Source organism: Muscardinus avellanarius (genome assembly GCF_963383645.1).
Source record: "Muscardinus avellanarius genome assembly, chromosome: 15".
Taxonomy (NCBI): domain Eukaryota; kingdom Metazoa; phylum Chordata; class Mammalia; order Rodentia; family Gliridae; genus Muscardinus; species Muscardinus avellanarius.
The window spans coordinates 5,820,737-5,943,211 of record NC_137801.1 but is presented as its reverse complement, the minus strand read 5'-3'; the positions used below and the strand labels follow the sequence as shown (position 1 = coordinate 5,943,211).

General features: G+C 45.1%; 1 protein-coding gene across 14 annotated transcripts; it reads left to right on the top strand.

Annotated features, from left to right (window-relative positions):
• Nucleotides 1–14,098: 14,098 nt before the first annotated feature.
• Nucleotides 14,099–108,414, top strand: KIDINS220 (kinase D interacting substrate 220; the record flags this gene model as incomplete). 14 transcript variants are annotated; one of them, XM_080711996.1, is made up of 31 exons in its annotated part: nt 14,099–14,206; nt 20,060–20,158; nt 21,315–21,413; nt 25,655–25,753; nt 26,475–26,576; nt 29,511–29,609; nt 33,139–33,336; nt 35,226–35,324; nt 37,992–38,090; nt 39,534–39,632; nt 41,687–41,864; nt 43,421–43,585; nt 44,946–45,125; nt 45,663–45,828; nt 48,307–48,458; nt 48,629–48,918; nt 51,774–51,914; nt 52,806–53,049; nt 53,206–53,294; nt 55,249–55,393; nt 61,541–61,703; nt 79,985–80,163; nt 81,639–81,865; nt 83,872–83,985; nt 84,688–84,741; nt 89,737–89,772; nt 91,161–91,193; nt 96,971–97,102; nt 99,359–99,457; nt 101,127–101,363; nt 103,812–105,074. In XM_080711996.1, the coding sequence occupies 31 exons, from the start codon at nt 14,099–14,101 to the stop codon at nt 105,072–105,074; spliced, it is 5,388 nt and encodes a 1,795-aa protein (XP_080568122.1). The 14 variants fall into 14 exon arrangements, with proteins under 14 accessions (XP_080568122.1, XP_080568128.1, XP_080568130.1 ...); XM_080712002.1 differs by lacking the exon at nt 89,737–89,772 and having other exon boundaries at nt 26,478–26,576; nt 84,688–84,777; XM_080712004.1 differs by lacking the exon at nt 89,737–89,772.
• Between the last annotated feature and the right edge of the window lie 14,061 nt (nt 108,415–122,475).

The following is a 122,475-nucleotide window of genomic DNA, read 5'->3' as shown; positions in this document are numbered from 1 at the left end:
CCAGGCACCCATGCAGGCTGTGTTATATTTAGTCATGGTGTCTCTTGAGGCTTCTCATGACTGTGACCGTTTTCCTTGTTTAGGGTGACCTCGACACTCTGAGGAACACTGGTCAGGGTGTTTAGAGCATTACTTTCATTGGAAACGTGCCTGCTGTTTTCCTTTTTTTTTGTGTGTGTGTGCTACTGGGGATGGAACCCAGGGGCGTTCGACCTCTGAGTCACACCCCCAGCCCTATTTTTTTTATTCTTTATTTTGAAACAGGTATGAGTCTTATTGACACAGCGGCAAGAATGACGGGTCACACTTAATGTCTTTCACGAATACTCGGTTTATTTTACAATGCTCATAACACTCCCATCTTCTCTTACCAAGCCACTGGCCAGATAGCATTGGTTACCTGAGGCAGACGGGTCTAGGTTCAGTAACGTAGGTTCAGGATCGTGGTCACATCCGCCGTCGATGGTCGAGGTGCAGATGCTTGAGGTCCAGGGAGTCAGACGGGGATGAGCCCACCTGTCATTTAGAGGAATTGTCCAGCAGCTACCAGGGCAATGCTTCCTTCTGGCCAGGTTAACTTTCAGCCTCTTAGACAATTTAGTCAGAGCCGCCGGTCTAACCATTTGCTAGGTCATATACACCCTAAATTGATGTCACTGATTACATAGGTCCATTTCTTCAGCCGCCATCTTGCTTTCTCAGCTGTTCCATCGTACAGACATGTCTGGGATGTGTGTCCGTTACTTGGTCCTCATCTTGTCTTCCAGTTGTCCCATCCTGCGGATGTGTGCCCGGGGTGTGTGTCCATTCATTTGTCTTGGGCATGTCAGTTATATCCTTCTTCTGCCCCATTTTCTTTGCATATCTGGCCAGTCCACCTGTCCCTACACTATACCTATATCCTGACATATATTTCATATACTCACAACCTTTTTGACATATATTTTGTATGTTTACAACACAGGGTCTCACTGAGTTGCAAAGGGCCTCACTGAGTAGCTGAGGCTGTCCGTGAACCACGATCCTCCTGTCTCAGCCTCCGGATGCTGGGATTACACGCGTGCGCCACCATGTCTGGCTTGTTGTTTTCCTCTTGAATCTATTTTGACAGGAGAGAGCTTCCTTTGAACAAGATCAAGACCAAAATTGAAAATTCCACCTCCAATTTTTCATGTCTATGTAGGAGAGACTATTTCTGATTCTAGCTCCTGGCTCTACCTGTCGCAAACTTCATCTACTATTTCCCAGGTTCTCCTCACACTGGGCACCCCAGTGCCCCCTCTTCCAAATACTCTTAGAATCAGACTCCTTCTAGGTAGAACTAGACTCCTCCCTTTCCGCTGCTACACTGCCATCCAGGCCGCCACTGCCTTTATTCATGTCATTACAAAAGCCTGCAAAATAATAGTTGTGTTCCTTCTCTGTTAAAACCAATCAGACCTGCAGTAAAATTCTCTTATTTTCGATGTGGCCTAAAAGGGCTTTTTTTCTTTTTTTTTTTTACAATTATTATCTGATTTTGTTGGATTTTTTTTCTGGTGTTTTTTTGGTTTTTTTTTGTTTTGTTTTTGGTGGTACTGGGGATGGAACCCAGGGCCGTTCTACCTCCAAGCCACACCCTCAGCCTGATTTTATTCTTTTATCTTGAGGCAGGTTCTCATTAAGTTGCAGAGGGCCTAAGTTCCCCGAGGCTGACCACCAACTTGGGATCCTCCTGTCTTAGCCTCCCAAGTACTGGGATCACAAGTATAAGCCACCACACCTGGCTTATTTTTCTTGTTTCCCTAGGTTTTAGACTGTAAGACAAACAGTAGCAGCTAGCAAAATTCAAAATCCTATAAAAATGGCAAATAATTACCTTAAAAAGACCCTATAATTTGACCTTTTTTCAATTATGGTCTGGTAAATATAACCTATAAATTACAACGTCCTCTTAGTTGATGGATAGTTTCTAAAAATCATACTTGATGGTTTAGGACAATATTCTCAATCGAGAGAATCCCATTTCTATCAACATCATTAAGATGTTTCTGAAGTGAATATATTTAGAGCTAGCAAAAGGAAAAGTTGGTAGCCAATGAAAAAGGCCTCTAGCAGTAAAATGTAGAAATACAGAGTGCACGTCTCATAAAAGGGCCTTCTTCATCCGCTCCTCTCTGGCCCCGTCTCCTCATCTTGGCCTCGCCTCTTACTGTTCTTTGAGCATACCAAGCCCGTACCAGCCTCGGACTTGGTTCCTACTGTCCACTCTGCTCAAAAAACAATGCTTGTCCTTTTCCTCACCTCCTTCTGGCCTCTGCTCCTGCACTCCGTAACCCCTGGCTCTCTTTCTAGCACCTACCTCCACCTGCCGGACCATGTGTATGTATTGACGCATGGGCTGTCTGTCTCTCCTCTTGCAAGATAAGTTCCAGGAAAAGAGATGGCCAGGATTTTATCCTCCTGGCTACACCCCCACTGCCCAGAAGTGTGCTGAGCTGAGCACAGAGTCAGGATTCCATCACTATTCCTCGAATGAGCGAGTCTTAGAGTAGATCTTTCATTCACTTAAGAGACATCTGGCACATAATAGGCCTCATGGATTCGGATGAGTAAGTGGAAGCGGGTCCTGCAATGGAATCCTCTATTGGTCTTCCTGGAACAGTGCTCAGTACCCTCTAGCTTTCCCGTTATTTTTATGAGTAATCTCTTAGTAGCTCTCCAGGCAATTTTGTTATCCCAGGTTATCAAAGATTTATGCTAACCACTCAGTACTTCAGGCTTAGTTTTCTAGTATCTTGACTTATTGTTTGATTGGTGTATTGATATTTTTATTTGATTGATTTTATTTGATTGGTATATTGATATTTTTTGATTACACCCACACTCTGATTCAACAATGATACGAGCCAGTTTTTTTTTTTTTTTTTTTTTGGTGGTACTGGGGTTCCTGGAAGCCCTTCTACCTCTGGGCTACACTCCCAGACCTATTTTTACATTTTTTTATTTGGAAACAGGGTCTCCTAAGCCAGCGCACGTGGCTGGCTTCGAACCTGCGCGATCCTCCTGTCTCTGCCTCCCAAGCACGGGGATTACAAGCGTGCGCCACCACGCCCGGCTTACGAGCCAGTTTTGACTACTTTCTCACTCACACTTCTGCTTACACAAAAATGCTTCTGCGTGCTGAAAGATCTAGCCAGTGCTAGAAGAGCCAGCTCCAGCCTCTCTTCATTCCGAGGTCTTCCCAGCTCTCTCCAAATGTAACTGATCACTTCCTTTTCAAAACAAATACCGATATATCCAGAGTATAGTGTATAGTATATAGCGAAGGGGAAAAGCATAGAAAATAATACCTTCTCCAATCAGTAGAGAAGATAGTAACAGATAGGACAAGTGGTTAAATGTTTAGTATATGAGTAATTAGTTCCAGTGGGGAGGAGAGAGAATGTCAGAGAATTTATTCATACTGATGAAAACCATCAAGAATCATAATTTCCAAGAAGGCAAAACTTATTTTGGAAAACATTATGGCTAAGTATACAGATACAGTCATTTATAGAATGCCCTACTGGCTCAAGGGTGCCCGAGTGCACTGTCTTATTGAAGTCAGTTTAATTCAGTGAAAAACCTCTTAACAAATTAGTACTAGAGACAGATTTAATGCCTCCTAAGAAGCTAATGGAAAGGCAGCTTTCTTTAGGTCGAACATTGGTTTTAGAGAAAGATACGGGAAATTTGCAGAGGCAACGTAGAACCATAATAAAAGCAGTAGAATCTAGCACTGCTAAATGATAATGCAAGCCTAAATTTTTAATGTCTCTTTAGCAAAGAATAATTGATCATTTAAGATATGATGAAATAAATCTCAGCTTTAGATGAAGGTAGGGGACAGGTGAAATTTCAAAACATGCTAACTAGTAGTAACTATATAGTAAATATAACTGAAATGATTTATTTTCATGGCCTAATAAAATTCAACATTAACATACAGTCTCACAGATTTGAAGAGGTTAAAAAAACTCAACCTGTGGACCTTATGCAGTATTAACTAACTCTTTGTAGTCAGCTCTTCTTCCTTCTTGTGGCAATCTGTGCTGGTAAGTAAAGGTTGGCTTTGGAGGATAATAGACATTTCAAGGTGCCAGCTTAGCTCGGGGGTGGAGGACAAGACCCTACGTATGGGCAGGATTCCATGCTCCAGGAGGGGTGGAAGAAACTGAACCTTCGCCATCTTCAGGTCGCGTTAAAGACTACTTTTGATGGAAGCCTTCCGGTCAGTAGAGTGGGACGTCAGTCTCAAGTAGCTGCTGGCCACGTGGTACCCATCCCCTCTCAGTCGGTACCATCCCTGACCTCTGCTGAGCCCCTCTCATTCTTTGAGGGCATCATTCAACTCCCGCCCATCCCTAGAGACACTCCGTCTCTTAGCCCCCGCTTCCTGGGCGCTTAGCCTCCCCCATACTGATAACATTTCCCCTTAACCTATCACCTCACTCCCTGCTTGGATTGGAGAAGGAGGACTCTGAATCTCCGATTTCTATCAGTGAGTTAAGAATTTGGGGATTTAGAGCCTGAAACGGCTGTGGCCGAGTAGTATGTTGGCGGGGATTACAAGCGTGCGCCACCACGCCCGGCCAGAGAAGAACAATTTAGAAGCATAATGGTGCTGGGCATGGTGGTGCACACTTGTAATCCCAGTACTTGTGAAGCTGAGACAGGAGGATCACAGGTTCGCGCCAGCAACCTAGCGAGGCCCTCCACAACTTGGTGAGACTGTATTTCAAAATAAATAATAGAAAATAGGGTTGGGGATATAGCTTGGAGGTAGAATGCCCCTGTGTTCCATCCTCAGTGCTGCAAAAAAGAAAGAAAAAAGCAATATGGTGTGCAAAGCAACGCTGAGATTGCCGTGGGAAATGCGATAGAGACGGTGACGCTGAAGCCATTCGAAGGCACTGGACCGCTGAAGTCATCAATCCCAATATGCTGACCCTGTGGAAGAAGATGAAAGGGCGATTAAATTACAGTTCTGACGGGGAGAGAGGGAAGGACGGGAAAGATAACGCCTATTTTTCCTTCTACTTCAAACCACATGACAAGTAGAAAAGCCAGACTCTTAAAGTGCTTTGCGTGGTTCTGCGGGAGCAGTAGCCCGGAAGACGCATCTGCCAGAAAGATGCAGGCAGGTTGCAGAAACCACGGACGGCCCCCGAATGTGGGAAGAGGCAGGTCTTTGAGACAAAGCCCAGGACACAGCAGTTCAGTGGAGTTTTGCAATCCTTTTTATTGTATCAAGATCAGAGGGCTAGAGCCCAAAGGTCGGCAAGGGATCGGCAGCTAGCAGGAGTCAGGAAACATTAATTATCCAAAAAGAGACATCATTTACTCAATCATCATTTCAGGCAAGACAATGCTACACAGGAGAATTATGGGATTGCTCCTGCCAATGCCCTGTGTCTCTCTGCTTTCACCCCTGGATGGTGTTTTGAGTAAGTCTTAGAATTTTCACATTTTTTCCAGTCACTTTTGCATCATGAAATGTTTTCTAGGCAATTTTTTTTTGGTGGGGGAAGATTGAAACCAAGGGCATTCTACTTCCAAGCTACATCTCCAGCCCTATTTTATTTTGAAATAGGGTAAGTTGCTGTGGGCCTTGCTAAGTTCCCAAGGCTGACCTCAAACCTGTGCTTCAGCCTCCCAAGTACTGGAATTATAGGCGTGCCCCACCATGCCCACATTTATTTCTGGTCATTTTTAATCATTAAAAGTTCTTGATAGCCAGGTGTGGTGGCGCATGCTTGTAATCCCAGTACTTGGGAGGCTGAGACAGGAAGATCGCAAGTTCTAGGACAGCCTCCGTAAGTAGTGAGACTTTCATCAACCTAGGGAGACCCTGTTTCAAAAATTAAAAATATAAAATAGGGCTGGGAGTGTAGCTCAGAGGAAGAATGACCCTGAAAGGAATCCCCAGTGCCCCCCCCCACACATACTTTTGCAGGGCGTGGTGGCGCACACCTGTAATCTAAGGCTGAGACAGGAGGAACGCAGGTTGGAGGACAATCTCAGTAAGTAGTGAGACTCATCAGCTGAGCGAGACCCTGTTTCAAAATAAAAATAAAATAGGGCTGGGGGTGTGGCTCGGAGGTAGAATGCCCCTGGGTTCAATCCCTAGTCCCATAAAAAACAAACACTTTTTTCTAGCACTGCCAGCCTAGCGCTGCCAGTCTGGCAGCGGGGCCCGCCCACTCACGCGCCCTTCGCGCCTCCATTGGCTCGCCCTGCCTCGGGGGCGTGGTTACGAGAACCGGGGCGTGGCCACCGGAGGCTCCGCCCCGCAACCCACGTGATCTGTCAGTTCCAGGGCCGGGGGAAAATGGCCGCCGGCTGCGGAGAGGGCGCCGCGTTTCCAGGCGCGGTGTCCGGGCCCCGCGCCCTCTGACACCCCGCGGTCCGGCGGAGGGTGCTGGCGAGCTGAGGACGCCGTCCCGGCCAGGTCGTGCGGGGGCCGCGGGCGGGCCGCCGGGGTGGGGGGCGGCGGGCCGGGGCTGGGGGCTCGGGGCTCTCGGGGCGAGCCGCGGTGGCTGGACGCCGCCAGGGTCTCAGACTCGGAGTCCCCGCGGGTCCCCGTCCCCGGGGCGGAGGTGCGAGCGGATAGTGAAGCCCTGATTTTCACAGGGTCACCTGGAGAATCCCCGGGGCTGCTGCGGCGGCGCTCGGCTTCTTCCCCGAGGTTTCCACGGGCGAAGGCTGGTGGTTTTCTTGCTTGCCTCTGCGCGGGTCTCCATTGCTCCATTGCCCTGGGCAGCCTCTTAACGGCCTTGCAAAACACCAGCCAGCCGCAGGGGCCCGCGCGCCCGCGGGTTGTCAGCCAGCGGCGTGGCGATTTTTCCTTGTTTTGACCTACAGAAATGATTCCAGGCAAGGAAGAATCCTTTATTAACGACTATGAAGCGCTCTCTGTACCCTAGAGGCGCTTTTTGAAAGTGCAGCTTTTCTTAGCCTTTCATGGATTCCCATTCTCTTGGCCTGGGTGTGGCCCAGGAGTCACCTCTTGGGGTGATTCTAGTATTGTTACTCCCTGACTGCATTTTGACAACACTGAGGGCCAGACAGCTGCCACGTCAGGGGTTCTGGTGCAGAGCCGAGGTTGAAGACGGCGGCAGAAAGGCGTGTTCTTTGTTCTCTAGCTTTACTTGCATGGCCTGCTTTCATCGGGATCCTTTTGGGGGGCTTGTCAAAACATCAGTGCCTGGGCCCCGCCACAGGTTTACCTGATGGGATTCTCTGGGGATGGAGACAGCCGTGCAGTATTTGATAAGCTTCCCCAATAGTTTACGTGCTCACGGGCGTGGGAATCGTTTCCTATACTCTTGTATGTGAATGATTTCCAGGTGCATTCTGAACACTGTGTGGGTTTCTCTAACCCATTGTGTTTTTTTGGGGCATTTCATCTTCAGCCTGGCAAAAGCACCCCACAACACCATTTATTTCAGCAGAGGAGTGAGGGATGGAAGGATGGATGGATGGAGAGAGAGAGAGAGAGAGAGTCCTCACAACCTTTCTTTCCCCTCTTCCTCCTGGCTTCTTTCTCTTTTTTCTTGATGGTAGCACCACCCTCAGTCACATGCACATGACGTCTAGTCATCTTTAGCCTGTTTCTTTCTTTTCTTCTCCATTCAGTCACATGATTTCTTTATTTTCAACCAGAATATGTCTTCTGGATATTTTGGTGGCTCAAACAGGTCAAATGTTGTAGATTTGACATTGTTCAAGTAATACATTCTTCCATTTCTTATCCATCCCCACTGTCTGGTCCTTCTCCCATGGGCGGATTTGGTAGATCCCTGACTGGTACTAGAGCTATGAGCGTGTGTGTGTGTGCATGTGTGTGTGTGTGCGTTTCCAGTGTTGGTATGTTATTTTCCTAGGATCGTGTGTGAGTGTGCCGTCCTTCTCTTCGTGCTTTGTTTGAGAGCCGTGGGTGTCTCCACTGCCTGAGCTGCTGTAGAGAGGTGTGGATGGCAGGGAGCAGAAGCCTCGGGGAAAACGAGCCCGACAGGACCGAAGGCGCACTTGGGATCCCAGCATTTCCTGTTCCGCGTCTCCTCCTCAGGGCCGCGTTTGGCCTCTTACCTGGGCGGTCATCTTGTCCACTCCCATCCGCTGAATTCTGTCTTTGCTGACCTTAAAGCTATTACTTTCTACATGGCTCATGATAGCTGGCGCAGTCATCGCTCTAATTCCAGGGCGCCGGTGACGGTGTGCACGTTCCTGTTGTGGCCGATGGGGCGGTGGGTGGGCAGAGGCCTTCAGAGGAGCCTCTGTACGCCGCTGCGGTTGCTCAGTTTGCCTGGTCTCCATTGTTTCTGCTTGCTGTGGATCTGCAGTGGGTTCTAGGGCTGTAAGAACAAAGGAGACGCAGGCCTTGTCCCTTAGGAGATTATAGGTCTAGACCACTTTATATTTGCAGCCTTAACTTTCACTTCATACTTGAGCACCCTGCTCAGATCACTCGTCATATCCTGGGCCTCTGGGCAGGGCAGCTGAGGGCTGAGGAGGAAGGAAGAGGAGACCCAGAGAGGTGGCCTGGCGCTGAGGACTGCAGACCGCGCTTTGATTTATTAAGAGTGTTCATGCTGGTCAGACATTACCACAGGTCGGCATGGTCATGGACATGATTCTACCAATACTGGGCGCTGCTGTCTACCAGTCTCTCCTCTCGGTGCTGGAGACTCAGCACTGAACAAACAAGTCCATCCCCATCCTCACAAAGCTCCGTTTGTTGGGGTGGGGTGGGGAGCAGACAACAGCAAAGGTGTGCTGAAGGATGCCCTGTGCCATCCAGAAGAATAAAGCAGGAATACGGACTAAGGGATGATAGCAGAGGGGATGATGGCTGTTCTGTACGCAGGGGTCAGGGGAGGTCAGGTCAGAGGAGGCCAGGGGTCAGGGGAGGTCAGGTCAGAGGAGGCCAGGGGTCAGGGGAGGTCAGGTCAGGGGCCAGAAGCTCAACAGGGAGAGACTCTGCAAGGCCTAAGGGAATGAAGTAGAGGAGCTCAGGGGGAGGGAGGGAGCTCAGGGGAAGGGAGGAATCTCAGGGAGGGGGGAGGGAGCTCAGGGGGAGGGAGGGCCACATCAAGCAGAGCCTTGAGGGCCACGGCAAGGATGTGGTTTTCTTTGCAGTGAGAGGTCAGCTGTTGGGGAGTTCTGTGCACAGAAGGACCCCACCCACACTTGCCTCCTTGCCGCCCCTCTCTGTCCCGCACCTTCTTCTTTTCAGACCTCCACTTACCTCTCCTCCACTCAGATGCCCGTCCTCCCCAGACTATGTCCTGGGGATGTGGTTCTAACCTTGCCTTCTCCTGGAAGACTTCTGACTGGCTGCCTCTGCCCGGCAGGGCCAGTTCACACCCAGCTTGGTTTACATCTACATCTACGTGCACTCTGCTCACACACCCGGCTGGCCTTATGACCTGCGTCTCCCACATTCCCCCTGGACTGCGGGTTCTAGCAGCAGGACCCAGCCTGTATCTAACACAAGCACTGGGCCTGAACTTAGGGAGAACATTGTGCCTACAGGGCAGGGCGTGGTGGACAGAAGAGCTAGGCTCCTAGCAGTTGGGAAGGGCAGAGAGAGAGAGGGAGGAGGGAGGGAGGAGGAAGGGAGAGAGAGAGAGAGAGAGAGAGAGAGAGAGAGAGAGAGAGAGAGAGAGAACACGGAAGGGGGGGGAGAGAGGAGGAGGAGGAGGACAATTGAGGGAGAAAGGGAAAGGGCTGGCAGCTGATCACCCTTCCCAGGGCACGCCCCAGGAACCTGTTGCCCCCAACTAGGCTCCACCTCCCGGCCAGAGCTCTCAGCCCCACCTCTGGGCCTTGCTGCAGCAGGGACTGAGCTGTAAACACAGGAGCTTGGGGCATTCCAGGTCCGGCCGCAGGGCGTGGCAGGTCTAAAGCTGTAGCTGTAAGAGCCGCCGTGGTTGATGGAGCCAGGGTGGGGAGCCGCTTGGGCGTCTCGTGGTGGTGGTGGACGAGGTTCAGCTTTTGTCCGTGCTCGGACGTGATGCTGCGTGCTCTTGCCCTTGCCTTGACATCCTGGTTCCTGTGACTCTGCCCGTTGTTGCTGGTCGGTGAAGTTGCTTATGTTCACGTGAGAACCCCAGGCCTCGCGTGGCTCCGCGGGAGGCAGGTGGACGTGAGGGTGGGGTTCAGGTGGAGGCAGAGACTGAGCAGGAGGGGGCAGCGTGGCAGGGGATATTCTGCCTGGCCAGCGTGGGGCGCCGTAGAGCCGGCCTGCTGAGGCTCTGGGCGTGTTCCCTGTTGGAGGTGGACTGAACGAAGGTGTTGGGTGGCGGTTGCTTTGTTACTGGCTTCCAGTGATCAAAGTGTCACCTTCTGGGAAATTTGGGAAAAACAAGTTCTGAAGAAAAAACATAAATTAATGCCTATCACCACTTATTCCTTTTTATTTCATTATTGAAAATTACATATTTTAAACAATTGACATTTGTACATATATATATCTATATATGTGTGTATGAATATATACATATATACATATATATACATATATATACATATATATATACATATATATATACATATATATATATATAGTTTTTAAGCCCCCTGCTTTTTATAGCATAAGCTTTTTTTTTTTTTGGTACTAGGATGGAACCCAGGGGCATTTGACCTCCGAGCTACACCCCCAACCCTATTTTTTATTTTTTACTTTGAAACAGGGTCTCACTGAGTTGCAAAGGGCCTCACTAAGTAGCTGAGGGTGTCTTGAGAACCGCGATTCTCCTGTCTCAGCATCTCAAATGTTGGGATTACAAGCCTGTGCCACCATGCCCGGCTAGCTTTTTTTTTTTTTTTTTTTTTTTTTTTTTTTGGTGGTACTGGGGTTCCTGGAAGCCCTTCTACCTCCGTGCTACACTCCCAGACCTATTTTTATATTTTTATTTGGAAACAGGGTCTCCTAAGCCAGCGAGCGCGGCTGGCTTCGAACCTGCGCGATCCTCCTGTCTCTGCCTCCCAAGCGCGGGGATGACAAGCGTGCGCCGCCACGCCCGGCTAGCTTTTTTTGTCAATACATTTTTTAGGAAACATTTTGAGGAGTATATTATTCCACTGTGTGAATGTACCACGGTTTATATAATCTTCCAAAGCTTTTTGTTCTTATGTGATATTAAAAATTTTTGCCTATGTTTCTCATGGTTTCAGAATTGATTCCTAGAAATGAAATTACTGAGACAAAACCTAACTTTTTTTAAGGATTTAAAAAACTATCGTATAGCCTGGCGTGGTGGCGCACGCTTGTAATCTCCATGCTTGGGAGGCTGAGACAGGAGGATCGCACGGGTTCGAAGCCAGTCTGAGGTACTTAGTGAAGCTCTCTGCAACTTAGTGAGACCCTGTTTCCAAATAAAATATAAAATAGGTCTGGGAGGATACCCCGGAGGTAGAAAGTCTCGGAGTTCCACCCCCAGTACCACCACCAAAAAAAAAAGATCATATAGTAAAATATAATTTACATATAGTAAAATTCACCCCTTTTAGTGTGTAGTTTTGAATTTTGACGAGTGCCTTATGATTATAAAACTACCCTACAGTCAGTACTTAATACGCCCGCTGACTCCCCAAGTCCTCCCCGGCCCTTGGTAGTCATCTCATTCCTGTCCCTAGACCCTGGCAGCCCTGGTCTGTTTCTGTGCCTGTGTTTAATTTATCCAGAAGGTCATGTGCATGGAAGCGGGCAGTGCAGTAGTTCCTGGGCTCGCTGGGGCCTCAAAGGTAGACCTTCTTCCCACATGCAGAGCGGGCACCGGCCCAAGGCCGCAGCCTCTCCGCTCAGTCCAGCATGAACTCACGTTCTCACTCAAGTCTCATCAGCTCACTCAGACAGGAGTAGAGCACTGGGTGTAGTCTGCCCAGACGCTGCTCCAGAGTAGCTAGGGGTGGTACTCCTGTTCAGCAGCAGGAGAAACAGGAGAAAAAGCGTCACCAGTCCCAAGCATCTTCCCTCCCTCCCTCCTCCTTTCTTCCTCTCCCCTCCCTTCCCCCCCTCCCTCCTTCCTTCCTTCCTTCCTTCTTGTACTGGGAGTAGAACCCAGAGGCCTGCACTTTGGACTAGCCTATTTTATATAATATATTTATATATATTTTATAATATTTCACATAATATAAAGTATATATACATTTTATAATATATATTATATAATATAGTTTATAATACATTAGACATATAATATGTTATATAATAAATTATAAAATATACTTCATATATTTTTAAATTTAGAAGTAGGGTCTCACCAAGTTGCTGAGAACCTCACTAAGTCTCTGAGGCTGGCTTTGAACCTGCAATCCTCCTGTCTCAGCCTCCCAAGCGTGGGCCACCACACCCATCTCATTAAAAAAAAATAGAGTACAGGCTTTTAATTTTGCTGAATTCTGACTTATTTTTCTTTTTTAATGGACCATTCTTTCAGTGTTATATTAAACAAGTCTTTCTTAATCTCAGGTCACTAAGATAGGCTGTGTTTTCTTCTAGAGATCTTACGCTTTTAGGTAGTACATGTAGGTGATTTTGAGTTAACTTTTGTATATGGCGCCAAGTATGGCTGAGGTTTGTTTACTTGCATTGAGACGTCAGTCAAGTGTGAAGTTGCAGCTGTCTGGGAGCTTACGGTGTAGTTGTGGTGGCCAGGGAGCGCGCCGTGCTTTGCCCGTGGGGAGGTGATGGTGAGTAACGGAGCAGCGGGGCTGGGAGTGCAGGCTGCCGGCGCCTGCGGCTGCACACACATCTCCTGTCCAGGGGACTCTGTAGGACCGCGGCCTGTCGAGGATGCTTGAGCCACGCGCACGTCTGATGGGAGGTTCAGGCGCACAGGCGTGTACCGCAGAGGTCTGGGCGGATCTCCAGCGCGCGGGGAGGCATCGCTTGGGAGCTGGCTTTAAGATGCGGACTCAGAGCTGGGCGCAGTGCTGCACACCCGTAATTCTAGTACTTGTGAGGCTGAGATGGGAGGATTGCAAGTTCAAGGCCGGCCTTAGCAACTTAGTGAGACCCTATTTCATAATAGCGAAATAGGGCTGGGGACGTAGCTCAGAGGGTAAATGCCCCAGGTTCAATCCCAGGTAACGTGTGTGCGCACACAGATCTGTGGGGTGAGAATCTCTGAGGATAGGGCCCAGGAATCTGTGTTGTTCTGAGCTTTCCAGATGGTTCTGATTCATGCTTACTTTTAAAAATTTTATTTTTGATTGGCAGGTATAATTGTATGTATTTGTGGGGCACAGTGTAATGTTTCCATGCATGTATACATTGTGGAATGATCACACCGGGTAATTAACACGCTCATCACCTTATTATTTCCTTGTGGTGAGAGTTTTGGGATCCACTCTTGGCAATTTTGAAATATATAATTATCATTGGCTGTAGTCGTCGTGCTGGGCAGTAGATCACCTGAATCTACGTCTCTTGTCTAATACCTTGGACGGAAGCCCGCCTCCCCTGTCCACCCCCACACCCCTTCAGCCTCTGGCTGCTGGAGTCCCGGTGGGTTTTCAGAGGAGCGCTTTGAGCGCAGCGCGGTAGGCAGGTGGTTGGGGAGGCCGGTGGTTGGGGAGGCCGGTTAGGCAGCTGCCGCTGATCCAGGTGAGAGGCCGGGATGGTGATGGGGTGGTGAGGTGTGGAGAAGAGGGGTCTTCCTATCGCAGACACAGGTCATGCATGAGTGGAGGTGGGGTGGAAGAGGAAGAGACGCAGGGAGGGCCGTCCCGAGGGTTCGGGCCCTGTATGGGTGGAGATAGTAAGTGCTGCAGTGGGCACCTCTTGTCTCTGGGGTGAGGAGGAGGGCGTGGGGGCACCTTGAGTTTGGGGTTTGAATGACTTACGTTTGACATGAGTGTGCGTCTTGGGAAAAGTCCTCTCGTCAGCTCTTTGACAGCTAAGCCCTAGGGCCTCCTACACTGGAGGTTTCCTCCACACGTTTAAGGTTAAGAACTGATGATATTTTTAAATAGGAACTTCGCTTTTTTTTTTCTAACCACAAATTATGTGTCTTTTGTCTACTTTCAACAGGTTTTGGAATAAAGATCACCACAGCTTTCTGTGAAAATGTCAGTTCTGATATCACAGAGTGTAATAAATTATGTAGAAGAAGAAAACATCCCTGCTCTGAAAGCTCTTCTTGAGAAATGCAAAGATGTAGATGAGAGAAACGAGGTAAGCCGAGTTGTAACATTAAGTTTTTTCACAGATGCGCTTTGACTGCCTGGTCTGCGCAGGCGCGTGCCAAGAAGAAAGGGAGTGGAGGCTAAGTCACTTGCACTCTGTTTTATTGGACTGTGCTTATGCGAGAACTCCTATTAAAGTTCTTCTGGGCACAGTGGTGCATGCTTATCATCCTAGAAGTTGGGAGGCTGAGACAGGAAGGTTGCAGGTTTGAAGCCCTTAGTGAAAACCTGTTGTAAATAAAAAAGGCTGGGGGTGTAGCTCAAAGGCAGAGTACCTCGGGTTCAATCCCTAATACTACATATGTGCGTGCACACACACACACACACACACACACACAAAATTTAAAAAGTACTTCAAATTCCATGTTTTTGGACTACATTTTAACTTACGGAAATGATTGAATGTTGAATTTTGGTTGATAATTCTTTTTTTTTCTGATGGAATAATCAGTATTTGGGGTTTGATTCCTGAAAACTAAAGTGTTTTGAGAAAATTTGTTCTTCCTGTAAATAGATTAACGAGAAGAAAGTAGTAATTAAAAAAAAAAATTTCTAGCCGGGCGTGGTGGTGCACGCTTGCAATCCCAGCATTCGGGAGGCTGAGACAGGAGGATCACGGTTCGCGGACAGCCTCAGCTACTTAGTGAGACCCAGTTTCAAAATAAAGAATAAAAAATAGGGCAGGGGGTGTAACTCGGAGGTCAAATGCCCCTGGGTTCCATCCCCAGACCCGCAAAAAAAAAAAAAAAAAAAAAAAAAAAAAAAAATTTTCTTTAATAGAGACCCCAATCTCTTCCTTATTTGTTTATTCCACACATACCTTGGGATTTTAGATACCACATTTTAAAGAGAGAGTAATAGTCAATTAAAATAATGTAGGTAAAATAGCCCGATACCGGGCTTAGTATGTAATTGGCCACAGTCAGTAAATTCTAGATTTCTCCTTTTTTTCCTACTTTATTTACAAACTTGATCATCTCTGGGCTTTGTAATAGTCTCAGTGATGGCACGTCTTTGCCCTTTGTTGAGCACTGGGGAATTTTTGCTTTTTACTTTTGGAAAGAACAGAGAGTCACTCTCCTTGGTACAGGGGGGTAGTGTTGAGGCTGGACTTTTTTTTACTGGTTAAGAAAATTAAGTGGGACTTCGCATTTAAGAGGTAGTTTATGTGTTTGTAAATAGACTCTAACGGAGGTTTCAAGGGAAGATTTCATTACAGGTTTTAGAAGTCTGCTTGTAAAAGGCAAGGGTATTTGGGAACGGGGACCTAGGGATCACAGCAGGCAGGTGCTGGATAGGAGGCGTTCGCACTGTGGCCTTCAGGGAAGCCGAGGTGAAGGAAGGTCCCTGCGGTGGGCACCCCAGCGGGCGCTCAGGGTGCAGCCCCGGCTGTGGGGTTTGGCCTGAGGTCCTTGTGCGTGGTAGAGCAGGGGCGCCTTAGCCCGTCCGTGCTGCAGTTAGGGCGCAGTATCACACACCGGCTAGTTCCTCAACAGCAGAAATTTCCTTCTCGTGGATGGGAGGCTTGAAATCCAAGGTGAGGGCTGGCAGCTGGCAAGAGCTGTCTCGCTGAGAGTCACAGCATGGCTGAAGGCACCGCAGGGGCGAGAGAGAGCACGAGAGAGGGAGGGGAGCAAACACACCCTTCTCTTGGGCACCCGCTCCTGCAGCAAGGGACGCGGTGTCGCAGCGATGGCGCCAGCCCGCGCACGGGGCCGTGTGCTCGGGACCCACTTACCTCCTAGCTGTCGCTTTAGAGTTCTTTCCAAATGAAAGCTTTGGGGGACACGTTCAAACCAGAGCACGTGGGTCACGTGGGTTATGTAATCCCAGGTTTCTTTGAAAGGATAAGCTTGGGATTTCATGGCGTGAGTGGGCTTAGGTAGGGAAGGGACCTTCAGGGGTTCATTTCAGGTGAAAGGATAAAGTGGTCGTGGCCTGGAAAGTTCCTCGTTATCTCTACGAGCTAGAAGAACCCCAAAACAGGCTTGTTTGTTTGAAGACAACCCATAAGGTACCTGTCCTCTCTTTGGGAATCTAATAAAACTTCATGACAACCTTTCCTGAAAATCGTTCGCCTTTTTAGTGTAGTTATGAAAGGCGTATCAGTTAAGACCTTGACTGCTCGCAGCCGCTCTCAAGACAGTGGTTTGAGAAAACGAGGTTTATTTTTTCCCATGGTGGCTGGCCAGAGGAGCCAGCCCAGGGCCAGGGAAGTGGCTCCGGGACCCGTGAGGACCCGCCTTGCACTCTTCCAAGTTGGCGCAGCTCCAGCATTCAGCCTGAATATTGGGCAAGAGAGAGAAAAGGGCCAGGCTCCCCGAATCATCCCCGTGCAGCGCTCCCTAGGGACGCCTTGCCAGGGCAGTGTCGGGGCCACTTCCAGCACAAGCAAGGCTGAAAATGTGGGGCTTTCTGGGTTTTATTGATATATTTTGTGGTACTGGGGGTGGAACCCAGGGAGAGTCTACCTCTGAGTACACCCCCCAGCCCTATTTTATTTTTTGTTTTTTATTTTAAAATAGGGTCTCACCAAGTTGTGGAGGGCCTTGCTAAGTTGCCAAGGCTGGCCTTGAACCTGTGATCCTCCTGTGTCAGCCTCCCAAGTACTGGCATTACAGGTGTGTGCCACCATACCTGGATATTATGGGGCTTTTTAGCCAACAAAATTCCTGCCCCTCCGGGTACCGCATAGACAGCTAGTAGTTTCTGCAAGAGAAAACCTTGGCTGTGCAAGTCTTCCGCATGGCACGTCTTTCTGTCAGTCAGGCTGATGCTGTCTTTCTCTGTGTTAGGTGTTTATGCACACTTAGATAATATGAGCTATCTGAAGTATAACTGACTCCAGAAAGTGAATGGAAACCCCGCCTGTGTCTTTGTAATTAACTACTTTGAAAACGAATGCTGTGAAGTTCATGCATCCTTGCTGTATTGTATTCAGCTGGTTGGCTTTAATTTCTATATCCTACCAGTGACTTCAATATCTCACTTTTTATCCCGGAAGATTAGAAGGGAGAAGATTGCTGTAGGAAGTATGCCAGAGAACTGAGAGCTGACAGAGCATGTGTGGTGTAGTCATGGATGACTGTAACTGTGACTCAGAGTCATAAACATCATATTTAATGTAATCTGTTGAACAAGTAGCAGTGTGTGAATCGCTTTTTAGAATGGTGATTATCAAATTTAATGTTTAAAGGATAAACTTTTTCACTTGGAGAATCTGTTTGTGTACTACCTCATTCCCTAATGATCCTGGTCAAATGATGTGGCTGCCACATGTAATTTGGTATCTACCATTATGCAAGAATGTCTCTGTTTTTCAGTGACTTACTTTTAGACGTTATTTAAACCAGCGTTTGTGTCTAACTCTTATTTGCAACATCCTGATAATAGTGCTTGTTCTATTTTACCAATTATTATAATTATTTGCTTGTTCCTATGTTGCTCCAAATAGCTTTCTAAATTCTTTAGGACTTTGCTTGCTTATTTGCTCGGCAAATACTTGAGTACCCGGGGGGCAGTCACTTCCCCTCACATTCCCACGTGCAGTGTAAACACAGAAACAGGATGATGGGCACGTTTCCATCCCTCATGGCGTTTAGAGCCTTTAACAAATCAGTTCTTAATTATACAAAGAAAAATATAGCCGGGCGTCGTGGCGCACACTTGTAATCCCCACGCTTGGGAGGCTGAGAGAGGAGGATCGCACAGGTTCGAGGCCACCCTCAGCCAATTAGTGAGGCTCTCAGCAACTTAGTGAAACCCTGGGTCCAAATAAAATATTTAAAAAAATAGGTCTGGGCGTATAGCCCAGAGGTAGAAAGCCCCTGGGTTCCACCCCCAGTACCACGCACACAAAAATAATCAGAAGCAAGGTTTACTACAAGAGGGGAACGCAAGGGACCAGCAGGGAGGTAGGAAAGTGCGGGAGGGCACAGGCGTGGGGACTGGCCGGGCTGAGGTGGAGAGGCCGTCTGCCCTGCTGCCTGTCCTTCAGGGCTTCACTAGGCTGCCGTGAGGATGCTTTCGCATCCAAGAGGTCAGTGGGACAATATTGAAGGGCTGAAGCCAAGGAGAGCTCTCAAATTGGCATTTGAAAAAAGAAATCACAGCTGGCCTGTGGTGGGGCACACTTGTAATCCCAGCATTCGGGAGGCAGAGACCCGAGAATTGCAGTTCTCAGACAGCCTCAGCTACTTAGTGAGGCCCTCGGCAACTCAGTGAGACCCTGTTTCAAAATAAAGAATAAAAAATAGGGTTGGGGGTGTAACTCAGAGGTAGAATGCCCCTGGGTAGGTTCCATCCCCAGACCTGCAAAAAAAAGAAGAAAAAAAAAGGAAAGAAAGAAAACACAAATATTTTATTTTCCCCAGGTTGTGTACACACAGGAAGTAGGTGTATAAATATTTGTGTAACTGAACTTAGTTTTGATACAAAATCTATAATATTCCTTTGTGTGTTTTAATACCTTTAGTATCACTACCATTTAACCTGGTCCTTCCTAATCTGTCTTATACCGTGGCACTTACAGAAAATACTAATGTTTGTGCTACACTGGCAGTAGAAGAGGCCTCTGCCTGAAGGGACCTGCCCAGAGCAGCTGTCTGGACCTGCTGCCCGCTTCCAGGGCTGAGGGAGCTGGCTTTTTTTTTTTTTTTTTTTTTTTTTTTTTTTGGGGGGGTGGTATTGGGGGTTGAACTACTCAGGGGCCTCAAGCTACACCTCCAGCCCTATATTATGTTCATTTTGAAAGAGGCTCTTGCTAAGTTACTGCGTGCTGGCCTTGGACCTGGGGTTCTCTGTGTCTGTCTCTCTGTCTACAGGGGATCGAACCTAGTAGTGTCTCTCTCTGACCCGCACGCTGGCCTGTATTGTTCATTTGGTACAGGGTCTCATGAGTACTTGCCTTGCTGTACTCACCTCGAGAAGGCTGGAGCCACTGGCTTTAACTTGCCAGGCGTTAGCTTAGTGGGTCAAGGTGGTAAGGGAAGGCTTAAACTACATACGCATGTCATAGATTGGCACCTATGTTTGTTTTTATTTATTTTACTTTTCTCCCTCTAGTCTTGCTTTAGATAGAACATAAATGTAATTAAAACCTCATTCTATATGATATTCAGTCTGTATTGCTGGAGAATTTGGTTCTGATATTTTGAGATTTTATATACCTTGTAGTGATTATATTCCAGATCATAGTACAATGCATATTTACTGATTTTGAATGAATTTGCAGTGCCAAAAACATATTATTAATACTATGGGCAGAAAAATTATGTTTCATTATATCTTTGAATTTTATTTTACCTTAATATTATTATCATTATTCTTTTTTGTGGTGCTGGGGATTGCACCCCAGGGGCATTCTAACTTCAAACTACACCCAAGCCCTATTTTACTTTTTATATGGAAACACGGTCTCACTAAGTTACTCAGAATCTTGCCAAATTGCCGAGGCTGGCTTCAAACCTGCAATCCCCTGTCTCAGCCTCCTAAGTACTAGGATTATAAGCGTACACTACCCCGCCTGGCTTATTATTTTTTGGTACTGGGGGTTGAACCAAGGAGCATTCTGCCTCTGCTCTACGCCTCAGAGACTGACCGTGAACTTGCAGACCTATAATCTTCCTATTTTAACTTCCCAAGTCCTAAGATTACAGGTCTAGGCTACCATGCCCAGCTTGTTGACTTTTATATTAGTAAACCAAAACCAAAGGTTTAAATATAGTAAACACAACTAGTGCTAAACATACCTTCACAAAACTGTAAGTATGGCATATTTGATGGTGGTATTTCAGTGAAAAATACAACATTCCCTGTGTATTTTGTATTTTGTATTTTCCAGTGCGGCCAGACTCCGCTGATGATAGCTGCTGAGCAGGGCAATCTGGAAATAGTGAAAGAATTGATTAAGAATGGAGCCAACTGCAATCTGGAAGATTTGGTATATATTAACATAATTTTCTCAGTCTTTTTTATTAAACTTTTTTCTTCATTTTAAGGAAATGATAAAAAAAGAAATTAAGAATTGTACTTTCAGATATATCTTAACTTTGCCTAATGTGCTACATAGGTTTTTTTTTTAAAGAGTAACTTAGGAGCAAAATGTTGACTTTCAGTGAAGAGTCTCAACTCTGTTTTTTCTGTGTAAGCGACACTGGCTCTGCAGAGTACATATGCATACAATAAAATATCTGCCTAAAAATGTCCATGTTGGAGTTACGTTGCTGCGTATCTCCCCATAATGATGACTTTTATAAATACTACATTTGATAATGATCTGAAAGAGGCAGTTCCTTCTTATGTCATTTCTGAGGGGTAAGTCACCATTCCAAGAGGTTTTATTTCCTCTGATTTCCTGTGTTCTTGGAATTGCTTTGAAGGCCACACATCCACATTTTTGTCTAAAAAACTGAATGATCATTTGAATTAGATTACTCTCATGAATAGAAGTTAAAATAGGATATTTGTATTCTTTATCTAAAAAGTAAAGGTAGAATAGCTCATTTCTTTCTAAGCCCATCACATGGAGCCACTCTGATAGCCTCTCAGACCTGATTATCGCCTCCATAATTTCAATTCATAGTAATGGCTGCTAGCCACAGGCTTAGCCTTGAGGTTTTGGTGGCCTCATCTTTTTTTTTTTAATATGGTATAAAAATAACATAAAATAATAAAAATAAATAAAATATGGCATGTGATTAGAAGTCCAGTGAGAAGACTCAGCAAACAGTTGTAAGACATTTCTATACCACTAATAGTGATAGAAGTAGATAGGTAATTCCCAAGAGAACCTCAATATTATTTTCAGAAGTTTAGAGTGGGGAGGGAAGGGGGTGGGAATTGGGGAAGGGCTAATTGGGTGATGTGTGCACGTATGCCTCCAACAGCTTGTACCCCGTTAAGATGTATGACTACAGTGTACCAATAAAAAATTTAAAAAATACCACTAATAAAAAGCTCTATAGTCTAAAAAAGAGTTTAGAGTGTGTTACATCATGTCTATTTGGTACGATCATTTGGTATATAAATTCACATTCATTTTTCCTCACTGTGGAATATTAGTTTTGTTTTTTATCCTTTTTGTTTATGTTTTCAAGGATAACTGGACAGCTCTTATATCTGCATCAAAAGAGGGGCACATCCACATCGTGGAAGAGCTGCTTAAATGTGGGGTTAACTTGGAACACCGTGATATGGTATGCACATATTCTATAAATGGTACTAATTATCTAAATATTACTAATAATAGATATGTGTGAAATCCCCCCCCCCCCCCGTGGTACTGGGGATGGAACCCAGGGGCATGCTACCTCCGAGATACACCCCAGCTCTATTTTTAGTTTTTTATTTTTGAAATGGTCTCACTGAGTTGCGAAGAACCTTGCTAAGTAGCTGAGGCTGCCCGCGAAGCACGATCCTCTGGTCTCCGTACCCCGAATGCTGGGATTACAAGCGTGCACCACCACACCCAGCTCAAGAATGTTTTATTTTTTTTTTTTAACAAATTTTTTATGGTACTGGAGATGGAACCCAGGGGCTTTCTACCCCTGGGCTATATACTCCCAGACTTATTTTTTATATTTTATTTGGAAACAGAGTCTCACTAAGTTGCTGAGGCTGTCTTTGAACCTGTGGGATCCTCCTGTCTCAGCTTCCCAAGTGCTGAGATTACAAGCATGCGCCACCACGCCCGGCTCAAGAATGTTTTAAACCTAGGTGTTAGAATGTCCTTTTAGAATATTCTTAGCTGTCATGTTTAGTTTATTTCAGAATTTAAAATTCTGAAATATTATTTAAAATAAATTATTTAACTTATCAATTTTCTTTCTTTTTGGCAGTTCTGGAGATTGAACCCCGGGGCATTCTACCTCCCAACTACACCCCTAGCCCTATTTTGTTTTCTTCTTTATTTTGAAACAGTGTCTCACTAAATTGCAGAGACCTCACTAAGTAGATGTGCTGGCCATGAATCTTTAATCCTCCTGTCTCAGCCTCTCAAGTACTGGGGTTGCAAACTTGCCCTACCATACCTGGTTCATATCAATATTTTATTTATTCATTTATTTATTTTGTGGTACTGGGGATTGAACGTAGGGGCTTTCCTCTGAGCTACACCCCCAACCCTATTGTTTTTGATTCTTTATTTGGAAACAGGGTCTCACTGAGTTGCAAAGGGCCTCACTAAGTAGCTGAGGCTGGCTGTGAACCGCGATCCTCCTGTCTCAGTCTCCTAAATGCTGGGATGACAAGCGTGCGCCGTCATGCCTGGCTCATATCAATATTTTAAAACCTTTGATAATATTATTTCTTTTAGACAGAACTTTAAGAAGGAGACCATACAGTTTTGTTTTTTTTGTTGTTTTGTTTTGTTTTTGTTTTTCCAGTGTGCGGTACTAGGGATTGAATCCAGAGACATTCTACCTTTGAGCTATACCCTCAGACCGATTTTATTTCTTATTTGGAAACAGGGTCTTGCTTGGTTGAAGAGAGTAGTCTCACTACTTGCTGAGGCTGTCCTCAAACTGTGATCCTCCTGTCTTAGCCTTCCAAGTACTGGAATCACAGGGTACCCCAACCTGCCCCGCCATACACTTTTAAAAACAGTTTTTAGCTTGGCATACCGGCATTGCTTGTAAGCTCAGTGGTTGGAGGCTGAGCCAGGCCTCTCACAGGTCTGAGGCCAGCCTCAGCAACTTACGGAGACGCAGTCTCCCTCCCCATCCATCGCTTATTTCTCGGTTCTTCTGTCACAGCGATGGAAAGCTGACCAGCACATGCACGAGAACCGTTCCCAAAAGAAACTCAAGTGTACTGCAGGAAATGTTAGGGAGAGAAGATACTGACGTCAGTAACGGAGGCAGAGGGGTGACAGCAACTGAGATCAAAGGATGGTGCTCTCACCTTGTACATAAGCTAGAAAGGAAATGCAGGGAGTTAGCTAGTTCTCCGTGTCCTATTAGTCCTCCGGATTTTATTAAGAGCAGCATCCCAGTCTATCAGATGAATGAGTAATGTTAGGTGCCAGTCCTATGCCTGGCCTCTTTAGGTGCTTGGTAGCCTCTCTACCATTTAGTTAGCTTCTCAGAATGATCGTGTGGGCCACGAGCTAACTTTATTTTGATGTATTATTTGAAGAAATTGAGGCCGGAAGAGGTGAATTTTTGTCCAAAGTCCCATAGCTACTGAGCAGTCAAGGTGGGCTTTGGACCCCGGCGGCCGTCCCCGGAGGCTCGCTCTTCTGTTTTCTTCTGTATATACCAGCAAGGGAGTTAGGCACTTTAAGGTGCACATTATAGATTGTGTAAAAACTTAGTAAGATTTTTAAAGAATGATTTCTTAAGCTTTTTTGGCTCTCCCCATTTCTCCCATTTTCCCAAAGTAATAATCACAAAACTTAACACTTAAAGGGTTTTTGTGTTTGCTTTTAAAATGCCTGAAGTTAAGCTGGGCGTGGTGGTGTATGCTTGTAATCCCAACATTTGGGAGGCTGAGATGGGAGGATGGCAGTTCGAGGACAGCCTCAGCTACTACTTAGTGAAGTCCTTTGCAACTCAGTGAGACCCTGTTTCAGAATAAAGAATAAAACATAGGGCTGGGGGTATAGCTTAGAGGTACAGCGGCCCTGGGTTCCATCCCCAGTACTTGAAAAAAAAAAAAAGCCAGAAGTTTGGGGAAACCAAGTACTGTGTTTCTCTTCATAGTATTGAAGGAATCCAGCCCCAAAGGATTGGTGGTGTCTCCATAGTCTTCACTGAAAGAGTACTATCTTCCTTTTATAACTAGTAAATATTTGGGGGAAGATACTTTGAGACTAAACAAATTCTGTTTCATATTACACTGACTCATTCATTTTTAGCACCCACTAAGGGACTTTACCCGTGGCAGTGATCCCTGAGCAGCGACCCCTGAGCTATTTTAGTGGTGTTTTTCTAGTTCCCTATTCTCTCTACATTTATAAGTTGGAATTCTTCTATAAGGAAGAGCGACTTTTCTGGATTTTTTTCCAGTACTGGGACTTGATCCCAGGGATGCTTGCTTCTTAGATTATAATCTAGTAGTATATGTACTCTTGCTCAAGTGCTTCCAACTTTGGAAATTGGAGCGGCTCCTGGCCGCTTCCGATCCTTCCAAGATGCTCCATTGATTTTTTTTTTTTAAAAGAGATTCATTTCTTTCTCGCGCCTTAAAATCCTTTAGTTTCAGGACTCATCTTTTATTTTCCTTGACCTCACACTGGAATCATCCAGTTTTCCAAGAAAATGGAAAATGGTGTTTAGAAAGCGGTATCTAAATGTTAGGTGAGCTTATTGTTAATGGCACGCCATTGCTACTAGCCCCTCAGCGGATCGGGACAGGAAATGTGTGTATGTGTGCTAACTCATGCGTACCTATCTACTTATCTGTCTACTGTCTATCTCATCTATTAGATGAGTTCATATTTAAAAAATCTAGTTATCTGTATATACAACTTATCAGTAAACGTGAGACACCTTTATCTCCCTCTCCATGTTCTGGGTGGCTTTGAGGGAAATCCGCATGCAGTGGGATTCAGTCTGGTCCAGAGCGTGTGGGCTTTGAGCCTTGCACAGCGCCGCGTGTCCACAGCCCCTCCCTTCAGCGTTCCCTCCTGGCGCTCCTTTGCCGTCAGCCCCTCAGCCCTCTACCCACGGCCTGGCCGCCAGTGATGTTTTCTCTGTGTATAGTTGTACCTTTTCCAGATTAAAATAAATATTTTATCTTTTTTAATGCTGTTAAAACAGGATCAGAAGGATTAAGTGATTTTTAATCTCAGAACCAAATATGTATTACTGATTAAAAAACAAACATTTCAGTGCTTGCTAAGATTTGATTCCTTTGACCTCTTATGTTTAGTTGCATTATAGATAAAAAGAAAATTGCTCCTGTAGTTCATTAATAGAAGGTTTTCAAGTTGCGCATTCATGCTTGGCGGGCTTGCTCCCCTGTCAGTCCTGACCTGCAGATGGGCCGGTGCCTTCGTGCCCTTCCCTGCTTAGCAAGAGCCCCCACAGTGACCCGGGACCTAAAGGAAGCCCTCAAGCTTAGGACTTGAATATGATTGTCGGAATTCCTCTCTGGATGCAGTCTAGTTGTGTATAAGGAAGAGGACATCTAGGGTCTTAGATAATTCTCTGGAGAACAGGTTTTAAGTAGCCCAGATAATCTTAGAAATTTGGAACAGTCCAACACAGACATTCCTATTTTTATTTTTGTGAGGTAGTACAAACTTTGGAGTAATATTTGTGGATATAAGAGTTTTGATTCATTCCATGTACAATTGTATATTTCTCTGAGTATATTAGGAATTTAAAACTACATAGTATTCCCTTCAGAAAGCACGGGTTTTATAAAGACACACACAGAGGGAAGCCGATCGGCGGCCGTGCTGAGCTCGGATCGCCCTCTCTCCTGTCCCTAGGGCGGGTGGACTGCTCTCATGTGGGCATGCTACAAGGGCCGCACTGAAATCGTGGAGTTGCTTCTTTCCCACGGGGCCAATCCAAGTGTCACTGGTCTGGTAAGCGTTCACAGAAACCTCATTTGCACTTGTTTTCTTAGGAAGTGCTTTAGATTGTTTACACTTGACTTCCTAGTAGATAAGAGATTTTCTGGGTCATCCTAAATATAATGCAGAATGTGATTTCAAAACAACGAGAATTCTGTAAACAAAGTTTGTATCTCAGTGTATCAAAAGACAACTAACTCTTAGAGCGCAAATGTTGATGTTAATTATTACTATATAACATTTTAAAAGGACATTTGTGGAGTCTTTAGTCTTCTTTCCTATTTTCTGTAGGTATGCACCTTTAATTTAAACTTCTTTAAAGATAAGACACATGTACAAAAAACAGTATCATTTTCTACACATTCTGTTGTATGTATTTATATTCATTTTATTTCATATTCCTCTTATAAATCTTGTCTGTTGACTAATCACATTAAATATGTTGACTCAATAAAAATAAATATGTTCATAATATATATTTAGGTAAAGTTGAGTGCATCTTAGTTGCCAATTACATATTATGAGTGTCATTTTTTTAATGTAGAAAATGGTCTATAATTTGATTTTTAAAAATATCCCTTTTATATTTACTTAGCAAATATGTTCTGCAAATATCTACCTAAAAGATTTTCTTTCTCTTGCTCCTCTTCCTCCTCCTCGTCCCCCTCCTCCTCCCCTCCCCCTCCTCCTCCCCTCCCCCTCCCCCTCCCTCCGTCCCTGCTGTCCATCCCAGCAGTACAGCGTTTACCCAATCATCTGGGCGGCAGGGCGGGGCCACGCAGATATAGTATATCTTCTACTGCAAAACGGTGCTAAAGTCAACTGCTCTGACAAGGTGAGTTGGTGGGATCTGCCTAGGCTCCAGCCTGTACTGTGTCCACTAGAAGTTTCTAATCTATGAACGTTTTCATATGAAACTGCTCTGATGGGTCTTACATTTTCGTATATCGTAATCGAAAATGTAAGATATTCGTGTTTTATGTAGGTCTATCTCTCAGAGATGGATCCCTTATCTGTATCATGAACCAGTGTTTTTATTATGTTGCGTTCCTGCTTCTCAAGGAGGTATACGGGGACAGCCGGCTCACTGTGTCCAGCCTTTCCAGTGTGACTCCTCTTCCTGCCTTCAGTCCCATCTGCCGTCGTTAAAAGCTTTCGCACGTTCAGCCTGGGTGCCTCTCTTGTGCGTCAAGTCCTGAGGCCCGCCCTGGTTTGGGTGGAGGTGGCCTTGCCTGCTTCCTCCCGTCCTCCGTCTGCGTGTGGCCTGGCGTGCCGGCCTGCCGGGGGCTTGTGGGTTCCGGGGCCCCCGTGCCCCTTCCCAGAACACCTGCCCTCTCCCTTGCCTGCGCGGGCTTCTCTTCATCGGCCTGTCTTTCACAAAGCACCCTCGTATGTTGTTCTATTCTTTTGAAAGAATTACCGCTCACTTCAGACATGAGTAAGTACTTTTAATAGCACTGAGTAAGCGCCTATCCAGTGACCCATTCTCCCTGGCTTTTGGAGAGCTGTGGTGGCGTTCTCTGTTTCAGGAGAAAGCGCAGGCTTTTTAGTTTGCCTTCAGCTTATCTTTTAGACTTAACTTGTCAGCTCTTTTTTTTTTTTGGTACCAGGGATGGAACCCAGGGACATTCTACCTTCCTATCATTTATTCTTTATTTTGAAACTGGGTCTCACTGTGTTGTGGAGGGCCTCACTAAGAAGCTGAGGCTGGTTGCGAACCCTGATCCTCCTGTCTCAGCCTCCCGAGTGCTGGGATTGCAAGTGTGGGCCGCCACGCGCAGCTCACTTGTCAGCTCTTGCTGTATGGACAGCGTGCCTTGCACTCTGTGAGCCTTGTTCTTTGTGTATCTGTCCCTCTGCCTGGAGCTGTGCTATGACCTCCTCTGCCTGAAGACCCCGCTTGTTTTCCAGGGCTCACTCGAGGCCTTCCCCGCCTGCTGCGTCTCTGCCTGGCGCTCTGGCTGGGCCTCTGGGCGCCTGGCAGCGCTTGGTTTTGATGTCTTTCCCAGCACTGGAGTGTGCGTGTCGTGAAGAGAGAGGTGCGCCGCCTGCTTGGTTGTGGTTGCTGTGCACCTCGATTATTTCCATGAGCGATTTTAGAACGTGGCACATTGTTGGGTGATCACAGTCTTTTCAGATTAATAACTATGTGCCGAACATAGGAAAAAGACGGCTATTACTGAAAGATTTTTATTACTTGGAATAGATTCCGAGCATTCCTTTTTTAAAGTACATGGCAGGCTTGCCTCTGTGGGGCGTTGGCCTGGACGGTGGTCACGCAGCGTGTACGTATGTACACTCAAGAGTGGTGTGTTTTGTGCCTTATGTGTGCTGTGACTTACTCTAAACAGTACTGAGAGAGTCACAGTCCCTTGAGAAGCGCAAGGACGCCGTTGCAATGTTGCATTATAATATTGCATTAGGAACTGTGCATTTATTACTGTTGGCTTATTCAGACTGACCCTGAGGCCTGAGGTCTGTTTGAAGAGTTCAGGTTGTTGATGTTTTGATTGGACAGTTAGTATTGTAGAGAAGCTTTCTTTTCTGCCATTTAGGGGCCTCCAAAACCAGGGATCATGTTTTCCAGTCTGTCACTCTTGAGTATTTTGAGGAAATGATTGGCACCTGCTGTGGCCCTATCCTCGTACTTAACACAGAAGATACAAAAGCAAGGACTGATCTCTGCAGGGAAGGCATAGATGATTCTTGCAATGTCGTGTAGATTTGATAGTGGAGATCCGTAGTAGTGTGGTGCCACAAGCAAAGGGTGATCATTTAGTGTCCAGAGGCAGGAGATTTGGGCTGGCGAAAGGTCAAAGGTGACGAATGAAAGTTCAAGGTCAAAGGCACAGTCAGTTTCAGAGCACTGCACAGCTTTCAGGAAAATAAATAACTGAGTTGATGATCTAGAGGCCTGGAGTTCAGGTGAACTATTTTTGACCTTAGAGATAGTGGTTTTGTAATATTTGTAATCGAAACTAGTTTTTGAGGGGGCTTTGGTGAGAAATTGAAAGTAGCCATTATAAATTATTTTGAACAGTATATCAGAAGGGACAGTACTGAGTATCTGGGGAGGGTAGCTTTTTGAAAAATTTGTAGGACAAGAGAGCTAAAATAGGAAGGATTTAGCTTTCAGACTTAATGGGAAGGGAACTAGGAAGAAAAGACCCGTATGTGGGAGGAGACCTTTGAGCGTCAGGACAGGCTGATCCGGGTTGGGGTTGAGCATGCGGACCCCTGAGTGGGCTTGCTGGGTTCGTGGGTGTTGCCCACTTCATGATGGGCTTGTGGCGCTCTAACCTCATCATCCTTCCCGGGCCTCCCTTTCCTCCTCGGGGACAGTGTGGTACTGTGAACTGTACTTAGTCTATGATAAGGATTCTGCATTGACTATGTAGAGATGTTTCAGTTGCTCAGTATGGGGCTGTTACTATTTGTACCCCTGGTAAGACCGCTGAACTTTAAATTCTATTTCATAAGATTGAGGAAGCAATGAAAGTGTTAAAATTGGGGGCTGATGACTCTATGATGGAGAATTGCCACTGATTAGGAAAACTAAGTAAAGTCGGGTAGGAGACATTTCATGCTGTGATTACCATCCATTCAGCAGAGATAAAGTGGGGAAATAGGATTCACCCTCATTAAAATTGTGATTGGCATACTCACTTACCCGAGAACACTGAAAGTATACTATCAAAGTCATGATGCGAGCCAGCTTATTTTAGTACACCTCTGATAATAATTTTACTCTTACTGTTTGCTTTAATAGTACGGAACCACCCCCCTGGTGTGGGCTGCCCGGAAGGGTCACTTGGAGTGTGTGAAGCACTTACTGGCCATGGGAGCAGATGTGGACCAAGAAGGAGCTGTGAGTGTCTCATATCTCGATTCTCTGAAATAAGGATGTGTTTTGGCTTTAGGAGAGAGTGTATATATTTTTTACATATGTCTAGAAATATTCCCCCTGTTTCTTAAGTGACATCAACTTAAAACGTAAGCACTTCTAGCTGGATGTGGGGGCGCTCTTGTGACCCCCGCGCTCAGGAGGCGGGCACGGGAGGATTGTGGTTCGGGGCCGGCCTCAGCTACTTAGTGAGGCCCTGTTTCAAAATAAAGAAGAAAAAAAAAATGGGCTGGAGAAGTAGCGTGGAGGTAGAATGCCCCTGGATTTAATCGCCAATACCGAAAAAAAAAAGAATAAAAGAAAAAAAAAAGCATTTCTATTATTCTTTCTTTGTGTGTGGTGCCGAGGATTGAACTCTGGTGTTCTACCTCCAAGATACACCCCCAGACCTATTTTGTTTTTATTTTGAGACAGAGTCTTCCTAGGTTGAGTCTCACTATTTCCCAAGGCTGTCCTCAAACATGCAGTCCTCTTGTCTCAGCCTTCCAAGTACTGCAATTACAGGTGAGTATTGCCATGCCTGACTGCATTTTTATTATTCTAAGTATATTATATTATGAAAAGCAAAGAAATAGAATAGTTTTAGTACATATATATATATATATATATATATTTTTTTTTTTTTTTTTTCCCTACGGGTCTGGGGATGGAACCCAGGGGCATTCTACCTCTGAGCTATACCCAAGCCCTATATTTTTTAATTCTTTATTTTTAAACAGCGTCTCACTGAGTTGCGGAGGGCCTAAGTAGCTGAGGCTGTCCGCCAACCGCGATCCTCCTGTATCACCCTCCCAAATGCTGGTATTACAAGTGTGAGCCACCAAGCCCGGCTTAGTATAAATTTTTTGAAAAAAGTCTTCAAATCAAATAGTTCTTAGTCTTTTCTTTTTTTTCTTTTTTTTTTCTTTTTTTTTTTTTGTGGTGCTGGGAATTGAACCCAGGGCCTTGCACTGTACACAAGTACTCTCCAACCGAGTTACGTCTCCAGCCAGCCCAGCTCTTAATCTTAGTTGTAGAAAAGCTTATGGTTTTTTTTTTTTTTTTTTTTTTTTTGGATGGTATGGGGGTGGAATCCAGAGGCTTTCTACCTCCGGGCTATATTCCCAGACCTATTTTATATTTTATTTGGAAAAAGGGTCTCACTAAGTTGCTGAGAACCTCACTAAGTAGCTGAGGCTGGCTTCAAACCTGTGTGATCCTCCTGTCTCAGCCTCCCAAGCGCAGGGATTACAAGCATGCGCCACCACACCTGGCAAGCTTATGATCTTTTAAAACCTTCTCTTAAAAACTTAAAATAGTATTATGATTTTAGAGTAATTTTTTGTGGTCCTAGAGATGAAACCTCCAGCCATTCTATCTCTGAGCTATACCTCCAGCCCTATTTTATTCTTTTATTTTGAAACAGGGTCTCACTGAATTGCAGAGGCCCTTACCAGATAGCTTAGGCTTGCCTGGAACCTTTGATCCTCCTATTTCAGCCTCCCAACTCCTGGGATTACAAGCGTGCACCACCACACCAGGCTCTTAGAGTATTTTTAGCTGTATCTATTTTCCCTCTCCAGTAAAGAGATTTAAGAGGTCAGTGAGTGTGGTGGCAAAACACACCTTTAATCCTACTACTTGAGGATCACAGGTTTGAGGATAGCCTCAGCGAATAGTGAGACTCTCATCAATCTAATGAGACCCTGTTTCAAACAAAAGGCTTGAGAGCCCGAGACAGGAGGATTATAGGTTCGTGGCCAACCTCAGCTAGTAAGGCCCACTGCAACTTAGAGAGACCCTGTTTCGAAATAAAGAATAAAAAGCAGGGTTGGGCATGTAGCTTTGAGATAAATGGCTCTGAGTTCCATCCCCAGGACTGCAAAAAAAAAAAAAAAAAAAAAAAAAATAGAGCTGGAGGTGCAGCTTAGAGGTAGAATGCCCTTGGGTTCAATCCCCAGTACCCCAAAAACAAAACAAAACAAAACAGACAAACAAACAAAAAAACCAAAACAGTAAATTGTTAAAAACCTAGATGCTTAAAAATCGGTTAAGTATATCTTACTGGCAGTTGATCAGGTCCTTCTTGAGCACCGGCTTCTTACCCAGCCTTGACCAAAAGTGTTGGAGAAACCAGAGAAACCTCTTAATTGCTTTTTCTTGAGTTTATAAGAATACACAGAACCAGCATTTACGTGTAAGAAACAGTCAAAGTGCAGATCGCCATCTGCACAACGATAGCATGTGAGCTGCGTCATAGGAGGCTTCTCAGAAGAGACACTGCCACGTGCATGGCCGCGTGGAGCAGGAGGGAGCTGTTCACCTCACACTGATTCCCTGGAGCAGCTTAGCCTTCCCTCTGCTTTCCATACTGGCCGCACCAACCGCTGCCCGCCAGGAGCACGCCGTATTTTCTCTCTGGAGGGGCAGCATTCCTAGGCAGCCGCGTGGCACGTCTTCCCCTTGAGTCCTTCCTGGACAGGACCAGTGGGCGAGTGGCTTGTCTCGGAGGTGACTGACTGCTAAGGAATTCCAGAAAGCTAGGGGGTTTTAATATGAGAGGGAATGTGGCTTAATTGATGTGCAGTTTTTAACAGAACTACTCAAAATAAGTAATTCTTTTTTTTTTTTTTTTTTGGTACTGGGGTTCCTGGAAGCCCTTCTACCTCCAGGCTACACTCCCAGACCTATTTTTTTTTATATTTTTTGTTTGGAAACAGGGTCTCTTAAGCCAGCGAGGCTGGCTCTGAACCAGTGTGATCCTCCTGTCTCCGCCTCCCAAGTGTGGGGATTACAAGCGTGCGCCACCACGCCCGGCAGTAATTCTTATTTATTTGTTTTTGAAAATGTGATTTCAGAAGCATATATCACATATTTCTTGAATTATCCTATAGCTATTAATGTATTGTTCTACTTCAGTTTTTCCTATAGGCTTTATTATAAAAAATTTTTAGTTTGAAGTTTAATTCACCTTACTTTGAATTACTTAATTTATGTGTTTGATTTTAAGTTATTCTGTCAACTATTTTGTACTTCTTACATTAGTGAGGTTTGTTCATTGTAAATGAGTTCAGTTCCAGATTATTATGTAAAAGAGTTGAACCTTTTAATAATCCTATTGACTCAAGAGAATATATCTGAAAAAACTGAAAATATACCTCCTGGCTACTTTCAGTATGTGTCTGGTTATTTATATTGGCATTTTATTATCAGAAATAATAAGAGAGCCGGGCGTAGTGGCGCACGCTTGTAATCCCCGCGCTTGGGAGGCAGAGACAGGAGGATCGCACAGGTTCGAAGCCAGCCGCGCGCGCTGGCTTAGGAGACCCTGTTTCCAAATAAAAATGTAAAAATAGGTCTGGGAGTGTAGCCCAGAGGCAGAAGGGCTTCCAGGAACCCCAGTACCACCAAAAAAAAAAAAAAAAGAAATAATAAGAGGCCACATATTTGTAAACATCAGTGTTTTGATGATGGTATGAATCACAAGCTAATTTCTCGGGCATATGTTTTTTAGAATTCAATGACTGCACTTATTGTGGCAGTGAAGGGAGGCTACACACATTCAGTAAAAGAAATCTTGAAGAGGAATCCAAATGTCAATCTAACAGATAAAGATGGAAACACAGCTCTGATGATAGCGTCAAAGGAGGGCCACACGGAGATTGTGCAGGACCTGCTCGATGCTGGGACGTACGTGAACATACCTGACCGGGTAGGTGACTTCCTGAGGTCTGGCTGCAGTGGTGGTGTGGCTGGGAGTTGCCTGAGCTGCTGCTCACCCCTCCCGGGATTCTTCTGCATGAGTTGGCTGCTTCCGTGATGCTTCATTTTCTACCTCTGAAACCAGTACGTTCAAGTCAGTCTTTTTGAACAACATCCATTCTTATTTTTGTCAAATAATTTTGTTACCAAAAACATCACATGTACGCTTAGTCTGTAACTGTCTTTGATCTTACCACAGGTGTTTTCAACAGTTGTTACATAGTTCCAGGACTTAAAGTGGCTCCTTTACGCTTAAGGCTTTCAAAATTCTTTTGTTGCCTGGCCTCTCTGAGCTCACATCTGTATACAAAGCTACTTGTGAACTTTGTACTTGAATGTCTGTCCGATGGGCTTTTTAAACTAAGGGAGTGTCTTCCCCCAAGCCATTTTTCTTCCTCATCTCAGCAAAGGATGCCACAGTCCACCCTGCTGTTAAAGCCCCAGTCCCTGGACATTTGCCTGGATCTCTGTCTTTTCCTCACCTACCCGTCCAGTTCTCTTCATTATACTTCAAGACTTGTCCTTTATCTGTTCACTCTTTTTTTTTTTTTTTTTTTTTTGGTGGTACTAGGGTTCCAGGAAACCCTTCTACCTCCGGGCTACACTCCCAGACCTATTTTTTAATATATATTTTAATTGGAAACAGGGTCTCTTACGCCAGCGCGGCTGGCTTCGAACCTGCGTAATCCTCCTGTCTCCGCCTCCCAAGTGTGGGGGATTACAAGCGTGCGCCACCACGCCCACATATCGGTCCACTCTTTTTATCTCCATTACCACCTCCCCAGCCCAAGCCAACATCTCCCAGTGTCACACATTGTGACTGCGTTCTCTGGTTTCCTTGAATTTATTCTTTATTCTAGCCTCAGTTATCTTGAAAACAGTAAACCTCACACGTAGTCCTTTGTTGGACGACATCCAAGTACTGGGATTACAGGTGTGTGCCACCAGGCCTGGCTCCTGGCTCCAAAGGGTTTGAACATTCTTTTAAGCACAATTTTGTCTTTAATTCCATTTATGCTGCATTGGATTAAAAATTGTGGCCTGTACATTTTTAATCTTAAGGATTTACTGAGATGTTTTTTTCAGTGCCTAGTATCGATCGATGTTCCATACATAACACCGAGACGGACTGACATTCTCACATATGCACCTAGTATCCGTGGAAGTCTTTCCTTCAGTATTTTCCCCCCTGCTCCCTCTCTCCAGTGGGGCTTCTCCATTATCTGGAGTCCCTCCTGTATCCCGATCACTCCCGGCTTCCGCATACGAGAGAACACGGCCCTCTCACTCTCTGAGCCTGGCTCGTCTCACTTAACGCAGTGTTCTCCAGGTCCGTCATTTTGTTCTTCTTGATTGCTGAGTAGAATTCCATTGTGCATATCCCATAATTTTGTGATCGGTTCATCTGTTGATAGACACCCAGGTTGGTCCCATAATTTAGGTTTTGTGAATTGTACTGCCGTGAACATGGATATGCATGTATCACTGTAATAGTCTGATTTCATTCTCTGGTGGACTTTTTATTATGTAATTTCCAAATATTCATTTGACTCATTGACAATCACAGTGTCTTTAATTTATACCTATAAACTTCTTTCAAAGAGAATAGATTTTTGTTCTGGGTACTTTGTGTTTCTCAATTTTTGTCATGTTATTTCATGAATTCTCATTTTGAAGACTCTCCCTTACTCTGAGGACTGTTAATATCAGATATTATTAGTTAAATTTTTTTCTTACTTAGAGGTAAATACTCCTTGTAAGAAAATTTCAGGTAAATCTTAATTTCAAAGCAGCGCTTATATCTTCTCATCATCGACCTGCCTTGTTTTGTCTTCTTAGAGTGGGGACACTGTATTGATTGGTGCTGTCAGAGGCGGGCATGTTGAAATTGTTCGAGCACTTCTCCAAAAATATGCTGACATTGATATTCGAGGGCAGGTATGTATGGTTATAGTGCAGTTGTTGTCTGGGAGTATGATTAGTGGTATATGTTGGCTGATTGTAATATTCTTCCAACTTGTCTATTGAGATAAACTATAAGCCCTGATATGTAATGAATATATATTATTATTATCATATCTCACTGCCTTTATGATGAAGTTTTTATGTTAATGTCAAGTGATATCCAAGTAGAAGTAAACTAAAAGGAAGCTCATTCTTTTAGAATATACCTTCCTTACTCACATGAATACATTGAGCCCATTTGTTTGTGGTTCATAGACAGATGGTAGCATGTGCGTGTGTGGTCCTTATTTATTTAGTGTTTTTACCCTGTTATGTTTTATTTATCCATGTGCTGTTCTCGTTTTATTTCTCCTCTTTCCCATTCTGCTGGCCTCTCTTAGGGCCTCTTACAGTGCCTATGGTCCTGGCTTTAGGCAGTCACAGCCTACAGAACATTAAAGGTGATTAATTGTAGCTAGCTGCCGGGGCTTTAGTGCAGTGGCTGGGTGGGTGCCTAGCATGCACACGGTCTTGGGTTCCATCTCCACACTGCACACACACATACACACGCATGGAAGATTCTCGATACGCCAGAACCCTTGCCCAAAGTTGTGAATTTAATATTTCAAGACCTTTAGAGTGAAAAGTTGTTTGGTAGCCCATTTTGTACAGTAACTTTCTCTCTATTTTTTTTATATTTAGCCCTAAATATCTTGTATCCAAAGCTGTTTTTTTTTTTTTTTTTTTTTTTTTTTGGTGGTACTGGGGGTGGAACCCAGGGGCTTTCTACCTCTGGGCTATACTCCCAGACTTTTTTTTTATATTTTATTTGGAAACAGGGTCTCACTAAGTTGCTGAGAGCCTCACTAAGTAGCTGAGGCTGGCTTCAAACCAATGTGATCCTCCTATCTCAGCCTCCCAAGCTCAGGGATGACAAGCGTGCGCCACCACGCCTGGTGTCCAAAGCTGTTTTTTAATCAAAGTAAACTTATGTCTCATGCTATAGGAAAGTTAACATGGGGCCTTTGTCCTTAAGAAACACATATTTTAAGGCCGGCTGCGGTGGCACACACTTGTAATCTCACATTCAGGAGGTGGAGACTAGAGGATCGTGCTTCGTGGACAGCCTCAGCTGCTTAGTGAGGCCCTTCACAACCCAGTGAGACCCTGTTTCAAATGTAAAAAGGACTAAAAATAGGGCGAGGGGTGTAGTAGCTCAGAGGTACGATGCCCCTGGGTTCCATCCCCAGTACCACAAAAACAAAAGAAACACATATTTTATTTTGGAAGATTTTAGTTCATTTGCTTTATGTCTATTTTTATGCCTCTACATTAACATAAAAAGTCAAGTCATAGAATGATACGTGATGGATTGTGAAAGGTCCAGCTACGAGTCTTGATGTGGGGGAGACGATATTAGGAAGGCTTCCCAGAGGACATAGGACTGGAGCCAAGTGTCAAGATGAGTTCGGTTTTGAGAGGTAGATGAAGGGAAGGCTGGGTGTTTAGGCAGAGGCAGCGGTGATAGCATGAGAAGACTCAAGAAGACAAGGAAGCGAAGAACCGTGCTCCTGCCTGAGCCGGTCCCGGTGGTTGAGATGCTGGGGTGGAGGAGGTAGAAATGGAAGTGGAAAGGTCAGAGAGCTGTGGGCCACACTGAGAACGCTGGGCAGTGAGTGAGTGAGTAAGTGCGTGTGTGTGTGTTGTGTGTGTGTGTGTGTGTGTGTGTGTGTGTGTGTGTGTGTGTGGCACTGGGAACTGAACCCAGGGCCATCTGTCTCTGAGCTACACTTCCAGCCCTATTTCTTTTTATTTTGAAACAGGGTCTCACTAGGTTGATGAGAGCCTCACTACTTCCCGAGGCTGACTTTAAACATGCGATCCTCCTGTCTCAGCCTCCCAAGTACTGGGATTACAAAAGTGTGCCACCATTCCTGGCTTAGTATATGTTTTTCAGAATAGAACCTCCATCTGAGAAATTCTGGAATAGAAAACAACATGACAGCTGTAAAGAAATCATTATCTTTTGGGTTACAGTCATGTTTTCACTCAAGATGGCTTCTAGATCATCTTTCTTAGAATTTTCCCTGATTGTTTTGTTTCTGTCAACCCTGTTTCCCTGTGTTTAAATCAACTTTTGTTCTCCAGCTGTACTCTCCAGATCTATGGGGATCAATATTTGGTTTCTGAGCTAGCTAGGATGTTAAGGGACCTATCCAATTAAGACAGTATTGGATGCAGAGTGGATAGAAATTAAGAAAGCTAAAAATGGTAATACCTCATGTTTGCAAAGTATATTCTTACACATTATCTTTTGAGAAAACGGGAAGGTACATTATTTCATATTATAGAGTATTTCAGTGGTGTATCCAAGGTCACAGAGCTTAGGTATTGATTTCTAACCCAGTATATGTTGAAATCTCATTCATTACAAAAGTGTAATTGACTTTATTAACTATGTCGATAGAGGGTTGCTATTTGGTGCGTCATGTCACGGTGAGCTTCTTTCAAAAGCAGTTTCTCAAAAACAAATATTCTTTCCCACCATGGCATCTATTGGAATAGCTTCCGGCAGAGATATTGGTGATGTATCTGTTTACAAGTCGCGGGTCTTAATGTGTATCTTACATGAAGTGATTATTGTTTTTCTTATTTACACAGGACAATAAAACTGCTCTGTACTGGGCTGTTGAAAAGGGGAACGCGACCATGGTGAGGGACATCTTACAGTGCAACCCCGACACTGAGATCTGCACAAGGGTACGGTGGCCGTCCTGTTCTCGCCGTGCCTCACACCCAGTACCGGGACTGCTTATTCTTTTCAATCATATGTTTGATTTTAAGGTTATATGGATTTTACTGGTAATGCTTTGTTTTCAGTTGAAGAGTAATTTTGTTTCCTTTTAGGAGTTCTATATTCCTAGCACATTGCAGTGTGTAATTTGTTGCTCAAATACTTTTTGGAAAGTACACTGTCAAGTATTCATAAATGGTGGGCTGATCACGTTCCTATATGGAATGCATGTGAAGCCAGGTGTGGTGGTGCATGCTCGTAATTCCAATACTTGGAAGGCTGAGACAGGAGGATCACAAGAGACAGGAGATCTCGGGTTCGCGGCCAGCCTCAGTTACTTAGTGAGGCCCTTTGAAACTCAGTGAGACTCTGTTTCGAAACAAAGAATAAAAAAAATAGGACTGGGTGCTTAGCTTGGAGGTAGAGCGTCCCTGGGTTCAGTCCCCAGTAGTACCAAAAAGATAAAAAATAAAAATAAACAGTATTGTGAGTGGTTGTTGGTTCCTCAAACCAACCATTTTACCCTTTTTTACTCAAATTGTGTGAAGATTACAAAATTAAATAAAGACTTTGTCTTTAGCTGTATGTGTAATATTTTTCCATGGAGAAATCCCAAACAAACCATGGACTTCTGGATTGAAATGGCAAGGATTCTTAATGAAAACACCAAAGTTATGGAGCCATCTGTGACACCATTCTCTTTTACCTGCTTGGGACCTGGATCAGCCTATTTCTAAATCAGTAATCGTCTCTCCAGTTCCCCAGGACGGAAAATTTTCTGGGACATCTGCTGGTTTGTTGCGGCTCTTTGACCACTGTTTTTCTTTCTGTTCTGCAAACCTATTTTGGCCTCTGCGACTATGTGTGGCTTCTGACCAGGTTTTTGTCTTTCCTGATTTAGTGATGAATTCTTATCTCTTATTTTGCTTCGTTTGGTTTTGAGGGCTATCATGAACTCTTCTGAGGTTTTCCAAAGGCAAACTTCTTATATTGAATGTGTTTTTCCTGTTATAAAGAGGTCCATAGGTTCATCTATGTTTCTGAAAACTCTAGGTGCTGGCTGGTTTGGAAGGGTTGGTGGCGGGGGGAGAATGAGAAGGGGAAGAAACCTGCCCGGAGCTCAGTCCTGGAGCCGCGGCATTGGCTGGGCACCTCTGCAGCAGATGTGGCTGAGGAGCAGGCGGTGTTCTTCCTGTGCCTGGCCGAGTGACACGAAGTCACTGGATACAAACAAGTGGCTGTGGAAGGCAAAGCACTTGGCCTGCTGGTTTTTAAACTATATTTTTGATAACATTTTAAATATAGACCGCTAATCAGAGTTAGATATTTCTTGAGATGTTTATTTGTATGGCATCAAACACCTAGGAGTAAGGTTATTAACCTGGTAAACCTTTTTCTTTACGCCACAGGATGGTGAAACACCACTGATCAAGGCCACCAAGATGAGAAATATCGAAGTCGTGGAGCTGCTGCTGGATAAAGGAGCGAAGGTGTCAGCTATAGACAAGGTAAAACTCTGTGCAGAAAGAAGAACACTCGCACCGACGGGGTCGGATTTCACGGTATACAGAGGGACAGTGCTTGCTGGGATCTCTGTGGGGCTCAGATGCCCGTCTAGCAGTGTGCTGAGAAGTGGGCAGGCTCAGTGTGATACCGCAGACACCGCTGCGGATGTCCTCTTATGGCTCTTACCACCGGTGGGGGTCTGCCTTGACCACTACACGGGGAGGACATCATCAGGGATAGAGCTTGTTGCAGATAAACAAGGGGAAAGACTCCGGCGGGGCTGGAGAAGACAGACTCTCAAAGCAGATTGGCATTAACGTTCGCTCCCAGGAGGTGGAATATTTGTTCTCTTGTGTGTCCTTACTATAACCTTTTGAGAAGTTTTATGTTTTTCACTATTAGTACAGAATCTTCAATGCTCTGTGTATTGATTCCTGGCTGCAGCTTGTTCTTGTTCTGAACGGACTGAGTGTGTTGGGGCGTTAGTGTCTTGCCTTTTCAGAAACGGGTGGAAATGCTGCTGCTCTTGTACCTTCCCACGGGTCTGGGCTGGCGAGGCGGGGTCGAGCGGGGACGTGGCGATGGTGAAGCCGGGTTAGTCTGAGGACTGACGTGACCTTTCGGAGGCTGTGGCCAGCTGGCATTGAGAAGCATGGGACTAGAACTGGGGCAAGAAATGCAGGCTGGGGGTGTAGCTATGGCACTGGGTTTCTGGGGCGGGAAAGCTGCATGGAGTGGGGAGGATCCGTGTAAAGCAAGATGGAGCTGAGGCCACACTCACCGCGTCGACGGGAGGGGCTGTGTTAGAGTTGGGTTGATCGTGCTTCTTTATCCAGTCTCTTCCTTTTACAACCTCGGCTACTTAAGGCCAGACCCGCCCTGTCTTGAACTGTATGTTCTCCAAAGAACCCAGCGCAGAAAGTGCTGGACATTAGTGAGCTCAGCGGGTTGTTGTTGAGCCGCATTTAAAACATCGCAGGAGAGCCCGTAGGAGCAGACCTGAGAACGAAGGGAAAATCAGGGTAAGGTTGTGCCACAGAGAGCCTCAGGAAGGGCGCTGAGGACCATTCTTCGTGGGACGGGGAGGGGAGAGAGGGATGGGAACTGGGGATTTTTTGTTTGGGTACTGGGGATTGAACCTAGGGCATTCTACCTCTGAGCCTTACCCTCAGCCTTATTTTTCATTCTTTATTTTGGAACAGGGTCTCTCTAAGTTGTGGAAGGCCTCACTAAGTAGCTGAGGCTGGCCACAAGCCTGCAATCTTCCTGTCTCAGCCTCCCAAGTACTGGGATTACAAGTGTGCACTACCACACCTGGCTCGAGAACAGGGAATTTAATTCACTAGGTTTTGGGGAGGTAGTTCTCAGCAAGAAGAAATAAACAGGAGAGCTCTTTGCAGACTGAAGAGGTCTTTTTTTCACATAAGTTTCTGGGTGTTGGACAGGAACACCAACATGATTGGAGATCCTAATAAGGGAGGAAGGTAGGCTGATGCTAGGGAAAGAGAGAGGTAAGGAGAGCAGAGGAGACTAGGGGCGGAGACGGGAAGGCTGCGGCATCCTGGGCTTGGTGGAGGATGTGCAGTGATGGGGTCAGGGCCGCTGTCACGGCAGGTGTTGACAGTGGCCAGAGGAGCCGCGAGACACTCCTGTCAGAGGGGCTTGGCCTGAAAGCCCATGGCAGGCTGAGGAATAGACTGTGCATTAGCTGAGGAAGGCGGTTGACGTCTTTGGAGGACGGAGGATACTGAAGAGCTGCATCCTGGCCGGGGAGGAGTACTGGGGGAAGCCCGCGCCTCCTCCTTGAGTGTGCCGAGGTGGGAGAAGGATGACCTTTATTCTATGTGGCCGGGGAGAAATCGGTACTGAAAGCCAGAAAGGAATTAAAGAGGCTGTGGGGAAGCTGGAGATAAAATTTCTGTTATGTATGTACGCTACAAGAAAAATATGAAAAGTTCAGACTTTGTTATTTTACAGAAGCATGAAAATTGTGACTCCACTTATACTGCGTATGAACGTGTGAGCATTCAGGCGCCCGCTCGTTATTATTTTACAGAAAGGAGACACTCCCCTGCATATTGCTATTCGAGGAAGAAGTCGGAAACTGGCAGAGCTTCTTTTAAGAAACCCCAAGGATGGGCGGTTACTTTACAGGCCCAACAAAGCTGGCGAGACTCCCTACAACATTGACTGCAGCCATCAGAAAAGCATTTTAACTCAAATTTTTGGAGCCAGTAAGTTCTGAGTTTTGTCCCTACCTGACCTTTCAAATAAAGAATGTTCCATTAAAAACAAAAAATAAGAGGCCGGCTTTGGCCATTGCCACTTAACTGGAGAATAGAAAAGTTAAAGAAGTTATTATTTTACTGTGGAAAAAATAGTCCTCCCGGTCTGAAATTATTCTGCATTGCATTATAGCATTGGATGGCATTCTAGGTTAAGTCCACCGAGCCACTCATCAGCTCATTTTCTGCCAGTCTCTCCCCATCCACCAGCTGGGCTCGTTTTCTTCTCAAGGCTCTCTGTCCCTGGGCAGCAGAGCACTCACAGTCCTTACTCTGTGGCCCGCCCACCCAAGGCTACGCCTTCTCTGTCCCTATTTTTTTGTTTCTTTGTTTTGAAGCTGGGTGCTACGATTCACATACTCTTCTTTGCCTATGACCATGTTTTCAAGAATTTTCCATTCAAAATTTAGATATTTTTGTAATTTATTCTTCAGTCTCTTCTTACAGTTCTGACCTTATTTGTTTGTCTTACTTATCTATTTAGTACTGGGGATTAGATTCCGTGTTGCTCTGCCCCCGAGCCCCATTGCACAGGGTCTTCCGTGTTGCCAGGCTGTCCTCAAGCTTTGATCCTCCTGCCTGGGCCTCTGAAGTGGCTGGGATTACTAGCCTGTGCCACTGTGTCCAGCTTCGTGGGACTTTTCTTACATTTATGGCCTTACTTATTGAGAAGAAAGACCTTTTCCAATAAAGATTTTTAAAAGTTCCTAGTATATTTTGTTCTACAACCTTTATGGTATTACTTTTCATAAGTACTTTTCAACATTTTGGAAATAGGAATTTTGTTGAGGCGAATAGGTATATAGCATTTTCTTTTTTAACTAAAGGATGACTGAACTCTCCAACACCATTCACTAACTTAGGCTTCCTCAACTGATTGGGAACATCTTTTATGCAAGTGTGCTATACAAGTTCCGGGATCTTCTCATTACCGTAGAATTTTTCTTTAATAACAGGTCCCCTTCTGTAGTCTTTGAAGTTTCTTTCTTAGCTATTCTTATTAGTTCTTCTTGCTTTTCTATTAAAAATATCTCATGGGTTCTGATTGGAATTACCTAAAAGTAATAGACTAATTTGGGGGAGAATTAGTATATTTCAGTTATTGCATCTTTCTACGAGGAGCTATAGAAGATTTCTTTTTTTCTCTGATTTTCCATTGTTTTCTTAACACTTTTTAATATTATGTAGGTGTTATGCATTCTCAAATGCACGTTGTTCCACATTTTCATATTTCAGAAATTGGAATGTCTTATAGATGATGGATAGGAAAGCATTTGGTCACAGTTTGACAGCAGTTTTTCTTTTATACATAAAAATAATGTATCTTATATCAATAGTTCCATGATATATGGTATTCACTGAAGAATCTCTGAACCTATGTTTTCATAGCTCTAAACATTTAAACTAAGTTTTCCCCTCTAATAAGCAGTTAGTAAGTGAGGATGGATGTTCCTTCCTACTGGTAAGGCCATTGTCTGATGCGAGGCTCTCTTGTGCTTCTACAGGGCACTTGTCTCCTACTGAAACAGACGGCGACATGCTGGGCTACGATTTATACAGTAGCGCCCTGGCAGATATTCTCAGCGAGCCGACCATGCAGCCGCCCATCTGTGTGGGGCTGTACGCACAGTGGGGAAGTGGGAAATCTTTCTTACTCAAGAAACTAGAAGGTAAGGGACACGTCTGGGCAAAGTCTGTACGCGTAATGAAGAGCTCTGTGGATGAGTATGTGTGTTACATGCTTTGCTAAAACGAACGTGAAGGTTTGACTCCCCTACCGACTCTTCCCATGGTCATTTGAGCTTCTGAACTTTCTAAAACACATCCAGTGTTTGCTGAAATCAGGTGAGCCCTTGGTAGCGGGTCTCCGGCCCTCCATGCTGGTCACCGGCCAGCCTGGCCTCTGCGCTCGCTGCCGCCAATAGGACCGTGCACTCCAGAATCACAGACCTGACCGTTTTCCTGACTTGGTCCCTCTATTAAGAGCATCCCAGACACACAGCTTTTGCTTAAAGACAGGTTCCAGTGTTGCCTGTGAAGATGGCTTCCAGTTTTATAGAAAGAACAGCTTGTGGAGGCGAATTTGTGCTCAGCACACCTGAAGAACTGTGATTCTGGAATGTGATTGGAGGCCGAGGGTGAGGCGGGCAGTGGTGGTGTGCAGTTTGAAGAAATAAAGTATTGTTTTTATTTTTGTACATGGAAAAGAGATTTCTTTTTCTGGTTTTCTATAATCTTTAGTAGCAGTTTATAACATTCTTTATATAAGTAGACATACTAAATTTATTCTTATATACTAATGTGTATTTTTATTATTATATTTTGCTTACTAAAATGCACAGTGGTGCCACATTTTAATATTTCTGAAATTAGACTGTGTCTTGTAAGTGATGGATAAGACAGCATTACATCACAATTTGGCAGCACTTTTTTAGTTGTACATAAAACTAATGCAGTTTATATCAACAGGTAGTGCCATGAAATATAGTATTTATCTAAGATTCTCTGAACCTGTTGTAAAATAAATCTAATCTTTAAAATAAATGTTTTGAGCCGGGCGTGGTGGCGCACGCTTGTAATCCCCGCGCTTGGGAGGCAGAGACAGGAGGATCGCGCAGGTTCGAAGCCAGCCACGCACGCTGGCTTAGGAGACCCTGTTTCCAAATAAAAATGTGAAAATAGGTCTGGGAGTGTAGCCCGGAGGTAGAAGGGCTTCCAGGAACCCCAGTACCACCACCAAAAAAAAAAATGTTTTGTTTGTATAATACAAAACACACAGAAATATTAAAAATGTCGACAGATGGGAGTGAGTTGTGAAAAGGGGTTTGTGCATCCTTAGTGTGTGCCCCTGGGGAACAAGAGCCTTGTTTGTCAAACAAGACCATCTGTGAAGACGGTCAAGTAGCAACATTCTATCCGGGCACTTAGTAAGTGCCCAATAAAACTTTATATCAAAAATGCGGAAATTGAAAATTGATTTAAGAGTTGTATTTCTGAAACAAAACAGGAATCAATTCATTTTTCTTTCAGATGAAATGAAGACCTTTGCTGGACAGCAAATCGAGCCTCTTTTCCAGTTTTCGTGGCTTATCGTATTTATTACCCTGCTGTTTTGTGGAGGGCTTGGCTTATTGTTTGCTTTTACGGTTGACCCAAATCTTGGAATAGCGGTATCACTGAGCTTCCTGGCTCTGTTATATATATTCTTCAGTAAGTCTTTGCTTTTTATCTTTTTCAAAAATAGAGAAAAACATCAAAACAAATTGTTTTACTTAAAACATCGATATCTGTCTCTTAAAACCTATATGTGAGCTGGATGTGGTGGCGCACCCTTGTAATCCCTGCACTTGGGAGGCTGAGACAGGAGGATCGCAAGCCAGCCTCAGCTACTTAGTGAGGTTCTCGGCAACTTAGTGAGACCCTGTTTCCAAATAAAGTATAAAAAATAGGTCTGGGAGTATAGCCCGGAGGTAGAAAGCCTCTGGCTTCCACCCCCAGTACCAAAAAAAAAAAAAAAAAAAGAATAAAAAATAGGGCTGGGAATGTCGCTTGGAGGTAGAATGTCCCTGGGTTCCATTCCTAGTACTACAAACAAACAGACAGACAGACAGACAGACAAACACTATCTGTGACTTAGGACCATAAAAGATTATGTAAGCTTAGCTGTCTACTTAATTTAAGTATTTGAAGAAAAGAAGCTGCCTGAATAATGATTGTTCTTGATACTTTTTGAAAACTGTATTTCAGTTGTCATTTACTTTGGTGGAAGAAGGGAAGGAGAGAGTTGGAACTGGGCCTGGGTCCTCAGTACCAGACTGGCAAGGCACATTGGATATCTGGAACTCCTCTTCAAGCTGATGTTTGTGAACCCACCTGAACTGCCAGAGCAGACTACAAAGGCTTTACCTGTGAGGTGAGTCTGTCCCTTTGGCAGAAGTTACCTTCGTAGGATGAAGGAAAGTTTTTTTTTTTTTTACTTAATAAAATTTATAGTGCGTTATATTCCCCCCAAATTGGTACTTTGAATCTTTTATATGAAAAAAAATATCTGGTCAAATACCTTTGGGGAAAACTTCAAAGTTATCTCCCTCTTCTACATTGTTTTTTTCTATTAAAAAAAAAAAAAAACATGTTTAAGCCAGGTGTGGTGGTACACACTTGTAATCCCAATTCTTGGGGGGCTGAGACAGGAGGACCACAGGTTCGCAGCCAGCCTCATCTACTTAGTGAGGCCCTCCACAAGTTGGTGAAACCCTGTTTCAAAATAAAGAATTAAAAATAGGGCTGGGGGTGTAGCTCAAAGGTAGAATGCCCCTGGGTTCAATCCCCAGCATCACACAAAAAAGTGCTTAACTCTGATTGGCCACATTTTATTTACACATCAATCTTTCTCCCCCCTTTTATCACCTGTTACCATTCTTTGGCACATGCTCTGAAGAGAGCATTGGATTGAGGCTGGAATCCTGGCATCAGGAACTCCAAGTTGGAGCCCTGGCAGCACCTCAAATGAATGTGTGTCTGGAGGAAACCCGGCTCACTTCCCTGGGCTTCTCTTTCTTCATCTCTGGAAAGATATTTATGTCTCTGTCAAGAGTTATTATATTGAATTGGAAATCTGTGAGAAAACAGAGAAACATCTGAAAAACATATAAGCCAAAGAATAAGGGAAAGGTGTAGAGCTCAAGATGAAAGTAAAGAAAACAAAAGAAAGAAAATTAAAAGCTAAAGAAATTCGATAGGAGTTAGCAGAAGACTTAAAGATGCATTGAATTTTAGAATTATAATTTTAGAATTATAATAAGGTATGTAAATTTGAAATGAAAATAGGTCAAGCCAGATGAATATCAAGCCTATGAATACAAAGGAGAAAAATAAAAGTAAAAGCTTATGAGTATGGTCAGCAGCCCTCTGTCTTCTTGGGTTCCCCTCTGCACCTGCAGATTGAACCAACCAATGATCAAAAAGATTAGTACTGAACAAAAGCTCAGAGACTTCCTTCTTTTTATTATTTCTAAACAGTGTAGTATAGCAATTCACATAGAATTTGCATTATATTAGGAATTGTAAGTAATCTGGAGGTGATTTAATATATATAGATGCATATATATGGATACATAGGTCACATGTAAATACTACTGGGCTGTTGTATATAAAGGGCTTGAGTTGGTCCTGGAACTAGTTACTCACAAATATTGAAGGGTTGCTGTAATTAGCAGACAGGATTAAGTATAAAATGTTGACTTTAGTGTTGTTTCTAGGCCAACCTCAGCCACTTAGGGAAACCCGTTTAAAAATAAAAAATAAAATAGGGCTGGGGGTGTATCTCAGAAATAGAATGCCCCTGGCTTCAATCCCTAGTACCACCAAAAAATAAAAAATAAGAAAATAAAAGTGAGAAGCTTGAAAGGAGAAGAATTAAAGGAAAACATAGAATGAAATAATATAATATAAACGAGTGAAAGACTTTTACGGAAAATACATTAAATTAATTCAATAACTTTTTAAAGTTAGAATATACAGTATAGTACAATGTGCTCCCAGATTGTATTTTGGAAGCAATGTTTATCTCTAAATGAAATGAGAATTTAATTTAGATACGGAAAGAGAGCAAGGAACTGGCGCAGAAATAACAGTTCAGAGACTCAAGATACAAATAAGTTATTTTGATGGACAGTTGTGAAAAGAATAGAATATTTTACAACTATCTCTAAATCCCTGCTAGCTATTGAAGCTAGAAATAAAACAAGACGCACAAAACCTTGAGTCTCCAAGTGGCATTGCCGCGTGGCTGTCTCTATTCTGATCTCCTGGTTGGCTCTAGCGAAGCTTCTCCGCGCGCCTCTCTGGCCATGCCCTGACGCGCCCGCACCGCCTCCTCACTGCCCGGTGAGGGCGCCGGAGGTCTGATCTCCTTGTCAGGGCTGCGACCACCTTTCTCCTCTGCCCTTGGAGTTAGGTCATAGAATTCTGCTCCATTTAACTTTTATAACTGCTTTTTCCCCTCAAAGAAGTATATAAGATGTTGAAAGTGGGAAATATCTAATTATAAGATCATTCCCTTTTCAGATTTTTTTTTTTTTTTTTGGGTGATGCTGGGAATTGACCCCATGGGCCTTCTACTTCCGAGCCACACTCTCTGCCCGATTTTATTTCTTATTTAGAAACAAGATCTTGCTAGGTTGCTGAGAGCATCGCTAAGTTGCCAAGCCTGTCTCTGAGCCTGTGATCTCCTGTCTCAGTCTCCCAGGTACCGGGATTACAGGCATGTGCCACCACACCTGGCTCCTCTTCAGATTTTTTAAAGCAAAATTTTGAAAGGCCATCCGTAGAAATGCTATCTGTGAAGATCCTCGTTGCTCTAGGTAGCTAAGTTGTTGTGTTTGGTCCCCAGGTTTCTGTTTACGGATTACAATAGGCTGTCCAGTGTAGGCGGAGAAACTTCTCTGGCCGAAATGATCGCGACCCTCTCAGATGCTTGTGAAAGAGAGTTTGGCTTCCTAGCAACCAGGCTCTTTCGAGTCTTCAAGACGGAAGATTCTCAGGGTAGGACTCGCTTCCGTGTGTCTGAGGGTTGGGGAAGGGTTGACTGTTCCGTCTGTTTTCATGAAAATGTGAGTTGAACATCGGAGTCACCTGAGGCCGCGCCCACAGTGGTGAGGACTTTCTAGAGCCTTCGTACGTGAATAATTGTTAAAGCCCTTTCTTTTGTACAGGGAAGAAGAAATGGAAGAAAACCTGCTGCCTTCCGTCCTTCGTCATCTTCCTTTTCATCCTCGGCTGCATCGTGGCTGGAGTCACGCTCCTGGCCGTCTTCAGAGTGGACCCGAAGCACCTCACGGTCAACGCCGTCCTCATCGCCATAGCGGCTGTGGTGGGCTTGGCCTTCGTGCTCAACTGCCGCACCTGGTGGCAGGTGCTGGACTCGCTGCTGAACTCGCAGAGGAAGCGCCTCCACAGTGCCGCCTCCAAGCTGCACAAGCTGAAGAGCGAAGGGTTCATGAAGGTACGCGCGCACCTGCCACCGCGCACCCTGGGCGTGAGCGCCCGCCGGCCCGCTGGGGCCTTCGGAGGTGTGATCTCTACGCATTAAGGGGCCCCGTCCAGTTAGTGTATTTACTAATTCAGGACCCCTTTCTCAAAGGAGTTTTAGGTTTACGGCTAAATTGGGAGGAAAATGCAGCGATCGGCCCCTTGCCCGCCCCGTGTGCACAGCGTCGTCTTCCGTCCCCCACCCTCCAGCGTGGTACATTTGCTTCAACCGGTGAACCTGCGACCCGTCATAATCCCCAGTGTCTGTCGTTGGCCTCAGGGTTCACTCTTGGTGTTGTACATTTTACGGCTTTCGACAGATAAACTTGTGATGACGCGCAGCTCCTACTGCAGTACTGGACAGAGTATTTTCACTGTCATAAAAGCCTCTGTCCTCCATCCATACATCTCTGTCCTTTCATAACCCCTGGCGACCACTGATCTTTTTATTTCATTTATTTTTATTTATTTATCTTTTGCAGTACTGGGAATTGAACCCTGGGGCATTCTACCTCTGAGCTATACCCCTAACCTTACTTTTTATTCTTTGTTTTGAAACAGGGTTTTGATAAGTTGCGGAGGGCCTCACTAAGTAGCTGAGGCTGGCGGCGAACCTGTGATCCTCCTGTCTCAGCCTCCCAAGTCCTGGGGTTACAAGCTGCGCCGCCAGGCCCAGCGCCACTGATTTTTTTTTAAACTATTTCCATGGTTGTACCTTTTCCAGAATGTCATGTAGTTGGCATCGTATAGGATGTAGCCTCTTCGCTGGGCGTTTTCACTTAGTAATATGTATTTACGTTTCCTCTGTGCTTTTCATGGCATGAACGCTGGTTTCCTTTCAGCACCGAGTCATATCTGTTGCCTAGGTGCACCACAGTCGGCTTATCCATTCTCCTATTGAAAGACATTTTTATTGTCTTAGGTTTGAGAAGTTATGAATACAGTGGCAATAAGTATCTCTGCACATTTTTGTGTAGATGCAAGTTTTCATCTCCTTTGGGTGAATACCAAGGAGCATAATTCCTGGATCAAATGGTAGGACTATGTTTGATTTAATTAGAAGACCCACCATATTGTCTTCCAAAGTATCTATACCACTTTTTCGTTCCCGCCAATCAGTGAGGGACCTGTAACCCCCATTAGGGATTCGGCCCTCACACTGGTGTGCTCTGGCGTCTCATCATCTGACTTGCAGTTCCCTGCTGGCACAGGATGTGGAACGTCTCTTCACATGCTCACTTGCTATCTGTGTGTTTTCTCTGGCAAAGTGTGTGTCTTCAGGCCAGGTGTGATGGCGCATACTTGTAATGACAGCATTTGGGAGGCTGAGACAGGAGGATCGCGGTTTGAGGACAGCCTCAGATACTTAGTGAGGATCCTTGCAACTCAGTGAGACCCTGTTTCAAAAATAAAGCATCAAAATGGGGCTAGGGGTGTAGCTCAAAGGTAGAATGCCCATGGGTTCCATCCCCAGCACTGCAAACAAACAGTTTGTCTTCAGAATAAGACACATATAAGACATATCCAAAATATTTCTTGCTTCAAAATCTATACTGTCTGAAATTAATACAGGTATTCCCACTCCATTTATTTATTTATTTATTTATTTATTTATTTATTTATTTATTTATTCTGGGGATGGAACCCAGGGGCATTCTACCTCTCAGCTACACCTCCATCCCTATCTTTTATTCTTTATTTTGAAACAGGGTCTCACTGAGTTGCAAAGGCTGAGGCTGTCTGCGAACTGCGATCCTCCTGTCTCAGCCTCCGAGTGCTGGGATGACAAGCATGCGCCACCACGCCCGAATTCCTACTCTTTTTATCTGTTTACTTTTAATCTAAATATGTCATTATCCTTGAAGTGGGTTTCTTGTAGATAATATACAGTTGTGTCTTTTTAATCCACTAACAATCTCTATCCTTTTTTTTTTAATGGTACGGTGGCTTGAAACCAGAGGCATTCTACTTTCAAACTGTACCCTTAGCCCCTTTAAAAAAATTTTTTTTTGAAGCAGGATCTTGTTAGTTTGCTCAAAGGCTCACTAAGTTTCTGAGGCTGGCCTTGAACCTGTGATCCTCCTATTTCAGCCTCTCAAGCACTGGAGTTATAGGCAGGCACCATCTTGCTCAGCTAATCTCTGTCTTCAGTGCATTTTAAGCCATTGACGTCAGATGTATATTGCTATATAGAGACTAATGTCTACTGTATTTGCTGCCTTTTTATTTGTTGTGCTTCCTCCTAGATTTTTCCTACCACTTTTTCTGCTCTTTGTGATTTTATTTTATTTATTCATTTATTCATTTATTTTATTATTTTATTTTTTGGTGGTGCTGGGGTTCCTAGAAGCCCTTCTACCTCCGGGCTACATTCCCAGACCTATTTTTATTTTTGGAAACAGGGTCTCTGAAGCCAGCGCGGCTGGCTTCCAACCTGCGCCATCCTCCTGTCTCCAGCTCCCAAGTGCGGGGATGACAAGCGTTTCCACCACGCCCGGCTTCTGCTCTTTGTGATTTTAATTGAGCATTTTACATGATTCCATTTTCTCACTTTTTTAGCATGTGAGTTATACTTGTTTTTTTTAGTGGTTGCCGTAGAGTTTGCAGTATACATTTATAACTAATCTGAGCTCGCTTTCAGTAATATTACACCACTTTTGGTAGTGTGTATCTACACACAATAATCCTAATTCCTCCCTCCCATCTCTTGTATCATTGCTATAATTAATTTTACACACACACACACACACACACACACACACACACACACACACACACGTTTGCCCTTCCCCTGTCTTCAGTGTGTTTTGTATCCTGTGCTCCCTGTAGGTTCTGAAGTGGGAGGTAGAGTTGATGGCCAGGATGGCCAAAACCATCGACAGCTTCACTCAGAACCAGACAAGGCTGGTGGTCATCATTGACGGGTTAGACGCCTGTGAGCAAGACAAAGTCCTTCAGATGCTGGACACGGTGCGTTCCACCCATCTTGAAACTCATCACTGTGGTGACCGCGTGTGGCGGGAGGACGCCTGGCTTCGCAAGTACCTCACACAGAGGTCGACTGGGCGCTGCATCTGAGCAGTGCTGGTTTCTCTCCTGATTTTCTCCTTTGTGAAAACACAACCATTCTTTTTTTTTTTTCTTTCTTTCTTTAGGTACTGGGGATGGAACCCGGGGGGGCATTCTACCTCTGAGCTACACCCCCAGCCCTATTTTTTATTCTTTATTTTGGAACAGGGTCTCACTAAGTTGTGGAGGCCTAAGTTGCTGAGGCTGGCTGAGAACCTGCGATCCTCCTGTCTCAGCCTCCCAAGTATTGGGATTACACATGTACACCACCAAGCCCGGCTAAAACAACCGTTCCTTATGCAGACGTATAGCAAGAGTAAACTTTTCATCAGGAAGATGTTTGTGTAATTTTAGCGTAATGGCAGATAAGCATTGCCACGATTTCAGTGGAATGGCAGGGTGAGTACAGCCAATGGAAGGTCTCTTAAGTCCAGTCGTGGCAGAGGTGACTAGATTCAAGGATGACAGAGGGGAGCCCCAGAATTTGTGCCATTTTTGTTAGACTCTGTGTAAAGTGTGTTATCAACACCAGCAGTATCACTGTGGCCAGGACCTCACATGAATTCACGAATGTCCCTCACGTGTGTTGATCTGACCTCTGTGCAGACTGCAAGGATCTCAGAGGAGGAGAATAGCAATTTTCTTTGCAGGGTTGTCACCATCAGATGCCAGATGGATGAAAAATGAACACTACTTTATAAATGTCATCACCAAAGTATAGTAAAGAGTTTGAAAGATATTGTTTGGGATAATTTAGATTTATGTCACAACTGCACCTTTCTTCTATTACAGGTCCGAGTTCTGTTTTCAAAAGGCCCATTCATTGCCATTTTTGCAAGTGACCCGCATATTATCATAAAGGCCATTAACCAGAACCTCAATAGCGTGCTTCGAGATTCAAACATAAACGGGCACGACTACATGCGCAACATAGTCCATCTGCCTGTGTTCCTTAATAGTCGTGGACTCAGCGGCGCAAGGAAATTTCTCGTAACTTCAACCACGAATGGGGACATTTCGTGCTCGGATACTGCAGGTGAAGGCCACGCTCCCGGAGGCCTTGGGCTGAGGGCGGTTCTGTAGTTGCTTTTGGTGGCCCTCCTTTTGCCTTGAAAAACACGGTTGGCCTTTCACTCTCTCCAGTAGCACGTATAGCGGGGTTTTAGTGCAAGTGTTCGATGCATTCTTTCAGGGCTACAGGAGGAAGCCGACAGGAGAGTTTCCCAGAACAGCCTCGGGGAGATGACGAAACTGGGGAGCAAGACGGCCCTCAACAGACGGGTGAGACGCCATGGCCTTTACTGCGCAGCCGGTCAACTGTCAGCACCCTCACGGCGCTGGGGATGCAGCCCGGGGCTGGCGCGCACCCCACCCCGAGCCTCCTCTCCTAACCAATTGTTCTTAGCTATGTCCTTGTTTATCTTGCAGTTATTTAAGTAAAATTAGAGTGATGCTACCTAAGTTTTTTTAAAATAAATATTACATTAAGCTTCTCAAATAAACAATATCCTTGGACTCACTTCATCTTCTGCTGTTTCAGGGAATGTCTGCTCCCAGAGCTGGACACTGGGAAGATCTCTGTCCTCTCCCAGCCTTTTTTTAGCCCCATTTTTCTTTTTTTAAGTGTTGGGTTTTTTTTTTTTTTTTTTTTTGGTGGTACTGGGAGTGGAACCCAGAGGCTTTCTACCTCCTGGCTATACTCCCAGACCTATTTTCTATTTTATTTGGAAACAGGGTCTCACTAAGTTGCTGAGAGCCTCACTAAGTAGCCGAGGCTGGCTTCGAACCTGTACAATCCTCCTGTCTCAACCTCCCAAGCGCGGGGATTACAAGCATGCGTCACCACGCCCAGCTAAGTGTTGGGGTTTGAACCAGGGGCATTCTGCCTCTGAGCTACATCCCCAGACCTTTTTATTATTTTGAAACAGGGTTTTACTAATTTGCTGAGGCTTGCCTCAAACCTGGAATCTTGCTGTCTCAGCCCCCCCAGGTACTAGGATTATAGGTGTGCACCACCAAGCCGGCTTAGCCCAGGTTTTGACTCTGATCCTAGACCAGTTGAATGGAAATCTCATAGTCAGATTTAAAAGCTCAGCAAATTATCATCCACTATACTCATTGCAGAGCAGGTTGGGATTATGCCTATTGCCCCCATGGCTGTGGGGAGAAAGGCTTGTGGTGTGGGGAGGCCTGGGCTTTATTTTCTGGCTGGCTTTCTTCCTTGCCTCAAGCTTGCAGTGTCTGCTTTTGCTCTGCCCACACAGTGACTCAGGGCCCTTCCCGGCCACCGTGGGCCTCTCCCGAACGTTCCCGTTGTCCCGGTGCATCCACATCTTGTGTGCGTGGAGTGAGGGCGTGTTCCGTGGTCTGCCTATATACGTTAGGGCGGGACGATGTCTACTTGGGGGAAGTGGTGGTGCTGCTTACGGGCAGCTAACCTGGGCTAGCGTTACAGTTCCTTTTTTTCTGGGTTGCTACCGTTAACTCTGAATATTTCACTTGTGTCTTCGGTGACACTGGCCTTTTGCCTTCGTGCGTCTCTGCCTTAAAAGTATGGGTGTGTCAGTATGGCGAGTGGTGGTCGAGAGTGCGGAGTTCAGAGCAGCCTGTGGCCATCTACAGGTGTCAGTCTCTCTGCTGGGAGTTTGAAACCTTGGGCGCCCCCTGGGTGCATCCGCTGCGCCCTTGCATTGGGTCCTTAGGTGAGGACAGGCTTGGCCCGAGATGGGGTTCCTTCGCACGCCTGCCCTGTAGACCGCCTTTCATTCCTAAGGAGGCGTGACGGTGCTCAGAGCGCCTGTGCCCTCATGAAATTGGTGCACATTTTAAAGTAACCTCAAAGTCAAAATGCTGACTCTAAAAAAGAACAGTGGCATAGTTGCTGTATTGTTTTAAGGTTTCCGTAAGTACTGGGCCATCTAGCATTAGTATGCATCTCTTTCCGCAGTTCAGCCGTAAGATCACAAGGGCCTCCGGGAGCTTGCTCTGCCCGTCCACTGTAACCACAACGCACCTGAGGCCACGCAGCACCGCGCGGTTGCTGCTGCTGCTACTTGATAACTGGCTGCTCTATATAGTTTCTGTCAGATGTAATGAAACACTTTTACTAGTACACAGTCTTCCTCTTGGACTAAAGTCGCAGATTTTGTAGCCATTGTCATAAACGTAGGTTAGCGCCTGAAACCCTGCGCTCTCGGGCTTAGCGGCTTCCTCTCCTTGGGCTGTTCCCTTCCAGGACACATACCGGCGGCGCCAGATGCAGAGGACCATCACTCGGCAGATGTCCTTCGATCTCACAAAGCTGCTGGTTACCGAGGACTGGTTCAGTGACATCAGCCCTCAGACCATGAGAAGATTGCTTAATATTGTTTCCGTGACAGGTACGTGTGTCTTGTTGTCTGTGGTAGAGAATACAACTTCACAGGGTTAAGCTCTACTGCTTAACAAAGCAGTCCTCCTTGGGAAGAGAGAGATGTGCTTATATATTACATTGCTGAATCCACCTTTCTGAGCACACTTGACGAAGTCAGCATTAGTTCAAATGGAAACCACCAGGTGTGCACTTATTTTAAAACCTGAAGACTTTAAAGCCTTTGACTTCATCTCAGATTTCATTGTTGTTCATCGTGTCTGTCGCTGGGTCCCTCTTGTCACACGGTCAGCAGCATTTCTGGGCTCACTTAACAATACGTGGTGAGTGGTCTTGTGCTAGCATCTGCCTGGACATTGTAGAGACGGCAGAGAACAAGATAAACGTTGCCCTAACTGGGAGGCTGAAGAGGTCACGTTACGTAGGATAAGTACTGCAAAAGCCAGACAGCGCAGTGCGGACGGCACTGTCTCTTCCCCCTCGAAGCGGACTCCCATCAGCACCCGACCCTCCCGGGAAGCGCTCATCTTGCTGCCTCTGCCTCTAGCCCCTGGCCCGTTCCTAGCGGAACTCCTCTGCTGTGCCTCACCGGTGTCTCCCAGCAACCCTCTGAGCCCGCTCTGGTCTCTCTTGCCCTCGGCCCCCAGCAGGTTGCGTTGCCAAGGTCCTGGTAGTCTCTGTGTTAGGAAGTCCCAAGGCCTGCGTGCTCCTTGCCTGACACCATCGGTGGCATTGGAAGTGTGCCGGCCGCTCGCCCACTCGGCCACTTGCTCCTTGGCTTCGGAGCGTGCGCTCACCGGTCACTGACTTCCTCCCCACGGGCCTCTTTCTCGTCTCCCCTGACCGCAGCCCTGGGCTGCCGTGGCCACTGTTCCCGGAGCTCTGCGTTTCCATCTAGACCAGCTCCTTGGGGCTCCCATTAATCTTGTGAATCATATCTGTATCTGCACACTCTAATATGTATCTGTCTTTAGCCCTACAGCCATCTGGTGGTGTCTAATACACTAAAATTGAACTTTTGATTTATGATTCTCTGCCCCAATCTTAATCTACTCTTACTTATCAGTTAATCCAACTCTTTCTAGATTCTTTGGCATAAAGTATTTTATCTTTCTTTCATAATTCACCTCCAGCCTATTAGTTATTCTTTATCCCTGTCTGCCGTCTCTAGGCAGATCTTGACCACTTCTCGCCATTGCTAACAATCCACCTTCGTCTGATGCACTGTGGTTTCTCACCTGTGTTAATTACTAATAGCTCAGCAGTCTTCTGGCCGGTCTTCCTGCTCCTCTTTTGCGCTCTGTGGACCATGCTCCGTAGGCAGTTACAGCAATCCGTGTGTGTGTGTGTGTGTGTGTGTGTGTGTGTGTGTGTGTGTGTGTATGTGTTTCTGGGGATTGAACCCAGGGAGATTCTACCTCTGAGCTACACCCTCAGCCCCATTTTATTCCTATTTTGAAACAGGGTCTCACTAGGTTGATGAGAGCCCACTGAGTAGCTGAGGCTGTCCTCAAACCTGCGGTCCTCCCGTCTCAGCCTCCCAGCTACTGGGGTTACAAGCCTGAGCTCCACGCCCGGCTCACAGTGACCCTTTACCTGGAAGCCAGTCGTGCCACCTCCCTGCGCAGAGCTCTGTGTGGTCCCCGTTTCCTGAAGGCGCCTCTCAGGTCCCTGGAGTTTCTTACGAGGCCCTTCCTGCTCTGCCTCCCCCTCCCCATCTCATCTCCGACTCCTCTGGACTCTGCTTCTCCCTGGCTTTGTTGTCGCCCAGATGCCAGGCGGCTCCCACCCAAAGCTCCTGCAGTTTTTGTCTCTTCTATCTTTAGATATAGGAATAGTGGGGTTTCTTTCTTTCTTTCTTTTTTGCGGGTCTGGGGATGGAACCCAGGATCGTTTGACCTCCAAGCTACACCCCCCTGCCCTATTTTTTATTCTTTATTTTGAAACAGGGTCTCACTGAGTTGTGAAGGGCCTCACTAAGAAGCTGAGGCTGGCCGTGAACCGCGGTCCTCTGGTCTCAGCCTCCCGAATGCCGGGATGACAAGCGTGCGACACCACGCCGGGCTTGGGTTTCTTTTTACATCTTTCCTCCAATATTAGCTTTACAGTGAGACCTTCGCACACTGTCTTATACTGGATGACCTCTCCCTCCTTGGCACTCCTTGCTTTATCCCTCTCTTATTCCACAAAACAGTCCACGTGAATACACTCTGTCACTTACTTTTTTTGGTCCGCCTCCCTCAGTGGAGTGAAAAGTCCACACGACAAAGTTGTCTGTCTCTTATTTGTTGCTCTGTTCTCAGTAACAGGAATAGCATCAGGACACTGTGCTGAATGCTTAAGACACCCGAATGGAGTAAGAACCGAGTCCCATGCATGTCTTAAGAAGAGCGTTCTAGGCAGGAGCAGAGCAGGTGCGAAGGTCCTGTGGCAGGGTTCCAGGAATAGCCAAAGGCCTCATCGCTGGAGGTCAGGGAGCCATGGAGAGAGTGGAAAGGACGTCAGAGGGAGCTGGTGGCCAGCTCGTTCGGGGTTTTACTGGCCCCAAATCCATAGGAAGAACTTTGGATTAGATTTAGACATTTTCAGGCACTTTTAAGAGGCCCATATGACCATCATTTAATGACTGATACTGAAATATGCATTTTTTTTTACATTTTTTTAAATTGGTGCACTGTATTCATACATCATAGTGGGATACAAACTTTTGTAGACATACATGCACACATTGCCCAGTCAGCCCCCACCCGATCCCCACCCCATTCCCTCCCCATCCCTCCTTCCCATGCTTGGCTTAGTGGTTGATATCTAGTATTATAGCAATTTATCCAAAATTAAAAATGATAATCTCACATAACAGTTTCATTTGTCTGATACCAAGCTTTTGATGACTTAAAGATAACACTTCAATATTTCTTTTTACTTTCTTTCTTACCAGAGAATATTTTTGTCTATTTTTTAGGTGAATCTATCATATATTTATATATTTATTTTTCAGAAAAAAATCTATCCTAATATGGAATATGGATTCTAGATACCCAAAACGATCTTGAAAAAGAACAAAGCTAGAAGATATATATTTTCTGATTTCAAACCATATAAAGCTACAATAATTGAAACAGTGCAGTACTATTCTAAAGGCAGATATATAAACCATTGGAGTTAAATAAAAGCCTAGAGCTAAATTCTTCCCTATATTGTCAAGTTATTTTTGACAAGGTTTCCACGAACATTTGGTGGTGAAAATAATAATCTTTTAACTAAATAATGTTGAAAAATAATAGTTACATGGAAAGGAATAAAATTGGACCTTTACCTAATCCCATATACAAATACTAACTCGAAATAGATAAAAGACCTAAATATAAATCTTAAGACTATAAACTTTTAGGAGAAAATCTGGGTCATAAAACCTCACAACATTGAAATTGGCAGTGATTTCTTGGATATGATTTCAGTGGCACAGGCAACAGAAGAGTATACAAACTCCCTAAAAAATAAAAAAAATATTGTATATCCAAAGACAATGTAAACAGAGTTAAAAGTTACTGATAGCATGGGATAAAATATTTCCAAATGCTATATCTGAAGGTATATTAATATTCCAACTAAAAATCCTAAAAATTAACAACAATAAAGGCAAACAATACAATTTAGAGATAGGTAAAAGACTAACATAAATAATGAATCTCCACAGATAACCAATCTTAGTTGTCTGTTGGATGGAAACTCTTGTTTCTCTGGTTCTGGTGTGTGTTACCTATTTCTTCTTTGTAGTTAATCTCTTTGAGTATTTTCTCTAGTGCTGGTTTTGAAGACATAAATTCCTTCAGTTTCTGTTTGTCATGGAAGCTTCTTGTTTCTCCATCTAATTTGATAGAAAGTTTTGCTGGGTAGGAAATTTTTGGCTGGAAGTTGTTTTCTTTCAGAGTTTGGAATATGTTACTCCAAGTCCTTCTGGCTGTTTGCACATTTCAGAGTAGAAATAAAGTGTTTTTCTAAAGCCACATCTTAAATATAAGAATTTCTCTATTATTAGCCTTTACTGTAACAGCAGACTTTCTAGATTGTTAATATAAAATGTTTACTGTGTTTCATCAAATGCAGGTCTGCCTGAAAATGAAAGATTTCCTGTTATAATTTCCTTTTTATAAAAGCACCTAATGCCATGGATTTCATTGCTTAAAAATAAAATTATAATGCCGGGCGTGGTGGCACACGCTTGTAATCCCCGTGCTCGGGAGGTGGAGACAGGAGGATCGCGCAGGTTCAAGGCCAGCCGCACTGACTTAAGAGACCCTGTTTCCAAATAAAAATATAAAATAGGTCTGGGAGTGTAGCCCAGAGGTAGAAGGGTTTCCAGGAACCCCAGTACCACAACAAAAAGAAAAGTTAAAATTATAATGTCGGGCGTGGTGGCGCACGCTTGTAATCCCCGCGCTTGGGAGGCAGAGACAGGAGGATTGTGCAGGTTCGAGGTCAGCCATGCTTGCTTAAGAGACCCTGTTTCCAAATAAAAATATAAAAATAGGTCTGGGAGTGTACCTGGAGGTAGAAGGGCTTCCAGGGACCCCAGTACCACCAAAAAAAAAAAAAAAATTATTATGGTATAAAAGAACTTTCAGCATTTAAACCTTTATATTTTAGTGGAATCTTGATAGTTTCCATGATAAATTTTACATGTAATGGGTAGCATTAGTTGGAAGTATATAGGCAAATATGTCTTATTAAGGGAACTACAGAAAGAGGCAAAGCCTCGGGCTTGAGCCCCGGGCACGTAACACCCTCCTGAGGACTGCACACCCGTTTTTATGGCATCTGTTAAACACCACACAGAAGTTGTTGCTATTAAGGGAAGTCGTATAATTGGAACTGATGCCTGAAAAGAATTTGGAGTTTCTGTAGATAAATATTGATAAGCATTTAGTTGATTGGTTTCCTATTTTTAAATTATTCATTATTTTATCGGAAATGCCCTATTTTAAATGTTATATTATGTTGGAGGATCAAATTAAAAAATAACCTTAAATATACCTTCATTGGACAAAATTTTCTCTTGCTGTTGGTTTGTTCTTAACTAATCGCAGGGTAGACATATTCGTGAGAGAGAGCACGCATTTTAATTCACCCGTCCTTGCCCTCTCCAGTTCTGGGCGGGGCCGCCTGCCCCCCTCGCCTGCCTGGCTCTGCCCAGCAGCCGGCTGCACCCTCCATGGCGCGAGCCTGAGCCCTGCCCCGGCGGCTCCCGAGGCTCCAGTTCTGGGTCGCCGCTCTTTCTGGTTTCCACTTGGGGGTACGCGAGTGTCTCCAGCGCAGCCCTTATCTTGGAGCTTCATAATTGACTTTGACGTTTTCATCCCTCCCGACGCAGTCTGGACCCTCCAGGGGAGAGACCAAGCCCCGTATCTTGGCCATCAGTAACCAACGTATGGAGCAATGGAGATTTAAAGCCTCAGGGAAGCAGGTGTAGTGGAGAGTCCGGGCCTTCACTCCCTTTCCCCAGGTTTCTATTCCGAGGACGAAATCCAGTCCTAGGGGATGAAATTTCACACGTATCTTCCTGTAACCTCTCGTCTCAAATTCATTTCTCAAGGTCTTTGTCACCGGATTTTTAGCTTACAGGTTCTAGAAGTGTTTTGTTAGTGTTGCGAGCGTATTTTAGCTCTTTGCTTTTTGTTGAGTTTCAAAGGTTCTATGCCGAGCCGGGCGTGATGGTGCACGCCTGCAATCCCAGCATTCGGGAGGCGGAGACCGGAGGATCGCGGTTCGCGGACAGCCTCAGCTACTTAGGCCCTCTGCAGCTTAATGATACCCTGTTTCAAAATAAAGAATAAAAAATAGGGCAGTGGGTGTAGCTCAGAGGTCGAACGCCCCTGGGTTCCATCCTCAGACCCGCAAAAAAATTTTTTTTTAAATTTATTTATATATTATATATATATAAATATATATATTTATATATATTTATACTCTGTTGAGAATAGATTTCCTCAGGTTACGATCTGTGACTTCCTCATTTCACACTCTTTGTTTGATTCACTGCCTGCTCCACTGAGTGCAGGCTCCACGCAGGCTGGGACCGCATCTCCTTTGCTAAGCATTTTACTTAACATAAGACTACACGTCTACTAATTTTAAAATGTTCCTGTATTTCTTAAAGGGCGATTGCTGAGAGCCAATCAGATTAGTTTCAACTGGGACAGGCTTGCCAGCTGGATCAACCTCACTGAGCAGTGGCCGTACCGCACCTCCTGGCTTATCCTCTATCTGGAGGAGACCGAGGGCATTCCAGACCAGATGACTCTGAAAAGCATCTATGAAAGGTACCTCGCTAGACCTCTTTGTATCGAACTTTATCTTAGGTTGAATGATCAAAACAAAACAAAATACATACGAAGCAAACTGAATACAAAACCATGTGTATTAAATGTAGAGTTCTGAATTCAACTAATCGTTCTCAGTTAATTCCATTGTAATTTTGGAATTCTATCGGCACAGATATATATTCTTTCCGGTAAAATTTATAGCTTTATTTGGATATATTCTTCCTTTTCTAGGTGTATGGAGGTTTAAGCATTTTCATTTTCTTATTAAATTTACAAATAAAGTTACAATGTTTTTTGTTCAGCAGAACACCTCAATGCACTTAAAAGTTTCAAGGGCTATTCTAAATAAACTGTTTCTTAGAAAAAAGATATTACAAGGAAACTATTCAATTTTTAAAAATGGGATATCATTTGAAATTATTGCTTTAAAATGTAAATGAAATATTAAATCTAACAAAATACTTAGTGTGCAGTTTATATATTAAAAATTTTAAGCCAGGCATGGAGGCGCATGCTTGTAATCAATCCAACCATTTAAGAGGTGGAGACCGGAGGATCACGGTTCGTGAACAGCGTCAGCTACTTAGTGAGGCCATTTGCAAACTCCGTGAGACACTGTCTCAAAAATAAAAAGACTTAAAAAAAAATAGGGCTGGGGTGCAGCTCAGAGGTACAATGCCCCTGGGTTCCATCCCCGGTACAATGCCCCTGGGTTCCATCCCCAGTACTGCAAAAAAAAAAAAAAAAAACCCAAAACTTTTAAAGATTTTGAATAATTTGTATTACCTTAGAGTATTGTCAGCATATGTTTTTCCTGATATTTCAGCCTCTCCCACCCCACTTTTTGTGGTACTGGGGACTAAACCTGGGAGTCCTCTGCCACTGACCTCCATTTTTAATGTATATACCTGTGAATATTTTTTAGATAAATAACTGGTTTTAGAATTGTAGAAGGGATTGTAGTACTTGTTTATACATTTGAGGTCTTGTGAGTTTTCCTGTTAAATTGAAGCTGAGTTAAATCAGTGGTTTAGACTCCATGTGTGTATTCTGTTAGAAACAGTGATGGAAAAATTAGGCTTTGGGAAGTGGTATCAACTTGCTTCTGGTCTTTGGTCTTTTAGTCATAGGAGTGGTTTTGTAGTGTTTCTTGACGAGACCAATCTCTCGTACCACACATGCTAAATCATTACGAACGCCTGCTAGACGAGCCCAGTAGTTAAACAGTTAAAACCTAACTTTTAAAAAAGCATTACTGCTTAGCCTCAGTGGATTTATTTTCACATGGCCTACTTAGACATAAAGCCCTATTTAACATGAACAGGTAGTCCTTTGATACTCTCATCCTGGAGAAATTCTTATTAGATTTGGGCAAATGAAAATATGTCAGAGGAAAGGCTAAGCCTTCATTAGGCGCCCGCCGTGCGCTGGACTGAGGTTCAGGCACATTTGGCTCCGCTCATGGGGCGGCTGAAGCAGCAGATGTGATTGGTGGCTGCTTCAGACAAGTGGACTCAGACTTGCTACCGTGCCTAGGGCAGTGTATTAGTCCAGGAACATGTTTCCAGGTTTTAAGGAATTTGGAACTTGGGAAGAGGAAAGCTAATTTTCTCGCAGGTCCTTAGCTAAGGAGGGCGGGTTTCTTAGCATCCCCAGCCTTTCTTCCCTAGTACCAGGAACTCTGCCTGGTGCCTTGTGTGTTCTGGATTCTGTAGAAAGCTCAGAGAGGGGGTAAGAATACTTCCATGTTACTGACAAGGAAGATTGAGGCTCAGGAAGGGTAAGTGACCCCCACAGGGCCCCGGCTGTTGCCCAGCAGAACCAGAATTGCAGTCCAGGCTTCTCAGGCTCTAAGTACCACGTGTGCACGCCCCCGCCTCTCTCTTGGGGGTTTCCTAGTGTAACTTCGATTCTCATGGTCCTGAGGTAGGTTGTTATTGTTCTCACTTTGCACACCAGATAACCGAAGCCCAGGGAAGGCAAGTCTCCCAGCCAGGGAGACTTTAAAACACTTTAATTCTAATTCCTGGATTTCATAGTAAATTTTCAAAATTTTATATTTTAAAATTTATTGGAGATGGGCATGGTGGTACACGCTTGTAATCCCAGCATTTTGGAGGCTGAGACAGGAGGACCATGTTTCGTGGACAGCCTCGGTTACTTAGGCCCTTTGCCATTCAGTGAGACCCTGTTTCAAAATAAAGACTAAAAAACAGGGTTGGGAGTGTAGCTCAGAGATAGGATGCCCTTGGGTTCCATCCCCCGTACTGCACACACAAAAAATTATTGGAATATGTCTTATTACTAAAAGATAATGTCTAATATTTAGTTTAAAGGTAATAGTTATTGCATACCCTACTTATAAAAATAGAGTATTTGTAAAAGAACTACTTTGGGAGAGTGGGCATTTTTCATCATGTAACAATAACTTGGAGAGAATGTATGTAGGAGAGCACATGATTTTGTTCAAACACGTACAGAATGTTGTATGATAGAGGCATAACAAAATAACATCAACGTCGTCTTGTGCCAAACCAACCCATTACTTTGGACTTCAGCCTTGGGGGCTTGCTCTGGGAGTGGATTGCTTTCAAGGTGACTTTGAGAAGCTCTTCTTTTTGGAGAAATAAGTTTATCATAGGTGACTACAAATACTTACAAAGAATGTATTTGTAGCTAGGCCCAGGAAGAAAAAAAAAAAGACAGTATAGAAAGGAAATATTTGAGAATTCGTAAGGAGTTGACTTAAATAATTAAATATAATAAGGTGTTTTGGAATGAAAAACTATAGGAAGACAGTTTGATCAACATACTGAAGATTCATTTATTGGAAGATGTTAGGATAATTCACATGACTGTGGCTGGTTTGCCATGGTTGAGTTCTTTGGTGCTTGTCATTTGAATAATAAAAAGTTTTATTTACAGCTGACAAAAAGCAGCAGTATATAATTGATATTCAATTATTTTATTGAAGAAATCTGATTTTGTAAAAACAATCAGAAAATAGTATTTTTAACGCTAGTAGTAAAATTTATTTTTTTAATCCATAAAAAGCCTCATTTATTTTTATAGCAATTTGATGACACATCTGCTTGCTTTATTCAGCTGGAAAAGAAAATGTTGGTTCTTAGTGTTTGGTAAAATTGCTTTGTTAAATTATTTTCTAAATTGTTCAACTTTTAACAAATGACATTTGATACTAACACTGGAAAGCAATTTTAGCTAATTAAGTAGATCCCTCTATAAACCATTGGAACATTAAGATGACATACTGTTCGTTCAAGATTATTTTAATTGGTACAATTATTGTAATTTTCTTGCAATTATGTGTTGAGCTAAAAGCTTTTGTCTAGATCATTTGAGGGGTTTTTTTGTTAACATACATTTAGTAAGAAGAAAGAGAGTAGAAGAAAAACTGTAGATAAAGATTTTTCTGTCTGCTTTTTATTATAGCATTTTAGACAACCATTGAAATATTTTAGTATAAAAGTTTATTTCTGGTATTTTAAGTACTGAGAAAGGTTTGTAAAAGATCAATTTAAGTAGTTTTCATGAAGACAATGTTTTAAAATTTCTATTTTGACACTGCTTAAGCAATCTTTTACTCAGGATGATATGGTCAGAATAATTTTACATAAAAGAGAGCAACATGCTTCATTTTGACACTCTTGATTTTTTTAAAAAAACAATTGAGTGAGTTGTGAGGGAGCTTGCGATGGCAGCCGTTTTCCATTCCGTGGAAAGAGCTATTGGCTGAACTGGCACTGTGGACCTCTGGTTATGACCTTTACGGACCCACCTGATATCTTAAATGATCACCTCGTGTCTTCCAAGTGGACGCTGACTCTTAAGTATTCTCCTTGCTACCCACCCAAAGTTTCCCGAAGCCTGACTCGCTTGCTCTCTGTCCTCTGTGGCCGTCCCCTCTCTCACTGACCGCCTCTGCTTTCCTTCACCCCGCTGGCCCCTCATGATTTGGAATGAATTCTGCACAGGCTTGTCTCTTTTGCATGTGGACTTAAATTATGAATTTCGAATAGCACGGAAAACTGGAATTAGTTGAGATGTGTGAAGTTGTCTCACCAGTCTTGTAGTACAAAGTGCGTCCTTTGTACTGGTAAGTTTTCTCTTAACTAAGATTTTTAGGTACTAGAAATATTTATTCCTAACATCGTCTCACCCATGCTATTTGGGCATTTGTTTTTTTTTTTTTTTTTTAATCTGTAGCTTAGAATGTTATCAAAAGTCTTTATTCTTGATATGACAGAATTTCATTGTAGTTATTGGTGTTATCATTCAAAATTTATTAAATTACTCTTTCTGTCAGTAATTATTGTTTCCATCTTTATTCTCAAAACACAGTTGCCCTGAATGCCAAGGTTTAGTATCAATGCTTTTATCTTCTTAAAGAAGCAGCCTGGCCTAGTTCTTTGCAAAACCACATGATAAGTCTCTATCTAGAAGAGGAAACTGAACAATTTTGTACTGAAATAAAGATCATATAATCTTTAGTAGAAATCACACTTTACTCTCTGGATATGTATATAAGTAATATTAGTATATTTGCCAAGTTTAATGTGGAAAGTGAACCTGGAGACTATGGAGAATGATATCTAGAGTCAGATGTAATGTTGGCAATTAAATGTACATTTCTGGTTTTGTGTTATTTATATTCATCGTCTCGATGGAAATTAACTGGGAAATCCAGATTCCTAAAGAAAGGTGAAGGGAAGGATTTTTAAAATCCTGATGCACTTGTATCATGTCTGCTTTTGCTGTTTGGTTAAAAAAATGAAACATACTAAATTAGACATATCTGTTCTTTAGTTTATCAATTTTCGTATTTTGCCACGTATTTGTTTGTTTCTACCAGATTTGTAGCAATATCCAAAGGTGTGGGAGAAACTAATGGGGGGGGGGACGCCTAAAAGTCATTCATTTATTTATTCAGAAAACAGTTCTTGAGCACCTGTGAGAGGCAGGCACTCACTGTTTGAGGAAATCGGGTATGTCCATGAACAAAACCGCCAAAGCTCTCTGCCCCAGGAGCCATGTATGCAGTAGGCAATTAACTTGTTAAAAGGCCAAAGCCCCAAAGGGTAAAAGTGGAGGAAGGGAGGAGCATCGCAGGTGGTGCCCTGAGCCAGGGCGGTCCTCACGGCGAGGGCAGAGCTGCGCAGAGTCAGCGAGAGGGGTGCTTGGACAGGGCCCGGACTCAGCCTTGGAGGAAGGCGGACGCGGGCGCCCAGGGCTGTCTGGTGGGTGAGTCGGAGGGCACGGAGGTGGGCTCGTGGGCTGATTTGGGAGGGTCATTGTAAGGACTTTGGTTTTTGCCCTGAGTGAAATGGAGACCCATTGTGGGGTTTTTGAAAACTTCATACCAGTTTTTCTGGTGCCTTGGTGCCTTTTACTTGGCTGATCAATCAGACTGGCTGAGTTGAGGAACTCTGTTGATCAAGGGAAGCATATTTTGCATATCTTGTGCTGGGAGTGGATAGAAATGAACCTGCCTGGGAAAACTGAGATGAACGAGAGAGAAGGAAGCCGCTGGCCAACCCCTCATCCCACAGTAAAGACCAAGTCGGCAAGGGGAATGGCAGGCGGCGGAGCTTCGCGACCGCGCCAGAGCTCAGGAGGACGCTCGGGACGAGGGACAGCCGTTCAGTGCTTCTGGAGATCTGCGGGAACTTCTGGGACTGATCTCCCCGTGTGTCTGTCCTGTTGTAATAGTTTTGCTGTTTTAGGCTCACTTTATTTTCTACTGAAGAAGGGATTTAGAGCCTACTCCTTTGCTCTTCTAAAATCCCCTTCTCTCCTTGTCGCCCTGCGTGGTCCTGGTGTTGAAACCCTAGTTGAGAGAGAGAGAGAGAGAGAGAGAGAGAGAGAGAGAGAGAGAGAGAGAGAGAGAGAGTGTGTGTGTGTGTGTGTGTGTGTGTGTGTGTGCAGGGCGACTTCTGCGCTCTGAGGACGGCTGGCTGTGGGCGTGTGCCGTGGGCTGTAGGACCGTTAGTTGCTTCTGGAGTAAGAGTGAATTTAATTTGTGGGTAAAGTGGAGACGATGAGCTTTGCGTAGCCTGGGGGACTCCAAGGATGAAGGGGAGTATTTGGTCAAAACGTTTCGCCCAGGAGTCAGGCGCCCTGAGCACGGCTCTCGGGCCCGCTGCCCGTGCCTCTCGCTGTCCGCCGCTCCGCGGGATCTTCCCGTAGCCCACCGCCCTTCGACCCCGGCTCGTTCTTTGGGGCGCTGCCTAACGCCCGTCTTCAGAAGCCTGTTGGAGCCAGGTCCCCCGCGTTTTACTAGCTGTGTTCGTTTTGTGCTGGTCTGTTCCTTCGGAGCATTTTCCGTAGATACTTTCCTATATTTACGTTACTCTTGCAGGACATGGAGGTACGCGCCGATCATCCCAGTACTTGAGAATTGTGGATTTGAAGCTAGCATCAGCACTTTAGTGAGGTCCTATTTTAAAAGAAAAAAATAAAAAGAGCGGGGGTGTAGCTTGAGATAGAACTAACCCGGATTCAATCTCCTAAGACCGTCAACTCCACTAACTGTATTTCCCATACGTATCGCTGAATTCCTCACTTCCACAAGAGCCCGTGGGATAGAGCGAAGAGTGCTGGGCGTTTCTGAAAGAGCAAACGCACGTGAGGACGACGATTGGGCTGGGGAGGCCCGTGTGGGAAGGTGGCCACGAGACGCCTCCTTTGACTTGAAAGGAGCCCGCGGCCAGACCCCGCTCCCGGGCCCCGAGTGGGTGGGCTGCGGGTCCCTGGCAGGTGCACAGTGGGGCTGCAGTCCACACCTCGGAGCTGGGGGGTGATGACGCGTGCGCCCAGCTCCCATGGCTCTGCCTCCCGTCAGGCGGCACGGCTCTCCGCTGTGCCTCTGTGGCTGCACACTGTCCCCGAGGCCTCGCCTGTGCGGAACCTCGTACGGGGCCGAGGCCGGCAGCTCCGCTTCACATGCTGGGCTCTCAGGTCCTTTCCTGCTCAGCTTCTGCGCAGGCTGTTGCACGGTTCTCAAGACCGAGCGAGGCGACTCCTGTTTTTGTTACACCCAACATATTGTGTCTATTCATTAAACAAATACTTTATATTTATAAATGGTTATAAGCTATACATACTTATAAATTTATATATTTTTATTTTTATAAATATTTTTTTAAAAAGTTTATTTGGTGCTGGGCACATTCCTTTTTTTTTTTTTTTTTTTTTGTTTTTGTTTGTTTGTTCCCAGAGTTTGAACCCGGGGCATTCTACCGCTGAGCTGCAGCCCCAGCACCTCATTATGAAGCAGGACCTCAGGACCTTACTCAGTTGCTGAGAATCATGCTAAGTTACTGAGGTTGGCCTCGAACATGTGATCCTCCTCTCTCAGCCTCCCAGGCACTGGGATGACAAGCGTGAGCTCCAGCTCCGCGGGCTGGGCACAATCTGCTCGGTCCTGGATGACGTGTTACCCGAGTCCTCAGTGTGTCCCCTGCCGGGGAGAGCCTTTAACGGCTGATCTCGTGCCCAAGCTCATCAGCGGGGAGCGGGGTGGGAGGCGAGCTCTCCAGCCACATCTCCCGAGCTCCCCGGGCCAGGTACCCGTGCGCTGTAGCTGCACAGACCGTGGGCCTGAAATAGTAGAAATATGGAACTGACTCTTTTATTTCCAGATATGTTTTATTCAATTTTTCATTGGTATGCCCATGAATATTTAGAACACTTTTTATGTATCAGTGGGACTATTACGTCAGATAGAAATTTTTCTAGAGCATTGAATTTGTCTTCTCTTTTAAAAATGTAAGCTTCTGCCGGGCGTGGTGGCGCACGCTTGTAATCCCCGTGCTTGGGGCGGAGACAGGAGGATCGCACAGGTTCGAAGCCAGCCTCGCTGGCGTAAGAGACCCTGTTTCCAAGTAAAAAATATAAAAAATAGGTGTCTGGGAGTGTAACCCGGAGGTAAAAGGGTTTCCAGGAACCCCAATACCACCAATAAACAAACAAACAAAAATGTAAGCTCCTTACCAACTTGTAGAAAACTCCAAATAAGTGCTTTATTCAGTTCTAATTTTGTTTTGTAACTGCAGTAGTTTTTGTATGGAAAACTTAAATCATTTGTGATATTTAGTGCTTTAATAACTGGTGCACCTGTTTTAAACCTTTGAATGACTTTTATGTACATTAGGTAGGTATAATTGAATTTTTTTCTAGATACTTTTTCTTTTTGGTGGTGGTACTGAGGGTGGAACCCAGGGGCTTTTCTACCTCCAGGCTATACTCCAGACCTATTTTATACTTTATTTGGAAACAGGGTCTCACTAAGCTGCTGAGAGCCTCACTAAGTAGCTGAGGCTGGCTTCGAACCTGTGCGATCCTCCTGTCTCTGTCTTCCAAGAGCGGGGATTACAAGTGTGCACCAACATGCCCAGCTCTAAATACCTTTTTCAAAAGAATTTTTTTTTTTGCTTTTCATAGAATACAGTGATTTTAAAATTTTAAGCATTTAAACTCATAATTCCATTTTCAGTATTTTATGCTAATGTAGAACAACAAGTTAATTAATTAATTATTATTATTTTTTGGTGGTGGTACTGGTGATGGAACCCAAGGGCATTCTACCTCTGAGCCATACCCCTAGACCTATTTAATTATTTTATTTGGAAACAGAGTCTCACTAAGTTGTAGATGACTTCATTAGATTGCTGAGGCTGGCTGCTAACCCTCGATTCTCCCATCTCGGGCTCCCAAGCACTGGGGTTACCAGCATGCGCCACCACACCTGGCTTACAAAAGAATCTGAAATGTTTCAGAGTTGTGTGTTTCTAACTCCAACATGAAAAGCTCAAGTATATTAACTAAGGCTTTTTAGACACAAATAGCAAAGTCAATTTTTTTTTTTTTTTTTTTTTTTTTTTGCGGGTCTGGGGATGGAACCCAGAGGAATTTGACCTCCGAGTTACAGACCCTGTCCTATTTTTATTCTTTATTTTTTGAACAGGGTCTCACTAAGTTATGGAGGGCCTCACTAAGTAGCTGAGGCTGTCCGGGAGCCTCTGGTGTCAGCCTCCCTAATGCTGTGGGATTACAAGCGTGCGCCACCACGCCCAGCTAGCAAAGTAAATATATTTTGTGTGTGTGTGGTACTGGGTTCCTGGAAACCCTTCTACCCCCAGGATACACTCCTAGACACCTAATTTTTATATTTTTATTTGAAAACAGGGTCTCTTAAGCCAGTGAGGCTGGCTTTGAACGTGTGCGATTCTCCTGTCTCCGCCTCCCAAGCGCGGGGATTACAAGCGTGCGCCACCATGCCCGGCTCAATTTTTCTAAAATAGATTTTAATATGTAAGAGATGGATGCTTATGTAAAAAAAAAAAAGTCCACAATTCACATTATAGGATAATTACAGTGTATTTCGTGATACAGAATATTTTTTGTATTTTATCTATTTTTAAACAAATCTTATTATTGTAGTATTCAGATTAACCAAAATTAAATATACATTTAGAGGTCAGGTAATTCTTTTTTTATTAAGTTAATCTTTTTAATGAAGCTTTGTGATTTTACAATTTCAGGTCAGCAATATTTTAAGCCTTTTCAAAATACAAGAAAAACCAAAAGTAATGTACAAGAAAATACCGGCTAATTAAAATGCTAAGCTGATGTGAGGTGCTAATTGTAAAACCGTACCGTACAAGTGGCCTCTGTTAGCAGTATCCAAGAAGTCCACAAGATGGGAGTATTTCACTAGAAATGTTTGGCCATGAAATAAAATGTAATTTTTTTTTCTTTCCATATGAGAAATAGAAGGGAATTTAAAGCAAGGTTGGATTTTCACTTCTTGCTTGCTGGCTTGATGTGCAGGACTTCCACCAGTGCTGAGCAGCAGAGCCGTGGGCGAATGATGCTTATCTAATCATAGGACCTTGTGTTTATGTTGGCTAGTGCCTTTTTCTACTCAAATTCATTGCATGTGGTGTGTTTTCCACTCCTACCCCCAGTAGAAACCCCTTCCCCAGGGCCTTGAGCACACTAGGCAAATGTCCTACAACAGTTAAGCTCCCAGCTGTTTCCTAAAATTCTTTTAAGTTGACTTTTGGATAAAGGGTGAATATGAAAAAGATTTTTTTTTAATTATCCTCCTAAGCTGGGTGTGCTGTGGTGGTGTATGCCTATATCCCAGTACTTAAGAAGCTGAGACAGGAAGATTGCAGGTTCGAGGTCAACCTCAGCAACTTAGACCCCTTCAAAAATGAAAAAAAAAAAAAGAAATAAAGTAAAATAGGGCTGGGGTATAGCTCAGAGATAGAATATCCCTGGGTTCAATATCCTATATAAAAATGTTCTTATTATAAATTTATACTTAAAAATACTCAATGCTACCATTGTAGAAGTTGTGTTCTGTATTTATTAAAGTCTCATCTTTTTTTTTTTTTTTTTTTTGCGGGTCTGGGGATGGAATCCAGGGGCATTCGACCGAGCTATACCCCCTACCCTGTTTTTTATTCTTTATTTGAAACAGGGTCTCACTAAGTTGCAGAGGGCCTCACTAAGGAGCCGAGGCTGGCTGCAAACCTGTGATCCTCCTGTCTCAGCCTCCCAAGTATTGGGATTATAAGCTTGCGCCACCACGCCCAGCTCACCAATAGTCTCTTACAGTTGTGCTTATGTATTTATGTGCTACGGATCGAACCCAGGGACATTCTACTTCTGTGCTATACCCCAGCCCTGTTTATTTTTTTTTTACTGTGAATCAGAGCCTCCCTAAGTTCCTGAGACTGACCTCAGACCTGCAATCCTCCCATCTCAGCCTCCCCCAAGTATTGGGATTTCCTCCAGAAATTAGATTTCTCTCTGAACCCTATAACTTTTTTTGTTTTGTTCTTTGTGGTACTGGGCTGTTCTACCTTTGAGCTGTACCCCCAGCCCTTTTTTGAAACAGGGTCTCGCTACTACATTGCTGAGGCTGTGCTTAAGTCTGTAATCCTCTTGTCTCAGCCTCCCAAGTACTAAGATTACAAGTGTGTGCCACCATACCTGGCTTCTTTATAACTTTTTTTTTTTTTTTTTGTGGTACTGGGGTGGAACCCAGAGACTTTCTGCCTCTGGGCTATACACCCAGACCTATTTTCTATGTTATTTGGAAACAGGGTCTCACAAAGTTGCTGAGAGCCTCATTTAGTAGCCGAGGCTGGCTTCGAACCTGTGCGATCCTCCTGTCTCAGCCTCCCAAGTGCGGGGATTGCAGGCTTGTACCACCACACCCGGCTTCTTTATAACTTTTAAATGAATATATTTTCCTATTAGAGCTTATATAAGCAGAAGGACCCAGGTGTACCTTCCCCAGGACATTTGACACCGTGAGCATGAACCGGGCCAGTGCGCCAGCAGCCTCGTGGGGCGCGTGCCAGAGGCCTGGCTGAGCTTTCCCATTAACCTCCCTGCGTGGTGAGAGTAATGTTTACAGGTCTTAAGTTCCAAGTCTGGGATTTAGGAGAACAGGGCCACCCTGTGACTGAGACCAAATTGGTACTTCCAAATCAGAGATAGTTGCTGTATCGGAGGAAGAGGAGCTTTGAAACCATCTTAGGGGAATTTACAGAGAAGCCGGCCAGGAACCCGCTGCGGCTCTCTGAGAAGAACAGAAGATGGCAAAGATTCCCAGCCCCGGGAGCCAAGGGCCTGAGCACCAGCAAGGGCGGGAGCACCAGCAAGGGCGGGAGCACCAGCAAGGGCGGGAGCACCAGCAAGGGCGGGAGCACCAGCAAGGGCGCGAGCACCAGCAAGGGCGGGAGCACCAGCAAGGGCGGGAGCACCAGCAAGGGCGGGAGCATCAGCAAGGGCGCGTGGAGACAGCACAGAGCAGACAGTTCAGTCACTGTTCCTCTGAGATGACTGTTACCACGCGCCGCCTTGGAGACAGGTGCACTTGACATCACCTGACGCTAAGGCCGCATGGTGGCCTACGCTGACATAACGTGACAGTGTCTGGTTTAGGGCAGGCAGATCAACCGGTATCTGTTCTCTGTAAGGTAACGCAGTCCTTGCTTTCTTGTGTTAAGGCACATAAATATGTTCTGTTCGTATGGGATTCTTATTCAGGTAGTTCTATTAACAAATGCACTCTTCTCGGGGGAAACCTTCTGTTTTTGAGTTAGTGGTTGCAGGTTATTTGTGCAAACCCTAAGAAATATCTTGCTCATTTTCCCCTTAAGAAATTAAAAGATGAAACTCCACTGAGCAGACTAGAAACATGGCGTGGCTAAGGCGGTCTTGATTTGCTTAGCTAACCACTGTATGTCCAGCTGCGTTACTTAAAAGCTTTGGTTATAGACATGAAGATGAGATCAAACTTATGGCAAGAGAATATTCAATTGATGTAGAGCGGCATTTGACAATATACAATAATCTTTCTTAGTAAAACAAAACAAAGCAAAACAAAAAAACCACTCGGGAGCCAGGCCTGGTGGGCACACTTGTAATCCCAGTACTTGGGAGGCTGAGACAGGACGATCACAGGTTTATGGCCAGCCTCAGCTACTTAGTGAGGCCCTTTACAATTTAATAAGATCCTGCTCAAAATTAAGAATAATAAATAGGACTAGGGGTGTGGCTCGGAGGTAGAATATGCTCCTGAGTTCAATCCCCAGTACCCCTCCCTCAAAAAAATCACTCGGGAAATTAGCAATGGAAAGGGACTTACTAAATGTGATAAAGAACATTTATTTAAAAAAAAAAATGCCCATCAGACCATCTGGCCTCCTGATCTCATTTGCTGTGAGAAGTTAAGGTGCTGCTCAAGTCACCTAGTCTGTGGTATTTTGTTATAGCAGGTGGAGCTAAGATGCCCCTTTTCTTCCTCGCTGCTAGGCAGCTCTATACTGCAGTTTTACCCAGAGCAGTTAGACAAGAAAGATAAATTAAAAGATCCAAATTAGAAAGGAAGTCATAAAACTCACAAATGACATGATGCTGTCTGTAGAAAGGCCCAGATAGCCCACATGCTACTAGTGAATTCAGCAATATCTGCAGGGTACAGATCAGCGCACAAAAACCAGCTGCATTCCTCTACACCTGCAGTAGATAATCTGCAAGTTATATTAGCAATTAATTAAGTTATATTAGCATCCAAATGTAAAGTACTTAGCTGGGTGTGGTGGCGCACACTTGTAATCCCCTCGCTTGGGAGGCGGAGACAGGAGGATCAAGCAGGTTCCAGGCCAGCTGTGCTGGCTTAAGAGACCCTGTTTCCAAATAAAAATGTAAAAAGTAGGTCAGGGAGTGTAGCCCGGAGGTAGAAGGGCTTCCAGGAACCCCAGTACCACCAAAAAAAAAAAAAAAAAAAAAAATCAGTATGGCACTCGCACGAGACAGACGGGTCAGCTAGAATGAGGTCTCTAGAAATAAACCCAAACATCCGCAGCCAGTGTGGCTTGATGAGACTGCCAGTCCATTTAGTGGGGGAGAACAGTCTTCAGCAGACTTCAACAGATAGCGATGGTGCCGGGACGGCAAGGCTTCCACATGCAGAGAAGAATGCAGTTGGGGCCGGGCGTGGTGGCGCACGCTTGTAATCCCAGTACTTGGGAGGCTAAGACAGAGGATCGCGGGTTCGTGGCCAGCCTCAGCTACTTAGTGAGGCCATGTTTCACAATATAGAATAAAAAATTGGGCTGGGGTTGTAGCTTGGAGGTAAAATGCCCCAGGGTTCCATCCAAAAAGAAGGATAAGGAGAAAAGAAGAAGAGGAGGAGGAGGAGGAGCAGAAAGAGGAGGAGGAGGAGCAGAAGGAGGAGGAGGAAGAGGAGGAGTTTGGTATAAAAAATTAATTCAAAATGAATCAATCTACTCTTTTTTTTTGTGTGTGTGGGTCTGGGGCTGGAACCCAGGGGCATTCGACCTCCGAGCTATAGCTGGTGCCCTGTTTTTTATTCTTTATTTTGAAACACGGCCTCACTAAGTAGCTGAGGCTGTCCACGAACCGCAATCCTCCGGTCTCAGCCTCCCGAATGCTGGGATTCCAAGCGTGCCCACTATGCCCGGCTCTCAGTCTACTCTTTCTCAAGCACAAGGCTTTATCCGGCTCTCAGTCTACTCTTTCTCAAGCACAAGGCTTTATCCGTATCAGAAAAGACAAGGTGAAAATTATTTTATTCTAAAATAATAGCGTTCTGTAGGAGGAACACATCTGTGTGTGTGATTTACTTTGCTGCAAGTATTCCTTGATCAACAGGGCTGGGACCGTCTGTGCTAGGCATTGGAGATACACAGGTGAACGAGCAGAACTCGTCCCCAGCCTCGATGGGACTGGCAGCCCGGAGAGGGAGATGTGCGTTCAGACAACTCCATACTGAGTGTCCAGTCCAGTTGTGTTATAATACACAAGAAAATGTGTGTGCCCGGGACTTGTAATAGAGGCGCAGGAGCTGTGGTCAGGGGAGACCAGCCCCAGGCGGGGGTCCTGCTGAGTCCACTGGCTGGGTAGAAATGCCCCGGGTGAAGGCAGAGGGGGAGTAGTTAGCTCCTGGGGTGTCTAGGCTGTGGCCGTCTTTCCAGAGATTGCTCGGGCGTACCACTGCATGCCACCTTCTCATCGTCTCTGGCTCTCCAGCGGCTCTTTTCTCTCTCTCTCCCGGCTGTCTCCCAGTGTCTGCCATGTTCTGTGCACAGAAGTGTTTAGTAAAAGGGCATCAGTGGTGGAAAGCATTGAGAGTCTACCAGAAGTTAACTTTTATTTATTTATTTTGGGCTCTGGGGATGGAACCCAGAGGCCTTCTACCTCTGAGCTACCTCAGCCCTATTTTATTTTTATTTGGAAACAGGGTCTTACTGGGTGGAAGAGAGTCTCACTACTTGCTGAGATTGTCCTCGAATCTGTGATCCTCCTGTCTTAGCCTCCCAAGTACTGGGATTATAAGCCCACATGACCACACCCAGCTTAAATGTGTTTTAAGGTAATAAGATTCTAAGGCATTAAAGGATTATTAAAGAGAATTGGGTCTGGTTGGGGCTTAGTTCTTTTAAAGCATTTGCCCGAGGCTCTGGGTTCAATCCCTACCACTGTCAAAGAGAAAATCAAAAGAAAAAAAATTATCTGAAATTTTAAGTTCCTATTAAATAATGACATTATTAGACAGGTACCTTCAGGAAATTGTGATTAAATGATGCCTTGATAAATTACGCTCCAAGAATCTGCTTATGTTTTAATTTAAGATAGAAACTTTTTCCACGTAATTTTAAATTCTCATCTTGGATGGAAGTGATATGAATAGCTTATATAATTTCTGCCAAGGATGTAACGTGGACTCTCTCTAAACCACGGTCGCTTATAATCAAAATGCTTGAGCTTACGCCGACGTTGGCATTGCCAAGTGCTGCTCGATTGGCGGCAGAGAAAGACATCGCGTTTCAACTTACCGGAGGCTCACTGAGTGGGCTTTAAAATGCTTTCTGTGGGCCATTTAACTGCTGGCAACCTGAGTGCACATGATTCATAATACTGGAAATTTCAATTCACTCTTAATTGAAGAGTGAAGTTACTTAAATTTTGTAAATGCTAACCTTTGGAAAAAAATATCTGAAAAATAAAGGCCCATATGATTTTGATGGCCCACCGCCAAAAGATTATCATTTACATAAATATCTCTTTTAGAGGAGAGTTTAATGTGTTGCGCTCCAAAGGTTAGCGGAGAGGCTTCCATCTGGAGCAGCAGCCGACGCGGGCTGGTGAGCAGCAGCGCGGCCCTCCCCGCAGAAGCCGCTGCCGTCCAGGCGTGAGCAGGGCCGGCATCGCACCGGTTAGTTTGCTTCTTGTGACTTGTCAGCTGCGTGTTTTCTCCAGATCTCCCTAGGCCCTCTCCTTTTGTGTGCGCTAAACTCCCGAAATAGACGAACCACCTTTTTAACTGTTTACATTCGGGTATTTTGGCCGTTTTTGCAAACGATGCTTGGGCGATCGTTCTCCAGGCCTCCCGTTTCGTTTTAAGTGTGTTTAACAGTTCGGATGCCATTCTGCTCTGTTAAAAGTAATCCCAGTTGAGAGACCGTTCCTGTTTCATGCACGTGCGTGTGAGTCTGTGAAAGGACTTCTTGAAAGTTCATTAAGACAAAATTGCTGTCCGCACTCTCTTACCGTCTTTTCTTGTTTGCTGATTTGCTCCCTGGATTTCCCCCTAGATGATTCTTAGTATTTGGTCACTAGGCAACTGCTGGGTCTAAGCAGTAAAGTATTGGTCCCAGATAAATAAGAGAGTATGATTCCCATCTCACGTGTGAAGGGCGTGGAAAGCTTACCGCCCCTCTGAAACCCTACTCACTCCGTACGGCGGAACAGTCGACGTTCTTGCTTAGCCGGGAGGTGTTTTGCTTTAAAACAGCCTTTTGAGGTACACGGACGTGCTAAACTGCCTGTTCAGGTCGTAGGCTTTCAGAAGCTTGGTGTTCGTATCTGCAGACTCCCCTCCCAGGCGGGCAGGTCGAGTCTCCATGGCTTCCAGGAGCCCCCTCCGGGTGCTCGGACGCCTTCCCCGGCACCCACGTCGCAGGGAGCGCCCCTCTGCTCCCTGTAGATGGCTTTCCGTGTTCTGCTTTACATAAATGAAAACAAACAGCCCTGCGCTCTTGGTTGGGCGGGTGCTTTTGTGCCACACGTTACCGCGAGATGTACCCACGTAGTCCTGTGTATCGGCGTCCCGCTCCTGCCTATGGGGAGCCACATCCCACCGCAGGGCTGGAGCCCTTTGCTCAGTCCTTAGCGCACCTTCGGGCCAGCTAGTTTTCTCATCTACCTCCTGGGCTTGCTTCATTTGTGGCGCTGTGGATTGAACCCAGGACCTTCTACCTCTGAGCTACACGTGCACCCCAGCCCTATTTTATTTTTTATTTTGAAATAGGGTCCTAGCCAGGCATGGTGCTGCACACTTGTCATCCCAGCATTCGGGAGGCTGAGACCTGTGGATTGCAGTTCGTGGACAGCCTCAGCTACTCAGTGAGGCCCTCTGCAACTTAGTGAAGCCCTATTTCAAAATAAAGAATAAAAAATAGGGCAGGAGGTATAGCTCAGAGGTCAAATACCCCTGGGTTCTGTCCCCAGACCCACAAAAAATAAAAATAAAAATAAAAATAAAAATGAAAATAAATTGCTGAGAGTCTAAATTGCTGAGACTGGCCTCAAACCTGCAATCCTCCCACCTCAGCCCCCCAAGTACAGGAATCATAGGTGCATGCTTGCCATGCCAGGCTACCTCCTTGTCTTTTAGCTTCTCTCTCCTGCTGTTTATCTCTTGGTCTTTCTACGATGTGTTCTCCGATAGTTGTGCCAAGCAATGGAATTATCAGCATTTTAACACTTTTTACCTACAGAAACCACAGTTTGATGTAGGCTTACTGGGTATTGTAGTGCCTAATATTTATAGTGAATAAGTAGTATTTATTTTTACATTTAAGAATCTCTGTGTTTGTTTATTGTTTGACTCAACTATGTAAGAAATTCCACATAATCAGAGACTGATACGTGATGTTTGTAGGTATTGTACTTGCTTAGTTAAAGTCTGTGTTTTTTTTGGTTTTTGGTTTTTTTTTTTTTTTTTTTTGGTGGTACTGGGGTTCCTGGAAGCCCTTCTACCTCCGGGCTACACTCCCAGACCTATTTTATATTTTTGAAACAGGGTCTCTTACGCCAGCGCGGCTGATATGTGTGTGTGTGTGTATATATATATATATATATATATATATACATACACTTATGTAATATGCACATATTACTTTTATAATAGAAAATAAAACTTTTAAAAAAGAGAAACCTGCGTTAACATTTTTCCAATTTGTGTAATTTATTTCAAAGGTCTTCATTTTCTTCTGCAAAGAGAGGAACCAGTGATAATCTATTTAAGAGTCATGAGTTTTGGAACTAGTCAGAGCCTCCCTCCCAGCTGCGGGCCTGGGAGGACTGTTTCATGTGTCTGAGGCTGCCGTCCTTGTTTATACAGTGGTGATCGCTCATTCGATTGTCGCAGGGACAGTGTTAGGCACATCTGGCGTGAATGTTATTTCCTCCCCTTCCCCAGCCTGAGTCTGGCCTTTGATTAAAGGTAGCATAGTTTCGCCCTCATTCCTCGTTACATTAGGAAATTTCTAACTATACCACCTTTTTGTGTTTCTTTAAAAAATTTTTTTTAATGGAAGCAAGATTTGTCATGTGTTATTTGTGTAAGTAACCAATTTTAAGGTACACAGAATTTAGCTTTCTAATAGCGATCCTCATAACCTTTTTCATATGTTTCTTATATGAAGAATATCAAAGAATATTCCAACAACCAAAGATGTGGAGCCACTGCTTGAAATTGATGGAGATATAAGGAATTTCGAGGTGTTTTTGTCCTCAAGGACCCCAGTTCTTGTGGCTCGAGATGTAAAAACCTTTCTGCCATGCACTGTGAACCTAGACCCCAAACTACGGGAGATTATTGCAGGTGGGTGTTATTAGTACTTTTACTTTTTATTCTCTAAAGTTCTCAAAAATTCTCCTGTTTCTAGCTTAGCTATATGTTTCTTTTGCATCATGAAAAACCAAGACATTTGAGCCAAAGCACTACACAAAGAATTGATCAGGTTAAGGACCAGAAACCTTGATGCTCTTTAGGGGATGCTAAGAAACGTTATATGTTGAATTCACTTTGTATCGCCTCTTTCCCATCAAATCGTTACTTTGGAACTTTGGGCTCTTCTTTTGAACACATGGCTTTCAGATGTCAGTTTCTTGTAGTTTTCTGACATCGGTCTTCTGCTCCTGATAGGTTCTCTCTCTCCAGCAGAGTAAAAACATTTTCATATTGCTTTTAAGTTTTCAACTGAAATTCGTAGACTGGAACTTGAGGATAGTGACATTCAGGTTTTGGAATAAATGAAGTCTTTGAGGTACCACTGAGTTTGCACGCACACACACACCAGATCTCTATCGGAACACTATCTTTTGTATGACCCCGCTCTGCTGACCCATCCTTGAATTTTCCAGGAATTATGAAGAGATCGTCTTAAAACATTATATGAAATGAAATAAGCCAGGCACAGAAAGCCCAGCACTGTATGACCTCAGGCATGTGGAATCTGAAAAGGCTGCTCTCCCAGAGAGGTGGAGAGTAAAACAGTGCTCACCAGAGCCCGGGACGGGGGAGAGGGGTGAGGGGGGGGCTGGGGTGTAAGGTTGCAATTAGACTGAAAGAACAAGTCCCGACGTTCATTACACAGGAGCAGGGTGCCTGAAGTTAACAACAGTGTGGCTGCACTTAGAAACACCCGGAAGAGGGATTTTAAACGGTCTCACCAGAGAGATGGCAAGCGCCTGAGGTGGTAGATCCGCCTCTGTTCCTGCTTTGCTCACTGCACCGAATCAGAGCAGCGCGTCATACCCCTAGATACCTACAGTTACTAGGTGGCCGTTAAGAAGCGCCTGCATTCCTTTGCTGTCTGGTACAAGGCTGATGTCAAAGGCGTGTTTTGTGGCTAAGGAACGTGTTGTTCAGAGGTGGTTGAATTTCATCATTTGCGAGTCTACAAGCTTAGCTAACATCACCAGTGATGAATCTGGGTTACTATTGTTGCTAATACTTTATAAATCATAAGGACTGGGAACATAGCACAGACAAACTTTTTAAAAAGTCAGAGAAAAATTAATAATCCTGGTAACTGAAGAGAAGAATCCTGATGGTGATAACTTTTCAGGTGGTGAAATTTACACACAAGAGTTGTGCCTTTTTTTTTTTAACCAAAGGGCTGTGGACTATTCAAAATTTCCTATCTTCTTCCTTAATCCAGTTTAAATCTCTACAAGAGTTATAAAAAAAAAAAACAACCCTGTTTGTGCCTAGTATAAAGCGGGAACTGTGGCTGAAGTGTTTACTCGTGTCTTACCGTCCCCTGCCTTCTGGGGTGTGATGGAATCTTTCAGACGTGCGCGCCGCCAGAGAGCAGATGAATATAGGCGGGCTCGCGTACCCCCCGCTCCCGCTGCACGAGGCCCCGCCGCGGCCGCCGTCGGGGTACAGCCAGCCGCCGTCCGTCTGCTCCTCGTCCACGTCCTTCAACGGGCCGTTCGCAGGAGGGGTGGTGTCGCCGCAGCCGCACAGCAGCTATTACAGCGGCATGACGGGCCCTCAGCATCCCTTCTACAACAGGGTAAGGACGCCGCCGTCTGTGCTCCCGAGGGATATCCCGGGAATCGCAGAGGCTCTCCTCTTGGGGATTCTCTTACTGTTATGAAACGACTTTGCCTTTAAGGTGGAAAGATTTTAGAGTTTAAATGTAAAATATTTGAATTTTACAATCCAAAGAATTTTGTATTTTAGCATGTTAAAAATCTCAAGAGTTTGAATATCAAGGATGCTTTTCTTTTTTTTATTATAAGAAAGTATACACGAGCTCAGAAGCGACATTCTTATCCTTTGGTATATCTTGTATGATAATTTATACTGGAACTTACAAATAAATTCCTACAGTAGCTCATTATACCTGTACTTAATATGCTATATCTTTTAAATATTTGATAATATTTAAATTATACTTCTTGTAAGACTCGGGTGTTATTTCCAGTTAATGCCATGGTAGCTCATGTTTAGAGTTTCATTATTTTCAGTCATGTATAATTATTTACTTAATGTGAATATATTATTTTCTAAATGAAAAGATGAGAGTACAGTTAGCAATGGTGTTTACATCCTATCAAATTTAGTTCTCACTTTAATGACTGTAAACACTAGTAAATATTTCCTACCAGAAAATGGAGCATGAACTCTAGTATTGTGCTTTCTGGACCTGTACTTTGAGATCCATTGCAGTTTCTTAATTTTCTTGTCTTCCTATTTAGGTAAGTTCAAGAAAATATAAGGGGTAGTGTTCATAGGAGCCAACCACATGTTTAAGTAAAGTAAGCCAGGCGTGGTGGGCACGCTTGTCATCCCAGTACCTGGGAGGCTGAGGCAGGAGAATCTCGGTTCCAGGCCAGCCTCAGCTACTTAGTGAGGCCTCCACAACTTATTGAGAGAGACACTGTTTCAAAATAAAAGGAATAAAAAATAGGGCTGGGGGTGTAGCTCAGAGGTAGAACGTCCCTGCTTCAATCTCCAGGACCACAAAAAAGAAAGAAAGAAAAAAAAAAAACTATGTAGTAGGCAGTGTGAAATGCAGATTATTTACCAGTCTTAAAATCTGTTGTAATTTTATACAAAATGGCTCAATTGATATAAGTTGAGCATTTGATACCAAGAAGTTTACTTCAAAAAAAATTAGTTACCAGACTAGGCTACAATCTTACACTTCCTAATTTCAAGAATAACAACAATGCGATAATACTTTAATAGTATTATTATTTTTAAAAGATTAAAAGTTTCCCCTTGTTTTTAGGTCTAGAGGTTTCTTGTCGTTATTTGAGGATTTTAAAGATAAGCAGAATAGTTTTCTTAAGCCATCAGGAGTACAGAAGGCGTACCTTGGTGTGATGGAGCTGTGTTTTGATGTTCAGCCTGTATCATCTGGTCTATGAAGCTCTTCCAAGCAGATGCTACAGTTACAAGCCCGCTGCACAGTGGCTTCTCCACCTGTTCTTTAGTGCAGTTGCCTAGGTCGGGCGTAGCGCCTGCCAGGGTGTCAGTGATGGCGCCGAGCCCCGGCACTCGCAGTGATGCCGTCCTGGAGTCCAGGCCGGTATATCACATGACCCAGACTTTTCTGGTTGAGGTTAAGTATCATTGTCTCCTCCTCTTCCTGTTCCTCTTCTTCCTCTTCCTTTTTCTAAATAAGAAATAGTATTCTAATAAGATTCCACTCTACTTTAAAAAAAAAAAAGTTGTGCTAATATATTGAAGTTACTTAGAGCCTGACACAGGGCAAGCCTATAAACTTGTTAAGTGTGAAGTGAAACATTTGTGTCAGACTGTGAGATGCAAAACTTTAGTTGCTTTCTTTTTTTTTAAAAAAAGCTTATATTAAATGAGTAACATAAAAATGTATGTAATGTGTCTCAGTTTGCATTTGATAGCTGTAGAGTCTGAGGGAGGCGTTTGTTGCTTTGTCCTGTCACTTGCATTAGAGTGCACCTGCGTTGGATCGGTTGGTCTCATGGGGAATCGTGTTGCACTTTGATTTCTCATCGTTCACCCCTGTTTTTGTTACATGTCTCTCCATAGCCATTCTTTGCCCCATACCTTTACACGCCACGGTATTACCCTGGCGGTTCCCAACATCTCATCCCACGCTCATCAGTAAAATCAAGCATGCCCAGAGATCAGAACATTGGCCTAGTAAGTATATAAAAGGGTAACTAAATATTAATATCATAATAAACATAGAGAGCATTAGAAATTGGGCTATTTCCTTTCCAAAGTAAAAAGTTATAACTTACTTAATAAATAACTTTAAGAAGCATAAGCTATTATTACTAACCTTAAATGTATTTTGTTTTCATTTCTGGTAAATATCTATGGGAGGAAAATAACTAGTAGTCTCAGTTATTAAATGTTGAGTGTTTTTACAGCTAGAAATTTCCAACCTATAAAATAGTGTTTGTTACCAAAACTTTTAAAACTAAAACTTTACATCTGTGAAAATCTTTTTAAAAGACATACATATATGGTGTCTGTACATATATGTATCACCACCATGGTGTAAAAAATAGACGGTACAGTGAACAAGATAACATTTTACTCTAACGGCACTAATGAAACAGATGAAGGGGAATCATTCCAATGCACTACTGAATTAACACAAACGAAATACATATGTGCCTAACATACGGGGGGTTTCCAATGATAAAACTTAGTGTAAGCAACAATCAGAACCAGACTCCCTGGTAATAAAGTCTTAATAAATTTTCAACTGTCGCGAAGGGAGACCTAGTGACGTAGGCGTTCCGTGCCAGGACGTGACTGTCTAGGCATCGTGTTTGTCCACCACAGTGACTCACCCTCTGCCTTTGCCCGCACGCTCCTGTTCGGTGCTCTCAGGAAGTTATCAAGGAGGATGCAGCCGAGGGGCTTCCTTCACCCACAGCCTCCAGGGTAACAGCAGCCTTGTGGTGCGGCGCGCTGGCACGTGTGGCTTCTGCAGAGTAACACCTTCTCGGTCGCCCTGACGGCAGCTCACTAACTGCGTTGTGTGATGGGCAGCTGGCGCAGAGCAGCGCCTACTAATAATCGTAGCTCAGAATTAACTCAAAGCCGCGTGCAGCTTTACCCCCCGCCCCGTTTCCTCCTGCTTTCCCCTTTTTCAACGACACGGGAGGGGCTTTGCCCTCCAGGATGGAGGAGGCTTCTCTAGCAGCTGCCAGGAGCATCACTTGGTACCCGCTGCTTAGTGTGAGCACCGTGTTTTCATCTTCACTGTTTTCCTGAGGTTCATAGTTGGTACTACACACTACACTTGTAGGATAGTTTTTAAAATCTCCACAGTTACCATGGAGACCACAGAGAGGTGTGAGCTATGGGTATGGACCACCAGGGCATCTTAGTAGCTTACTCTTAACCTGAGTGTCCTGTGGGTGGAGTCCCAGTGAAGGGCATTCGGGCAGATTACTTTTCTTTAGTCTATACTACATTCCCAGAGACTCATGCTGAACATTAAAGAAGTGACTTAAGCCCTTTTCCCTCCAAAACCCATAAGGTAGGTTTCTTTAAAAAATAAAAACTTAAAGCCGGGCGTGGTGGCGCATGCTTGTAATCTCAGCTTGGGAGGCTGAGACAGGAGGATCGCGCAGGTTCTAAGCCAGCCTCAGCTACTTAGTGAGGCTCTCAGCAACTTAGTGAGACCCTGTTTCCAAATAAAATATAAAATAGGTCTGGGAGTATAGCCCACAGGTAGAAAAGCCCCTGGGTTCCACCCCCAGTACAATAAATAAATAAATAAATAAATAAATAAATAAATACTTAAAGAAGTCATGTGTATAATGAATAAGAACTGTTTGTGGTGAGCCTTAAAGTCTGCACTTGTCAGGCAAAACGGAATTTAATAAGATAGTTTATATTTAACTTCTGTTGTTTTATGTACAGATTGTTTTCCCATGACAATTTGTCCACTTCAGAACTATGCTAAAATGTGGCCTAGTGACTAGCCAGTGATAGAGATTTTGCATCATAAGCTTATCTGTAATTTTTAACTTAAAACATGCATTTGGGTGGGCAGTAGTTTTTTTTTTAACTTTAATTTTATTTGAGTTAATGTTAGTAAGAGAGAAAAAGAGAACCATTTTGTTGTTTTCACGGAGGGGTTGATGATTCTTAGGCCATTAACATTTCAGCTGAAGTGTTCGAGCAGTGTTAATTATTTGCCAATGACAGACACAGTACACGGCAGTGATTCTGTCTGGGCTTGGGGAGTGCTTAACCCACGTCTCATCACCCCATGCGCAGGAGTGAATTCGAGTTTAGTAAGAAAGCCTTTAGTCAGAGTCATGCATGCAGTGCAGTCTCTGAGCTAAAATTTCTCAGCCAGATTTTGATGAAAATACGACTGTGAAGAATGTGATGGCCTTAGTGACAGAGACACGCTGAAATGGGAGCTGGCCCCACGTGCAAAATGCAGGTGAACACGTGTAATGAAAAGGTGCCTCCAGGGACCCGGGAGGAGCGCTAGTCAAAACTTGAAATGAGTTTTTGGGGAAGGGGAAATAATGCCGCTCCTGCGACACGTTTAGAAGCCCAATAACAAAGTGTGAAGGCATTCTGTCTCTATTAGTGTCTTTGTTTAATAAAATAACAGTGCTGTTCTTTTAGTATTAAATGATAGTTTGATAATCAGCGTAGCGAATAATCAATGCTAACCCAGCTTCCTTTGCTTTTGAGAAATTAACAATGACAGTAGCATTTAAAATGTGTCTTGTAGAAAATTAGTACAAGTAGACATGTAGTTCAAAGCTCCGTTGAAAGCAGTGGTGGAAATGTGCAGGGCGAGGCCCGGGACCACGCGGGCACCCTCAGGCCGCACCGCGGAGCGCCGGGTCAGTCAAGGCACAGAGCCGGCGGCTGGCCCGCAGCCATGTGCAGCTGTCCCTGCACACGCCTTGATGAGGAGGCTGCCTACAGATACCAGGAGATACACGACATTTTGAACAAATTGTTATGTCGTTACAGACAGAGGATAATGTGGGGTAAGCAAGCCAAACTAAAAAATAGTAATCATCTCTGGTCTTCAACATATAGGTGGGCCCATCTTTTTTTTTTTAAACCATAAGGAATTTTTGATAAAACTTTAAAATGCAGATCCTTATGAAAATAATTGGGTTTTCTTAAATTTACATTACAAAGGTTAGAGCTTATAAAGTCCAGCCAAAGATTTATCAGTTAGGTTATTAATTAGGTTATTAACCTAATTAGGTTATTAGGTTATTAGGGCAAGTAGTTCGCAAAAATAAGAATTCAGATATAAGCTCCCAGGCTAGGTTTCTTTCCCTATAATTTTATGACTGATACAAAATAAATGCCAAATCTTACAAAAATAGTAAAAAAAACAAAAAACAAAAAACAAAAAAAAAACATTAGACCTAAGATATGCTCCACAGAAGAGGAGAGCTAGAAGGAACCAGTGTTATTTTTATACTTTTAAGCAAAGAAGGCTTTTTCAGAAATGAAGTCTTATCAGAACCCAGTTCATAAAACCAGGGAAGTCAGCCCTGGCCCCTCCATGGACTTGCCTTCCCTCCCAGGCTGTCCTGAGGATGGCCGCGTCCTGTGGCCCTGAGGGAGTGCGCCGGCGAGGCTCACTGAGGCCAGCTGCGGTCGCCCGTGCGCCCCAGCACGCCGCCCTCAGCGCCCGCTGCCGGCCTCGCCCGTTCCTCCTGAGCGTGAGGTAGGGGCTGGTCTTCCGAGTTAAGAGCCGCTGGTGATGAGCTCCTAGCTCGGACCAGTCACTTCACCTCTGACTCGCCACATTCTCCCCTAGAAAAACCACACCCACCTCTTCAGAGTTAAGATTTCGGAGTGACTCAGCCTTAGCATAGTTCAGGACGTCACCATCGTCATCGCTGCCGTTGCCGCCCAAAAGCCAAAGTGGGCAGAACTTTAAAGACTCAGAACTAAAATGATTTGAGTGCAGGACTCTGTGTCTCAGTCGTGAGGACACTGTACAGACACCACATTTGGTCTGGTACACCCAGCCATTTTACCCGCGGACACCTCTTAGGCTCAACAGGTGTCATTAGCGTTAGAAGGATTTCTGTGTTGAGTCCTTCGCTGCATGGCGACGATCGCGCCGGGAGGGAGCTTTGTCGCAGCTTCAACATTAGAGAGTCCGGCGGTGACGTCAGCAGACAGTCTGACCTGTCAGCGGGCAGTGTGACGTCAGCGGGCGGTGTGACGTCAGCGGGCGGTGTGACGTCAACAGGTGGTATGATGTCAGCCAGCAGTATGCTACGGGGCCACTACTGATACGCAGCCCCACACTGACTGGGACATTATGTGACATAGAATGGCACTTCACATTTTTGAAAGTTTTGTAGAGAGTTTACTTGGAACCTTTAAACTTTTCCAGTGCAGTTTTCACTAGGAAATACAGTTGATCCCTAAACAAACAAATGTGAATTGCATGGGTCCACATAGAGAGATAAACTCAAACTGTGGAGCCTCAGACTATTGAAAAATTAAGGCAAGCCATGCATGCATAAAATACATACAAATGAAATCCTTTTATCATTTACTACCATAAAATGAACACAAATCTCTTGTAAATAATAAAAATGTACCCAAGCTTGCATACACACAGGCTGGGTCGCAGTGCCTGTAGCCCTGCCCCATTGCTGTCTGCTGCTGGGAGCTCGAGTGTCGCAAGAATCTGCTTAGGACCCTTGGGCCGCTGGTCAGCTTGGGCCGCTGGTCAGCTTGGGCGGAGCGGTTGTCTCTCCAGTAGATTGCATAGCAAGGTAAAAAGCGATCTTCTGAGGTTCTGGGTTTTCTCCTGTATGTAAGTCACACGGCAAGCACGGTACATGTTAATTGACCGTTGCCAGGAAGGCCTCTGTTCAGTAGCAGGCTATTAGCAGTAAAGTTTGGGGTCAGCAGTTCTGTGCAGGGCGTTGGTGCCCTTGACCCCCAGGTTCCTCAAGGTCAGCTGCAGTGACATTTGCCTCACTCTGACCCTCGTGAAGCGAAGGCTCCATGGAGCCCAGTGATGGCCAGACCCCTGAGGACGTTCTGTTCCGTCATCTCCACCAGCTGCTCAGAGAGCGGCCCACAGCCTGCCGCTCCTGGCGGGAACTGCATTTCACTGACAGACATTCTTTCAGAGGAAGGGATCACAAGCGTTCTCTGTCCTTCTGTCCTTCCACGACTGACTGCCCCGTGATGGTGGGTTCCGCAAGCTTGCCTGAGCATGGGAGGCTCCGTGTCCTGGGGCGCAGCGGGAGCCGGCTGCCGGGCGCCCTGCCCCACACCCCCGTGGGTTTGAGTGCAGCCGAGGAAGTGACCAGAAGTAAGAAGCCGTTCCTTCCTGACCACCTCCGTGCCTTGAGACGGCTTCGGTCACGCTTATACCTTGCTGAAAACACAGTGGTGGTCAGTGCCAAATTTAATTGTAAGGAATTTCAGAATTGCAGAGGCAGTGTTAGTGCAGTACCTTGACTTCTTGTGTGCTCCTCCTTTTAGAAATCAAGATGGTTGGTTTAATAAGGATAGTAAAACTGAAGCTTTTCAAGCCAGGCATGGGAATGCACGCCTGCAATCCAGCGCTTGGGAGGCCGAGACAGGAGGACCCCGCAGGTTCGAAGCCAGCCTCAGCTACTGAGTGAGGCTCTCGGCAACTAGTGAGACCCTGCTTCCAAATAAAATAGAAAATGGGTCTGGGAGTGTAGCCCGGAGGTAGAAAAGCCCCTGGGTTCCACCTCCGGTGCCACCCAAAGCCTTGATCTTCATTCACCAGAATGCAGTTAATGGGATGGCCGAGTGAGCAGTAAAGGATGGCGCTCTCCTCTCCATCAGTTCATGTCCACCTCTGGCTTAGAACTTGCAGTCTTTTTTTTTTTTTTTTAACCAAGTATGTGTCCAAACCAAGTATCTCTCATCATTCAGGAGAACACGTGGACGAGAAAGTTAAAGGTGCCGTGGGTAAGGATTTGGGACGCCTCAGGGTGTGTGGACAGGTGCTCGGGGCCGCAGTCCAGACTCCGCGAGTGGTCCAGCCCGCTCACACCTCGCTCACACTCGTAACGGGGTTTTAGAAAAGGATTTTCGTTTTTCTGTTTCATTCATTTTTAGTTCACATTGAGTTCGTTTTTTGCTTTTGTTAAAGTGAAGAAATGTATTTACTTCCCGCTTGAAACTCTGTCAGAGTCAATCAAGAAAACTTTTCCCTAAATAATTAACAAATCTTAACTAAATTCATTAGGATGCTTTCACAGAAACGATATTACGTAATGTCATCATTGAAAGCCTGCAGTACAAAGTTAAAAAACAACAAAGCGTATTCACTGAAGCTAAGTACTGTTGTCCTTAAAATGCTCGCCCTTCAAGCGTAGTGATCTGCTTCATTTGGCACAATTATTATTTCTCAGGTGCTTTGCAGAGTATGTTAAGTTTTCCATTAGAGGCTGTGAGGCTTTTAAGGCCTTTTATTTTGAAATGACACTCTAGGGCATCTGTCACGCTCTGTACACCCAGTGAAACAAAACTCAAATTTGAAAGTGTTTTACTGCACATTAGTGACTGTGTGGTTACATTTTTTTCTTTCTTTCTTTCTTTCTTTCTTTCTTTCTTTCTTTCTTTTTTTTTTTTTAAGCCAATTGAAAGTCATTGTTACAGCAGGGCATGGTGGGACATGCCTGTAATTCCAGTACTGGGGAGGCTGCAACAGGAAGGTTGCAGGCTTGAGACCAGCCCGTGGCAACTTAGCGAGACCCTGGTTCAAAATAATAATAATTTTTTTAAAAAAGGGCTGAAGCTGTAGCTCTGAGAGAGAATGTTCCTGGATTCAATCTCTAGTACCACACGAGTATTAGTGCTTTTTGGTCGTACAGAATGATGAGTTTCGCTGTGCCATATTCATACATGCATGTAACGGGCACAATTAAATCTTATCCACCCCCAAAATATTTAATTTTATGATGTGACCATGTGGTCATCGAAATAATTAAGCCTTACTATTAAACTTTTAAAATTTAAGCTTGTATGTAGGAGAAATACTGATTTTTTTTCATAGCAAGTTTGATTTACCTGGTTTTCTTATTGAATAAATGGCACATGATTTATTGATATAATAGAAAAAATGGGTTTCGAGAGCACATTTTTAAATGACTGAGCACACGGTTAAACCCAAGGACTGCCGCGTGTGCGGGCGTGTGCGGGCGTGTGCCCCTTGCGCTGTGTGGCGAGCAGGGTGGCAGTGCTAAGAGGCAGCGAGCCGCGTGGCCGAGTTCTGCTGTGCACATGATTCGTGCGTTTTTGATGTTTTACCTCCATGCCCGTGTTCTTCACTCTCTTTTCTCTCTTCCTTAAAGCCGTGTGACTCTGGGCTTAACAGACAGAGACAGGTACAGAAACTCCGCTGGAATCCTGCCCGCTTCCTCAGTAGACAGAGCGGGCGCTGGCGTGCCTGCTGGGCCGTCGGCACTCCCGGGCTCCTCTGGAGCCTTGGGCTTACGTTAACAGTCGCTGCAGCCTTTGCATGGCGCTCCTTTCTGGCTAATCAGCCTTCAGCTTATTTAATAAACTTCGTACAGACGATAACGTTTCAGAATTGAGTGTTAATCTACTTACAATATGGAGTGAGATAGTTCCTCAGAGTACCTCTAATGTTTTCTCAGCTTACTTTTACCTGGAGAAATTCTGTTTGTGTGCATTTTGAAGTTTATATTTAACAATTTAAACTAACATTTGCTGCATTTAATTTTAAAAATTCTGATTTGTAAAATCAGTATGCCAAAATGGTCCGTTCCTGACTTATAACAGGTAAATTTTAAGTAAAAAATGCATGGTAAATGTTAAATATTATTACTTGAGCCCTTTCGTGTATTCTCAAGGTAATATATCCAGTTTCTATTACGCATTTGCTTACTGAATCGCTGAGTATGATTTTTGTTATTTTCTTGCCACTTTTCTACTCTTTGTTCCTCCTTTTATGAGATTTCCATACAGAAATGATTGTTTGGGTTTTAAGATTCACTTGGTTTCAAAATAATCTCGCTAGCCAGGCGTGGTGGCGCACGCTTGTAACTCCCGTGCTTGGGAGGCTGAGACAGGAGGATCGCACAGGTTCAAAGCCAGCCTCAGCTATTTAGTGAGACCCCGTTTCCAAATAAAGTATAAAATAGGTCTGGGAGTATAGCCCAGAAGTAGAAGAGCCCCTGGGTTCCACCACCAGTACCACACCACACCACACACACACACACACACACACATACACACAATTCAATCTATGTGATCATTTTAGAAAAGCCTTAGTAGGTAATGACCATTTCTCCTTTATTCAAAGAAACGTTATAACATATTTTTATTAACTGGTAACTTATTCCTTGATAAAGCTCAATTTTGTAAGTAATCGAGAGCCAGGCTGTAGTTTTAATTGAATTATTCTAGGTGTATCTTCCCTAACAATGCTGTAAATATTCACTCAAGCCAGGTATTGTGGCACATGATAGCATCTGGAGAGGCTGAGACAGGAGGATTGTAGATTCAAGGACAGCCTCAGCAATTTAGTGAGGCCCTCAGAAACCTAGTGAGACCTCGTTTCCAAATAAGAAATAAAATTGGGTCTGAGCATGCAGCTTGAAGAATTGGGTCTGAGCATGTAGTTTGAAGAATGCTTCTGGGTTCATTTCATATATATATATATATATAAGAGCCAGGGATGGTAGCGCACACCTATAATCCCAGCACTTGGGAGGCAGAGCTATGATGGTGGCCGATTTGTAGCTAGCCTCGGCAACTTAAAGAGGCTCATAGCAACTTTGTAAGACCCTATTTCAAAATACAAAATAAAAAATAGGGCTAGGTTATAACTTAGAGGGAGAATGCCACTGGATCCAATCCCCAGTACCACATACACACACACAAACACACCACACACACGCCACACACAGACACACAGTAATTTAGAAGTTTTACACACATATATGTTTTTCCCCTATACAATCTCCAACCAGGAAGAAAATAAGGTTTAAGTAAAGTAACTGATAAAATGTCAAAATTTTAAAGGATCATAAAAGTAACATGTGGGGTATTTTTCCTAAATGTTAGTATCTCTATTAGTTTGTCTTGCTGAATTTCCAGATTCTCCATGGAATTATAATACTCTTTAATATTTTATATTTTTACCCTCGCTGACAGAGTTAATATAATCCATATCTATTATACATGTTCTTTTAATACAATCAGAAAGAGTTCTTTGGAGCTTTGGGTTTTATTTTTTGTGGTGCAAGGCCTCGTACATGCTACGTACATGGTCTACCACTGAGCGCCAGCGCCAGCTCCCTCTTTTGGCTTTGTAAAAAAATAACATTTTATTCTAAAAATAGTTTTAAAAGAAAAGATGCAAAAATGGTATGCATTCCCTTAATGTTAGCAGCACTGTTAGCAAAAGCAGAGTTCAGCTGGGCATGGTGGCACCGGCCTGGAATCCCAGGCTAAGGGAGGCTAAGGTAGGCGCACCACGGCCTCAGCAACGTAGCGGCACTCGGCAGGCGAGCAGGACGCGAGCAGAGCCTCACGAAGGGCCAGGGATAGAGCTTGGAGGTAAAATGTCCTTCGGCTCAGTCCTCGACCAGAAAACAGCAACGACGACGACAGCAAACAGAATTTTAAATCGACACAGTAACATTAACTGTAGACTTGGTTTGTATTTCACTAGTTTTTCCACAAAGCCCATTTTTTCTGCTCCAGGATCCCAGCCGCTTGTGTTTTGTTATTTTCCTTGGTCTCCATCTAATCGGAGCCCATTCCTCGGTCTCCCCTGAATCCCATAATCTTTGTTAACATGTTTCAAGGGTACTGGGCAGTCATCTTGTAGACTCCATCAGTTTGAGTTGGTCTGTTTCCTTGTGGTTGGAAGGAGGTTACGTACCACAAGTAACCACGGGGTGGCGCTGTGCCCGCTCAGTCTTCCTGTTAGAGGCTTGCCATGGCCTCACCACTGGCGACACTTCTTTGGGTCACTTGGCTGGGGGGACATTTGACAGGTTCCAGCACTGTAGGGATTTATTTTTCTTTTTTGTAACTAGTAAATATCTTGGGGGAAGACAGTTGGAAACTCTAAGCGTCCTGTTTGTCTTTATAGTTTACTCAGGAATTTTGGCATCCGCCAGGGTACTTGAGTACAACTACTCTTGTGGTTTTGCCTAATGGCTTCACTCCCACACTTAGCCATTGGAATTCTGTGAGGAATGGCTGCCTTTTCTTAGTCCATTCACTTATTCAAGTAGCTAGTTGTATCAGTATTGACTCATGGATTAAAATCCAGCACAAGCATCATTTTCAGTGTTTCTACAACTATTCTTTTGTGATTTTTGATTCAAAAACAAAAGGAAGAAAGAGAAAATATAAATTTATCCAGAGCAAGAAGACAAATTGAGGAATAAAAATATTTGAAAAACAGAATTACAAACCACTTAAAGGATAAATACTATCCAGCAGTAAAAAGAAATAAAGTGTTGCCGGGCGTGGTGGCACACGCTTGTCATCCCCGCGCGTGGGAGGCGGAGACAGGAGGATCGCGCAGGTTCGAAGCCGGCCGCGCTGGCTTAAGAGACCCTGTTTCCAAATAAAAATATAAAAAAATAGGTGTCTGGGAGTGTAGCCCGGAGGTAGAAGGGCTTCCAGGAACCCCAGTACCACCAAAAAAGAAAGAAATGAAGTGTTGAGACATGCTGTGCCATGGATGAGCCGTGAGAACATCATGCTGAGTAGAAGAAATCACACATAAAAGGTCACGTGTCAGATGATTTTGTTTGTATGAACTGTCAAGATTAGACATTTCAAATCCAAAGAGCCGGAAAGTGGGAGCAGAGGCTTGGGGGTGGGAAGTGACTGTTGGTGGGTACAGGGATATCTTTTGAGGAAGAGGAAGGTGCTCTAAAATTTATTGTAGTTATAGTTCACAGCTAGGTAAATAAAGTTAATTGAATTGTACATTTTAAATGAATTATATCTCAGTAAGAGCTGTTTATAAAGAAAAACAAAAGATAAAAATAAGTATGGTATTAGACTTCATAGAAAGCATTTTCATTGTAGGTCTTGGGTAATTAACACTTTGAATATTGGCTGCACTGGTCCAGGCTGAAGACCAGAACTCTGTATAGAGATAGGGAAACTAAATTATGGAAGCCCTAGTATTTTTGCTCATAATTTAAAAGCAATGCAGCCCTGACCATGTAATATATGACACATTTAAATTCATATTTAATTAAAAACAAATGATAAGTAAATGTATTTGGTGTAGTATATTCCAGGTCATTAATTTTCAAACTTTTATGGGCCTTTAACATATTTGTCAACTTGTTAAGACTCCCTAGCTCTCACAACGTTGCTATTCCACCTGTTTGTTCTATCCAGCCTTATCTCCTAGCCGTACTCACAGGTGACGTCAGTTCGTGCTGTATATACCCTCCCCGTGTCTATGCTTACCAGTTAGTTGCGACAGTATTAGGTTCTCACAAAGCAACGTTCAACATGTGGCTAGGCATTTGTGACTACTCGGTAGTCTCCTTAGGTAGTTTAGACAGTGATGAACGAGGCAGGGAAAGTACAGGTTTCTGTACTCTTGTTGAGGGCATGATGAATCTTGTTGCCCTTGAGGGTATGGTCAGTCTTATTTATCAGTGAAGACTGGGTTGAACAGTAAACAGGACAAATGTCGTTATCTGTGTATTAATCAGTCTTCTCCTTAGTTAGAGTTTTCATAACCTTGGACCAGAGAAATTAGGGAATTATGAAACCTGATGAGTTAGGGTTCGAGCGAGAATCCACCACTAACTAGCTATTCACCCCGTGACTTGGAAGCCCTGACTTCACCTCATGAGACCTTCTGTGATTGAAAACAAACAGGTGTAGTCGACCCAGGCAGATCCTTCCACGCTGTGCTCCCACATAAGAAAATAAGTGTGAGGTGTATTTATTATTTTGAATTTTTTTTTTTTCGGTGATACTGGGGATGGAACTCTTCTACCGTCAGGCTACACTCCCAGACCTATTTTATATTTTTATTTGGAAACAGGGTCTCTTAAGCCAGCGCGGCTAGCTTCGAACCTGCGCGATCCTCCTGTCTCCGCCTCCCAAGTGCGGGGATTACAAGCGTGTGCCACCACGCCCGGCTTGACTCTTATTTTTAAATGAGAGCAACTCTTTATAGAGTCTAATTTCATGTGTATTTAGAAGTCATACTGTAGTTTTAGATTTCCATTCTGCAGGAGAAAGCTTTAGATCCCTTGAATGTAAAGTATGATTGAGTTTTGAAAACTTTACCTGTTACAGCCTACTAAGGTAGTCTTGTAGAAACAGAAACACCGAAAGCCAAAATAATTTCAGCTGGAAGTGGTGGCGCACGCCTGTAATCTCAGCACTTGAGAGGCTGAGGCTGGAGGATTGCAGGTTCCAGGCCAAACTCAGCAACTTAGTGAGACCCTGTTTCAAAGTAAAAAATAAAATAGGACTGGGGGTATAACTCAGAAGTAGGACACCCCTGGATTCAATCCCCGGTACCACAAAAACAAAACGCAAAAAAAGCAAAAACCCAAAGAAGAAAGTTATTTCATAGATTTATCTTTTGCATCCCTACAATGTGGGTCTCAGTGATTTTTGTTCTTGTTGTTTTAGTCTCTTCTCTCATATTGAGGGCAACACTTTTCTCTCTTGAGATCAGTCTAAACCTTTGAGAACTTGGCCCAGGTCTGGTTCATAGAATGTTATCATAGAGCCGAGCGTGGTGGGCACGCTTGTCATCCCCACGCTTGGGAGGCGGAGACAGGCGATCGAGCAGGTTTGAAGCCAGCCACGCTGGCTTAAGAGACCCTGTTTCCAAATAAAAATATAAAATAGGTCTGGGAATGTAGCCTGGAGGTAGAAGGGTTTCCAGGAACCCCAGTACCACACACCCACAAAAAATGTTATCATAGAAAAGTAGTTTTGATCAGGCTGTCACTGCAAAAATAAAAGCTACTCGCTAAGGTGTATAGAACTAACTCTGCACCCCAGTGACGTTTTCTTACCATGCTGCGTTTATCTTAGAAGCATAACCTGATGGGTTTTTCTGTCACATGACCTCATGTATCTGGTGTTAAATGCTGCTTCATACAGTGTCTTTCCTCGACTTGCCCAGGGACCAGGCCCAGCCGCAGGAACAGTGCTGTCGTTGAATTCGATGAATGTGGACGCAGTCTGTGAGAAGCTGAAGCAGATAGAAGGGCTGGACCAGAGCATCCTGCCCCAGTATTGTGCAACTATCAAAAAGGTACGCTCACGGTCACCTAGACGACACGGGGCCCCCTGAGAGGAGGCCTCTGCGCAGATGGGGGCTGTGGGTGAAAACGGGCGTCTTACCATCAGGGGTCTTCAGTTGCCCGTTTATCTACTTGACTCTAAGGGATAAAAGAAAATAAAGTAGCCAAGGCACAGTGTTATGTTCCACAATGACCTAATATAATTTTAAAAATGCCTTGAAGAAGAATGCAGAGCTCAGGGAATTTCGCTTTAGAGGGACGGGTTATCTTTCCCACGCAGTGCGAGAACATTCCGAGACTGTCTCGCAGGTGGTTTTTATTTATTGAACAGGTTTGAGCATCCCCAACCTGAAATCGAAAATGCTCTGAAATCTGAAACTTTACGAGCATGGGGATCAATGGAAGTTTCAGATTTCAGATGATCAGATCAGGAGTGCTCAAGCAGGAAAGCCCATACAAAGCTGGGTGTGGCGGGCACGCTATTCATCCCAGTGCTTGAGAGGCTGAGACAGGAGGATCTCAGGCTTGTGGTCAGCCTCAGCTACTTAGTGAGGCCCTCGGCAACTCAGTGAGACCCTGTTTCAAAGTCAAGAATGAAAAGTCTATACAAATATTCCCAAATCCGAAAACTCTGAAATCTGAAACAGCTTTGGTCCTGCGCATTTTGGAGAAGAACACTTAACCAATAGTATATATTTGTATGACTTAATTATCAAAGTGGGCCATCTCCCACAGAGGCATTTCCCACAGATTTTTTTTGTGTCATACAGGTTTTATTATCATGTCCTTTTTATGAAACCATTACCTGTGGGTTTGCATTGCTAACGCATTCATCAAAGTTTATTTCTTCTGAGCTCCTGTTCTCATAACTCTAGTAGCCACCAGGATGCTGGTCAGCGGTGCCTGGGAGTGAGGGAAGGTGTTTCCCACGTGAGATCAACCAAGTCCCGTCAGAGCACATTTTCCCACTAGGCTACACTTTTAAAAAATCAGACTATTAAAGTAGAACATCAACTTGGGAAGCGGAGGCAGGAGGATCGCAAGTTCCAAGCTAGCCTGGGCAAATTAGGGAGGCCTTGTCTTGAAACAAAAAATTCAAAAAAGGGCTGGTGATGTAGCTCAGTGGTAGAACATCAGTGAGTTCCAGCCCCGGTACTGCAAAAAAAGAAAGAAAGAAAGAAAGAAAGGAAGGAAGAAAGGAAGAAAGAAAGAAAGAGATGAGTAACAAGTGTCTAATGTTTATATACTTTAAAGAGCGTCCCTTAAAGGAATTATGAGTGCGGACAGATACCGTTTTACTTATCTTGACCCACAGCAGTCAGAGAGGTTTCGGATCCTGTGTTCCTCTCAGAGCTGGTCTAGTTCTGGTCCCCGTCTCGGCGAGTCCGCACCCCGCGTGCAGACCTGACCCTGCAGGGAGGCGGCCACGGGGGCCCCTGCGGGTGTCTTCTTGCTGCAGACATCGTGACGTGGTTAGAGCAGGACCTCATGTGCCTTTTTCCTCTCAGTTAACTTGGGAACTGAACATCCTACTGATTTTAAACATAGGTGTTCCCTAAGTTTACCACAGTTAATAAAGTAAGATTTTATATGTCATAAAAATTAGTAGGCTACCCGCTGGTAATAATGAAAATGCTATTTCTTATTTGCGGGAAACTAGCGTTCCAGCAGCTCGGGAGGCGGAGGCAGGAGAATTGCAGGCTCGAGGCCAGCTGTGCACCTTTGCGAGACTCTATCTCAAAAATCAGTATTTCAGGCACCCAAACAAAATAAGGCCTTTTCTGACAGGTTTAATAGGCCAGGAAGTTAGTGGCAGCCGTTTCGTGGCTGGACTTGTTCGCCGTAGCCGGTGAACAAGTCCGTCACACACACCTCACGCGGGACGTCGTCAGCGCCCAGCCACAGGCCACAGGTCACGGCCCCTCCCCGCAGCCTGTGTCCGTGCTGCTTTCTAAGGTTAGAAAAGAAACATCAGCCATTTTGATCCTCCCATGGTAGGGTCTGGGGTTGGGAGTATGGTTAGGAGGGCTGGTCCCTGACGAGTTATTTGTTTTACTTGAATGTTTGACCCTTGGAAAAACGTAGAGGGGCTGTCTTTGTTCAGATTGAATCGTTCCTCATATTATCACATAGGATAATAACCTTTTTGAGGTCGACTTTTCTAGTCTTTAGTCACCTTCTTAAAACTAAGTAAGGGGACAGTTTTAGATTGCTTGTAATTCACAGTGTTTTACGTTTTCTTTGTCCTTGATTTCATTTTTCCTCAGGCAAACATAAATGGCCGGGTGTTAGCTCAGTGTAACATTGATGAACTGAAGAAAGAGATGAACATGAATTTTGGAGACTGGCACCTTTTCAGAAGCGCGGTAAGATACTTATGACATTATGATGACATTTGTAACATTTTTATTATAAATTTAGTTTGGTTCAGTGGCGTATTCCTGTAACCTCAGCAATTCAGGAGGCTGAGGCAGGAGCATCAAAAGTTCAAGGCCAGCCCGGGCAACTTAGTGAAATAAAATAAGACCGGATCTCATAATAAAATTTAAAAAGGTATTGGGCATGGTGGCACTCACTGGTAAGCCTGGGAGGCTGAGACAGAAGGCTCGTAGGGTCAAAGCCAGCCTCAGCAACTTACTAAGACTCTCCGCAACTTTGCAAAGACCCTGTTAAAAAAAAAAAAAAAAAAGGCTGGGGGTATAGCTCAGAGATAGGATGCCCCTGGGTTCAATTCCCCAATACCTCCTCTCAAATTTAAAAAGACCTGTGGGTATAGCTCAATGCTAAAGCACTTGCCTGACATCCATTAAGGCTCTGAGTTCAATCCCCAGCACCGCATACAAAAAGAGAAAAGAAAAGAAAAAAAATTTTTTTTGGTCGTACTGGGGTTCCTGGAAACCCTTCTACGCCCGGGCTATACTCTCAGACACCTATTTTTTATATTTTTATTTGGAAACAGGGTCTCTTAAGCCAGCGAGGCTGGCTTTGAACCTGCGCAATCCCCGTCTCCGCCTCCCAAGCGCGGGGATTACAAGCGTGCGCCACCACGCATGGCAATGTTTGATTGAATTTTAACCTTGTCTACAACCCCGTGTCAGTGTCGGCAGCATGGCCACCTTGGCCTGTGGGCGTCTCACTCCAGAGCCCCGGGGGGGGGGGGGCTGCTTCCTGACAGACTGCATGTGGCCCTGTGTCCGTCCTTGTCAGGGCTGGCTGCATGGCTCTGTTCTAGCAAGAATCCTGCTGACCTGTTTAGGAAAGGGCCCCCACCCTCCACACGCGATCCCCTGGATACCCCCGGGTGATGTCTGATCTCGGAGGCCTGCCTTCAGCAAGAGCCCTGGCAAGGCCCTGTCGTCAGAGCCCCTCACCACCGGCCCTCCTTGCTCCTGGCTTGAGTGCCCACCGTCCTCGCCAGGCTGGACCCAGGCTCTGCCGAGGTCTCTGCCCCTCGCATAGTCCCGATGGAAATCTGCTTTCACCGTGCTCTGGGTCTGGTGTTCTCTGGGACACTCCGGTCGCATTTTGATTTGCTCTCAAGTTTTTAAGTACAGTAGCCATCTTGAGCAAGTTAGAGTACAGAACTGCATGTATATGGTGATTTCTGCTGCTGTTAGTATTATTGTTTGCAATTAAAGACAGCAATATACATGCTCCTAGCACTTCGTCTCCTTCCAAACCCACCCCACGCCCTCCCCGTCCCTGCTCTCATGCCATTGAGATTGGTATTGATAATTTTGTATATGTACATAGGATTACTTAAACTTACCTTCATATCTATAATTGCAATGTACCAATAAAACTATAAAAAAGAAAATCGAGCAGTTTGTATATTTCCCATCAGAATTCTTAAAAAGATTAAAAAGAAGAAAAATGATAAAAATAAAATTAAAGGTAAAGTCCAGATTCATTAGAAATTTACTTACAGGTGTGCTTTCTAATTTCCATTATAATAACTGTACAATATTTTTAAAAACTCTCCAAAGCTTCCAAAATGTGATTTATCAGTGTAGCTATGTCTTTTCTTCTATTAAGATATTAGAAATGAGAAGCGCAGAGAACCAGGTGGTGCCTGAAGACCCGCGTTTTCATAACGAGAACCCCAGCGCCCCCGCTCCTCACGGCGACTCTGCCCGTCGGTCTTCACACAATGAGCTGCCGCACACCGAGCTCTCCAGCCAGGCTCCCTACACGCTCAACTTCAGCTTCGAAGAACTGAATACCCTCGGCCTGGATGAAGGGGCCCCGCGCCACAGCAACCTGAGCTGGCAGGTATTTACTACGTGGCCGTTTTCATATTATCGAAGGATAAGGGCAGTAGTTAATTCTCTGAGAATATGTCGGTGCATTAATACAGTTACTCAGAAAATGCTCAGCGAGCGCCCAAGCCGGCAAGGTGGGGACTCATGGGCACACGCAGCTGTTCACCTGGAGAGGGGCAGTCAGTGAAACAGAAAGCAAGATGACTGCAAACAACAAAATTGGGCCGCGGAGAACAGGCGGGCACTGGTCACGCCGGCCGAGGTGCTGGGTGTTGCAGACTCGGTCTTTCCCTTGCTGCTTTCCTGCGAAGTCCACTAATCACTGGCGAAACACATCTCTATTGGAAAATTAGCCCCACACTATCCCACGGAGCCTCAGCATCTGGGTTTTGAGGACACACACTCTTTACAGGTGTCGTGTTCTTTTTATTTGCTATTGAACACAGGCGAGGTTTTCCTTGGGATATTCTTAGAGGAGAGAGGACAGGTAGGAAGCAGAGACAGAAGTACAAATGTGAGACACAGGAGGAGTAAGGGAGAATAGGAAGAAAATAAACTAGGAAAGCCCAGCAGGGCCCAGGACAGTGTGAGGGAGAGGACTACGACCCAGGGCACTGCGGGGGGGGGGGGGGGGGACACGCCCCAGGCCTGCCACTTTTAAGCAAAAACATTTTTCTGTCTTTTCATTCCATGCTCTCTGATTTTTAAAGTTAAAAATCATTTTATTATTGAATATTGACTTTAGGATACATTACTTTACAAGCTAAATTCACACATGGTCCCTTTGTCCGTTTCCTTTCTTTGCTCTAGTATTCTTTTAAGATTTCTTAAGAAATCCTTATCCTGGCTATACTACTCTGACGTTTCCATCTAAGACCTGGGAGTTCAGAGCTTCCCGCTCATGTAGCAGTTCTCAAACAGGTTTACTTTTTTGGGTTAGGCCTCTTTATTCTGTTTAAAATTATTGAGGACACCAAAGAATTTTTGTTTGTGCAAGTTTTACTATAAATATTTACTATATTAGAAATATAAAACAAGATTTTTCTAAATAATTATTCAAGGTTTATTTTAAAATAAACTAATTACATGTCAACATAAGTAACATTTTTCTGTCTGGCGTGGTGGCACACGCCTGTAATCTTAGTACTTGGGAGGCTGAGCTAGGAGAATCGCAGATTTGAAGCCGGCTTCAGCAACTTAACAAGGCTCTCAGCAACTTAGACCCTGTTTCCAAATTTAAAACATAAAATAAAATAGGGTTGGGGGTGTAGCTCAGAAGTAGAATGCCCCTGGGTGCAATCCCCAGGACCATAATAAGTGAATAAATAAAATAAAATTATATTAAAATTTTATGAAAAAAATTACTCTATTTTTTAAAACAAAACTGGGAATGGGCTTGCTCTGCACGTCTCCCTAACGCATGGCTCTGTGGAAGGCGCTGGGTTCCAGCGAGCTGCCGCCTTGACAGTGGCATCAGCGCACGCCTGTGGACACGCGGCGGGAGGAGATGGCCTCGGGAGCCTCGTGCCGCAGTTTTCCCATCGTGGGTCCCCTGCAGGAGGTGCATAAGCTGCACCAGAGACGAGGGCGGCGCTGGCCTTCCTGCCCCCCCGCCCCAGGGCCTTCTCTGGAAGACGGCGCTGCGTGCGCAGGGAGGCCGCGCTGGCTTCTCGGTCTGTCGGCCTTTGCGCTGGCCCCTTCGTGAGCCCCTTGCTGCTGCTTTCCTTTCTCCTTTCTTTTTTCTTTTCTAACCTCCATGCTATAGTCCTAATTTATTAGCTCTTTGGGAGTCTAAAGTAGTTCTAATCCTAAAATTTTATATTGGAAGTCAAGCTTTCAAAATCATTTCATTCCTCTGTTTAGTAGGGCCCAGCCACTGACCTCTGGCTTCTCCTCCTGATCATAGAAACCTTCCTCTGTCTGTTCTGTTCTCTCCCTTCTAAGTCATCCCACGCCCATGGCATTTTGAGTAAATTTCCTCCCCTGAATCGCAAGATGACAGAGGCTTCACGTCCTGCGGGTTGAGGCAGGGCTTCTCGGCATACCATGGAGGCTTGAGTATTTTATCTTGGAGACGTGTCTTAATTCTCATCATTTTTCTTTCTTCAAAGAGGAATTTTGATCCATGGAAGGTGATTTTTGCCTTAAATAAAGGTTAAAAGTTTGAAGTTATAAAGACAGGTGCTAAGGTTATTTGTTAATATAATCTTTAATTGTGCTTTTAAATATAACAATAAATTAATTAAAATTTATATAAAGCTTATTAATAACAGAATCATTCGTAAGCTCACAGCTTTTGTTAAACTATATTAGAATTCTTTTAAAAGGACTTGATATTTTGATGACTTTTAAAATTGTTAGCGTACATATATATTTCAAACTAAACCTTTAGATGTTTGTTATGTCTTTTTTTTTTTTGCTTATCTGAATTCTTAAAATTTTTTTTCTGTCTTCACAGTCACAAACTCGCAGAACCCCGAGTCTTTCGAGTCTCAATTCCCAGGATTCCAGTATTGAAATCTCAAAGCTTACTGATAAGGTGCAGGCTGAGTATAGAGATGCCTATAGAGAATACATTGCTCAGATGTCCCAGCTAGAAGGGGGCACAGGGTCCACGGTCAGCGGCAGGTCTTCTCCGCACAGCACCTATTACATGGGTCAGAGCTCCTCGGGGGGCTCCATTCACTCCACTCTAGAGCAGGAAAAGGGGAGGGAGCCCGAGCCCCGGCAAGATGACGGGAGGAAGGCGTTTCTGATGAAGAGGGGGGATGTTGTGGATTATTCGTCATCGGGGGTCTCCACAAGCGATGCCTCCCCGCTGGATCCCATCACGGAAGAAGATGAGAAATCCGACCAGTCAGGTAGTAAGCTCCTCCCAGGCAAGAAGTCCTCAGAGAGGTCCAGTCTCTTCCAGACGGATTTGAAGCTGAAGGGAGGAGGGCTGCGCTATCAGAAACTTCCAAGCGATGAAGACGAATCCGGAGCAGAAGAGTCAGACAATACTCCGCTGCTCAAAGACGACAAGGATAAAAAAGCTGAAGGCAAAGCCGAGCGAGCGGGCAAGTCTCCGGAGCACAGCGCGGAGCCCGTCCGGACCTTCATTAAAGCCAAGGAGTACCTGTCGGACGCACTGCTCGACAAGAAGGACTCCTCCGACTCCGGGGTGCGGTCCAGCGAGAGCTCTCCCAGTCACTCTCTGCACAACGAGGCCGCAGACGTGGCCCAGCTGGAGAAGGCGAATCTCATCGAGCTGGAGGACGACGATGGCCGCGGCGGGAAGCCGGGCCTGCCGCACAGCCTGAGCGGGCTGCAGGACCCCGTCCTGGCGCGCATGTCCATCTGCTCGGAAGACAAGAAGAGCCCTTCGGAATGCAGCCTGATCGCCAGCAGCCCCGAGGAGAGCTGGCCCGCCTGCCAGGAGGCCTACAACCTGAACCGCACCCCCAGCACCGTGACGCTGAACAACAACACCGCTCCTGCCAACAGGGCCAGCCAGGGCGCGGGCGACACGGACAGCAGCAGGGAGGCCTTGCAGGGCGTGCCGAGGCCCGCGCCCAGTCCCAACCCCACCGCCATGCAGAACGAGAACCTCAAGGGCCTGGCGCACAAGCGGAGCCAGCGTCCAGGTTACACCAGGCTCTCCAGAGAGTCCTCGGAGCTCCACGCCGTGGCGTCTTCTCACAGTACAGGGTTCGGAGAAGAAAGGGAGAGCATTCTTTAAGAAGAATAAGCACGGGCGCAGTGGCATTGCGATGCCCTGTGACAGACTCGTTCTGGGTTTTAATCCACCGTGGGTGTCACCCGCATACGTGCACTCACTCACAGATAGGGAAGAGGTGGTCAGGCTCTGGTCAAAAACGTGTGCTGTAGACCGCCCAAGAAAGGACGGTCACCAGCCACCTCCGAGGCTGCTGCAATTAGCAGCAACCCCCACTACCGTCATTATGCCTTCCATTGGCACAAACTCCATGCAAATTTTTGGATAAGATCTGGGTATAAAGATAGATCAGAAATACTTTAAAATTAAAGGGCTTAATTTGCAAAAGAAAAAACTAGAGATCTCCCGGTAGAACATATACATTCATCAGACATTTGGGGGAAGTCACAGTGTAATGAAGCAGAAGCAGGTTTTGCTCTCAAGGGGTTTAGTCTAGATAAGAATTCACAGGTTTCAGAGTAGCCTAGAGACTAAAGGTAATGGTTAATAAATTGAGAACTAGTGTTCTCACATACCAGGCAAATTGCTTATCAAAAAGGTTTTAAATTTAGAAACTGTTTAGGGAGGAGGGCTTTACAAATTGGTAAGGAAGTGGCCCAGTAGTACCCAAAGTAGTGTTACTGGGCCGTTGTGAGCTGTTCTGAGAGCGGGCGGGGAGGAGCCGATCCTTCCATCTGGACGCGCTTTACTCCAGGTCCCGGCCCTGCTCCCAGCACCATCCGCCAGGCACCCGAGAGCCACTGGTGTGTCCACGACTCTTAGATATTGTGCGCCCAACTTTTTAGTGAGCTTAGGAATGAGGGGGGGAACCACGCATTCTTTTTCTGGAGAATTAGGGAGACATGCGTAATAATAGGCTCTAACAAAAGTTAACAGGAAGAACGCATGAGATTATGACGTCAGAGGGTTAGTGGCACCGACGGGGAACCTCTCATTATGTGGACCTGGGTCGTTGTCTTCAGCACCAGGACCGCGTCTCCACTCCATCTGTTCCCAAATCCACATGTCGATTCTGAGAAAAGACCGTAACAAAGAAAGTGCATTTTAAAAAGAGCTTAAAAACATGGAACAAAGCAAGATTTAAAAAAATAAAATAAAATCGGTACAACCGTGAAACCCTTCTTTGCGCTTGTTGTTAGCAAGTTTAGAGTGACCGCAGGTACGTGTTACGTAGCTAGAGGTGTGCCCTGCCGCCATGCATTGACACTCTTTTGTTTTAACCTGGCTTATTTATGTAGAATTAATTCTGGCAGTAAATCCTGAGTCACAGGTAGGATGTAGATGGTGGGTTACCGATGTGTGATAGCCTTGATTTAGTGTTTCCCTGGAATGTTTATCACTCGGCGGGTCTTTATTAACATGCCGATTAAAAGATTCCCTGGACCAGTCATTGTCTAAACAGTTGCTCTTTTGTGTCCCCGGCCTTGTATGGAGCATTTTCATAAAGTGTTCATTCTGCATGGTGTTTTGCAAATGTCTTAAGCATTTAAGAAAGGCGGGCTGTGATTCACAGAATGTGCTGAGGCTTGGCGTTCTCTGATTTCCAGTGCTCCTTCATTTGCAACCCTGGGTCATTAGTAAAGGTTTTGGGGCAGCGTTTTGTTTCTTTCAGGGGAGCAGCTGCGGCTTACTGCAGTGGGGACTGTGATCTCTATTCTGTTTGTGAAACTAATCCTGGAGAATGAAGTGTACAAATAGACTTAGAAAACAATAAAATATTGCGTGCCATTCCGAGTCGTGAATGTTCATTCACTACATGATGTTTCGAATACCTTGTGATTAAAAATAAAATAATGTGTGTATGTGTTTTGTCCCGTGTTGACGTTTGTAAAGACGTTGGGGTTCGTGCATAGTCCTGTCGCTGGCAGGAGTGTCCGTCCGAATGCCCCCTGGCCACTGAGTGAACTTGCTTGTGGAGTGCGGTGCCGCCAGTGCTTCCTCGAAGCGCTGTCCAGTGTCCAGGAGCGTGGGCAGCACTTGTCTATCTACAAGAGGTGGATCCTCCAGATCCCCGGAGGACATCAGCTCAGTCCGCAACACTCTGGACAAGTCTGCATTTTCACACTGATACAGAAATTGACAAACCAGATGTGTTATTGAGTCACTGCCCTCCCTAGGAATCTGTGTGTGTGTGTGTGTGTGTGTGTGTGTGTGTGTGTGTGTGTGTGTCTATTTATAATACATAGCTCTGTCTTATTCACACATAGGCAAAACTGCCTTAAGATGGACGAAAAGATAGAAAATCAGTGCTCTGGTCCTGCGGCTCCCTGAGGCTCTGCCTCGTGCAGGCGCCAGCCACTTTCCTCCACCGTAAGCCCCTGGCGGGGCTGCTCCTGGGCCTCACGGAGGGGGCGCTGCCCATGAGCGGAGCCTCTTCTTCAGAGAGGATCAGAAACAACAGAAATGATTGGTGTTTCCATTTGGGACAGCGATGAGTGTTGTAAGGGTTAGCTCTCCTATACTGGGAAATGTAAGCATTCAAAACTGGAACACTGTTTCCAATATTAAAAGAAAATTTTGCCTCCATGTTATAATTCACGTGTATATGAGATTTATTTATATAGTGGTCAGAGTACGTGTAGTTGCCTGGCCAAGTAATTTTTAGAAGTGTATTTGCTAAACTTCTCATCTCAGGTTGAAAAATCATGTTTGCATGCGATAGTGCTGCAGTAAAATGTATTTGTGACCGTGGTTTTATTCTTACGAATACGAATCATTAGAAATTGCTTTTGAATGAAATTAAATTTTTTTTCTCCTCTGGCTAGAATAATAAATTTAAAATCTTTTACGACCACATAATTCGGGGCTACACCAGGAATTCTCAGCCTGTTTCAGAAATATCCCAGAATGTAAAAATCCCTGAATTCCTGGCTAACTCCCGAGTCGGTCCCGAGTCAGTCAGGGCACTACCTGGAAAAGGGCTCTGCGCCCTTCACTTCTTGAGCGAGTGACCTTGAGGGAAGGGGGAGGAGGTGGGGAGGGGCGATGAGATGGCTGTCCCCAGCTTCGCTGGCCTGAAGGACAGAAGGGCAGCGGGGAGGAGGCCCGTCTGCTCGGCCCGCGGAGCCTGGCGGGGTCTGAAATGGCTACATCTTAGGTTTCAGGTGCGGCTCTCCCTGTCCTCCCTCCCTCCAGATATCACGATGATGCAAATAAATGAATTGGAAACCAGAAATTTATAGACCTAACAGTGAGCCAGCCCTGGATGGCTTTTAAATGACGCATCACTTATCAACGGTTGAGAATCCCTGGCTGAGACTGTTAAGTGGAAAGAGACTTTAAAATCTTACATAATCTTAAACCCTTTCATGCCTAGGAAGAAAACGCTGCCCTTGAGATATAGATAGACCTTCAGAGGACCCAGACTAAGGTACGTACGAGGCTAGTTTTCGAAGTCCGCTAGTTTTAAGCCAGTTGTTGAAAAACAGTCCTCGCCGATTCTAGGATTTGTATCCCCAGCACCTTCCCACGCGGAGTTAAGTAAGCATCTAGGAGGATTGCTACAAGGTCGCCACGTCTTGCTGGGGGTGGTTCTTGAGGGTAGTGGGGAGCGAGCCACAGAACCCGCACCTCCATCGGCCCAGGCTCCTGCCCACAGTGCTGTGGGCCAAAGGCTTCCCGGGGGCGTTCTGGAACTTTCTGGAAAGAAGCCCTTCTCGAGTGGGGCCTCGGTGGCTCTGGATGGCGCTGTTCTCACTTCCCAGTACAGTGAGGCATTTGGGGAAACAACGTATAAAAATGCAGGGACGCTTTTCGAAGGAAGAGCAGCTACTGGGGTTCCTTGACCACAGTGGGATTACATCCTGCAAGCCCACCGTACGGTGGAAAGGTACTGAGCGCCAGGTGCCATGAGCACCCTTGCCTGCTGCACAGCGCAGCGTGGCGGTCCTGCCGTCAGCACCGTGAGAAGGCGGGGCCCCAGCCGGCTAGCGCAGGGAGAGCCACATTCACAGCGTGCAGTGCGCCTTCCACCCAACTCGCACCGCTCAGGACCATCGGAAAGGCAGAGCACCCTCCCTGAGGGACGGGCGTCGGTTTCCAAAACATTCTTAGATAGCTCTATAAAAGTAAAAAGCCGGGCGTGGTGGCGCACGCTTATAATCCCCGTGCTTGGGAGGCTGAGACAGGAGGATCGCGCAGGTTCGAAGCCAGCCTCAGCTACTTAGTGAGGCTCTCAGCAACTTAGTGAGACCCTGTTTCCAAAATAACATATAAATGGGTCTGGGAGTATAGCCCGGAGGTAGAAAGCCTCTGGGTTCCACCCCCAGGACCACCAAAAAAAAAAAAAAACCCACAAAGTAGTATAAACCTAACTGGACTGAACACCAATCTCAAGTAGCAAGAAGCATTCGTTACATAAAGTTATAAAATAAAGGCAGCGCCACTGTTTGGAAGCACAGAGATTCCGAACCTGCGAGTGGAACACCGTTGCCGGCTCGCCCAGAGTACAGGAGCCCCTACCTCCCCGGCTGATTTGTTATTTATCCCAGTGAAATGTGTTAGGGGTCCTTTCTTGTTTTGCGGGGATCTAGCAAGTTATGGAATAACATACCAAAATGAATTATTTACACAGGAATACATGAAATTTTGCTTTCAAAGAAATGTTGGAGGGAAGTATGCGTCCCTCGTCCGCGTTAGGAAGCTGTGTGAAGCGAGCTGTCCTATGACTCACGGCCGTTTCCTAACCACCGCAGTTGATCGATCTTTACCTCGTTTTGTTTCAAGGCAGCAGGCTCTAGCTCTTAGCACCCTGCCCATAGACCAAGCCGCGCGTTTCTCCTTTCTCCTGGCCGTTGGGCTCACTCCTCAGTTGGCTTCCTCACCACACACGAGACGATGGAGAAGACCCAGCCTGCATGCGGCAGCCTGCCGTCGGCGCTGCAGAAGAGGTCGGCTCACCTCCACCGCCTTCCAGGCTCTCAGTAGTTATGGAATGTAAACTAGCTTAAGCGAAGTTTCCTTTTATGAAAACTTTTTAGGAAAAAGCCCAGATGTATACTGAAAAGCATGTACACGGCCTCCACCTAACCTGACGTTTCAGGTCTTAACGCAGCATCCTCTCCGTCAGGTGTCTCACAAAGAGTTACGGTTACTTTCCAAAGTATCATAGTTCCTGACACTTGCATGCTTTTACTGTGTTTCTGAGAATTTGTAGACTGCATATTGTTATACTTAATACAGATTAAACTCCTTTTCTTTTGAAAATTATTTTCTTTTTCAGTTCTTTGTGTTTTTCTCCATCTTTTACCTGAGTTATTTTCAGTCTTTGTGTCCCAAGTTTTCTTTTTGGTCTGTGTTGTCTTTTTATTTTTTAGGGTTTAACCATAAGACATCTCTCAGCACCGTAGAATGAGTAAGTGACTCCGCACAGCTTTTAGGCCGGACCCGAGGTCTCTGGCGGGCTGTGGACAAACGCTTGAGCAAGAGTTCGAAGCATATCTAAGCTAAGCAGACAAAGTCGGGTGAGGCTGCCGCAGCCCCGCACAGCGCTCCAAAGCGCTGAATGTGGGTGAATGCCTCAGCCCCTGCGCCTGCGCCACAGCCCTTCACGGGCACCCGCTCCTCCGAGCATACCCGCCCTGCTACCTGCCTGGCCCGCTAAGCTGTCGTTTCTTGTGATTCCAATAATCTTCCAAGAAATAATACCGGGCTTTGTTTAAAAATAAATAAAATAATTTTAAAAAAAACCTCCCGGGGATGGATGTCCACACCACAGACCATCTCCATAAGCCTGGTCGTTTAGAGCGGTGGGCAGTGTTTCCTCCAGGAATGGTTTTTAAGTCTTCTTGTGTGCCTTACGTCCTTTATCAGTCCTTCCCTGAGATGCTGACCTTACAAATCAATGTAATTCCAGAATCAAACCCAACGGCTCGGTGTTGCATCTAACAGCAGCATATTGAAAACGGGTTGAAGTCCAGCTGGGCTAAGTGAGCGTGGTCTCTGCGGCCCGGAGCGGGGCGGGTCCTCAGCATGTCACTGTCATGGTCGCTGCCGTCTGAGCTGCAGGTCTACCCCACCTGTAGTTCAGTTTTTCCGTGTTTCTTTCATCGAGATTGTTTTCAATGTCCACTCTTCACCCATCGCTATCATTTCCTGTCTCAAACCATTCTGATCAGGCTTGAGCTAGAAAAAGCATATTATACTGGGATTCCATGCCGAATATTTTATACTAGGGGCCACTGTGTTTCAAGTTTTCTATACCATGGTGAGGTAGACAAACCCCTGCGACAGCAACCACCAATCTCATTGACTTAATGTGCCTGAAGTATATTTCTTGTTCTGTAACAGTTTGGTGCCACCTGTGTTCACACAAAGGCAGAGGACTGGGCCCCTTCTTCTCGTGGCCCCACCATCCTCCATGGCTACAGGCCCCAGCTCTTTCTGGGCTCAGTCAGTACCTGGGGGAGTGAGCGGGAAGTCCATTAGGTCCAGGTCTGGAGTGGTGCGTCTGGGGCCCTAAGTCACAGGCTTGTGCCCAGCGGTCACGCTGACTGGAGCAAGCACGGGGACCTTGCAGGCCCTCAGTCCCCCGCTGAGTTACCCAGAGCCGACTAGACCTGGGGGCTCGCCTCGGGTTCAGCTTCAATCTTTCTGTTGACATCTTTTACATTTTTTTTTCCCTAGTACTGGGGCTGAAACCCAGGGGCATTCTACCTCCGAGCTATACTCCCAGCCCTTTTAAAATTCTTTTTGTGTGTGTGTGGTACTGAGGATGGAACCTAGGGGCATTCTACCTCTGAGCGACACCCCCCAGCCCCCCAGCCCTATTTTTTAATCTTTGTTTTGAAACAGGTCTCAGTGAGTTGCAAAGGGCCTCACTAAGTAGCTGAGGCTGGCCATGAACCGCGATCCTCCTCTCTTAGCCTCCCAAACACAATTTTTATTCTGCTCGGGAGACCCTAGAGGAAGAAGAGCTTTCGGGGGAGAGGAGTTTTCAGGAAGTCAGTTCCTTCCAGGCCTCTGAACCGCTGAACAAATCTCCAGTGTACAGCAGCTTGCTGGTTGACCTGAGCCAGCTTAAGAACGGGGCACGATCCCAGCGCTTGGGAGGCTGAGACAGGAGGATTGCACTGGTTCGAAGCCAGCCTCAGCTACTTAGTGAGGCCCTCAGTGAGACCCTGTTTCCTAATAAAGTATAAAATACGTCTGGGAGTATAGCCTGGAGGTAGAAAAGCCCCTGGGTACCACCCTTGGTACCACCCAAAAAAAAAAAAAAAAATGGGGCAGAAAAGAAAGTTTCCCAACTCCTGTGCAGACGTCACAGACCAGCCCATCCAGCTGGACTTTTACTACTCAATTATAAATATTTATAATATGAACCTCCTGTTGCTATCAATTCTACACACACACACACACACACACACACACACACACACACCCTAGTGGCTCTGGGTGTAGCAGGCTGCTCTCCCAGGAGGTTCCCACGCCCTCTGCCGCCTCCCCCCAGGAGGAAGCAGGAAGCTCTTAATGAGAGCTGAACCTCCTCCAGCCCCAGAAATACAGCTCCTCCTCAGAAGCCAGGGGAAAACTAGGCTGTGTGCAGTTTTGTTTTTATTACTATTATTGATGTTACTACAATGACTACTAATAGCTATTATTATTATTATTATTATTATTACTATTATTATTATTTGTGGTACTACAAATTGAACCTGGGGCATTCTACCTCTGAGCTATATCCCCAGAGCAATTTATTTTTATTTTTATTTTATTTGACACAGGGTCTTTCTAAGTTGCTGAGGGCCTCACTAAATGTTAGTGGAGGCTGGTCACGAACCTGGAATCCTCCTGTCTCAGCCTCCCAGGTACGAACTGTAAGGACCACTTTTCAGTTTTTCGTGTTAGAATTTCTTTAATTCTAAGGTGTGTGGCTTTTTTCCCCTCTACACTTTTTGACTTATCTGAAATTAGAATATGTCTTGCAATCAGCAGAATAAGTAGTGGCTTTTTTTTTTTTTTTTTTTTTTTTTTTTTTTTTGCTTACTGGTTCCTAAAGTAATAACACATCCTAAGATGATCATGTCTTGCTCAGGTTTAATAAAACGTGTCATTTTAGTCTATAACATAGCCATGCTGAGCTATATCTTTAGCAATATTAATGGGCAAGTGGTGATTTATATTCAAGTAATCCTCCAAACTAGACATTGTGTGCCGAGGGTTTTATCAGCGGCCTCCCCATCCTGTATTCACTTTGGACATGTAAAGTGTCATGCAATTGTTATAATAAAAATAGCTCACCGGTATGCATGACGGCGTCCGAAGACCTTCACACACACTGGCTCAGTTTCCTGACGACCTCACACAATAGTTACGACTACCCTTGGTTCACAAACGAGGAACTGAGAAGCAGAGGCGCCAAGTGATATCCAGAAGCCGCACAGCTCCTAAGGGGCGCCGCCAGGGCCAGGGCCAGGGCCAGGCAGCGCGGCTCCGTGACGCCCGCTCCTCAGGCGGGACGATCCCTGTGTTCATCGTCCCTTCCAGTTAGGGGTGAGCCCATTCTTACGTTTCCCAGGATACCTTCAAATTTGGGATTTATTTATTATAGCCTCGGCAGAGCAGTGCCTACTTGTTTTAAAATAGGATTTGGGGTCTTCCAAAGGACCATTTTAGAGAGGTAAGTCTCTTTAAAATCTATAGCCATGTGAATTATATTTATAGAGAACAAGAGTCCGGATATTTTTAAACATCAAATATGGTTGCTACCCGTTAATTATTTGGGGACAACTTTTAGTTTTTGGCTAAACAATTATTGACTTTATTTTTTATGCCCCTCATGGGTTAGACTACTAAAGTGTATCCCAAATGTTGAGTATGGTAATCTTATTTGCAGTCTTATTGTTATCTTTTTTATGTCTTTGTTAGTATTCTATGTTAGATTATAAATGCCACTGCATATAATTTTATTTCTACCCTATGACTGAATAATATTAATGCTTAACAAATGTTAATAAATAATATCTATTTTAAAAATCATTATCGCGGTAGAGTTTCCTTTAAAAAAAAATGATTGTGGTCAACGTATCCTAGATAAATAAAGCAGGTACAAGAGGAGCCCCTTTCCCTTTCATATTGTCAAACCCTCACCGAAGCAGAAACCAAGAAACCTATCTGGGGACACCATGGCCAGGGGCATTTCCGTGTCACGGGCACTATAGGCGCTTCATGTGGGTCGACTTGTGAGTCCCTATAGGGCAGACGGTGACCATCCCCCTGTGTACAAAAGAGGAGACTGAGATGCAGGAAAGTTTTAACTTCCACATAACAATAATGCATTTGATTTCTAGAACTGTCCTCTGAAATCGCAGCATCATTGCTGGGCTTTTTTGGGGACCCTGGAGTTTGAACTCAGGGTAACTATACCACTCAGCTATTCCCTCAGCCCTTTGAGACAGGGTCTTACTGAATATCACAGGCGGCCTTGAACCCGAAATCCTCTTGTCTCAGCCTCCCTAGTAGCCAGGAGTATAGGCATGTACCACCATGCCTACGTGCTATTTTTCAATTTTAATTTTTTTTGGGGGGGGGTTTCCGGGGATTAAGCCCAGGAGCATTCTACATCTGAGCTACAACCCTTGCCATATTTATTTATTTATTTAAAAAAATAAAAAAGGGTCTAAGTTGCTGAGAATCTTGCTACATGTCTGAGGCTGACCTAGAACCTGGGATCCTCCTGCCTGAGCCTCCCGAGTCCTGGGATTACGGGCTTGGACTGCCGCATCCGGATGTTCCTTTATTTTGAGAGAACTGCAGATTCGGGAGTTCAAGCCCTTCCACCTCTCAAAATTACTCAGCTAGCAAACTACAAAAGCAGCAGCCCTGGCTTTGGGCCGCTGATCTGATCAGCGCACACCACAGAGCCCAGGGAACCGCAGCCAGCAGGGCTCTCAGATCTCCCTGGCCTGGGGCTTCTGCTGGGCTCCTCCGGGTGGTGGCAAAGGGTAGTGGGAACGCCCAACACACCTGAGTCTCCATGCTCAGGGCAGACGGCTGGGGTCTCCTCACCTCCGCCTTCCGTCCCCTCCCCTGACCCGAGCCTCACAGCCGACAGCAGGGAGTCCAGATCCAATCCACCATCTTAGCCTCCTCTGTGTCTCCACATCTGCGCAGCAACCCTGGCCCTGGCCTCCCCGACGCCGTCTGCTGACCCCCAAGGCCTCATTTGAATACATATAAACTGGTCTCTCTGCGTGTGAGTTTAAACTTCACGTCACCAGATACCTGATTTGACCAAGGCCGTCCCTGAGCGGAGGGCTGATGGCGGATAACTTGCAGACAAGGAGGCTGAGCTGTTTACCTACTAAATGGCCTTTTATTTGCCGGCCTGTTTCTTCGTCTACTAAAAATAAAAATGAAGAAGGAAAGAGGATTCTGCCTTCGACGACTGGTGCTGTTGGGCAGTCTCCTGCACAGCGCTGGGCACTGTGCACTATCGCTCTCCGTCCTCCCCGAGAGCCTCGCGCTGGTCCAGCAGAGCAGGGATCCGAAGTCCAGCCCCGGCCGGCCCTGCTCCTCCCAGCACGGTCTGTGCGCTGGCTTTGCAGCCCCCCTCCGAGTTGCAGGGACAGCCAGAGTGGTGTGGAGTGAGAAACAAGCCTTGTGGTCCCTCCTGGTGGCAGCTGAGGAAATTAGAGTGCTCCTGTCTCTGCGAGTGTTTTTGTGCGACAAAGAGCAGTTTAAAATGCCACCCGGTCTCCGGCTGTAGATGCTGTGGCCGGAAGGTGAAGGGGCAGGGCGCTGGTCCTCACAAGCTCAGAAACGGGAGGCAGCGGCACCGCGGGACGGCACGGGCGGGAGCCTCCACGCTGCCCGAGCGATGCAAGGACGACGCCCAGCAAGCAGCGCGGTGTGTGCTGCTGGAGGAGCAGATCTGCCGGCCCCGTAGGGCCCGGAACACAAGAGGGCCAGGAGCCCCGCCAACAGGCGCCGGCTTCCCAATGACCAGCGACACGCCGATTGTGCAGAGGAGTGAGGTTCGTGGTGATATTTCATCAATGCACTGATCGTGTCTACGCGTTGTTCTTGCTCCTCCCTCCTCCCTCCCCCTCCTCTTTCACCCGTAACCACCGGACCCTTCCCAGTCCTGATAGCCTCTCTACTTTCATACTTTCAGCTCATCTTTTTTTTTTTTTTTTTTTGCTGTACTGAGGATGAAACCCATGGGACGTTCTACCTCCGAACACACAGTACTTGTTCAACATAATACCCTCTCATTCCAATCATTTTCTTGCAAATGGCAAAATTTCATTCTTCTTTATGGCTGAATAATACTCCATTATGTTTCTGTGCCCTGTTTTGTTTGTTTTTTGCGGTACTGGGGGTGGAACCCAGAGGCTTTCTACCTCTGGGCTATACTCACAGACCTATTTTATACTTTATTTGGAAACAGGGTCTCACTAAGTTGCTGAGAGCCTCACTAAGTAGCTGAGGCTGGCTTCGAACCCGTGCGATCCTCCTGTCTCAGCCTCCCACGCACAGGGATTACAGGCGTGCGCCACCACGCCCGGCATGCGCCGTGTTTTCTTAACTCGTCTGTGGAGGGGCCTCTACCCACGTCCAAGTTATGTGACTAGTGCCACAGGGAACACGGGTGTGCGGGCATCTCTTTCACACTCTGACTTCATTTCCTTTGAATATATACATTCAGGAGAGAGGTATCTGGATCACATCGTAGTTTTATTTTAGGTTCTAGAGGAACTCCAGACTGTTTTCCATAGCGGCTATACTAATTTATATTCCCACCAACAATGTGTGTTCTCCACATCCTTGTTATTTTTTGTTTTATTGATAATGGCCATTCTAATTAAGGTGAGATGAAATCTCATTGTAGCTTTAGTATGAATTTCCCTGATGGCCAACAGTCAACTGATTTTTACCCTCCCCCCCCGGCCATTACCTCCAAGCTATACTCTCAGCCCTATTTTTTAAAATTTTGAAACAGGGTCTCACTCACTAATTGCTGAGGGCCTTGCTAAGTTGAGGAGGGTGGCCTCGAACCTGCCATCCTCCTATCTCAGCCTCCCAAGTACTGGGATACCAGGCATGCACCATCATGCCCGAATTGAATTTAGATTTTTTTATGTACATGTTTCTGGGTTTGAGTTATTTAAAAGACATATTTTTGTAGTTGGAAAGAATTGGAACAAAGGAAAGAATCTTTTAGGCTTATTGCCTCTCTGGCCCTCCTGGGCTGAGCCTGTCTCAACTACTGCCAAGTTCTAAAGCCTGACAGCTCAGGAGCTGGAGCCACTGCCCGCGCGGTGCCTGCAGGGGATGCTGGGGAAGAGCGGACCCAGGACCTCCTGGGCTGGGCCAATGTAAGGAGAGAACAGGTGTGACCGGAGGCACATGTGTTCCTACGGGCACCCGAGGGACTGCGGGACCTGCCTGTGCTCAGGTCTGAAACCTTTTTCAAAGCCCAGGACAAGCCGGGCGTGGTGGCGCACACTTATAATCCCAGCATTCGGGAGGCTGAGACAGGAGGATTGTGGTCTGCGACAGCCTCCGCTACTTAGAGAGGCCCTTTGCCACTCAGTGAGACTCTGTTTCAAAATAAAGAATAAAAAATAGGGCTGGGGGTGCAGCTCGGAGGTCGAGTGCCCCTGGGATCCATCCCTGGTACCAAAAAAAAAAAAAAAAAAAAAAACAAAGAAAAAGAAAAGATTAAAGAGTGCGTGTGGTATACACATTGATCAAGGTATAGACGATGTCGATGCCAAGCCAAGGAAAAAGCCAGCACCTACACGGTCAGGAACAAGGAAAGATCTGTGCATTTAGCACAACGACAAGTCCTGGGAGGATGATGGCGATTATCCTCGTGCGTTCCACAGCACAGCTCACGCGCAAGGTAAGACTTTCTAAAACCTGCACCGTGAACTGGAGTGACAAGTGGAGAAGCCGAGAGCTTAGCTATTTGTTCTGTTTTTTTTCAGAGGAAACTGAACAAAAATAACATGGATTTGAGGGAAAACAGTAATTGGCCACGGAAGGTGGTGTTTTCTCTGTGACCCAGAAGCAAAGTGTTAAAGTTTGCACTGGAAAATTACAGCGTTCCTCACATCCCAAGAAGCGCACATCACATGTCAAAATCGCAAATAGCACGCTGCGTGTCCCTCTGATATCTGCGGTATTGTTCAAACCAGGAGGTCACAAAGTCCCTCCGTCTCCAAGTGCACACATCCCAAGCGGGTGCCGGGTGGTCTCCCGAGAGCTGCTGGAGGCTGGCTCGCCACGGCGCAGGCGCAGGCGCAGGGGCAGGGGGATTCCGACAGAGCGCTCCTGGCCCAAGGCTGTCAGCAGGTGGATCAATCCCTCCGCCTTTCCCTTGGCTTGCTCTGGGGGAAGTCGGGTCTGTGAACATGGCAGTAGGTGTTTCATAAAAACAAAAACAAAGCCGGTCGTGGTGGCGCACGCTTGTCATCCAGCATTCGGGAGACTGAGACAGGAGGATCGCAGATCGAGGACAGCCTCAGCTAGTTAGTGAGACCCTCTGCAACTCAGTGAGACCCTGTTTCCAAATAACGAATAAAAAATAGGGCTGGGCGTGGAGCTCGGAGGTAGACTGCCCTGGTTTCCTTCCCAGCACTGCAAAAAAACAAAAACAAACAAAAAACAAAACAAACAAAAAAACCCCAAAAAACCCAAAACAAAAAACAAAAAACAAATAAAACAAAACCCAAAACAACAAAAAAAAACTAGAGCCATGAGTCAATGAGTTTGGAAAAATCCAACCAACCAAATAGGTTGCTTGGTTACATAACTCGTTAGAACTTTTCAATGTAAAATTTGAAACTCCGAGAAGAGAAGATGTTATGCAAACTCTTTTAAATATCTCCCATCCCTCACACTCCCCCACCCAGCCACACGCAGCGCGGTGTTCCATAGAACATCCTCTAAAGGGCCTTGCTTAATTAAGGCCTTTCCTCGGAAGGATGCTTTGGCAGTTTCCTAAGTCAAATCCACTGCTGAGCAGATTCAAAAACCTCCGCTGTTACTGTGTAGATCGCTCCCCAAAAGAGGAGTGTCACCCGAGGCTCTTCAGGGCGTGAGGCTCACATTTGGGCACGTTACTGCCTGCCTGTTAAGGACAGAAGAAGGAACAGGTGCGTCTCCTTCCATCCTCAATGGGAACCCACCTGCGAGGGCAAAGGGCCCAGGTGAAAAGGTCACGCCACGTGGACCTTTCCTAGGAAGCAACGGAGATCAAGGCGGTGAAGCCGGAAGGCGGAGCTCGGGGCCAGGAGGCAGGATCCCAAGACGAGAGGGGCTCCGCGTCCAGGTCGTAGCAGAGGGCCATCCACAGCGCCGCTGCCCCCCAGGGGAGGCGGCGGACAAAAGCCTTCATGGGGGAAAGACCCCGATGTGCTGGAGATATGGAAACTGGAGAAGCAGGGGACAGTGGGAAATTCGAGGGAAATAAGTGTGCTAGAAAGAAGACAATCGAGAAAATATAAACGCTAACAGCTGTCTTAACTGTGATTATAGCTCTGCTTGGGGAGACGGGAGAGGGGAGGAGCGTGTGTGTGTGTGTGTGTGTGTGTGTGTGTGTGAGAGAGAGAGAGAGAGAGAGAGAGAGACAGACAGACAGACAGACAGACAGACAGACCAGGGAGACCTGGGTTCTCACCTACTGTGGCAGAAAATACAGGCTGTCTAGAGCTGCGGGCGGGCTGCGCACCGCTTAGCTAGGTGAGGTCCCCGCAGGCGCTAGCAGAGGTGAGGGTGCTCGTTTCTGGAACAGGACACATGGGCACAGGGCAGTAGGCCGGAGACTAATTTTTTTTTTCTTTTTAGTGATCCTCTTACTATTCATTAGGTTAAAAAATTTGTTCACATACTATCTTGACTAAAAATAAAAATGGAAACAAATATGCTTGTACATCTCTAAGCTGCCCGGGTCTTTTCTTTACACCTCCCTGGGTTTGTCAGGCCGGCTACACCACTACCGTCTTTCCCAGGAGTTTCTGCATTTGTCTTCGTCACCGAAAGCTGGGCTCGATGGCTCTCACTCACTCTAGCGTGGCTCCTCTTACTTCCAAACAGAGTGTTAAAATTGTTTGGCCTTAAGCGGCTTCTGTACATATCTTAAGTTCAGCCTAAAGATTTCCCTATACTTAGTTACATAGTGAACTGTAACCTAACTTTTTTTTTTGGCGGTACTAGGAATTGAACCCAGGGGCATTCTCCCTCTGAGTGACACCCCCAACCTTAATTTTTATTCTTTATTTTGAAACAGGGTCTCACTGAGTTGCGGAGGGCCTCAGTAAGTAGCTGAGGTTGGCCGCGAACCGCGATCCTCCTGTCTCAGCCTCCCGAATGCTGGGATGACAAGTCTGTGCCTCCAAATCCGGCTTGTAATCTAACTTGATATACAAACCGACCCTTAATCTACTCTTGCAACAAGCAGCTGATACTCAGCCAATCACAAGCAGCTAACTGCTCAAATACTGTTCAAATAAGACAGATCTAGCTGGGCGCGGTGGCGCACGCTTGTCATCCCAGCATTTGGGAGGCTGAGACAGAAAGATCGTGGTTCGTGGCCAGCCTCAGCTACTTAGTGAGACCCTGTGCAACTCAGTGAGACCCTGTTTAAAAATAAAGAATAAAAATAGGGCTGGGGGTGTAGCTTGGAGGTAGAATGCCCCTGGGTTCCATCCCCAGTACCACAGACACACACAAAAACACAAACCTGGCCTGGAGCCAATCCACTGTCTTTGCACCTCACTTTCGGCTTCTCTACCTAGTTCCCGGTTCCCTGGTATAAGCAGAGCCCGCCTCTCCTCTCTGCCTGTCTGCACCGCTGTTATTCATGCAGCCGAGTGGTTCTAGAATCACACATAAAGCCAGTTAAGACCTGGAAAATTAGATTTGCTGCCTCCTGTTCCTCTGTGAAGCCGGAGGCCTCAGGATCTTTTTTTTTCTCCCCTCTGGTCCTGGGGATCAAACCCAGGGGCATTCTGTCTCTCAACTGTTTCCTCAGTCATTATTATTGTTATTATTACTATTATTTGCTTTGAAACAAGGTCTCGCTAAGTTGCTGAGGCTGGCCTCCAACCTGCAGTCCTCTTGCCTCAGCCTTCCGTGTACTGGTGTGCACCGCTGCGATGGGTCAGACCTCAGAGCCCTGACGACAGGCGCCCGCACACCGTCCCCAAGGCTTCCGAGACCCACAGTAGGACTTTGGGCCTTTCCCTGCTGGACCATACTTCTGTTAAAGGGGCGTGTGAACTAGACAGGATATTAGCCCGTGTTGGGATGTCCTGAATTTGGAGATATTGATATAATTTTTTTTAATTTTTTATTGGTGCATTATATTCATACATCATATTGGGGTAAAAAACTTGTGTGTACATACATGTACACATCACTGATTCAACCCCTACCCAATTCCCACCCCGTTCCCTCCCCGTCCCTCCCTCCCTTGCTTGGCTTAGTGGTTGACTTCGATATGCTTAAGTACATTGTGTGTTTTAGAGATTTTCCTTCTTCCCCCCTCCTTTCTCCTCCTTTAGGTTGTCTTGATATAATTTTTATTTCATACTTCCTTCTGCCTCTCTCTCTCTCTCTCTCTCTCTCTCTCTCTCTCTCTCTCTCTCTCTCTCTGTTACTGGGGATGGAACCCAGGGGCATTCTGCCTTCGAGCTACACCCCCAGCCCTATTTTTTATTCTTTATTTTGAAACCAGGTCTTACTGAGTTGCGAAGGGCCTCACTAAGTAGCTGAGGCTGGCCATGAACTGCAGTCCTCCTGTCTCAGCCTCCCAAATGCTGGGATGACAAGCATGGGAGATCATGCCTGGCTTAAAGTTAGTTTTTTAAAGTAAGTTTGAGTTGGTTGATGTGTTTCACAATGAAGCCTCTTTGCCAATTAGTTACCAATTAGTTTGTGTGTGTGGTGGTGGTGCTGGGGTCACTGGGGTTGAACCCAGGGGCTTTCTACCCCTGAGCTACACCCCTTCTTATTTTGAAACCGGGTCTCAGTAAGTTACTGCACATGGGCCTTGAACCTGCAATCCTCCCGTCTCAGCCTCCCAAGTACTAGGATTACAGGTGTGCACCAGTGCGTTATCAATTATTTTTTATGGGGACATTTTGCACACTAATACAAACCTCTTTAGAGGTCTAGTCTTGACAAAATATATTTAAAGCACATACGTTAAAAAGCATTCTATCACAAATACTGTTTGGGAGAGGCTTTGTTAAAAGGATTGATATTTCTATCAGTTCTCGCTGTGTATCAGCGGTGAAACAACTCTTAATGAAGGACCTCGAAGTGAGAGCAAACGGCAGAGTGAAGAGGCTTTCGGTGTTTATAAAGCCTTCTCGCTGCAATTCCCAGAACCGGACAAGATGTGAGTCAGGGGACTAGGAGGCGCTCCGCCAAGCAACTGCGAGCCAGCGCTTAC